General features: G+C 38.7%; 2 protein-coding genes across 3 annotated transcripts; one reads left to right on the top strand and one right to left on the bottom strand.

The window, feature by feature from the left end:
* The first annotated feature begins 41,005 nt into the window (after positions 1-41,005).
* LOC149299804 (early endosome antigen 1-like) lies at positions 41,006-73,405 on the top strand. Of its 2 annotated transcripts, XM_089486132.1 has the most exons (30): positions 41,006-41,029; positions 46,849-46,935; positions 48,844-48,972; positions 50,240-50,367; positions 50,648-50,702; positions 50,793-50,858; positions 51,169-51,208; positions 51,864-51,977; positions 52,066-52,187; positions 53,705-53,860; positions 56,448-56,564; positions 57,726-58,064; positions 58,609-58,758; positions 59,270-59,389; positions 59,613-59,816; positions 60,142-60,342; positions 60,694-60,807; positions 61,957-62,112; positions 63,088-63,227; positions 63,769-64,087; positions 64,810-64,911; positions 65,343-65,537; positions 65,981-66,163; positions 68,108-68,293; positions 68,824-68,955; positions 69,539-69,724; positions 71,123-71,361; positions 71,615-71,735; positions 72,774-72,872; positions 73,283-73,405. In XM_089486132.1, exons 1-30 carry the CDS (start codon positions 41,006-41,008, stop codon positions 73,403-73,405), a joined length of 4,347 nt encoding a protein of 1,448 aa, XP_089342258.1. The 2 variants fall into 2 exon arrangements, with proteins under 2 accessions (XP_089342258.1, XP_089342260.1); XM_089486134.1 differs by lacking the exon at positions 48,844-48,972.
* A 9,044-nt stretch (positions 73,406-82,449) lies between these two features.
* On the bottom strand, positions 82,450-101,834 carry LOC149299803 (pleckstrin homology domain-containing family G member 7-like). Its single transcript, XM_089486107.1, has 16 exons — positions 101,148-101,834; positions 99,003-99,025; positions 93,724-93,842; positions 93,331-93,371; positions 92,949-93,044; positions 92,227-92,376; positions 89,348-89,443; positions 88,562-88,663; positions 88,034-88,147; positions 87,440-87,614; positions 85,903-86,018; positions 84,909-85,002; positions 84,360-84,439; positions 84,116-84,269; positions 83,447-83,544; positions 82,450-82,557 (listed from the first exon to the last, which is right to left on the bottom strand). The coding sequence occupies exons 1-16, from the start codon at positions 101,832-101,834 to the stop codon at positions 82,450-82,452; spliced, it is 2,253 nt and encodes a 750-aa protein (XP_089342233.1).
* Between the last annotated feature and the right edge of the window lie 42,345 nt (positions 101,835-144,179).

Genomic DNA, 144,179 nt, shown 5'->3' with positions numbered 1-144,179 from the left:
CCCGAATGGTTCTTATCTACCATCAAATGTAGTGGGATGAAATTGGGCAGAGAGCAAACATGGCCAATGATGCCCTCTCTACCGGACAAAAAAGAAACTGACCTGGGGAAGCAAAGCTTCACCTGGAGAATCCAGGCCAAACATAGAGCGTTCTCATGTATGATTATAACACAGGCAGACTTACAAACACACAGAGTAAATATTCCTTCTATGTGTGATTAATTAAATATCAATATCACATCTACTGTAAAGTGTAATATTCAAGGAGTGTAGTATTTGAAGGAATCTGAGAGACACACCTCTCTGACATGCTATGGCTTCAAGGAAATTTCCAATAAAAACAGTCTTTATTTTCAGTAAACATACATCTGTTCTTGTAAACATTTTCCCTTTTTTGTGTGTAAAGTGATAACAAGACAAGAGAGTGACCCGCATTGAGGTCTAAACAAACTAAGGGAAAACAGAGTTGTGTTTCTTAACACTGACTTTAATGTTATAAGAGGTCATTATAACATCCAAATCAATAAAATAAAAATCATAGGAACATGATATGGGAGAGAGTTCAGAAAAAAAGTCAGTTTGTAGATCAAGGAGAAAACATATTTACGTAAAACAGAAAACTCAAGAAAAGCTCAAACAGGTTCACAAACTACAGTATCTTAGAACATAGCTGTAAAAGGTATGTGTGATTTCCAGCTGGATATGTCAGATTGTCAAATTGGTCTAGCTAGTGTCTAGATTTAACGTACTTTTCAATATCCAAACCATTATGCATTCATTTGCTGGAATGAGTGATCTATTAAGATATTCTACAAATAGTACCTATTGAACGTCATCAATCTGTTGGTCTATCTCTCTGCCTATCTATCTATCTATCAATCTTCTGTATATCTGTCATGTAGAAATTTCCCTTTAATGCATAACAAGTGAGTGCATTCACCAAGAGGTCCCTTCTTTTTATTGACAGAGCAGAAGAGACAATCAATATTAATTGATCATGCTACAATCATTGGAAATCAATTAATGCTTGTGTGATTCCAAATAAACGCAGTACAACCCAAGCGTATTTCATCATGGGATCCATTCCCTTCCTTTTGAGCTCCCTTTACACATAAACATGATAATGATTACTCAATGAAAAATAATATATTTTTTTTATTTCTGGAAATTACCCATTTCGGCATCTGAGAGTAGTTTCTGCTCTTAAACCGGTTTTAATTTTGATGAAAAATTATACCATACTCTAGACAGAAATATAGCACAATGGAAAAAACAAAAAGCAGGACTTAGTGTACCTGTTTGTCACGCCCCATCCAGGCTGCGGAGCTGCATATCTCTGGTTTCCCCTGTTTCCTACAGTTCCCCTGTCTCGCTACAATCCATTCCTGGATTTCCTTATGCTCTGTCCTGAACTTCTGATTCTTAGATTCCAGTCCTGCCCTTAGTTTCAATCTGCAGGTATGTTTTTCTCTGATATGTGTTTAGTTTGTTCGTAGGGTTTAGTGTTAGGACCCACTGATATATATTGAAGTACTTTGGCATAATGGTGGGCTAAGCATGCTATGGCCATAATATGTGACTTAATCTCAAATCTTGTTATCTTAGAAAGTGGTTCTATTCATGTCCTTGTTTAGTCCTGTTATTTCTGTATAGTTTTGTCATGTGTAACCTGGTCAGGCTTGTCAGCCCTGTACTCTGTTGTCCTGTCTTGAGCCCCGGTAGAGGGGTGTCCTTTCTTGAGCCCCGGCAGAGGGGTGTCCTGTCCTGTGCCCCGGCAGAGGGGTGTTCTGTCCTATTTATGTCAAATGTTGTGTGTAGCCTGTCCCTGTAACCTGTATTCCTGATTCTGCATTCTGCAACCTGTTTCTATTCCTTTGGCTCTGTCCTGCCTTTTCTGTCCGTAGCTGCCAGAGATCTCTATATCCCGTTATCTGTACCGGCTACCTCCCGCTGCTATCTCAGCGTCCTGGTATGTGACCACACAATCCTGATGGCCCAACACTCAGGGAAGTGTGGTTACCCTGCACCAGGCCCTGTCCCTCCGCTCTTGCACGGTGACTCCTGGAGTTCCATCATTGGGCACTGTGGGTCATTACAGTCGTCCGTATGGACCCCGTTCGTGACACTGTTCTCTGATATGTTTCAGCGACAAAATAATAATATACAAACAATGCAATGTGTGTATGTTTTGTGTGACATACACAAATATATTTCATATATTTACATATATTTCACCTAAGTTGTCTATAGCCTCAGGGTCTTTGTATGGAGGAGGTCAGTCAGTCCTGACTAACAAGTTAAATATCACAATTAGCACATGGACATGCAGTTGTGAACTGGGCTAGTGGGAGAGAGAGAGAGAGAGGAAATTTTCCACAATGTCACAAAAGCAATCACACATCACAAATACATAACAAACAGTGCTATCGCAACGAAAGTAAGGAATAACTTCTGTAATAAACAGGCCTTATCAACATTTCACCTTTATTACGCAATATGGTGTATGAAGGATGTTGACCCACCTGTGAAGTTGCTTTTTGGAGTCATTCTTTTATCTCATTGGACTTTGCTATGCGACATTTAATAAGCACTATGACCAGCTGTCACACATACTATTTGATAGAAATCACAGGAACTTCCTTAGCATATATGACATTCTGAAGCCACACAGAAGACTAAAAAAAGTATTAGAATAATTGGAAAGCACACCTGTTAAACGTAATTGACACATAACACAAAAGTGTTTCTAAAGTCTACTTACGCAGAATGAGCAATGCATTACAAGTTTTCCATTTCAGTAATATAGTTCATAATGGACTCCATACATTTCTTAGGCTAGTTAAAAAAATAAAAAAATGTATGCATGTAAAACTCAGTATGAGCAATTAGAAAAAAGTAAATGCATACAAAGGTATTTCTTGCTTAGCGTGGTATACTTAATTATTACATATATTAATGTATTAATACTATTAAGATTTTGTAAACAAAGTACTGCTTGTATGTTTACATTCATGAATCTGCATGGCTGAGTGATTAGGTGTGCTTTTGCAAGTATAAAAGTGGATAAATGCAGCCATGTGCAGTCCTTAGTCACACTGGGTGAGTGTAGGGATATGATGGTAAATCCCAGCACTTCACCCCTTAAGGGTACACTGCACTGGGTTATTTACACAATAGAAGATGGGCCAGTTTAGAAGATTAGACCAATGCCCATTGAGCAGCTGTGCACTGGAGAATATGATTGATTATCCAATAGTGTAATATGCCCCTGGTTTGCAGCAGAAGAGTTGTCCTTCCTACTGGACCTGCCACCCTAGGTCTAAGCCTACTTGGCCTGTGCCAGAATATGCTGTTGGCTCAGGGTTCAGCCCCATGTAGACTTTTATGGTCATTGTCCTCATTTAAGTGAGGTCAATTTATTTATTTATGCAGCTCTTATTTTGCTCAATAAATTGATCCCTGTTATTTCAAGAAGCTGTTGCACCTTCCTGCTTATTAGGAATCGGTATATGCATCTAGATTGGCAATAGCCTTTGAATCTATTTCAGCTTTAAAGATGAAGTGTCTCAGAGCAGCAGAGCCAGCATTACCTAGTCAATTTTCTGCACAATATCAGATTTTAAAAAGATGACATATCCACACACTCCTGCCTAATTAGGGAAAAACCAACCCCCTACCCAAGTGCTGTGCTACCCAATAAGGCAGGGGTGTCCAAGTTTTTTCTGCAGTGGGCCACTTCATCAGAATTGTATACGCGCGAGGGCCGCACTCATTTTTCACTGTGAGAAAATATGGCCTTTAATAAAATATGCAGATTAAAATAAAGTAAATGACACAACACCTTTACTTTTCCTCTCACTGATTTCTGGGCCTAGAAAGGTTTGTGACTACAAATTCAGGATAATTAAAAATGAAATACTTCTATTTATTCTAGGGATGCACCAAAATGAAAATTCTGGACCAAAACATTCACAGTTCTCTTAGCCAAAACCAAATATGACCCCCCACCTTTATAAATAATAATAAAAACTCACATTTTTAATAAAAGTAGGAAACACACCACAATTGGACAATAGCAATATGACATGGCATGATAGGAGTGTGATTGCTAACAGCAATCACACTCCTATCATACCCAGGCAACCAGTAAATGCTGGTACCTAGGCATGATGGGACTGTGCTTGCTGTTAGCAATCACACTCCTATCATGCCAAGTCAGCCAGTACATGCTGGTACAGGGTGGCTGTAAGTGATGTGTAGACCCCATACTGTTGGCATCATCAATACACAAGGGGGGCAGCTAGCTAGGTTTCAGCATGTACTGGCTGATTTGGCATGATAGGAGTGTGATTACTAACAGCAATCAAAGTCCCATCATGCCTAGATTCCAACACTTACACATCCAACCAGTAAATGCTGGAACCTAGGCATGATGGGACTGTGATTGCTGTTAGCAATCACACTCCTATCATGGCAAGTCAGCCAGTACATGCTGGTACAGGGTGGCTGTAAGTGATGTGCAGACCCCATACTGCTGGCAGCATCAATACACAAGGGGGGCAGCTAGCTAGGTTTCAGCATGTACTGGCTGAATCACGCATACTCATTCAAACACCCTCCCCACCCCCTTACCTGCACTGCAGCTCCTCGATGCCGCTCACAGACTTTAGCAGAGGGCGCGGCCTACCTCTGCGTTCTCTGGTACTGCACAGAGGAAGCAGGACTAGAGCAGAGTCATGTGATGTCACGTGAACTCTGCTAGGTTCCGCTTCCTCTAAGCAGTACAGAAGACCCTCCCACAGGTAAGTAGCAGGGCTCGAGGTGCGGCCCACGTAAGATCGGTTGCCCTGGCTGCCAATCTTACGCGGGCCGCACCTCGAGGTCTTGCGGGCCGCATTCTCCGCCGGCTGCATGTTGGACGCCCCTGCAATAAGGGTATTACTCTCATTATGTAAATACTTTTTTACAACACAATTTGTAATGATCAGTACCTTGAGGTATCACACCTGCTGAATACGAGGGTGTTGAAATCTGATGTCAAGTTAATATTTTTCCAGAAATAGTATTTGCTTTAACCTGCTCACGCACCTTAGGACGTAACGGTACACCCCTAAAAGGTGTGCCAATATGCCCATTAGGACATACCAGTACGTCACGAGCACCGGTACACTGTTAAACACACAACATGGTTTGATAACAACTTAGAAAACAACTCTTTCTGTTAAATTATGTGTTTGAATTGGCACTTACCCCAAGAACATGGGCCTGTTGAACTGCCATAGCTCTCAGATTTCCACACAGGTCTCAGGTCCTCTGATGATCAGAAGGCTATGGGCACTGCTTGCTGATCACAGTGTGATCGTCACAGAGAGATCAGGCGGAGGGTAGAAAAAATCAGTACTCCCAAACCCCTTAAGCCATTAATATTAAATAATATAGTTAATGTGTAATGTGTAATGTGATATAGGGTACTATGTAAAGAATGGATGTGGCCCTCCTAAACATAAGAAAATATGTATGTGGGGTATGACTGAGTCAGAAAATGTTACTAAAGGTAAATTGGGTCACTGTTCAGCTGTGGCACCTACAATATAGAAGAAAGTATACGATTTTAGAATAGGTTTTTTTGTAATCTTATTTCACTAACAATTATTATGTTTTATGTAGTTCATCAAATATAGAAAAGGGGAATCATGGTTTGACATATGGTAAAAATGACAAAAAAAACCTATTTGAGTGCTCCTGTTACATACAAGAAGATTATTGATGACCATCAAGCCTTCCCAGTTCCTAGAAGAAAGGGACTCGGTAAACACGAGAAGAGTGCAGTGACATCAAGCACACATACATATATAAAGAAACATTATATATGAACCAATACATGTGCAGCTAAAAGTAACCCAATTGTAATGATCATTTTGAATTTAATTCATTTCGAATTTAATTTGTGGTCAGTTAGTGGACCATGACTGAAGTGAATTTATCCTAGTCTTGCTAAAATGCATGAGGAGCAGCAGCAGTCCAAAGTGAGCTGCCTGTAATATTGCAGGGGTTCTAGTAAATCAAGATATCACCTTTTTTTCTGGATCCATTATTATTATAATTTTCATGAAATAAAGTATACCGGTAATGACTGATGATGACTGATGACTGATGTCTTTTTCCAACCTCTCTAACCTCATGTTTATTTTAAGGTTGTAGCGATAGCTTTGACTAGCTTAGCAGGTGTTTTGCTTTTATAAATGCTGCGCTAAACTACTTTTCCAACAATGAATTCATGTTGCTATAAATGTATCAACTCTTGGGGCAGCCTATTCAAACAAAAAAAAGATTCATTTGTTTAAATGAAGAACTATAACCAAACCCAAGGGATGAATGTGATTCCAACAGAGTGGGGATTTTCTCCAAGAACATTGCACGGCAGGGAGTTTCTACGACTGAAAACATTTGCATTATCTAATTGGTAATGTTATTTACATGAGTGGATTTAGCAACAACAACATTTCCAAGGGATTGGCAGAAGTGTACATGCTTATAAATCGAACTATAATGCTCGCAATTAGGGAAGAAATATGCTAGTCTTTTAGCAAGTGACTTTTTATGCCAAACATATCCATTTGTCTGACTGTCAACACATTATAGCTTTACTGTAGTGACCCAAATGGAAAATGTTTTAGCACACAGTTGCTCAGCTAGAGAGAGAGGACAAATGCTTATGTTACACACTCCTCAGCAACATGTAGGGTTTCACTGTTGAATCCTGTTTATTCATCACTGTCTCATGATGTTTCTATAAATTATGTGTCGAATTCCTTCAACTGCAATTATCAACAGAGCTCAAGGCCGTCGGCTGACTAAAAAGTCAATTGTTTTTAACAAAACTCTCTATTATTTTGGACTTGGTTCATAAAATCTCGGGTAACTTTATTTGTTACTGATTTATTAACTTTATTTAAGTTATTCATTATTGCTAATTTAATAATTGCCAAGTTATTAACTGTTAGAATGGGTGCTATGATGTGATCTGTGTTATTTTGTTTGCAAAACATTAGGGAGGAGGTAATTTCCTTTTAAAACTCTTGTTCCTACTACTTTTAAAAAGTATGTGATTTTTTTTTTATATACTGCATATTTCAATTTTGTTTTTAGCTTTTATACGTGGTGTGATATTTTGTACCACGTGTTTAATTTAAAACCATATAAAACATGGTAAAATAATGTTAACTTAGTTTGATAACGACTTGAATAACAATTCTTTCTGCCATATTATGGGTTTGAATTGGCACTTACCCCCAGAACGCAGACCCAGTAAACTTCCGTCTCGGGTCCTCTGATGGGGGACACCTGTGTGGTGGGCAGGCATCCCTTTGCATCCGGGTGTTGTTCTGTGACATCTTCCTGCTATTATGGGAAGAGGCAGTTGGAAATTGGCTGCTCTGTGTCTTGGCATCATGTGCTTGCGCACCTATTTGGACAGAGCTTTGACAGGAGCATAGTAGATTGTGCCCAGGATAACCGTACCCACACCAAAATAGCCCAATAAAGACACACGCACACATTTATTAAGTGCAAATATATTTTCCACAGCTTTTATTAACACTTCACAATATATTAAAGTCATTGTCAAAACAGACATCACAATTAAACATTAATAACATTTCCCCATCATAAACAATGACCCCCAAATGATAAACATTTTAACAATATAAACATTGGCACCACCCCATACCAGGTGCCACCACATTAACCAATTTACCACTATAGGGGTATACAAGACACCCCACCTATTGACCACATAATAACCAATTTAGAGGCATACCGAGGCACCCCAGGTTCTGAGCCACAGGCCAGCTCGAAACCTAACAATCTAACTTGAACCAAGTCAAATTAGTTAAAGTAAACCAAAACCCACTGTACCAAAACAACTTTCACCTAAATATCCCCGCCACAGGCACAGGCCTTGAGCCCCGCCACACCTAAAAAACAAAGCTTAGGTTAACCAGTCTTGAAAACCCAAATTCAACAAATCCTAGCCCACATCCGTTAAGTGGACTCCATCGCTCAGAAAATAGCCTGGCAACAAGGACTCAAGCTCCAATGCCATATTACCAGACCCCCACCGCGCCTAATACAACTTGCCATTAGCTTATTGGCTTTCCCCGACATCGAGCAATGGCAGAACCATCCCGTGCATGCTGCCAATTCAACCTAGGGACCGTTTCGGACCATAAAACCAAAACTCCCGGCACCAACTCACTCAACCTGTCAACATCCCTCTTCAACCTCCACACCAACTCACACAGAGGAACCACACCCAAGTCATTGCCTCCAGCATGAAAAAGAACAATGTCCGGCAAACACTCAACCCGTAATAACCTCCACAGTTCCACACACACATCATTCCATCCTGCACCCCGAAGACCAAACCATGTAAGACAAGCCGATCCTCAGAAAAGCCCAGCTGCTGCCCCGCTTCACAAACTGCGGCTCTCTGACCACCCACAACACGTAAGAATGTCCCAGGATCCATGTCACCAAACCTGAAAAATAAAAACAGCAAATCACAAACATTCAAGAAAACCACATATTACTACAAACCTTCCAGCCATACATATGACTGAAACCTCTCCAACTCCCAACGGCCCATTTTCTTTACAAGGTCGTCCCCAAAACCCAAACAGGCTGCTTCCGTAGCAGGTACGATCCGAAACGAATGGGTACCAAACTGGCATGGATCCAGTAAATATTCACAAAACATTTCATGCCTCAGGCGCACCACCACCCTTGAAAATAGGCACCGAAGCATCTGTAAAAAGCTCAAGTTCCTCTGCAGACACCGATTCCCTGTGAAAAAAACACTGTGCAATTAAAATGCTCCAAAAACACATCTCACACTTCCAAATCAGCTTTCATAGCTGCCGAAACCCATATAAAATGATGAGCAAACTTCACCCCTGATGTCGCCCTAGATAAACTCCTGCTAACAATTCTACCCATAGGTATCGCCCGACTAGCTACGTTTAAAAGGCCCACCAAAGATTGCAGCTGCTGCAAAGTCACCAGTGCCAACAACTTATCCTGCAGAAGCCTACACTCTCCCGCCACCGAATCAATTTCCAAACCTAGAAAACTTAAACACGTTGTGGGACCTTCAGTCTTACCCGCAGCCAGAGGTAACCCAAACAACCCTGTCACCCACTCCAGAATTCGTAGCAAATAACTACATTCCCCAGACCCTTGAGGACCAACGCATAGAAAATTATCCAGATATTGTACCATAAACTGACTCCTATCTTCCACTTTAAGCACCTATTCAATAAAAGAACTAAACTTCTCAAAATAAGAACAGGAGATTGAACATCCCATAGGCAAACATAAATCAACAAAGTACCGACCCTCAAAACAACATCCCAGCAAATTGTGACAATCAGGTTTAATTGGCAAAAAAATGAAACGCAAATTCAATATCCGCCTTAGACATACGCATTCTGGCTTGCCGCATTGGGAATCCCACCTGCCAATTCTGCCCTCTCGCTACTCAGCAAGCGACCACTGCTGACACTTCACCGCTTACAACACCCTCAACCTCTGGGACCGACAAAGTAGTGTTATGGAACCAAGTTATATCTATATCTTTGCAAGAAACGCTTATAAGTTGTAATGAATATAAGCTGGCTCTGACCAGTGTAAAGGGTCAAACCTCACGCAAATATGTGAGAGACGCAAGAAGCAATAGTTTAGGATGGTTAGCACAAGTTACGTAACCATGTACTCTATACTTTACTAACCGCAATTTGTTCTAAGATACCAGGAAATTACTTAAGTATCGCCTGATGTTTGTTTATAACGGTTTTCTGCCTATATCCGCATAGTTTTAAGAATATAACCAATTGATGTGATTTACGTGTTAAGACGTCCTTCTTTTTGGACACTATATAACCTATGTCCGTGTCGTAATAAAACAGAGTGATTTTGGACCATAACCCAGAGTGTGTCGTGTGTCTTATTTCTCTCTCCGTGCACGTACATCTATATTTATCTAATTTGGAGCAGTTCAACAATTGAAGAAAGGCTTTATTGGAAAAATGTAACAAAAAACAAAGATAACTCCAGCTCACCATTTAGATGTTTTGCAGAGACGCTTCAAATTGCAGGGAGCACGGGATAGAAGGCCGAGCCATATCCTCGGTTAATCCAAATGACAGTTTAGATAGAAGATCCAGCTCCACAAATAAGGGTTAAAAATTCAAAATTTAATTAGACCAGTTAAAACATGATAGACAAAAAAAGAGAAAAAAGAGAGATGTGCTCAAGTGATTGAGAAAAAATACGCCAACGCGTTTCAAACCTTACGGTTCTTAATCATGGCTTGATTAAGAACCGTAAGGTTTGAAACGCGTTGGCGTATTTTTTCTCAATCACTTGAGCACATCTCTCTTTTTTCTCTTTTTAGCTTTATTGGAAAGCATCCAAAACAGTAGCAACTCCTGCCTGCCCAGACACAGACGGTGACCAAACCTGACCGAAACCTGATCTGCCATCGGACCCCTTCTCTAGAGATCCCAACAAACTCCGCAAACCATCCAATAAACTTTGTGTTTGTACCCAAGATTATAACTCACCCCTGGAACCTCCGGCCGTGACAACCGACCTCGAGGCTGCCTCCAAACCACTGCCTTCCTGCAAAGCATTTGGCTAGGCCGCACTCCTTTCACTCTCAGCCGCCACAGCTTGACATCCCTGCTGTTCCTGACGACTCATCTCAGACGGACTACTAGACCTGGAAGGAGAAGAAAACCGGGGCAAAGTACGCTGATCCTCCCGATACTGTGAGCTCCTCCTGACAGGGATTCTGGAAGCAAAACGACTATAACCCATGCTCTCTCTCCCAGGACTTCTGCTAGATGACCGAAAGCGACTGGACACATGACCTAAACCACTGCCGTATGCTGCTGACCTCCGAATATCCCCTCCGCTCTCCTCATGCAGTCCAGAGCCCTGAGGCCGTTCACCAGAGCTGCTTCTGTATACATCATGACTAAGCACCTCACCCGAACAACTCTGCCCAGCAACCAAAGTACGGCCCACCTGCCTCCCGCCCCCAGGCTCCACAGGCAGATCATCCTGTTCCCGCCACTGCGCCAGGCCCAACGTCGAGACCATTGACTCCCTGACAGCACCACGAAGCTGCCCGTGGCCCACCGTTACACTCCTATCAAGCCCAGCCAACCCTGCATCTGCAAAAATAGCACCCTCGCCCGACCCAGGGCCTTTTGCCATTCTTCTGTATCCGCCACTAGCCCTCTGTACACCTGAAACCGCGCCCACGCCATGAGCAGGGCTGACCGCCTCAGTCCCACCACCCAGGCCGTCAGGGCCTGCCTCTCCGCCGACCACAATGCTCGCTGTTTCCTTCCCCGCTGACCCATCAACACCCCCCGCTCTGCCGGCCCTGCCGCACAAACCGCTTCATACCTGCAATCTCCGCAGCACTGCTCCTCTGTGACACCACCACTCGCTGTAAACCACGTGGCGTACGCTCCGCTCCCTCTGATGCCAGCTCCACTTCGACCTCCGCTCCTCTCTCCGGACCTCTCGGTGGAACGACTCCTCACCCGACGTCCTCCCAATGGTGCGTCGGGGCTCAAACGCTTCGGAGGCCTTGTCTGCCTCACAGGCCGTCCCGACTCCGACAAAGGCATCACCTCTTCCCACAACATAGGGGGCAGCCGCTCTTTCAGCCATCCGGTACCGCACTCCCGCATAGCCATTCTGATCCCCTCCAACAGCTCCTCAATCTCTTGCTCCATGACTAAACACAAAAACAAAAGCTTCTCCAAGCCCAAATCGCTCCAAGGAAATGGACAACCCAGATCTGGAAAAACAGTGAGCTATTCACAAAATGGTTCCCCTTTATATACCCCTAACATTTAGCCACACCCATAACAAATTGAACCAATCAATTTAAATTTCTCCTTCAAGCCCACCTACTAGCTCTGTCAAGGCCCACTCCACTAAGCTAAGCTGCTCCATGGGCTTTATTCTTAAAGGCCCAGCAACCAATTTTGGAATGAGCATGATTTGTGGCTGCTATCAGATCTGTACTGCCCATATGGACTGGGGTCACCTATTGAGAAAGGTGCGGCTGACAGCTTTTGGGCATAAAAATGTAGCGTGCAACCACTCATATCCAGATGTCGGCCACATCTACATCATCAGGCTATTGGCCTGCCTAATGATCGCCAGTCCGACCCTGGCTGGTATGGCACCAGTTAAGGCCCTCATACCTTCAGTTAAGTCTTTAGTGCTCACCACTGCAACTTAAGGCTGTTTGTTTGTGCCATTGTGCCATGTTTTGACCATTTTCCCTTGACCCTCATGTTTCAGTTCTCTGTCCCTGTTACCTCCTCAGGATGCTGGGGGATCCCTCCTCGCCACACAAATTCCCCCACTGATCGACGGAGGACTGATTTTGACATTATGACATAATCATGGATTATAGGCTGCCCAACTCTGAGAAACATTTTGTTTCTTTTAAGGGGGATTTTACTGTCCCTGATAACCCAGCTAAAGAAGAATGCACATGTACGTAGTTTGCTATGCATTCTTAACAATAAAAATAAATAACAACACTTACCTCATGTAGAAGCTGCAGCCTTGTAGTTGCCTTCCTCCTCCTTGGCCTAATGATACATGCCACATCTGCTTGAAGAAGCCAATCATTGGCATGAAAGTGATCCCCTTAAAGTCTTTCTATACTCATGAGCAAGGTTCTCAAAAGACTACTTCTGCAGCATTTGCCAAGCCATCTAACTGGCTGTAAAAAAATCACTTGCAACTAGGGTGACCAAATTTGATTTCTGCCATTCAGGGACACACTATGAAGCACATGAGATCACACACACGTGTATGTGTATATGTGTATATGTATATATATATATATATATATATATATATATATATATATACGTTAGACATGCATTTTTAACTACATAATATGTACTTTAAAGTAAAGACTATGATTGAAATATGATTTCAAAATAACAGCTGAACTAGCAGTTTCTTTAATATTAGCCCCTGCTGCCAAAATATTAGCCCCTGCTGCCGATATATATTATTAGACCCTGCTGCCGATATATATTAATATTAGCCCCTGCTGATGATATATTTTACTATTAGCCCCTGCTGCCAATATACCGTATTTGCCCGAATATAGGCCACCCCCCCACACTTTAAGTCTTTAAAGTGGGGGTGCGGCCTATATTCGGGGTTTAGCACACCCTTACGAAAAAATTACTGCAGTTTTTCTGAAGTAATACTGCAGTTTTTTGGACATAAAAAACTGTAATACTGCACTTTTACTGCAGTATTACTGCACATTTACTGCAGTTTTACTGCATTTGTACTTCACTGTACTGCAGTTTTACTGCAGTTATTTTTGTACGGAAGTACAAATGCAATAAAGCTGCAGTACATTGAAGTACTGTGACAGGACCAGGCTAGCTAGCTCATGTGTCATATGAAGTTTAGCCGGGTCACGGAGCACTTTTCCTGACATTCTGGAGCTGAAGGCTGTTCCTTGAATTTTGTATGGAGGTGGTACAATATAATGCAGCTGGCTAGCCTAGGATATATTCCAAGCCTTGGTTGATTGATTCGTCAAAAATTGTTTTCATATTCTTAGACTTGTACCATGATTACCCATGTGGTCAATAAACAAACCATGCTAATCATTAGAATGCATGTTTTCTGTATATTGCAATATACTTTTACTGTGATTGAAGCAGTGTTTTACCGCATTTATATGTAATAGATGAAGCTCAACAGGATGCTAACACTCATATGATAGCTGAGAGGTCCCTTTAAATTTCTGTGTGGTCCCTGTAGCAAAAAATAGGGGTTCTGCAAGATGCTATAAGCTGTGCAGGAGATGTGTTTGGCCGAACAATTATTTTTACTGTGATTTCACAAGTTCTTTAGTGTAGAATATTTTTGGTTTACCCTAAGAACTCAAAATATTTTAATTCCAGGGTACAGTAAAATCTACTCCTCACACTGTATGTAACCATATTATTTCTTATCTAACACATATGCCTGCGGTCAGTCAAGCTACTACCTGTCTACTATTTCTGTATAGTCACATGACACAACCCTTCACATTTTTGCCTCTGGCACACCCTAATGTAGTAGCAGGACATGTAAATACAAATCCATACTAGGGGCTCAAATGGTTCATCTGCAGTCAACTGGTCATACATAAACTTGTTTACTCGTGTTAATGCTTCAAACGAAGCAGAGAGGTACATATTTTAAGTCTGCATTTTGTTGTTTTTTCACTTTCTCTCACTCTCACTTATGCTCTCTTTCTCTTACTTGCTCTCTCATGCTCTCTCTTAAAGTCTCCCTACCTTGTCTTGCCACTTGTTCAGTAAAGGGATTAACAGTACAATGGGGTCCCAACCTCCACTATCTATTACTGGCCAAAATCAGTTTCAAGGTTTGGCCGGGGTAAATGTCTGTAGTGGTGGAACTGGGGGGCTGACTTATACAACATAGTAGTGCACCATGGGAAAGGATACTACCGTATTGGCTCGGATATAGGCCGCACCCGAATATAGGCCGCACCCTAAAAGTAGAGGTGCTTTTTTAAAGAAAAAAATTTCTGCCCTCCCCAAGATATGCTGCCACTCTGCCCCCAAAATGTGCCCCCCCAAGATATGCTGCCACTCTACCCCCCGAGATATGCTGTCACTCTGTCCCTAAGATGACCCCCCCGCCAGACTTACCGGTGCAGACTCCACGGGGTCTTGCGGGGCCGGCGGAGGACATCTACGCATAACGCGTATTCAACTTCCGGTGCTGGCACTTCCGCCGTGGTAAGTACCGGCAAGGAAGATTAATGTACATTGCGCAGACGTTCACCGACTGCGGCGATGCGAGCATAAACAACCTCCGCTGCCGGCACGTCTGCACGATGTGCTTTAACAATCTCCCTTGCTGGGACTCCCCCCGTGGGAATTCCCGGCAAGGGAGATTGTTAAAGTACATCGTGCAGACATGCCGGCAGCGGAGGCTGTTTACGCGCATTGCCGCTGCCGGTGAACGTCTGCACGATGCGCTTAGACAACCTCCCGTGCCGGCACTTTCCACGTGGAGGCTGTCAGAGCGCATCGGAGAGTAGGATGCAGGTCCACTGCGCCGCTGCGGGGGATCTGTATCCTAACCCTGCTGCCTGCCCGGCGCCCGGAACTGCATGTCCCGGTCGTTGGGCGCTAGACCCCGAATATAGGCCGCACCCCCACTTTAAAGACTTAAAGTGGGGGAAAAAGTGCGGCCTATGTTTGGGCCAATACAGTACTTATACAACATAGTAGTGCACCATGGGGGGGAGACTGAGTTATACAACATAGTAGTGCAACATGGGGTGGGGATCTGACATTAAACTAAAAAAATAGCGGTCACTCCTTGGTTGCATATTCTGGCTGTCAGAGATAATCCCCTCAGCATGTGATGAGATGATATACTTCTGGGGGTAGACACAAAGCCAGGGTCCATAGTCGGTAGGGAGGAGGCTGGCTGTCAGGCCTCCCCAGTGGCCCCAGTGATGGAGGGTTCCGTCACATGTATTATTTCTTGGAGATATCCGCTCCATTAACCTGGCCTACAAGAGACACTTCCGCAAAAGTGTTTATGTATATCTCTTTCTGTCTACATTATTCTGGCCTTTTGGAGTACTTCTGCAAAAAAGGGCAGAGCCACTGTGCACCCCACAGGGACATCCTCTTCCCATTCCTCCTATCGGTGGAGAGAGTCAGTGAATAGCGGGGAGAAGCAGACCAAGAAAAAATACAAAAGAAGTTAAGAACAAGAAGAAGCAAAACAAGACTGGGAAAAAGGAGACGGGAGCACAGAAGCGGTTGGCAGAGAAAGTACGGAACGCTCGTGTGAGGGCGAGCGAGAGAGAGTGTGAGAGAGTGACAGAGAATGAGTGAATGAGTGATAACGAATATTGTTTCTGAATGGAAAAAGCCCTCCCAATTTTTACTATATTGCACCCAAACTACTCATTCTACATAACCTCCAATGTCACACATACTTCAGGCCAGAATATAAACTGTGCACTGTGTAGCAGGAGAAGCTGCAACGTCAACATCTACCTTACTGCTGTGCTGATGGTCAATGTCAGGTGGTGATAAGCACAGAAATCACACACATGTGACATTTTCTCATCTATTTATGTTCACAGTCATGCTTCACAAGTTTTCAAACATTACACCTCTTATGGTTAACATTTAGAGACCCAGGAAGGATCTAATAATTTAAAATTTAAAGGTAACATGTCACATGATCCCCACACTTAAATCTTATACCTCTAAAGAGCACATAATTCATATTTTTATGTTAAGTTTATTCTAAAGCAGAACATACATACCATGGATGGCATAAACTTTGGTGTTTAGGGGTAGTTATCAGATTTGTGCATTCAGATTTGTCTGCTTGTTGTTCTCAATTTCTTCTGTATTGATTCTTCTGTCTTATTTGGCTCTCCACAGCATTATCCTGGTCTGGTGTACAAGTTCTGCTATCCTACAGAGCCTCAGCGCCTAGTCTCTCTCTATTGGATTAATGGGGGAGAAGCTGTCCCCGTGGTGTGAATGGAGGGTCCTCCCTGTTGCCTGAGAGACTGGACAAGCAGACCACCGGAGAAGACAAAAGAGAGAACACAGAAGAAACGGAGACGGTAGGGAGAGAGAGCGGTAATTAATGTAATTTCTGAATGGGAAAAGCCCTCCGAGTTTTGGTCCATGTGCACAAGTCTAGTATTTATCCCCCAAAAATCACGAGGTGCACGTTTTTGGTATACCTGTATACATTTCTCAGCTTGCATCCACTTTACACACTCCTTATTTGAGGGTCTCTCATGAACACGTAATGTTAACTTACTACACATTTGTAGTATCTATGTGCTCAGGAGCCACGGGTGTTTTCTTTCTTTTTTCAGGTAGGCCAGGATACAGTATCCATCTAATAAGCCAGTACCTGGGATCCTATCCAGGGAAGGGAATTCCCCCTGTGCTGTTACAATTTGATAATCTGAGACATGTCACCAGGGTATTTAGAGTTAAAAGATTTACCCCCTTACTGGATCTTTTATGTGCTTCTAGTATACTATATATACTATCCCGTTGCTATATGTGATTTATATACCATCTGTTTTGGTGAGGCATAGATAATGCCCACTGAGCATACTGTCTACCAAATGCTGTTTTGAACATTATATTAATGGCCACTATGTGACACCCAGGATGCATGAGGTCAGCCCTCCCTTGGTCTAACCTCCCAACAGTGCAGTTCCTTCAATGTAAGTTTGCTTGGCCTATGGGGTGTATGGTGGTAGTGACCATGGCAAAGAAATCTATCTGCACCTAATGGATTTGTTACTTTAAGTAGAGCGGGAGTAGAGATATTGTAGTAGTTGAGGTATACATTTTGAACTTCTTCTTCCCCTGTTTCACTACACCTCAGTGGGGGGGCACATGCAGTTGAAGTTTTGTAAAGAAGAGTAATAGAGAAACAGCTCATACCTCACACTGTCAGTAAACCTTAATTTTAGGGTTTAAAGCCAATCTGTTGGTCACTTGAATAAATGTATGTACAATTTAGAAGTAAGCTTGGTTTTCAGATACTTATATACCAATTTCATGCTTGAACGTATGAATGCAAATAGTTCCAATCCTCCCTTGAATACAGGTGATAATATACTACACCTGAGTGCAGTTATGGATTAGCGCCACCCTTTAGTTAAATAGCTGAAGATACTTGTTGGGAACCACAGGGATTTAAACAAGCAGCCCTGCATATTTCACTTATCCTTGTCGCCTACAGGGGGGTTTGGCTCCCTTGAACTCTATGCCTGGCCATGTACATAATATTATTATCATCTTTTATTTATATAGCACCAACAATTTACACAGCATGTCTTACAATACATACATTCAGGGTATACGACAAGCCTAAAATTGACAAACCGAGACATTAGGTAGAGAGGGCTCTGCTCGCCAGCTTACAATCTAGAGGGAAAGGGGAGAGGTATTGTGAGGGTTGTATTAATGGCAGGTAAGTTCTAGCTACTGAGATGGTATGCTTCTTGGAAGAGGTATGGGGCAGCACAAGTGAAGTGTGGAAAAAAGATGAGGTGAGGAAGTGAGGAGGAAAGCCTTAGTCCATGGAACATGAAGATTGATATCCTTCCCTGATTCTGTTGCACCTGTGGTTCATCAGGTAATCAAGAGCCCTTATGAACCAGGGTTGCTCCCAGGCATGGCTTTATGTTTACTCCATTTTTTTGACCCCTGGCTCTGGACTCCGGTTGTGTTCCCATCTTCTGATTCGCCACCTTGTTTGGATGTGTCACTATTTCGGGTTTTTAACTTTGGACTGTACTTTGTTTTTTTTGCTTCTGCCTCACCCCCTTTACTTCATTTTGGTCCTGATCATGCATCAGCTCATCTAACCTTGTTGTCATCGGCCAGTTTCCCAGTTTGTTCTTGTCTTCCAGTTCCCTCAAACTCTGCTCTGTGCCTGCCAATGTATCCTTGATAAATTAATGCAAGTGTAGGATCCCTTACGACAGAGACAATAGGCCAGCAAGGACAGTGAGGAGGATAGGAGTTCCAAAATTGGTTCATGAACCGGATATGGCAACTGAATCATAAAGCAGCAGGCAGCAGATGAGGCCAATAATAGCCGTGTTAGTAACAGAAAGACAGTTCCTAAGAACAAAGCAGCCATCGGCAAGCAGGCACTTCTGAACCTGCCTACCCAGCGCTGAATTCTGAACCTGTCCCAGAACTCCTACCTGGTCTGGTACATGCAGTTGTGACAATAGTTTACTATTTTCTTTTTCTTTCTATAAGTAATTAAACATTGATCTAGTTGCATACCATGGTGACTATTCTTATTTACTGTTGCTGCTTTTTCACTTCTGCCTCTGCACCAGTATATTGATTGGACAGATGTTACTTCATAAAAAGTAAAACATCTATATGAATAATCCTAGCTTTATTTTTGAATGGACTTGATTGCTGTAGAGAAGATCCTGTCCAGCTTTTGTTGACAGATGCCACCACTGGCAGGACACCAGTTTTATTAAAATGTATCTAAATATTGTTCAAGGTCAAATCAAAGTAAGTCCCCTCAGTACATATTATCCATGGTAGCTATGAGACACACGTGGGAGTTGTTATAAACAGATCATTTTCAAATTGCAAAAAGTAATGACTGTCCAGATTCAATCTTTTCTTTTTTAGTGTGTTTAGTAATGACCTTAAAGTGATTATTATTCATGATGACTACAGGCTACAAACCAAGACCAGGAAAATTATTTTGCAGTTTCCTGCAAGCTGAAGAACATACAGAAGATCTGAATGTTAGTGCTATCATGTTCTAAGACAATATTCTGTCTGGGCAGGTTTGTTTCAAATTATTCCATGAGAATTACCATGACAAGTTGCCTTTCTGTCTTCCCAAAGGGTTACTCTTGATGAAAACCGCCTGTTTCCACCAACTGACATCACTGCATGAAACCCTTCTGAAGCATCATGTGTGTGAGTGGCTGTGTGGCTTTTTATGTCATGATGATTGTGATTTATACATATATGGAAACTCAGATGCAGGATTCATGCCTTTCTCTCCACAGTTTCCTATTTTTAGAGGTCAATTTTTATCCTACTCTAGAAAATGGACTTCTGTTTTGGTATTATCTTTCCCTGTAATGAATAAATTAATTGTAAATTTGATTACATGTAATATATAATGTAAAGTTTAAGTTAAAGAATTGTTACTTTTTATTTCCATTCTACTTCACAGACACAGTCCTCCAATGTTTCATCATTCTCTCTATTCCCATTTTCCCTTTCTCCTTTAATGCCTTGCCCCTCATGTATCTCATGTTTCCTTATACATTTTTTTTAAAGAATACGTAGACATTTTTGGTCTGGCCTTGTAAAGGTACATTATTACCAAATAAATGACAAACATAGAGGGGTATTATATAAAGCAGGTTTCAAAAAAATCTTCTCTCTCTGGAAAGCAATGAACTGCTGCAATCAGCAGGTAACCTTTGGTATGGAAGACTTATATGTCATAAATAAAGAGGAATGTTTAGGATCAGATTAGGATAGTCATATAAACTTGATATGCAATACAAGGATACTCCTGACCCAAGTTCTTATGATATTTAGGAAAATATATCTATAAAAAGAACTATTCTGCTAATTCCACTCATTATTTTTTTTTCTGTGAAAGAAGAAATATATATATCAGCTTGCCATACTTTAAAACATTAGCAATTCATAAAACACACAGTTAAAAAATATTTTGCCAACCAATGTCCACCTCTGTGAATGTTTCATTTGACTAGTATGTGCATTTTTAAAGTGATCCTGTCTCCAAAAAACAGCCAGTGCCAGCTCTTTGGGGTTTACCTTATAGCCGCCTAGGTGCTGCGGACTTCATTTAATTAATGCAGAATATGAAGGTGCCAGCACTAGACCATGTAAATTAGAGAAACCCAGAGACCCATGGTCAAATCATTCCCAGGCATAGCTGTCAGTAAGTGTATATATTGCTAATACCCGTAGATAATATCCTAACCTGTAAACTCTCCAGACAGAACTAGGATTCAAAGGAGAAGCAGTGCCGGGGATCTGGCCTAATTTTTCCTCTGGGAGGAGGACATTCAGCTCCCATGTTTCTTCCATGCTAGCTAAATGATTGCATTGTATTTTCAATTTCAGGCAAATCCAAGCAGGTATCAGATTCTTGTGTAGAACCAGGGATGTAGTACCATAGATGCATGGCAAGATGGGTAAGGCAGAAGGAGGAGCGGGAACAGCTCTAAAGAAAATGGGAATGGAGGCGTTTTGGGAGAGTGTATATTTGTGTATTTATATGTATGTGTAACATGTATGAGCATATGGTTTATGAGTTTGTGTGTCACTTTATGGCATTAGAGTATGTGTTATTGTATGGTGTTAGTTTGTGTAAGTATGTGGCATTATAATGTTTTTGTAAGCATATGGTGTTAGCATGTGTGCGTAAGCCTTTAGTGTTATCATGTGTGTTTGTAAGTGTATAGTGTTAATGTTTTTTACTGTATGGTGTTAGCGTGTTTGTATCTGTTACTGTATGGTGTTAATGTGTGGTGTTAGCATGAGTGTGCCTGTGTCAGCATATAGTGTTTGAGTGTGTGTGTATGTTTGTGTATGATGTTAGAGTGTCAGGTATGAGCCTAGAGTTGGTGGCATGGAGGTGGTTAAGAGTTAGGGAGTGAGTGAATATGTATATACTTATACTTATGTTAGAATGAGTGTGTATGTATTAGCATGACCGTGTATATGAAAGTATGTGTTAAAGAGAGTGTGTGTTAACATGAGTGTGTATATGTAAGTGTATGTTAGAGGCAATGTGTGTTAGTGTGAGTTTGTGTAGGTGTGTGTTAGAGTGTGTTTGTGGGAGTGTGAGTAGTGTGTGGTAGTGTTAGTATGTGTGTTAGCATGAATGTGTGTGTATGTATTAGTGTGAGAGTGTAAGTTTGTGTTAGTGTGAGGGTGTGTGTTTAAATGTGTGTACCAGTGAGTATGAGGGACAAGGCTTTACCTGCTCTCTAGGCCAGAAGGTGCCAGTCCTCCCCTGCCTGCCTGATTTTTCACTTTTACCAGTTTTGTCAAGTTTGTTAACTCTCCTTTCCTCTTTCTTGAACCTCTGCCCCCCACCATTCCCATTACCCTTCAGTTTGATATACTTTGTCATTATATGTGACCAAACCAAATCTTCTTGACCTAGCTGATCAGAACAATAGTAATTATTCTAATAATAGAATAATACTATTTGTATCATGCAGTTTTTTACATTGATGAAGAATAACTTATTCTTATAAGTATGTGCAATTATTTCAGAAAAGCATTGCTACAATTTTTCAACATAACCTATATAATTGAGAGACATTTTCTGGAAATAAAAGAAAACATGCCGGATATACTCTTATAGTATGTCTAGTTTGTTCAGCAAAGCTAGACCACAATCTTTATTATCTACCTAAACAATTTAGATTTTCTTAAAGTTATTCAAATTATGATTAATATTTGTAAGCTTACTACAGAAATCCTCTTTTTATTTTACTTTTATTTATTTTACTTCACCACCTGCTAACAATAATTATTTTTATTTGTTTATTCTTATAGCTCCAGCAATTGGTGCAGCGCTTCTTACAATACATATATTCAAGGAGTATGATAAAACTAGAATTGACATTAAATAAAGAGGGTCCAGCTCATAGCCATCTATCTTTTACGTATTATTATTATTATTATTATTATTAATAATAATAATAACAATATTATCATCATATTGTTAAAACCCTCAAGAAGAAGAACAAAGGGTTGGAAAAAATGTATTAAGATTCTGCTTTAGGGAATGTAAGATATTTGACAGCTTTATAAAAAGGAAATGAGTGAGACTTAAAAGATTTCAAATGTAATTTGAATAGCGGTAAAGAAAGAAAGTGTCCATTATATGGGTGTGTGTGCTGCCTGAGCTATATTTAGTCAAGAGAACAGTACAAAAAAGCATTAATCAGTTGAGGTGAAAGGACAGTCCACTTCGGATTCTTCCTGCAATAGAATATTGCTATCTTGCATACTTTGTACTATGATACTTTTGAAAGAACATAACCAGATTTATTTTTATCTGTGTTGAGATGTCATTTAATACTTGGCCAAATACTGAATGAAACAGAGTCATGTGGCCATGTTTGTGTTATAGTGTGTTGTAAACCCTTTTCCTAGAATATTTTATCGTAAAAAATTGAACTCACAACTAATTGGATTCTATGTGTGGCTTCTTTGTATTTGGAGAAAAAATGGTAATGTATTTATAAGCAATTCAGTATGGCTTGTTGGCGATGATATGTATCAACGTGGTATGTGCATACTTTACAAGTCAGTCTCATTGTATATATGTCTTTCAGCTGTTCACTTAAAAGAGAACTGTAGCTGTCACAGCTTTTAGTTTTAAATTCATTTATTAAAAATGCCTATAGCCTGTACGTTTTCTTTGCCGACCTCTTAATTGTTTTTGAGATATTTATTTTAAAGATTTACCTCATGGAATCTGAATCAACATTAACTATAAGCAGAGCAGCCATTATCTCATGCAATTCCAGACCTGAAGTTATGTCCCTTCTTCTCCACAAAGGTTCTTTGAACCAACTGACAACAATCAGCAAATTATCTATATGCAGTACATAGAGATAAAATACCAGGGTGGAATAATCTGGTAAATCCTGAAAACCAGGCTAAAAAGACTGCCTCATTGGTGTATACATTTTTTGAGAATACATGGAATATTTTCAACATATTTACATATTAAATATTACACAATGTATAGAACTGTAAGGTCTAGGCAAAAGTGACACATCCACATTAATGCAAGGTGGTATTAATCTAACTTTTCCAAAAAAATCTGAAATACAGATATATATATAGATCTGGGAAAATTATTGACGTTAAAGGGGCCAATTTCTAGGAGATGGAAACAGTAGTGAGCGTAAATTACACTTTGTCCTCGCCTTACATTTATGGAAGGAGGCAAAAAGTAGATTGTAAAATCACTCTTTCTCCTGGTAATGGTTAATGAGGAAAACTATACCTCTTTGGCACAAATTTAGACCATGCTCCTTCGCACATTGGTCAGTGTTGATGATAGTGAGGGTAGTATGATGTCATATAGCCATGCTATCATTGACAGTGAGAGGGGTCCATAGGGGGAGCAGAAAGAAATGGTTTGTCACAAAGCATGTGAGGCTAACACATTTATAAGTATTTCTTTCTTTTGATCAACTGCTCATAATTTTAATCGTATTCTTTGCCAAAACCCATGTTAAATAATGAGCTAGGTCTGGACAGCATGTGGTTCTAATTTCAGGCAATTTTTCACTGAGAAGCTGCAACTTCTTCATCACATAAGATGAAGCTGAATTCAGAACCAACCAATTACAATGTAAAAAACAGTAAAAGAAAAAATGTGTTTCCACTGTAGGATCGATAGATATATTTTAATTGAGGATCTACACTCACAAAGGTGACAATTAGAAATAAAACAGATAACTGTACTAAAATATAAAAAAACTCAACTGAAGGACTACATGCATGTGGCCATTTTATACCTGGCCACATTTTATACCTGCTTCTGAGTACATCTGTGGATGGGGATGTCTACAAAGGATGTGACTTTGTGTTTGGTGCCCTATTTAAACCTTTTAGTGGCTCAGTTTTTGTGTCTTTGGTGGTTGCTCTCACTCTTGTTCCTGCCCATTTGACCTGATTTTGTTGTAGCCTGATATGTTTTTCCCTCTCTGTGAGGTGGTTTCCCCAGAGATGGTAGTCCAGGGTTTTTATACTTAATAACTTTCAAGAAACAAGTGGTTAATGAAACAAAATAAGTATAGAAACCCTGGAATACACACATAGTAGGACCCCCTAACAGCTGCTCATGGGAAACGCCTAAATGTGTGGTTTTCAAACGACTGAATAAATTATTATACAAGGAACACAGGACATGATATTTTTAAGGGTTAGGATATGACACATTGACTTTGAAAGAGTAACAACAGGAATAACAACAGGAACCTGATGAGACAAATCTAACCAAGTTCTGAAATAGGAGAAAAAGTGGTGGTGTCACTGTTTGATGCAAACATTGTGTACATTATAAAGACTCACATATAGTACTTAGTTTTCCCCCTTTCCTAAGACACAGAGGGGATACATGTTATACAATAATGCTGTGTACAATTGAGCAAAAACATTACTCAATGCTACAGTTATTTTTTACACAAGATTTTACAGTAACACAGAAAACAAATACAAAGATTAATGTAATAAAAATACATTTTAATTTTGCAAGTACATTTTATTTAAAACTACGTTAATGTACAAGCATCTTCAAATTCCAGAAATGTCCATGTTTCATTTGTGATGTAATTGCACTTTAACAACAAGAGGAGAGAACGAATCAATGCATGAATCATGAATCATTAATACAGTGAAAGACAGCTCCCAAAAGCAAATCTTCAGAAACATGAGGTTATTGCTAAACTCTTTGCGTTGGGAATGATGAAAATTCACATTAGTGAGTGTGAATGGTGATATGAGAGCAGTGGCGTCTCCAGCTTTCATATTTAGGGGGGGCACATGGGGGGCCAGGAACCAAAGTATGGGGGCCAATTATAAAACGGTACATATACACTATATATATATATATATATATATATATATATATATATATACACACATATACACACACACGTTAGGCAGTTATTTCTCATTCTTTAATATTAGCCCCTGCTGATGACAATATATAGAAATATTACACCCTGCTTCTGATATATATTAATATTAACCCCTGCTGCGGATATATATTGATATTAGCCCCTGCTGCGGATATATACTTATATTATACCCTGCTGCCGATATACATAAAAATTATACCCTGCTGCCGATATATATTAATATTTGACCCTGCTACCAGTATATATTAATATTAGCCCCTACTGCCAATATATATTATTAGTCCCTGCAGCCAATATATATATAAACTTAGCCCCTGCAGCCAATATATATTAATATTAGCCCCTGCTGCCGATATATATATAAATACTAGACCCTGCTGCCAATATGAATATAAATACTAGACCCTGCTGCCAATTAATATTAATATTAGCCCCTGCTGCCAATATATGTTAATATCTCCCTCTCCCTCCCAAACTATCCTAACTACCCCCTCTCCCTCCCAATCTATCCTAACTACCCCCTCTCCCTCCCAATCTATCCTAACTACCCCCTCTCCCTCCCAATCTATCCTAACTACCCCCTCTCCCTCCCAATCTATCCTATCTACCCCCTCTCTCCCTCCCAATGTATCCCTATCTACCTCTTCTCACTTCCTATCTACCTCTTTTCACTCTCTAACCCCCTCCTAACTTTCTACCCTCCCCCCCCCTTTGAAGTTCACTTACCTTGGGCTTGTAGAAGTCCAGCGGCGGGATCGCGAGGTCTCTGTCTTCCTGGTTCTGCCGCAGTGTGCGCGGCTTCATTGCTGAGCGCCGGATATGACATCATATACCGGCGCTCGGCTTGAAATGCCGGCACTGCGACCAAGGCAGAGGCCTCGCGGTCGCGGAAAAGAGTGAGAGGCGCCGAACGGTCGCTGAGAACTTATTCCTCAGCGACCGCTCGGCGCCTCTCTCTCTCTCCTCCGGATCTATAAAAAAAAAAAAAAAAAGACGGCGTTTCAATTGGGGGGGCACACCGGGGGGCACAGCATGATTTAGGGGGGGCCATGGCCCCCTCTGGCCCCCCCCTGCCGACGCCACTGTATGAGAGAAATAAATATTTTAACAAATATGCAACGCCTTTATAGTACACATAGGAAACTTTATTTTCACAGCTGGTCCCCCCCATCAAACACCTAACTTGCCAAACACCAAATGCAGATGACTTTTGCATTCTGGGCAGCACATTAAATGGGACGTCCTGTGGAAAAAAAAAAAATTATTTATTTTGTATATAGTAATGTAACGTAGCATTGGAAGAACGTGTGTTTGCTTCATATTGTGAGTCTAAGATTTTTCTATATACAGACCTGGAGGCCACCATTAAAGGCATGTGGTATCTCCACCACACTATTATAAAACCAAATACTGAAAGTGCGCAGCAGCTAGTTGTGCTTTTATATTTTATGTTTTACTATTCCCTTAACACTACAACCACAGAGAAAAAGGTGCCCTTGTACACTAGTGATTATATGGTGTAGAAGAACTGGTATGAACCTGCATGGGGTAAACTCAGCCAAATGCTACTACTACCCAAAGGTCTTTTTTAAAGACTTTTTGATTTTATAGCGCCATCATATTGTGTAGCGCTGTACAATGGGTAGACATGACATAACAAGAACTATATAGCATAACAATTTGACTTACAGAAACAACAGGTGAGGAGGACTCTGCTTAAATGAGCTTACAATCTGTACTTATCTGCAAGATTCTACATATCTGTTATCCCACTTGCCATATGGTACTTATACATATTCCCAAAAGATTGTAAGCTTGCAAGCAGGTCTCTCTCCACCTAATGTATCGGTTTGTCTTAGTCCGTCAATTGTCGTCTTGTCATCCCCCTTGAATATATGTATTGTATGAAGCGCTGCGTAAACTGTTGGCGCTATATAAATAGAAGATAATAATAATAATGTTATTCATCTATCTATAAAATGGTTTAGAATAATTCACTAGAATGGTTTCAAATCATTTAAATTGGCAATTTAATATTAAAATGACTTTATTATATACAGGTCATTAACCCTTGTTTAAAACCATATTTGTTAGACTGGGAAACTATACTGTATATTGAATGGCTATCTGTTTGTGTTTACAGTATTAAAGTGAACCTGACACTTTTCCCAAATCATACATGTTATAGTTCTATAAACTAAAGAAACCCACGTAATGATATCTGAAGAGTAAAATAAGCAATACATGGCTCTTTAACTTTTAAACCAAATATCTTTAAAATAATTGCACTAGTTGACAAACTTTAAGCACAATATTTGACATGTTTGTTGGCAAACATTAAGGAATGCAGGCATATTACTACAGGATCCAAACCTGCTGAAAAAGAAAAACACCAGAACAAAACCGAATTCTATTTTTCTCAAAACATTGTGGCGTAGTCACTGGAGTTTATTCATAACAGTTACCTTTTTCTGTTATGGCACCAAATACAGAAAAGAAAAAAACATTGGGTATAGTCTGTTGGGTAAACATGAGGATAATCACTATCCTGTGTTACATTTGCATTACACTTTTATAAAAACTATACAATACGTCATTTTTAAAATAGAATAGGGAACATCAGTAAATGGTGAGCTATCATTCAGTGTTTATGAATGACATGGTGTTAATAAACAGAAGATGATTCATAACTGTTGGACAGTATTATATTGTTTTATTTATAAATTAGTATACTTTTCCACATTTTTTGTCTCTATTACATATAAACTGTGTTGTCATCTATGGGGTTCCAGTTGACAGTTTTATTATTATTATTATTATTTTATTTATATAGTGCCAACAATCTACGCAGCGCTTAATACAGTTCATATATTCAAGGGGTATGACAAGACGAGAATTGACAGACTAAGACAAACCGATACATTAGGTGGAGAGAGAGCCCTGCTCGCAAGCTTACAATAGATAAATACTTCTGGCTAGGACCAATTCTACTATTTTGTTTTTCTTTTGTAACACTTGCTACTACTGTCTCTTTTAACAGAAAATGATTGGCACCGTATAGCACAATATTCAAGCACATTAACTGGACATAAGCTAAAAGCAGAATGGACGTTAACTTAATATTACTGTGGACTTTAAATTAGAAACCTGGTGTCATGCACCGTTAATATCACTTTACAGTTCACACTCTTTTTTTGCTTGTTTGACTTCTGCAGGATACAATGTTGAATGCCATCTGCTACTCATGTCGCCTCACAGTGTTTCTCTGGGTAATCACCGTGGAATCCAATTTGTTTCCTGTTATCCTGTCTCTTCCTAGAAACACACAGAGGGGACGGTTTGATTCCTAACCGCGAGGACAGAGTTTTTTTTATTTTTTTTTAACTTATTTTTAGACGCTGATGTCTTTGTATCCTTTATTTGAAGATCTGAGCTTACGGCTCTAACTGAACTATGTCTAAGGCTGACAGATTTTATAATGATTTGTTCTACAAGAATAATGATTTTTTTAGTCACTGGTTCATTATAGGTTTTATTAGAGTTGTTACACTAAAACAGTCATATTTGTCACACACATTGTTTTAGATTGTTAAACTAATTTTAATAGTAGACAAAAAAGATAACTTGAGTAAATACAAAATGTATAGAAAGAAAAAAGCTATCCAACCCTACCTGGCCCTATGTAAAAAGGTAAATACAGCTTACTTACTAAATTAATCAATTAACTAAATTTAACTGATCATTGGGTTCAATTTAACTAGATACACTCAGGAATGATTACTGCCAGCCCTGTTGAATCTAAAAAATGAAATAAATAGAACCTGTGTTGCAAGTGACCATTGGTAAGACTCTGGGACTCCAAATGGAGAAAACTTGGAACAGTGGTGAACCTTCCCAAGAGTGACCGGCCTAATAAAAATCCTCTTAAGAGCCCATCGACAACTCATCCAGGACAAAAGAACCCAGACTAAGTTAGGGTCAGTATTCATGAGTCTACAATAAGAAAGACTACAAAAATGGCACCTATGAGTTGCAGGGCAAAAAAACGCTACTGACCAAAAGAGAACACAAGGGCTCATTTCGTATTTGCCAAAAAAGTCTTAATGACCCCCAAGATTTTTGGGATAATACTCTGTGGACTTGTCAAAAGTAAAACTTTTTGGAAGAGGTTGCCTTGTTGCATTGCTCTTTGATGGGAGTAAATTAGAAAGTAAAAAACCTAGAATTTAAAAAAAAAATCTTTGCATGGCACTTTAAGACCAGCAGCTAGGTTTAAGAAATACTGCCTAGTTGTACTTAACAGAGGATGTTGTTTATAGGCTACCTCAGCCATTTAAAATCAGATACCCTATAAACTCTACACACTGCAGGCCTATCGGATAATTGCTGCCCAGCAAAATGCAAAGTTATCTGATTTTAAATGGCAAGGGTGACAATTCTGTTTATAGGACAAGCTTAATTGATTAATAAACCCTAATAAACCCTATGTTAATAAACCCTATGTTTCTTGTATCACCATGTATTCAAATGCATATTGCGTAATGCAAAATTGCAGTGGTAGGAAAAGATAAATTTAATTAAAGAGATTCCTTTGGCTTTTGGATTAATTTGATTAAGAGAATTAAAAAGACAACTTGTCCTTACAAACAATCTTCAAGGTGACTGTAATTAAAAACACCAAAAGTGTGTTCATGATATGTCTGACATGTTGCGGCACAGTGAGACCCAAATGGAGTTCTTTATTGCAATTGTTGAAACTATATTTGAACTTAAATTTACAATCGTTAAGACTAATGTACCACTGTGTATACACAGTCACACCCGTATCCTTGAGGTTCCACTAAATGTATATATAGAATGGTATATATATATACTAAACAAGGTGAAAAAAGGAACAAAACATTGATGAAAAAGGAAATACCACGATCAGTGCTGTATTTATCTTCGGTGCTGCCCTAACCCAGGGCAGTGCGACCAATGTTCCCCTCCGTGCTGAGAATTGGGATATGAAGACATGGCAGACGGACAATAGAGGTTATACTGACTTGAGATCAGTGATCTCCCCTGTAACTGGCCAAATTGAGCTGTGGTGCTACAGGGAACTAGAAAACCCAATAGTCCTTTGGATCCTTGTTATGCGCCACCCTACGCCTACTCTTCAAGGTCTACTTCTCTCTTTTTCTTGCCATGAAAAAATGTCTACATAAGTTTTTGTTGAGGAGCTGAGGTGACTCTCATGGAAGTGTTCCTCAAAAGGCCAGAATTGAATATGTCCTGTTTGTATCATGAATAACCATAAATAGGCTCATGTGGATCCTCATCTGAAATGTTTTTGCTTACTATCCCATTTTGTCTAAAAGCCTCTGGAGTAGATAAAACATCATCTCTTAAATTTCTACAAGACAGGTATCAGTTCTTAACCCCATAAAGACTATATACTGTAATTGTAAAACAGACAAACAAAATGAATAATGGTTACTTCAACCAATTTTATACCTCGAGGTACTATAAATAAGACCCTACTAATAAATGTTTTGGTGACAGTTCCATAGTTTTAAGGCTTTATCCATGCTTATTAGTTGAGGGGTGCGGGACAGTGTATTTGAGATACACAATATGTTTGTTACAAGATCTTTTACTACTTTTTTCCAGATATAAACAATTAATCCAGTAAAAGGTTTTTGTTTGCAAACAAGTCTCTACTTTGTTAGACGTTGCAGACATTGCTTAAGTATTTACACGTTTAACTATAGAACAATGTATTTGGAATGTGCCCTTCCCAAGGCAATATAAAGACAACATTGTAACGAATGGATAAAATACTTGCTGTCTATACAATGTGTAACTACAGAAGTCATTGACCGGAATTAACGCAATGCAGTCTGATAGGTAACTTTTATTGACCTGAATGCGAGATAAAAGAGAGACCTTAGAACTCTTTCATGTAAGCATGTTTATATTTGTATAAATCCAACATTGTGGGCAATAATTTAACCCCTTCTTTACTAAATGACTTTGTACCCAATAACCTAGAGCTTTGTCGTGTTTTTACGATAAGTTTCTTTAGCTGTGATTCCCCTTTTTCATTTTTACTGCACCCATACAAATAATACATCATTTTCTCAAGGAAAGATAGGGCTTTTCTTTTGATACCACCTTAAGATGTATCGTTAAACATTTAATATGTACGAATTATTGTATCCTTGTGGCAATAATAGGGCAAAACATAGACGGCATAAATTGCTGTTTCAAAGTATGTTTTCCCCATTAGCTTCTCAGACAGTATACAGGTTTGTAATGGTAATCGCAAGCAAATAAAACAATAAATAACCCACAAAGCGCATATTTCTGCAAAGTAGACAACCTTTTAGGCTCTTGTTATGTAAGCAATGGTTAGCATTTTTGCACAGGTTATGTGCATGTGCACAAAACATCACCATAATGTACTCAGCTGCCCATCCAGATAACAGAAATACCCCACATGTTTAGGTTATTGCACAATTTTTGAAATCTACAGAGCACACTACATTACATGCTCATTTCACACCATTTAGATTAAAAAAAAACAACAACAAAAAAACAGGAGCATCAGGGCTGGACTGCCCCAGAGACGGGAATGCAGTGGGGTCATGTAATGTTGTAGAAGCAAGGTAAGGCGTGGTAAAAGCGTGGTAAAAGCATGGTAAAAACACATAAGTGTTTTTTGTGTGAGCATGAATGTGTACGTGTAAGTGTATGTGAGGATGGATGTAAATGTGTACTATGACAGCAGAGATCAAACAGTTCTTCCAGTGTGCCAGCCAGCTGATCTAAAAATACAGCAGATCATCTGGTAACATATTAGCACACTTTTATTTATTTTTTTACTTTTGGTATCAGATAGCCATGCACTGATATCTGCCTTAAGGCAGCAAACCTTTTTTTCCCCCATATATATTGTTTTAATGTTTTTGAGGCTGCTGATCAGTCGAGGGGTGAGGAGGATGAATGGCAGTTCTATCCCAGTAACGCATGGAGGCAAACTATCCAAATTCTACAGTTTTATAGTTGTATTCATTAACTAAACCTAAAGATTGTAATGCTGTTAACACATTAACATAAGCAATAAATATCCTTCAGAAATCCAATTTAAATGTATACCATGCTGGCCGCCATCATGTTCTCAGGATGATTCCTCTTCACCTTTTGTTTAGTTATTGGTTTCCTTTGTTGGAAGCTGATTGGTAGGCTTTTTTATGATTAATGAAGAAAAAAAGGATATAACAGTGCAGTTAATTCATTATGCAGACATCTTCTGTATGGTAAAAAAACAACGTTTTCCTGTACAACCAGTATGGCCTTACATGAAACATAGTAGATGCAATGAATGTAGGGGCTGCAGCAGCACAGACCTCCATTGATTGTAAGGCTCCCTGGGTAAGTGGACATCTCCCCACTTGACCAATGATCCCTGCATCTGCCCCCCAAAACAGGGACCTTTGGAGAACAAAATGCACACATTGTACATAGTTTTGATAAGCTAACTTAATTGTGCTAAAGGCTGTGACAATGACAGTTTACCATTAATGTTTTTTTTCTTTGTCTCCACATTGCTCTATAACCTGCAGTTCTTGCATAATATGTAAGATATGCCACATATGATCACATTGAAGAAGTATTTTGTGGCATTGACGTGAAGTGTAAAAGCAGGATATAAATCACACAGCAGATGGCTCATGATAAAGAGCTGGCACTTCTCAGTCTGTACAGGATATCTCTGCTGAGCTCACTCTGACAACCCTAAACTCTGTCCCTGAAAGCAGAATGAGTCTGTCATACCTAATCATGTCTGTACTTCAACACTTACCTTATAGATTTCTAAACACTAGCAGGCTGCTCTTATCAATAATAATATTCCCAGCTGGTTTGGCTAACCCAGTGTATACAGAAGCGCATGTAATGCTTTTGTTGGAAAAGAGGGATTGAGATTGAGACAAATGATTAATATCTTTTATTTTTATAGCGCCAACAATTTACAATACATAAATTCAAGTGCTATGGCAAAACCAGAACTGACAGACTAAGACAAACCAAAACATTGCCCTGCTTGCAAGCTTACAAATTGTAAGTCTTTATGGGCAAGTAGTTTGTGACCCAGGGCCGGCCTGTGCGGACTACTCCTCTGGTAGTATTCTTACTCCCCCCTTCTCACTATCTACCCCCTTTCTCCTTATCTACCTCTCCCCCACTTTTCTGGGTTTAAGAAAACTGACAAATGCATCAGGGATGCCTTCTGGCATTAGTGACATGGCTTCTACACAACATCGGTAATGCATTTATAGTAAAGTAATAATAATAATAATAAATGACCTAGCTATCAAAATGGTAGCAGAAGCCCTATAACATGATGTGCTAGTATTATGTCGGATGTGGGAAGAATTACTAGTATTTAAAAACCAATAATGGGTTGTTATACTAGATATGGGGTTTCAGTGCTTCAAAGATTACCAGCGTGGAGGTTCAAGTCTCATTATTGACTCATAAGGTGACATCATCTCCTTTATAATTTATTTCTACTTATTCCACCATTTCAATCGCTTAATTAACTTCACGACTGTCCAAACACAAATTTAAACTAGAAAAAGTGCATAGGCAAGATTTTTTTAATAATAAAATGTAAATTAATAATTTTACAGTAAAATGGTCTCTTTGGAATCTTTAAAATAAATTATTACTGATAGCTCTGGCAATGAACCTCATGTCGCTGCCCTTCGTGGAAGTATAGCAGACTTACCTATTGATTCACACGTTTGCAAATATGATTACTGCTGAAACTTGATAACTGTGACTCAGTATAATAAAATCATAACTAGATTTATTGCCCACAAACTGCCTCAGCCCAATAATTGTGCCAATGTACAGTAATATAACAGCATGGGTCTGGTGTTCCCAATTGACATTACAGGGTACTGGAATGAAGACATATGTTTTATATACCACAATGAATTTCCTATATATTTTTCCAAGCAAAGTGTGATTGACAAGTTCCTCTCCTAAAAAAGAAACTGAAGTAAAAAATGTGTCCAGTGTAGTGGATAACTGCTTTTATGATACCCTAATAAATAGTTGCTAAGTGTCTTCAGTTTCATTGGGGCTATTAACTCAGCAGGACAATCTTGCAAGGACCAAAGAGTTCAATGGCATAATGGGTTTCTGGCTTTGTTCCTTATGTTTCCACATTAAAAAATATATATATATATATTTATTTGAAAAATAAATATACAGTCTTAAATGTACAGTCAGTTGTATTTTTCTAGCATTCTAATGAGATCTGTCTTAAAAAACAGCATTGTTATCTAATTTGCTGTTATAACAAGGGCCGAGATGATATAAAAAGTCAGATTTGGGGCAGGCCACCAATTGGACTGGATGTGATACTTTCTTGTTTAGTAAACAGTGCTGGTCATGTCCTCGCTATATAAAACAATAAATAATGATACATTGTAAAACTAAAGGAGGATATAAAAGTGGATGGAAACCATTACTTTTTTGCCAGCACCCCAAAAAATGTATGTGGATGCCAATGACTGGAGGAGCTTACCATAGAGGTTAACACTGCCAAAGATACATGACAGCGAGTTGACACATATTGAGCCTTGAAGGTATAGCGTTCTCCGGTATGCCATTTACACACGTAACCTGTTATAGAATTAAATGAACTTTTCTGCTGAGAAGCCTAACACATTATAAAACCTGTTGTTCAATATACATTTAATTATATATTCAATATATGGGCAAGTGTCTGAACTTGAGCATGCAATCATAAACAATGGCTCAAATCAAGCCTAACTTACATTTGAAACCAGCAGTATTTTTATCTGTATTGATTTTAGTCATAAATTATGTTAACTTTACTTTTTGGTTGTTTATTCAATTAGTGCTTAGAAAAATATCAAAATAAAGAAATCATCTTGGTCTCTACATACCAACCCAAATCTAAAACACCAACAATTCTGGCTAAATATGGTTATTTTCCCTTACTGAAATGCTAAAGCTATTTGCAACAATGGGTTGCACAGTGATTACATGTATAATATCCACTTATTTCATCAAATCATTCAATTATAGCTAAGCAAGAATCCATGGAAAAGGGACAGGGATATGTGGTTTCTCTTAATGATGTCTGAAAGAGGTGAATGATGCCTTTTAAAAGGAGTGGGATAATGCCAGGATATAATGGCTGTAGAAGAATAATACACAGCTAATTTACCATTATGAGTGAACATTATATTTATAATAAAAAATATCTGCCACTTGCTTAACCCCAATTACAGAAATGGATAAACACTCAAATGATGACCAGATGAAAGGATAATTTAAAACTTTATTTGCTTTCGGCTGATTGCACTTTGTTTAGTTTTTTTTTTAAAGATGCTATTATGGATATAAAAGTTAATTTTTAAAAGATACATTATATTTTTTGGTTGAATGCATTAAAGAATAGTCATTTATGTGTGTATGTGTTGCTAGTGAGGCGTCAGATGTTGAAAATAAAGCTTGCAGTATGATGGCACCCCCTACTGGTGGGTTGCTGCACATGTTTGCATAGCACTCGGATACCTGCAGTATAGAAATGTTATGTCATCATACACCTTCTCAATGCTGCAAAATGCATGATCCCCCTCTACTGGAAAACACATAGTAAAAAAGCACCTTTCTATAGGGATTAGATTTGCACCAGGGAATGTGAAGAATTTAACAGACATCAGATGATATGATATTTTGGTTGACTTTCTCTGTCCCAAACATCACACTGTGCTGATTCTTTATAGCAATGATAATGAAGTCCTATTTATCTAATGAAGTCCATCCTCCATTAGATAGATAAATAATAATCACTTACCTTTCCATAACCCATTATATTCCATTAATCATTCCCTTTGGTGTTGGGTCATGGGCTTTTGTCCGTGTTGTCCACTTGTAAGATTATACAACTGTTTCAAGCTATTGTAGGTATAGTAAACAGGTTTGGGTATATTTATCCGTGGGCTGTCATTTTTGATGTTGTATTTTATTGCTGTTTTAATGGTAGCAAATTGTTTCCATCCAACAATTCTAGTCTACAAAATAACCCAACCGTATTCAACACGTGACAAAACAATATGCGTAGTAATTTCCATTCACTACTGTCTGGATGAATGTCATAAATTGGTTGTGAAATTGGCTGTGAAAATGTGTCTTTATTTTTTTAGCCTTTTGATCTTTTCCCCAAATGATACACAAAAATACTCTGCTCTCATGGATATCAAACAATTGCAAACACAATCCAAAAAATAAAACAGTTAAATATATATGTGTGGCACAATTATTGGCACCATTTTAGTCAATACTTTGTGCTACCTCCCTTTGTCAAGAAAACAACTCTTCTCCTATAATGCCTGATGAGGTTGGAGATTACATAGCAAGGGATCTGAGACCATTCCTCCATACAGAATATTACAGAATATCTCCAGGTCCTTCAAATTTCGAGAATGGCGTTGTTGGATTTTCCTCTTCAGTTCACCCCACGGGTTTTTTATGGGGTTCAAGTGAGGGTGCTTTGATGGCCATGGTATGACCATGATTTTATGGTCAGTAAACTATTTTTGTGTTGGTTTTGATGTATGTTTTAGATCATTGCCCTACTGGAATATCCAACCACGGCCGATTTTAAGCTTTTTGGCAGAGAAGCCAGGTGTTCATTTAATTTCTGTTGATATTTGATCCATGATGCCCTGTATCCATAACAAAATATTCAACCATTAATAATGCAAAACATTAAATACCCACCACTATATTTAACCTTGGGTATGAGTTACTTTTTCATATGGCTACCTCTCTGTGTGCGCCAAACCCACTTCTGGTGTTTATTGCCAAAAGGCCAATAATTGTGGCACACATACCTGTATATTTTTTTAAAAAAGGATAACCCTGTGTTGCGGTTCTCAATTGTTTGATATGGGTGAGAGTAGAGAATCCATGACTTTTGTTACTAATACTGACTGTGCGCTGGAAAGAATTTAAACAGTATGACAATACCACATTCACTGTATAGAGACTAGAGGTGTTGGTAGATTGCTTCTCATATTAAGAGTGAAGGATGTGTCTGCTAAAAATAGTGAAACTATGTGAAATCACATGCAGGCGTAACAGGCTACCAAAATACATTTTCCTTTCACCTAGTACCTTGCTAGAATGTGCTATGTATGGCATAGGGCAGTAGATCACAGCATCTCACTAACTTCAGATCGCGTCAGCTACTTATATAGCCTCAATTAACACTGAATACTATCAGCAGGTACCTATCTACTTCTATTGAACTATTCTAATGCAATTTAATAAGCTAATACAGAAGTCATGGTATATTGTGTTTGACGTGGCTGCAAAATTAGATCAGTGGAACCCTCTTTCTTAAAGAAAACTAATTTAAATAGGTGTCAATTTTATTATGTTTTGTGATCTGGAGAGGAGGATGGATTAAAGGATTGGATCCAAAGCAGATAAGCCTTTCAGGTAGGGAACTTGTTTCAGTAATGTAAGTGCAAAAGAAGCAGATTAACAGGCATTATAAAGAACCACCCAATTACCATGACACAACAAAGTAACAATATTTGATGTACCCTGAAGATGATTTACAGCAATGCTATTAATGAAATTAATTAATCGCAGGTTGCATCACAAGAGATGCAATTGGTGCCATGTTTGCGCTCCAAGAGGCTTCTACGTTATGATCCAGATCATGGATAGGTGGATACTCACATGGAATGTAAATTAATTCTATCTATGTGCAACAAATATTACTTACATATTCCAAAATGCCATGGGACAATACATAAAGGATATAATGTATGGTGGAAGTTCCAATTTAATTCCCTTGTTGTTCCCCTTTTATACAAATTCAAACATTCTGTTGGGTATCACAATCATCTACAGCCCTAGGAGACAATATAGTGTGTAAACAACTACTATTATTCTAAAAAGGATGACCGCATTCAGCCATTTTTTCCCCCGGATACATATTGTTGACCAATGCATGTAACAGGACGCTTTCTGCAGTAAGTGGATGAATAAATTCACAGAAGTGCAGGTCAGCAATGTGTAAAATGTGTATATATCTGGAATATTATGATCATACCTGGGAACTCTCTGCGTTTGACCTGGAGAACTCTGGGAGAAGCGCCGCTTTTCCCGTTCTCCTGGTCAACACCCAAATCCTCTGGGTCACAGGAGCGGGGTCTTGACAGGTCCTACTCCCTGCTCATTTCCCCTCTAAATGAGGGTGTTTCCCACAATGTCAGCAGGACCACCAACTGACAAAAGAGCGCAGTCCTGGCCACGTCCCGCAAGGAATGGCATATGTAGCTTTCAATAGGTGACAAAGTCAAGTAAAAAGAGTACCTTGCAACATGCAGGGTATCACAGCTTTGCAATATACATTTACCATAAGCATTGCCCCTTCAGGACCAATGTAATACCAGGTACATCATGAAAAGGTGTCCCTAGAGGTCTAATGATATACCTAGAATAACAACGGTAAAAAACGGTCCCATATTGCTTACTCCTCCATGCCTAAAGCAAGTCTATATCTATCTATCTATCAGTGGCGGATCTACCGGGGTCGCAGGGGTCGCGACTGCGACCGGGCCCCGGCGGCAGGGGGGCACAAGCCAAGGGGCCGCCTGAAATCTTTTTTACGTTTTTTTTTTTTTTTAAATAAGGCAGGGGCGGCCAAATGCGGCCCGCGAGACCTCGAGGTGCGGCCCGTGTAAGATCGGCAGCCAGGGCAACCGATCTTACACGAGCCGCACCTCAAGCCCTGCTACTTACTTGTGGGAGGGTCTTCTGGACAGCACAGAGGAAGCGGAGTTCACGTGACTTCCTACTTCCTCTGTGCTTTAGCAGAGAAGGCAGAGGGAGGCCGCGCCCCCTGCTGAAGTCTGTGAGCGGCATCAAGGGAGCTGCAGTACAGGTAAGGGGGTGGGGAGGGTGTTTGAATGAGTGTGTGTGATTGAGGGAATGAATCTGTGAATTACCGAAAATGACCCCCACCTTTAAAAATACTAATAAAAACTCACATGTTTAATAAAAGTAGGTAACACGCAATTGGACAAAATTAGCAATATGACTTGGCATGATAGGAGTGTGATTGCTGTTAGCCTAGGCAACCAGTAAATGCTGGAACCTAGGCATGATGGGACTGTGATTGCTGTTAGCAATCACACTCCTATCATGCCAAGTCAGCCAGTACATGCTGAAACCTGGCTAGCTGCCCCCCTTGTGTATTGATGCTGCCAGCAGTATGGGGTCTGCACATCACTTACAGCCATCCTGTACCAGCATGTATTGACTGACTTGGCATGATAGGAGTGTGATTGCTAACAGCAATCAGAGTCCCATCATGCCTAGGTTCCAGCATTTACTGGATGGATGTGTAAGTGCTGGAACCTAGGCATGATGGGACTGTGACTACTGTTAGCAATCACACTCCTATCATGCCAAGTCAGCCAGTACATGCTGAAACCTAGCTAGCTGCCCCCCTTGTGTAGTGATGCTGCCAGCAGTATGGGGTCTGCACATCACTTACAGCCACCCTGTACCAGCATGTACTGGCTGACTTGGCATGATAGGAGTGTGATTGCTAACAGCAATCACAGCGAGCACAGTCCCATCATGCCTAGGTACCAGCATTTACTGGTTGCCTAGGCTAACAGCAATCACACTCCTATCATGCCAAGTCATATTGCTAATTTTGTCCAATTGCGTGTTACCTACTTTTATTAAACATGTGAGTTTTTATTAGTATTTTTAAAGGTGGGGGTCATTTTCGGTTTTGGCTAAGTGAACCCTGAATGTTTTGGTCCAGATTTTTCATTTTAGTTCATCCCTAGAATAAATCTAGGGAATCCTGAATTTGTAGTCGCAAAACTTTCAAGGCCCAGAAATCAGTGAGAGGAAGAGTAAAGGTTTTGTGTCATTTTACTTTATTTTAATCTGCATATTTTATTAAAGGCCATATTTTTTGTCACAGTGAAAAATGAGTGCAGCCCGCGCACGTATACAATTCTGATGAAGTGGCCCACTGCAGAAAAAACTTGGACACCCCTGGATTATGCCCTTTGTACATGCGCCCCTTTTTCTTTGATTATGATTCAATATGTAAATTGAATTTGTTGAATTAGTTGAAAAAAAATTGTTGGGTAAAAATCATGTTTTTTTTGGGGGGGTGAGGGCGTGGGGGGGCCCTTAACAGATTCTCGCACCCGGGCCCTGAGGCATCTAGTTACGCCCCTGCTATCTATCTATCTATCTATCTATCTATCATCTAATCTATCCATATCATTTAGAGAGAATCTAGAGACAAAAAATGGCCGCACACTTAATGGGGGTATTTCTTTGGAGGTATGCTAGGTGGCGCAAGAGCACACTAGCTTAGGATTTGACAGAGCGGATGGTTTGGATTGTAAACATTGTCGTTGGTTTGAATGATCGAGAAGAAAAGACATTCTCCGTGCCTATGAGCTCTGCCTATTAACGAAGTACATTACACGGCAGAGGCCTGTACAGTCGCTGCTTTTAACTATTTCATCTACTCGCTGTGTGCACAGAAGGGCTTTCCCGTGAGAGACTGGCACAGCCATGTTTAGGAGGATTTTACAGCTGGTAAGGATATGGGGCTTGGTGACAGCACGTGAATGGCACTTCCTAGTGCTGGTATCGCCTGGCCTTCTCCCTGCATGGGATGTGTCTGTGATTCGCAGCGTTCGCTGTGCACGAAGTGTTTGAATGAGCCGTGCGGCCCACCGTACACTTTGACTTGCAGGACCTACTCTTGTATTAAGAGTTTTTTTTAAGGCCTTTCCCCAGCACTGCGTGCAAAGTGCACGCCCTGTACCCAGACTTTGGTCTGGAGGGCCTAGCCTCTATAGTGTGTGATTAGTCACTTTACTGAGTCATTTCACTGCACTAGTGGCCTGGCTGGTGTACTGTGGGAGTATAGTGTGATCTGCTCGCCTGCTCTCTTTAATTATGTATAAATGTGTTTGATATGCGGTTTACTTGGTATAAGCCTTATGCGATTGCCATTACTACTTACTCCTTGTGATTACCTGGAATGCTGAATGTCTGCAGACTTGTACAGGCATTTTATATACTGCAACAGATGTAGACATCAGAGTCATTGGCTGCTGAAGAAAACAAATGAAATTTGATTTACTGAGTGTACGTGTTGTAGAGAGAAGGTATAGATTGCTTGCATTTGTTATTCGCAGGGCTTCATCATTGTATGCTCTATAGTTCCAGCTGTCAATCGTAACCTCTTCATGACTGCCAACAGGTAGCTTTCCACTTGTTGAACCACATGTCCCATGATTCCTAGTTAACTTGTTTCCAGGGGTTCATGGGAGATGGAATGAAGCCACAGTATAGGGTGTCAGATCTGTTTGTGAACTCTCACCTTGCTCGTTATTATTAATATTACCATTGTTTATGAAGCGCCAACTTTGAATGGTATGACACTAAACTGATACATTAGGTAAACAGGACCCTGCTCTCCATCTTACACTCTTGTTTCTCCTTTGTTTCCATTGCGTCTGAAGTTAAATAGTTACATAGATAGGTTTAGGGTGTTAAAGGACTTATAGGATCTGTTGGATCTTGTAAATGTTTTACTTCTGAAAAGCATGCTTCATTGGGTCTAATTGCTTCTTCTTTACGCTTAGCGGTTTACAGAATTAATAAGATTCAGTCGCTGTCCAAATTATTTACCACTAATTCTAAAGGTTATTTCTTTGAAAGGAAGATTGGATTCAAGAGCCGTGATTGCATTCATTCATCCGTTGAATTTAGGGAAATAAGCAGAAAGTCTTGGTGTTTCTTGCGACTTAAAAGATATTTGGATGTCCTAGGCTTGTCTCTCTTCTCGACACTGTGTGTAGTAGAACTGAGTTAATATTGTATATAGAAACAGACACAATGTGGCCCTATAAATGGACAGTAAGTTGAACATACACTATCTTTATGTAACTTTTGGAAGTACCTCTGTGTAATTAAGGGACAGACTTCAGATATGGCATGTTAGAGGAAATGACTTCCATTAATTAATGAACTGACTCACTCTTCACTCATCTGCCAATTTAACATTATAAAATATTTCTTATGCTCCTTTTAGTAATAAATGTAGAGATTTTAATCATCGCTCAACCTAAAGTAATGCCTTTGATTGGGTAATGAAACTGGGCAGTTTCAGCCTCACTGCCTAATACTAATCTGTGCGGGTGTGGAGATTTTGTTATTCATAGTAATCTATTAAAGACAAGCATTAGATACAAATTCTTAATTGCCACATATTTTAAAGTAGTCATGTTCAAATGGGCCAAAAACAATTCTGACAAATCTCTGTTTGTTGTTATTCAACTAATTACGTTCCCTGCCCATTCAGTTCGGGAGAAAAATGTTGCTGGCGGTGGTGGGTGTGCGTGCATTTTTAATTCAGGAGCGAAATTCATTGCCCAGTGTCCACATTCACTCTCTCACCGACCACTTCTGCATCTACTTGATCTTTATCTTCTTTCATCTTATCTCCTTTTATCTTTTACCTTTTATCTTCGTCCGCATCTCTGCATACAAGGGAGAGAACTAAACCGAAAGCACCACCATTTGGCCTTAAGGTGAACATCCTCCCAAATCACGGTGCTTTAACTGACGTCCTCTCCCTTGATCCTTTCGCAAGAGAAAGCGCTGCAATTTGGGCATACGTTTACCATAAGGCAAAATGGTGGTACTTCCGGTGACATCCTCTCCTCCGATTACAGGATTCTTGAAATAAAGCTGATTTTTTTCATTTTTGAAGGCACATGATAATAGCCCTGAAACATATCTTGACCTGAAATGTTGTGCATATTAGATTTTCAGTCATAATAATGACATTCTAGTGTTTTTATGCTTGCTTGCCTTAGGTGTAATTCATAGCTGTGTTAAAAATTGGGCATGTAAACTGCTTAATGTCTTCAACACAGTTTTACCTAAGGTTAGACAAGGCTGGACAAAATTTAGGAGACATCTAAAAGTTATCTTGCAATTCTTTATTTTTTATTATCTTTTATTTATATAGCGCCAACAATCTACGCAGTGCTTAATACAATACATATATTCAAGGGGGATGACAAGACGAGAATTGACGGACTAAGACAAACCAATACATTAGGTGGAGAGAGCCCTGCTCGCAAGTTTACAATCTTGAGGGATTAGCTTAATATTTATATATATATTTATATTAATAAAATGTTTTTACACTACTTTTTTCATATTGATCTACGAATGTACAAATAATAAAAATCTGTTTCAAATGAGATTTGCATAATATTGTAAAACAGATAAAAACTTAGCTAGGGAAATTTGAGAATAGAGGCGAAAAACCCCATTATAGCAATGAGGACTAAAGTGGAAGGGCCAAGGGACATAGTTGGGTTAGCGTTCTGAAAAACAGCACAACCAGGGGTCCCAGATATAGTGAAAAATAAGTAGGATGTCTGATTGGTCTATCCAATTTATTTACACCATTGGAGTTTATTTCCACTACCCGTTGGGAGATTGGGAACTATCCTTGATGCTGAGTTTATGGCAGGGTCCCAATGATGTAATTGCAGATGGTCTCAGAAATTGGCTAATTTGCCAAACCAGAACTGGAAGTGATCATCACCACCAATCTTCATGCAGAAGGTGACTTCTTCATGTCAAAAACAGAAAAGTGCAACATGTATATCCACCTACTCAGGGGCGGGCTGGGCCGGGGGGCAGGGGGGCAATTGCCCCCCAGGCCGCCCTAAATCCGGGCCGGTGGGCCGGACGGACGACCGGCAGACGAGCATTCAATGCGGTGCGGGCGCAAAGTTAAAAACTAAGCGGCCGCGAGCAGGATTGAATGCGGCCGTCATGCGTACCTGGCGGGCGGGGGAGGGGGGCGGTCCGCCTCGGCTGCCGCTCATCTGAGGGGTGCCACCATGCCGGCACGCCTTCAGAAACGATGCGCGCGGCAACTGTGGCTGTGCGCCGGGACTTGATGTGAAATCCCGGCGCACAACACTGAAGCCACGCCCACCGTCTTCCGCGCTCAGTACACCGGAAGGACAGGAAGAAGAAGAAGTAGAAGAAGAAGAAGAAGAAGAGGAGGAGGAGGAAAAGTGAGAGTGAAAGAAGAAAAGGTAGGAGAGAGTGGATTAGTAAGTGTGTGAGAGTGATGGGTGTTATGCTGAATATAAGTGTGTGAGAGTGATGGGTGTTATGCTGAATATAAGTGTGTGAGAGTGATGGGTGTTATGCTGAATGTAAGTGTGTGAGAGTGATGGGTGTTATGCTGAATGTAAGTGTGTGAGAGTGATGGGTGTTATGCTGAATGTTTGTGAATGAGGGTTCCAGATAGCATGGATGTGTACGTGTTGGGGGATAGCTTGGCATAGGGAGTCCGTAATCACATTCCTTTCATGCCCAGATTCCAGCATGTAGTGGCTGCCTAGGCATGATAGGAGTGTGATTGCTGTTATAAATTATTTTTTGGTCCAACTTCGGTGTGTTAACACTTTTATTGGACAGAATAATTCAATGACAGTATTAATATATATATATATATATATATATATATATATATATATATATATATATATATATAATTGCAAACAGCAATCACACTCCTATCATGCTAAGTCAGCCAGCACATGCTAGAACCTGGGCATGATAGGATTGTGATTGTTGTTATATATGTGTGTATATATATATATATATATATATGTTAATATTGTTGTTGATTTTTTTGTCTAATTTTGGTGTTACTTTTAATAAAGTATTTTAAAGGGTTTTTTTTCAGTTTTGGCCAAGTGAATGCTGAATTTTTAGTTTTAGTCCAGAATTTTCATTTCGGTGCATCCCTACTATATACTATGCCAGTCACTAAAGTGGTAAGCCTACACCACATCAATGTTTGGCTTAGTATATAGTGATAGGGGTTGTCAGTGTCTGGCTCAATGTATAGGCACACATTGACAGTGGTACCGCGTAATCCCTAAGCATATAATGATAACAAATATGCTGTACCCCTGTCAATGTTTGCCTAACCATAGAAACTATGCAGTTTTAAAGTGTGTGTGGGGGGGTGCCACATACAGGGTCTGCCACAGGTGCCAAATACTCTAGGTACGCCCCTGCATCATGCGGCTGTCAGACCCAACGGCCATGCCTCAGCTCCTCTTCCCACGTCTTAAAAGGGGTGGGATGAAGAGCTGAGGCATGCGGTGCGTGCACACCGGCCACTTTAATTTCATTAGGCGCTGGTGGTGTGACTGCCGCACGACGGCCGCTTTCAATGTCGCTCGCAGCCGCTTTGATGGTGCAATGGGCCAGTTGACTAGACTTGCCCCCCAGGCCTTAGGCTGCCAGCCCTCCCCTGCACCTACTCTGTTGCATTTAAACATTCTGTAACCCAGTGTATTGTTCCTTGTAGCATTATATGCTCATATCCCTCTCATTTTGCTGGAGGTCATGTGAGACAAATGCTTGCATTGATAGATTGTTGCCATAGAAATGTAAAAAGCTTCTTGAAAGTTTGAGTTGTGTTTTTTTGCACAGACTCCTCCTGTCCATTGTACCTTTAATATCGGAGTTAGACATTCAGACTTTGCCTCATTTGCCTTTACTGAAGGCAGGGATCTCCGGTATGTGCTTTCTTGCACATGCTCAGGATCACTTCCATTGAAGTCAATACAAGCTGAGCTACATTGTTGGGAGTTGAGGCAGCCATCACATGTATGTTGTGAAAACATAAGCTTTCAGATAGCATACATTTGACAGTGGAGGGGTTTAACAAGACAGATGCCTCTTTTTAACTCCAGTAGCTAAAGAATGCACATCAAATTTTCTGGTGTCCATGCAAAATACACTCCAGTATAGAGAAAATGTGAATGCTCCCTTAATTGTTGCAGAAGCTCTACATGTGGCCTGAAAACAAATAGAATGTTCCTGCTGATTTCGCCAGAAGTAACACTTTTCACCAAAATAGCTCTTTACCAAGTGGTTTTGCCATTTTAAGGGTTCATAAGGTATTGTACTAGTCTGTTGGGTTCCTCACTGGTTATGTTAGATCTGTGTTTCTGTTGGACAGCTGGATTTTTTTTAAAGTAGAAAGCTAGTAAGGGACTCTCTTCCCTGCGTTGTTGTGACATAGGAATTTTGCATTTAAGGGCTAACCAACTGACCTACCTACCAGTCAGTCTATTACCTCTCCTGCCAGAGACCTACAGTACATAGATTTATTAGATGACATTATTGTTTGAATGAATATAGGCTACCCAGAGTATAAATTGCAGTATATCTTGATTAACTGTGTAGAGTCAGTGCACAATGTTTTTCTTTAGGAATCTCGCAGTGGTGATTTCATTGCAAAATTGGTAAATGCTTTAGACATTTCTGACATACATTTTTCTTTGTTCCAGACTCCAGGGAGAGTCGGCTCTCAGAATTCAGAATCAGAATCTTCTGCAACCCCGGGGAACGCTGTCAACAATGAAAGCTCTTCAGAGGTAATTGAGGGTTTATGACGCTAATTTTAATAAAGTGTTATATATTTTAACTTTTTATATGAACAGGTAGGAGTAGACACTAGTTTCATTTTAGATTGACTTTCATTGCCTACCATGTCTTCTCCCATACCTCATAATAAATATACCCTTTTAATAAAATGACCATAAAGTAGGGTATTGTAATTCCCCATTGACCATGCGGTCTACTTTTATTGCTTGTCAGTTATGGTAGCCATTATTACCACGCAACTAAAATCCCATCATTCTAGGTGCAATCTTTAGTATGAAATAAGTAATCTTAAAGCCATATCCATTACACTTGTCAAACCAGATCAAAGCAAGCCTCCAGGCAGCCAGTTGAAATGAAAGTAATTCAAGAAATCAAGCTAAACTAACCTTTAAAATGTGTCAAGAGCACCTTAATCTCATTCATGAACAAGATAACCTTTACAGGCATATTTAAAACCCTACACACGTTTTGCATACGTACGAGTGGTAATTAAATATGTAAAAAATAAATAATTTTAAATGATATATACTACATAAACTACGCTATTATGTATGGTTCCCATTGAGTTACTTGTGTGCAAATCTCTACATTAGATATAATTGCACCATTTGTATTGGTCGTTGTCTAGATTCTACTATAAGAATTTTAATTTAGACGGGTCATTGAATCAAAAAGCATATGTTATTAACCTCCATTTAAACCACTAAGATGGGTCACTAAAAGTATAATAAAGTTTTTTTCCATTCTTTTACAGCATAGAACAGTTGGACACTTTAAAATAGTCATAATTATGTATGTAATATGTGCACATTTTAACATATGTTTTTAATATTAGAGATTCAGCTCATCGTTTCTGGAGGCAGTCTTCCACATCCTTTGGATAACATGCAGAATGCTAGTTAATATTGCATTGGTTTGACCTACCACAGTGATATTATTTTAAACTTGGTATCTTCTGATGCGTAGTTTTTGTGTCTTATGCAGTGTTGCATGTATTGGTTCTGAGAGTTTGAGAGATTAACTGGTATGGGACTTTGGATCATAGCTTTGGATGCCACATCTTTTGTAATTCACAGTTAGTAGGGGACTGGCTTCTTAATAGACTTGTGCACATAGGCCAAAACCGACAAATTCGTCTTTTCTTTTGTTCGATTTCAGAAACGAAATTTGTTGTCACTCACCCTCATTCACACTCTCACTTTCTCTCATTCACTGAGTGTCTCCCCACCGTCTCCATCTGCTGTCCCTGGCTCCTTTTTTAATAGGCCAGAATAATGCAGACCGATTTGCAGAGAAAGAAAAGTGTTTCTGCACTTCTTTCTCCTTAAATCTGTCTGCATTATTCTGGCCTCTTGAAGTACTTCCACAAATGGGACAGAGCCACTGGGATAACCTTTCCCCCATCTTAATAGGGTAGGTAGTGTGTGTGTAAAGGCTCTGCCCCTTTGCGGAAGCGCTTCGGGAGGCCAGGTTAACAGAGCGGATAGTGAGGAGAAGCGGACCCAAGACAGAAGATCACTCCAGTGCAATCAAAAGTTGAGAGCTCTCTGTTTTTTTTTTTCCGTTTGTTGCGTTGGTGGCCCTCCTCGTTATCGGACAGTCTTTAAAATTTGTACGAATCCTTATGCACAACTTTGTGTGTTGTACTTCTTAAACAAGACACACATAAATTACCAAGCTTCAAAGCTTACCATAAATATAACCTGGTCAGCCCACCCCCTTAATTCAGAGTCATTCCATAAAACATGACTTGGTGTGTTGCTGAGAACACTGCTTATGATTGTATTGGAAGAACTGGTTTGTGGACCTTGAATATCAGATACGTTGTGTTCATGTGCATTGTTTAAAATGTGGTCAAGTAGATACTTGTACATTCTTTAAAGGTTGTTATTTCACAGGGATTCATCTGTCCAGTTTGCATGAAAATGTTTGTCACTTCCATTGAGCTGGCTGAACATTACCAGACTGAGCATGTGGAATCAGCAGCAAGGGGAGAGCAGACACCCAGTGGCCCCCATGCTGTAACAGTGGGTCCTTGTTCCAATTATATGAAATGGGGTTGTGTTCTTGCTTTGGGGCTTTTGTGTATCCCTTTATAACTCAGCTTTTATGAACACGCTACGTCTCATGAAAGAGAGAATTTCATTTCCTCTGTGGCTTTTGCCTACGATAATGAGCAAATTCTTCTTGGCTTAATGGAGTATGGCAACTCATCTTTGCATGGCTGTCTTCTGGTGACGTGTATAGTAATTTCTGCTTAATATATTGGGATCGCAACCATTGTTGTACCAACACCTTATCTGTCGAGTTTTGGCATTTTGGGGTGTGTGTGGTATATCAGCTGTAGAGTTCCCAGAGTCTCTGCTGCCTCATAGTGTCCAAAACCTGAGGATGTTGGTCTTAATAATACTAAGTTGATGGTGGAACACAGTAGATGTTAAGAGTTTTTTGGGTAGTATTTTTTATGCGTACATTGTAATATGTGTATATGATGTCATGTGAGGTTCTGATCTTCAACCATTTTCCCAAATGCACCATACCTGGATAAAAGTTCTAGAAGAAACCGTTGACACCTTATTTAGTTTATTCTATTATCTTAACATTCTCTGTAGGTTTTTTTTTATATTCATAAATCCCACCGTTTGTCCCCTGGCACCAATCCCTGGAATATTACTAAGTAGTTTTTAGTTATAAGCAGTGCAGTTTGGTTTCCAGGATTCGAATGCAGTATCATAGCAATAATGTGTTTTACATGCATTCATTCTGTGAATAATTGACTTTCAGGACCATTTAAATCCTTCCAATTTGATGTCCAGCCATGCTTCATGTGAGCTGATTGCTTGGTTTATCAGTTATCCTGAGCTATTTGCTTTACATGAAAGTGGATAGTTAATTATTATGCACTCAGCACAGCTATGTTTATGCGAACTGGAGCAAATTTCCTGGCAGGGATAGTTATCTCGAACCCAAAGAGTGTTTTAAGTGTTCATTGGATACTGGTTAATTTCTTGTGATCAATGCCCAAATCTAGTAAGGAATGCATAAATCCTTAATAAATATATATATGTGTATATATATAAATAATTTGGTTTTACAGTTTTAAGATTTATTCACTCAGCACGTATAGTACACCTTAGATAATCATGTTGTTTAAACACAAGATGCCAGTTCACATAAAAATATAATGAGCAGGGGATGTTGAATTTCCATTTGCAGTGATGAGAAGATATATTTTTTGCATTCCTAGAAAAAAGCACTGCACGCTAAACGCTAAACTGATTCTTATCATTGTAGGGCTTTATCTGTCCACTGTGTATGAAATCCCATGCAACTGCTGAAGAACTCTTTATGCACTATGAAGCTTCCCATGAGCCAAGCAATGACCCTGCACATGGAGGAGAAGACCATTTGTCTCCTAAAAGGTAAGAGGAACCTACGCACCAGAAGCCGCATTTTGCTGTCTGTATGCTACATACCATGGTTTATTAAATTGTGACTTGTGCATCTCTCAAGTATAATCTTTTAATTATATGCTTAACACCACCATATGGACATTGCATGTTCATGGACAAGGCTCTTTTGTTTGTGGATTATGTGAAAAATCTTTATCCTGGGACCTCAAAACCTAGGGACAAAATCCACTGAAAGGGTTTGTCTTGCTGTATAATTTGAAATATTGTTGCTTTGTACTTTGAAATTCAGGGAAGAAGTGCTTTTGCTTCGGCAGGAAAATCAAGACCTACAAGCATCACTTAAGGTTCGAACACTTTAGCTTTTTATTGTCTCCACACTGTGCAGTTGTAAAAAAAAACAAACAAAAAAAAAGAAATCCCTTCTTTCTTCATAGGAAGAAAAATGGTATGCAGAAGAGTTGAAGAAAGAATTAGAAAGTGTTCAAGAGCAACTGAAGCAAGTAATTCCTTTAAATTTTTTGAAATGGCTTTATAGGAAGAAAAAAATACAGATAATACGAAGCACCGGATTAGAAAATTTAGAAAATGTATACAAGAAATATTTAATAAAAAAGAAAATGCTTTCATAGCAATTTATGATATTAGCATAAATATTCCAGATTTCCATCTTCAGGTTTGTGCTACTCAATGGTTCAGTAAAAATATAAATTAATAATAATAATAATAACAATAATAAAAAAGTTTTTTATTCTGTCCCAAAAATACGGGCCATATTTTATTTTAAACTGGTTTCCATTATTTATTTTCTAGGGCTCCACGCCAGATGGCATAAACACTATCGCAGCATCAGGTAATTACTATTGTGTGCCAGTCTTTGTACCAACATGAGGTCCAATGGAAGTATTACTTATTTCCTGAAAATAAAAATCACATACTTGAAAAAGTCTTGATTTTCCTGGATCATAGTCTGCTTTTTTGACCTTTTTCCAATGACTCTGCCATGTGAGACCCCCCCTCCAATGCATACACTTCGCACAATTATTTTGATCATTTCTGTGCAGAATGGTCTGAATTTCCTTTCTTCAAACTTCTTTTAGCAAAAAATGTGTATTTTAGGAATTTTTTGCTTTTATTGCTGCCCAGAATATTATACAAAACTGCTGTATGCCCCTTGTTGGGGGATATTCAAATATTGAAGTTGGCATCAGGAATAAAATGGAAGCAGATGTCCCATTGTACAGCACTACGGAAATATATGGCGCTATATAAAACAATAAATAATAATAATAATGTTTGATATTTTACTTAGTGGCAAATAGTCATTGTAAATAAAAATGCTTACATTTCTGATACAATATTTGCATATATATATATATATATATATATATATATATATATATATATTAGTAACTGGTTACAATATTATTATTTTTAGAATTTATTATGAATAAAAATTCCTCTCACGTTAATACAATTGTTGACTCTATTATGCCCTCATTCCTTAGAACTTCAGTCTTTGGAGCATCAACTAGAAGAGGCACGGACAGAAATGTTTAATATTAAGCAAATGAAGGACTTATTTGAGCAGAAAGCAGCACAGCTTGCTACAGAAGTTGTTGGTTAGTGTTGTGTTCATACAGTTAATCTTTTTTGATATGAGATTATTTATTAATTATTCAATCTTAACCTGTTTGTTACCAAAACCAGAGTTAAAGGCTGCACATGATGAAGAAAAAGGTCATCTGGCAGCTGCAGAAGAAAGAGTAAAGCAATTAGACCGAGAACTTGATTCAAAGGCAAATTTAATTGAAGACTTAAAGAATGAGCTTGTAAGTAAACAGTTTCTACCTATTATCCGACTCGTGTCTCTCTTCAAACGTTTACAACTTCTATTCTTCTCTTAGGGGCACAACTGTAATTCAGATTCAGAGTATCACCTTCCCTTTACAAATCACATATTTTTTTCAATTTTTACTGCCACTTCAAATTTAGATTTTTATGTTTTTGTTGAAAAAAGAAAGATAAAGTTCCTGTGCTTTGCAGAGTATATGAAACACTCGACATGGCAATAAGCTCATTCCTTTTGCTCATGCCGGAGCGCCTAACAGACATCTGAGCCATTGGTGGTGCTGTGAATTTAAGGAGGGAAACATATATGCACCGACTCATGGCGTTCTTGGGGAAGCATATATGCACCGACTCATGGCGTTCTTGGGGAAGCATATATGCACTGACTCATGGCATTCTTGGGGAAGCATATATGCACCGACTCATGGAGTTCTTGGGGAAGCATATATGCACCGACTCATGGCGTTCTTGGGGGAGCATATATGCACTGACTCATGGCGTTCTTGGGGAAGCATATATGCACTGACTCATGGCGTTCTTGGGGAAGCATATATGCACTGACTCATGGCATTCTTGGGGAAGCATATATGCACTGACTCATGGCGTTCTTGGGGAAGCATATATGCACCGACTCATGGCGTTCTTGGGGAAGCAAGAACGTTACCTATCAAGAACGCACTGACTCATGGCGTTCTTGATAGGTAAGCTGTAAAGAAGCTTGCCATCAGTGATAAACTGAGCGGTGTTTCTGAAATACGATACTAAGATCTCCCGAGAGCTGTGAAGTGAACATATTATCCTTCATCAATCATTAAAAAGCACACAGTGTAAATAAAGGTAAGACAGCAACAAGTCTAGAGAAAACTAAAACCCATACTTCACTGGATGCTAACTAGTTTGTTCTAACTAAAGCTGGTTAGTTTCATAAATAAATAAATGAGCTAAGTAAAATAAACATTTCTATCTTAAACCTTATTCCTTTATAATGCCCCATAATCTGAAGCACTGTGCATAAAACAAAAAACGTAAACCAGAGGAAGGTAGAACCGTGATGGCCTCCTGCAGGTTGAGTGTTCTCAGTGAGCAAACTTTACTTTGTGAGTCTGTTTACCTCTGCTACCGGCTTTCATATTACATAATCTGGCATTTCGGTTTGTGATTGCTGGTCCATTTGTCCTTTGCATCAATAGTGTCCAGTCATAGCTGGTGTGCCAGTATATAACTATACTTTATGCTAGACCTCTGAACTGCTATTATTAATTTAGGATATTAGATGGAGACACTTTTCTAGACAGCCCCGCAACATGTCACTGACTAGAAGCATGCTGAGAGACAGTCTTCAGGCATCAATCCAGACAACACCTTATTTTGAACATGGTGACACAAACCACCGTTCATTCTCGCCTCCTTCCCTCTCTTTCTCCACACTCTCTCCCTCTCTTGTTGTTCTTTGAAGCATTCTAGCCTTATGTATAGTTATAGTCTTTCTGACTCACAGCTCCAACGACCCGGAATTGAAGATGTTGCTGTGCTGAAGAAAGAGCTTGTTCAGGTTCAGACGCTGATGGACAAAACCTCTCAGGAGCGCGAACAAGAATCCGAGAAGCTGAAAGATGAGTGTAGACAGCTGCAGATGCAGAACTCTAATGCCGAGGTAAGTCATCTCAGCTAGGACTCTGATCATATGGTAATGAGAAATAACTGTTTTACAGATTTTACAGTTCTTATTATTTGTGCAGTACAGTTGTTTATGTTGATGGTGTGTTACTATTCCTGTACACAAACTGGGGTTACATTGAATGTTACTTTTAAAGAGCTACTGTCACTTTCCAGGGTGGTATAGGCAAAGCATCCATACCTGGAGAACAATGTACATGACAACGCTTGTAGAAGTCATTAGTGCCGAAGGGACATTTACTGAAATAAACATTTCTGCCTATTGCCTGATTCCAAATGACCCATAATCCATAGCAGACAGATAATTCTTTCCACACATGATCTAATTGCGTAAAAATATAACACAGAAACATTTTCGCTTTCTATGGCAACAATTTTTCTGGCCTGTTTTTGTGTCATTATACGCATAAGGCAAAATTTTGCTTTATTTAAAGAATGTTTTATGTTAAAGGTTTAGGTATTCAACAGTAAAAATAAATGTTTCTAATGTTGCATAATAAGTAAAAAAAACCAAACAACTAATTTTCTGTGGCATTGTATGTGAATGCTGCCATGTTGCTGCATCTTATTCAAGACTGAAAAGATGCCCCAAGATAGTTGATATGAGAGGTACATCTTATTTGATTATATATTTTATAGATCTGTCTGTCTGTAGCTCTAGCTGAGACGGCGCAGTCTGTTAACACAATGAAGTTGTAAAGTCTCAAAAGGGATTCCAATGCAGCTTCCACTGAGGAGTCCTGGGAAATGGAGACAATTGTATGAAAAACACCCTTACAATGCATTTGGTGGCTATCCGAGCAGGAATATCAAAATCCACAGAACTTCAAAACACAAAACATAACCGTAAATAATAAGGACACGCGCGTTAGGTAGTTTTCAATTTCACGTGTATAATCTCCCCTTTAATATCAGTGATATAATAGTGTTAGAATATTCTTTAACATAATGCTGACTGAAACGCTTTCTGTTAATGGTCTTATATCCCCGTGGTGTTTTACTGCACGTCATCATTGTGGGCAATGTGTGTAATTTATATATCTACCGCTTAATGTTTTCTTCAGCTAGACTACACTGTAGGCCAGAAGCACAATGTTCTGATGTCCCTTTTTAAGGAGATAGACATACACAAGCGTTTCTAAAGTGCAAAATTTGGTATACAATAGGAAACTGATTTCATAGCTATCATTTAACCTTCAAACTTTCTCTTATTTCTACCTTGTTCCAATGTAATACGCCAGGCCTTACTTTTAGGATAACTGGGGTTTTGTTTTTTTTATATATGATTTTTTTTTTAACTGTATTTGATTAATAAGAGTTAAGGGAGACTTATGGGAGAATGAACATGTTCATTAATCATATATCATGGATGGCTAGCATACAGAATCCCAATACTTTCGGTCAATAGCTTAGTGTTTCTAATCCCAGAACAGGGGTCAAGTCAAATGACTTTTGTGGTTTCCAGCACTCATTTGTAATGTTACGATTCCTAAATCACGCATTTGCCTGTTTTCCATCTTACATCCAGTGTCATTACATTTGTGTCATTTTTCTTTTGTCTGCTCTCTGTGGAGATCGTTGCATTTAAGGTAACACTTCATAAATGCCTTTCATTCTTTCCGCCGTTTGAACATAAGCACAATTCTGTTGTACTATGCATGTCGTTTGTTTCCGATACTTTAACCTTGCTGTTAAACAGAATTAGAATTCCAAGCATTGACGTTTTAGTCTGGTGTTCATTAAAGCTTTTCTTAGTGTAGGTCATTATTCATCCAAATTGCAATTGATTTAACTATTTGGGAAAGACCTAGCGGATTGTATTTCTATAACTGATCTATTGCAAAGTTGGAAATTGTGTAAGCATCTGCGTCAGAATGGAAGGAAGTTGCAATTTTATATAGTGTCTGATTTGCATGTCCACAGCATGTTGACAAGGATATGAGTCACTGAGGGTTTACTGTAGACCTTTGCACAGTAACTCAGTGATTTGGCTACTATATTATTGCACTAAAATGACATACAGGGAAAACTGTAGCAAACAAAGTTGTTAACATAAAACCTGAGCCCCTTTGTCTGTGTGTGTGTGTCTGTGTGTGATATTCTAGAGCTGCAAGGACAGTAGGAGACCCTAGATGTTTCCAGGCTTGTATTGCACCGAATGAAACAAACACACAAAGAAAAACCTACTCCTGCTATTCAGGCGTCTTACTATACAGCAGCCTTCCCTGACTACCAAAGAACACTGGGATAAACTGCTCTTTCCGATCTCCTGCTTATATATATATATATATATATATAACGACCTCAAATATAAGAAGGGGTATTTTTCTGAGCATCTGGTTTAAAAAATAAAAAAAAATAAAAAAAAAAAAAAAGTTTTGTTATAAACATTGAGTTACAAAAGTGTTACATCCGGTAAAGTTAGTAGAATGAAATTTTTAGATCTCCTGGCTAGCCTTGTCTCTATATTTCTTGTATACCCTGTGTTTGTACGTATATCTGTGTTTACTTATCACAATGCAAATACTAAAAAGTATGTGTTTTTTTTTTTTTTTCTTTTTCAGGCTACTATTAACCAGTTGAAGGCTGAGCTGGCTAAAGGTCCCCAAGAAATTGCTGTGTATGTGCAGGAAATACATCAGCTAAAAACCTCAATAACTGAGCTGTCTCAAAAAAATGAGGTAACACAGCCCAGCCTAGATATCTATTAGATTTGTGCATTCAGATTTGTATGAATTGCAAATATAACTAAATATGCATATGCATTCGTATGAAGCTTTGAAAATGAAGGAAGACCCTCTATGAAACAAAGTTCAGAATTTTACTTTGCATTTTGTGGGCTCATCTACCCACACTCCCTTTCTTAGTGTCTCCCTAACTTCTCTGTGGAAGGTTTCTGCGTCTAACAGCTACGCCTCTTCTCCAGTATAATCTTCAACTTATTGTTCTTATCTCCCATCTTCTTTCTTTGTCAGCATCTCCATGGACATGACCTCCTGGTGAACTCCTGCAAAATGGCAGAGCTTCCAGTGACATCGTCTCCCCTGATTGGAGGATTAGGGGAGAGGGGATGCCCAGAAGCTCCACCATATTGCTTGAAGATAACGTCCTGCGCACTTCCACAAAAATGGTAGCAGTGCCGATGACACTGGAAATGCTACTGTTTTTGTGGAGATTCACCACAAGGTTGTGTCCGCAGAGATGAAGATGAGAAGGAGGCTAAAGAACAAGCGGAACTGTGAGACACAGAATCGGAAGTGGTCAGTGGAGACGGTAGGGAGTCATTCAGAGAGCTTGAGAGACAGTGACTGATTTCCTTTTTTGAAAATACTATTGGGAAAAAACTTCCACCCACAGTCTATTGTCCCTTGAACTCCCACTGTAGAAGAATTTTATATTTAAGTGCTCTTCCAAAATGAAAAAACATACACCACCGGCCGTTCTCAGGAGCAGCCCTTCTCCTCCATGATCCAACTGATTGGCTGCTTCAAGCATGATATCCTCAAGTCTCTGCATAATTTGTGATATTGCATATGTTGGGTAGGAACCTGTTTATATTAGCAGTACTTGATTTACAGACACATATTGAGAGTACTTGTTTGGTAGTATCTATAACTTTCAAGTTATTTTGTTTCTTCAACCAACCTTTTCGACACTTGGCATGTGCTTGACATCTGTTCTAAAGCATCATTAATCATACGTATTATGAATAGTGTTATCAAACATGATTTTGGTTCTTGCTGAATGGTATTGGCTTGGTAGCTTCTTTGTAAATTGTCCTTGAATTCAATCTTAATAGTTATACGTCAAGAGAATTTATAATTGTTGTCCCATTTTTACAGACTTTAGCTCAAAATCTCTCAAAGAAGGAATCCGATTACAGCCTGCTAGAGGAGAAGCATACTGAAGAGTCCATGGCTAAGAAGAATCTTCAAATTACTGTTAACCAAAAGGACCTGGACTGCCAACAGCTTCAAGCCCGGCTTTCTGCTGGTGAAGTTACACTACAGACGGTGAAGACTGAAGTGACTGAGAAGGCGGAAGCCAATCAGAAACTCAAAGTGGAGCTTTCTGAAGTGGAGACTAAATACCAACACCTGAAGGCTGAATTTAAGCAGCTGCAGCAGCAAAGAGAAGAGAAGGAGCAGCATGGTGTACAGCTGCAAAGTGAGATCAACCAGGTGACCAACCATCACACTGTGTATTTTGCAGATTTTTGCCTGTCCTCAATGTGCATGCACAGTAGAACGTGGCTTGTTTAACTGAAACACTGGAATTCCATTTTAAACTGCAAGCTAGTTTTTTCTTTTGGTTTTATTCGTATCCTGCCACAATGTATCAGTCTTGATTTCAGCTTCAGAAAATTCTACAGTTCAATATTATTTGAGTTCTCAGGCAGGTATTTTTAGGCCCAGGGAAGGTTAGGGTCAATGTAATATATTTTGGTTAGAATGCATCAAATAATAATAAGGTGTTCTAAATGAATGTATGTTGGCTCTTATTAAGTATATGTAAATCTACTTGGAATGGGTTACTGTTCCTCCCAAAGAGAACACACTTTATCAATTCATTGAGCCCTGTATGTGCAAATCAGTCGAAGTAGATTTAGCTGCTGGTTATGATGACCTGAAGTAATGTATACTGTGTTAGCATGCAAATCCTGCTTTATATGTGGTTAATCGGTGGAAAGTACCTGGCAGCTCACTGAAGCCCGCTTGCTTTTAGCTGCACAGCAAATTGTTGGAGACCGAGCGCCAGCTAGGGGAGGCCCATGGAAGGCTCAAGGAGCAGAGGCAGCTGTCTGCCGAGAAACTGATGGACAAGGAACAGCAGGTGGCCGATTTGCAGCTGAAGCTTTCACGTGCAGAGGAGCAGGTCTGCTTGTGTGCTATGCATTTATATTTGTAGCTGCTGCCTGTTACTGGATTCCAGCACCCTGTTGAAAACATTTAACATCCTCATTCGGCATGTTCCACTGACTAACTTTAGTGCATTTATCTTGCATAAGCCTTTCCTTTCTCTAGTCCCCATTAGCAATATTCTCCCATTGTAAAATAATCAATTTACCAATTTGTGGTTGAGATTTACATTTAATGTGAATGTGTCCATGACCACTTCACAGTACTTTTTTTTGCATGACATTTTGTGGCTAATGTAGTGCCCCCTTCTCCAATTGGATCGCTTAGTTGGTCACTATAGTGAAAAGACCACTCAGAAACACGATGGGCTAAAAGGCAAAATGCTGTCACTGTACACTTGGTCAGTATTCCAGTGTGTTAGCAGTTTCCTGCAGAAGACAATATTTTGATGTATAATGTATCAGTTAAAACTTACACTTCAGCTCATTCAGAGGTTGTTACAATGATAATATTTTTTTCTCTCCTAGCTTAAAGAAAAGACTTCTACTTCTACAGATTTGCAACATCAGCTAGAAAAACTAAGACAGCAGCATGTGGAGCAGCAGACCCTCCAGCAGACCACTACATCTAAACTAAGGGAAGCCCAGGTACAAACCGGCAATGTGTGGAGAATCATCTCCTGCTCATGACTGTCGCTATTTTATGCTACTGCTACCTCTAGTCTTACTGAAGGTATAGGAACAGAAAAGCTAGGTTATCTTTTGTGTACAACTCTACTTTAACAATTAGATGACGTAAATGGGATGCATATTTATGATTAGAACCAGCAGCCATCTCTGAAGCATTGGTTTTGGGTTTTTTTTATTCCAGAATGACTTAGAGCAAGTACTACGCCAAATTGGGGACAAAGACCAAAAGATCCAGAACCTCGAAGCCTTACTAGAAAAGAGCAAAAAAAACACCACTCTGCTTGAAAAAGAGCGTGAAGATTTGTTTGCCAAAATTCAAGCTGGGGAAGGTGAAACAGCCGTTCTGAACCAGCTTCAAGAGAAGAACCATGCGCTGCAGGAACAGGTATCTGTCAATAGACATAAAAGATTGTGTTAGTCTCTGCAGGAAGAGAGCAAAAGAAACTGATTGTAGCTTTTTACCAGATAATATCTCCATGTGGAAACAGATTATTATTCAAGATCATATTCTAATAGGACTATGGAAAAAAAGAAAAAAGAAAAAGTTGTGTATAACAACTGTAGCTTTCTCTTCCGAGCTGGTGAAAGAGATTGTCCCCATTTCCCTTAACATTTGTTATTGCCAGATGAAGCATGATGCTATTGGCAGCAGTATACTGTGTAAAACCCTTTATCTGATTCACAACTTATACACCCTTTACTTGTATCAGTTAACTCAGCTTACAGAGAAGTTAAAGAACCAGTCGGAAAGTCACAAACAGGCTCAGGAGAACTTACATGAGCAAGTACAGGAGCAGAAGTTACAGCTCCGAGCATCACAGGACCGTGTCCAGTCCTTAGAGTCCACTATGGGGGAACTCACCAGTCAACTTAATGAAAGCAAAGAGAAGATGACCCAGCTGGATTTGCAGGTAGAGTTTTAAGTCTTTTTTTTTTTTCTAACCATTTTGTTATTCACGCTCTGTGTTTTTGGGGAGGATCGTCAGGGATGGTTTTGCCAGCATGGTTTGAACCAAAATTATTATATACAGTCAGAGTATTTATCATTTGTAACTAAGCTAATCTGTTTCCTAGATGTTTTTTGTGAATGGTTTGTATTCTGCTTTATTTGTTTCACTAAATGTTTCTGGGGCAGAGAAATGTCACATTTGTACTTAAGACACTAGAACCTGGTCATTTAAGTTAGCATGTTAGCTAATTCTGCATTTGGTGATAGCACCTTCTGCGTTTGTGTAAAAATGTTCATCTTAATTTATTTTTAGATTAAAGCAAAGACCGAACTTCTGTTGGCAGCAGAAGCAGCAAAAACAGCACAGAGAGTAGACCTTCAGAACCACTTGGATACGGCCCAGAATGCACTGCAAGACAAGCAACAGGTAAATGACCCAGTTCACTAAAAGGTCTCAGGTAGTCTTTTAGACAAATAATGCATATTAAAGTACTCTTATAAATGTAAAATAATATATATACACACAACTTACCTTTAGTAGAAGCTCCAGAGCCACAACATTCAATGTTTGGTGCCACTGATTGGCAGCTTGCATGCACAGAAAGAGGGGTCTTGTTAGGTCTCCCAGAGTGTTTGCTGAGCCAGCCCTGAAGCTGGCTTGTAATAAGTATATCATGTGTTTGCCAAACAAATTTCCTGCACAACAAATAACTGGAGGGTGGATAAAGAACCAAATGCATATGGGGTAATTCTACAGAACCCTCTGTTTGTGTGCAAGGGTAATCACAATCATATGCATAAAATTGTTTATAATCACTAGTGTCCCTTGAAGTGATTGAAGGCTCTACTCAGTGGCTTTCTAACATTACACATATTACTATCTTGGCGCATATGCAATTATTATTATCTTTTATATAGTGCCTACAATTTACACTGCACTTCTCACAGTACATGCATTCAAAGGGTATGACAAAACTAAAAGTGACAGATATATTATATATATACACACACATATAGGGATACTTGAGAATGTTTAGTATTTTGTGTAAAATAATAAATGAGGATGCCTGATGATTCAGTGTTTGCTAATACTCATTACAGTTAGAATTATATTATATACTCTATTTATTGCCGTTATAAATTCTGTCACAAAATAATGAATTCAGAGCAATCAAGAGAAGAACAGACTGTTATTGTTTAGAATGCTGTATTTTGGAGAATTGATCTGGGTATGGTATGGCCCTATGTGTTCATAAAGTCTATTAAAGATATTGAGAAACAACATTTAGACCTTTGCCCCCCAATGGCTGTTCATAAACATGGCCCAAAGTTCTAAACGTGGCGCAACAAGCAGGAATATTCCATTGGTATTCTTGTGGTTTGACCCACTTTTACAACTTTGCCAGAGATCTTTTTTTCTTAATATGTTGTAGTGTCCGACACACCTAAGCGTTGCATAAATATATTGCTTTTAGTACCACACATTGTGCAGTGCTCTCACGATTCTTATGATTGTTAGCTTTTTTTTTTCTTTCTTTGTAGTACACTTTTTTAAATGTATATTTCCTCTTAACAGGAATTGGCTAAAGTCAACGCTCAACTTGAACAAGTGATGACAAAACTGCAAGATAAGTTGGAGTACTGTGGTCAGCTAGAGTCAAATCTTAAAGAGTATAAAGAAAAGCATCTGAATCTGGAGCAAAAGTCAGAAGCTTTGGAAGAACAACTTAAGGTTTGTTGTAAACTAGAATTTGCAGATACTACCTCCAAGGCATCCAGGAAATCTATACAGAATGCTTCAATATTTTACTTGCCGAATATGGCTGTTTGGCCAGGGAAGGGCATATTATCTGTCCCAATGTACGCACTGGATAAAGGTTCAAGGTTAAAGTGCAAATGTCATCAGATAATGACATGGTCACAATTTGTAGGGCGAAAAATATCACCTATTCAATTTACTAGCAAAATGTATAGCTGAAAACGTGTTTTAAGTAATGAAACCTGTATATCTTGGGCATAGAAATGAAAACTATTTACAGAATGACAGTGCGCACTTGACCCGATTAAAAGTTGATATTATGGTAGCAGCGTGACTGCCTCTAGTTCTACTCTAGCCAACGTCAGATGTCATATGAAAAAGTACACCCTCTTTGAATTCTATTTATTCAACAAAAGTAAAGCCAAAATGGAGAAGCCATGTGCACACCTTTATTGCTTCCATAGGAATTAAAATGCTAAGTACCAGATACTGCTAATCAAATGCCCATGATTAATTGATCATCAGCACGTTTGACCACCTCTATAGAAGTTTTCAGGTCTGGCGTCAGGTGTGTGTTAACACTATGCCTAGTAGAAAAGACATCAGCAATGATCTTAGAGAAGCAACTGTTGCTGCCCATCAATCTGTGAATGGTTATAAGGCCATTGTTCTCACATTAAAATAATGTAAAGTCCATCATTATACAGTGAGAAAGATTATTCAAAAGTGGAAAAAATTGAAGACAGTTGCCAATCTTCCCATGAGTGGATGTCCCAGCAAATTCACCCCAAGGTCAGACCGTGCGTTGCTTCTAGAAATTGCAAATAACCCAAGAGTAACATCTCATAAACTTTACAATTTAACATCTTGAGGCCTGTAGAGTCTGACAGTACAATTAGAAGAAGACTGAACAAGTATGGTTTGCTTGGAATTGTATCTTTTCAACAGAAATTTGAAGCAGATCTCATCAGTGTTAAAGCAAACCGAGAACAGGCTGTACATGAGCTGAAACAACAGAAGCAGCACAACAGTCAGCTGGAGCTGAGAGTCACAGAACTGAGCAAACAGTTAGAGGATGAGAAGGGAGTGTAAGTAACCAGACCCTGTATATTATCCCCACAGTATAGCTGAGTTAGCGTTTTATAATGACCACGGGTCCTGCTGAACTGTGGTATTTTTAGTTGTCAGTTTATTTCCTTTATTTTATTAAATATAAACAGTTGTGTGGGTCGGCAGGTAATTTCTATGTAAATATGAACAAAGGAATAAAACTAGCTCTGGAGTACTACATATTAAATCATATTGCTGTAGGGGAAGGGTGTGTTCATGCTGTAGAATTGATGATTTATGTAAAAAGATCATTTCAGAACTATATTTAAATAAAACACATAGTGGAGTCCATTTTAAAATTCTGTATGTGTATTCACTTTTTTTGGTGTTCAACTCATTTTCCTCCTCCTGGTCCTGCCAAAACAGGAAGCTCATTTAAGTATACTTCCCACCAATGCTTAAGTGTTCTTTTTGTTTTCATATAATTGCACTATTCGTGTAATTGCAATAGTTTACCCTGATAATGATATATTAACTGATTCTGGAGCATTACTTCCTTATTGTATTTCATTTCTGCAGAGTATCTGAAACAAAGCTGGAGCTACAGAAGAAAGCAGACTCTCTCCAGCAGTCAAAAGAGTTGCTCCTCAAACAGGAGCAGGAGACCCACAGTCTCAAGGACAGACTTGAAAAGCAAAAGCAAGACTTGGAGAAAACGGAAAGGCAGATGCAGGATGCTGTGGGGAATGCAGAGAAGGTCAGACTGGATAGAGACACTCTGCAGAAAGAGCTTACTGACACCAAAGACCAGCTGACCAAGAGCAAAAACACCCTAGAAGAGTCCAAGGCTGCTTTGGAAAAGGAACGTAATAAAGGAAAGGAAATGATACAGAATACAGTAAGTTCAGTACAATTAAATGGTATGCAATCCTGAATGCTGAGTGCTAAATGTCTAGCAGCTTCATAGTAAACATTGAGTAGACTTTTCTCTGCCAGAATTGGCTCTGGTCAACATTATATGCCTGTCTTCAAGTTTTGCACCTTAGCCAATTTGCCTCCACTATGGTCATTTTCCAGACCTGTGAAGGTTAATAACAGGAATCCATGCCCTTCTCATCCTTCATCACAGTCCACATTATGTGAATCCATGCCCTTCTCATCCTTCATCACAGTCCACATTATGTGATATCATTTTAGACTGAGAAAGATACAGTGTCCTGCACTAATATTGGCACCCTTGGTAACTATGAACAAAGAGGGCTGTGACAAAAAATTGATTTTGGAAGTATATTATTACATACCTGCATACTGCTACAGCAGCCAGTGCAGAGAAGAGGGAGACCCTCCTCCACGCCCGCTACAGCAGCAGACTCCACGGAGAAGGGGTCTTTTCCGCGGCGGTTGCTGTAGCGGCGGCTGTGAGGAGAAGGAGGGGGTCTCCCCCTTCCTTGGGAAGAAAAGCAGCGAAGAGGAGCGCCGCTTATGCAGGTATGTGACATATATATTGTGAAGTGGCTTTTCAAAATATCACATTGACCAATAAACAAGAAGTCTATTATCACATATTTTGCTGTAGAAGATGGATGGTTTACAGAAAGCCCTTATCTGTTCTCTCTGTAGGAAAAGTTGCACGAAGAAGTGCGAAACAAACTTCAAATACAGGCTGATTCTGCCACTAAAGAAGTTGACGAACTTAAAATCACGCTGGAGAAAAAAGAGGAAGTAATGCTTTTTTATGAGTTGTTGTAACGGCAAACACAACAGTAATTGACTTGATGGCATGTTACAGGTTAAGCCCTTAAATTTAAAGTTACTAATGCTTTGTAACTCTCTTTTTACCTGGCCCTTAAGGCAGATAAATGCTCGAATGCATAACATGTTTGGTACATTGACATATTTTGTTATAATGTGTTATGAACTTTATCGTATAAAAACACTACGCCTAGGTATTTTTAAGGCGTCTTGATTACTTGATATTTAGATTTTTTTGCACGATGGACTTTATGAATTAAGCACAAAACAGGAGACAAGAGAATGTTGTTTGGTTGAATGAGCAAAATAAAATGTAAAACCTGCTGTATTTTGAGACGATTCTGATGAACTGTTTTATGGTGTATTGCATGTTTCATTTATTTTCTACTTCTCACTTAAAGGAATCCAACCAGTTGAGGTCGGAACTTGAGAAAGCACGCGGCTATGTTGCCAAGCTGCACAGTTCAATCAAAGAAAAGGAAAAGCTTCAACAGGAATTTCAGGCTAAGATGAAACAGATGCAAGATACATCTGAGCAAGATAAAAAGCATCATAAAGCAGAGATTGAAACCGTGGCAGCTCAGTTAGCACAAAAGGTGAAAATACATTGAAATGTTCTACCTTTGTACTTGTATATAGAATGGAAATTTGCATCATTAGCTGAGAACGTTTCATAAAATGCTTTATTTTGTGAGTCCCTTCCATTGGGGCTATTCTAGTTATGGCTGAAGGTTAATTAAGGTTTTTCAGATGACTTTAATGATTGATTGGAATACACAGATTATATTGCTCAGTTCAAAACTCAGTACTTTTGTATTAGCCCTATATAGTTTTTGTTGTTGTAAGTTTAAGTCAAGCTTAAAGCAGTTTATAAAATGACTAGTCATCTGTTCTTTTACACTTCTTTTTGCAAGGGCCAAACATGTGCAACCTGTCATTAATATTAATGTAATTTTTTTCATAGATTTTGTCAAACAAATATTGTTTATACGCATTGCAATTCCTTTATGAACACAACCTTTTGTTTTGTGGCTCCCAGGTAGAACAAGAGGGGATATTACAGCAGCAAATAAACTCATTATCTAGCGAGCTGGCATCTGAGAAGAAAAAGCTCTCCGATGTGGAGAAAGACAATGGAGCCTTGCAGGAAAAATTTAATCTTCTGCAGTCTGACATGTATGGGAAGGAGTCTGAAGTGTCTGCAATAAGGCAGGACCTGAAGGTAAAACTTCAGCATTTACATTTTTACAAGGGGATGCTAATGTGGAAAATGTAATGTAGGTTGATGTAAACAATGTTAGCTAAATGCAGTAGAAAGGGTCTTGTGAGAACACTTCTGCTTCTGTAAACCACCTTTGCATACTTTAGGTTACAAGTACCAGACCACCATTCTAAACCAGTTTAAGACCATAAAGGGGCAGAAGGGAAACTATAGCAAATTACAAATGGAATATGGATTGTTTAGACAGCATGACTTTTAGCTCTCAGAGGGAACAAACCACATTAAAATCCACAGTAGGTTGATTAGGTCTGTAGGTTTATTCCAGCATTCCATGCTAACTTACAAGCCTATTGAGAGTCGCTATTGGAAGTACAATTGGAACTGATTGCAATTTATCATTTGTGATATCAGCACTGTGAAATATGAGGGCACCATATGAAGCAATGAATAATAATGTTTACCATGTTGTGACCCTTAATACAACTTTTATTTTATATAAAGATTATAAACTCAATGGATTCAGTATGTCACCTTTGCGTTCTTCAATCCAGTCTCTTAGTATTTGGTAGGACCATCTAATATGTGGGATAAACAAAGGAGGGGAGCAAGCCAATTGACTACACGCTACTTTAACCCCTTGACGAAAATTGGTAAAGGAGAGTAGAAAGCGACCAACAATGTGCTTACAATATAGCACATTAATGCCCTCCCATATTCCTTTAGCTCACCTTTCCTAGTCCCTCTCCTGCAATACTTTTACTAGTGTGTCTGGTCCATCCCTTACACTGGCCCTTTTACCTATTGTGTAATACACCCTAAATCCCTCTAGATTGTAAACTCGTTTGAGCAGGGCCCTCCTCACCTGTTGTCTCTTTTAGTCAATTTGTTATATTACATGCTACTTGTTATGTCCTGTCTACCCATTGTACAGCGCTACAGAATTTGATGGCACTATATAAAACAATAAATAATAGTTTTCTAGGAAAAAGTGGAAGCTAAGAAAAAGTGCTTGCCAGTGTTGCAGAAGTGCCTCAGTATGGAGGCATTCAGCAACACAAAAAAGTAAAGGGCCCCGTTTGATTGCTCTTTGGATCCAATCCCTAATGAGAACTCTGAGCTCAGGTACTCCAGCCAACCATGCAGCTCAATGGGGTCTAGCTCACGAATCACTATATGATCAGTTAAAAAAAATAGTTAAAAAATAAAATAATAAAAACACCCAGTTCAAAGAAAATATGTCCAAAAAAGTTTGTTATGAGCAATTCTTAAAATTAAAATACTAGCATTTGAAATACTGTGGATTGTCTGGTTTTCAAACATGGGCGTATGGCTTAATGGGGGTAAATTGAAGTGACTGGCATCAAAGATGTCCCAAACAGGACATAGACACACTATGACCAGATTTGAAAAAAAATATTTTGAAATACTTATTGCCCTATAACTTGCAAAAAAGAAAAAAAACATTTGCATATTTCTAAACTCAGGACCACTATTAGAATCTGTTTAGCAGGTTTCTTTTATTAGCTTTTTGTAGATAAGTAAAAATATTTTTCAAATAAAAGCAAAAGTGCTTTTTGTCAATGTTCACCATATTTTTTTTATTTAGATTATAAGAGCAAAATAATAGTATCTAAAGAAAGCTTTTCTTATCCTGGAAAAAAAAAACCAATGCATATAATTTGTGTGGGTACACTAATTAGACAGAAGAAACAGCTAAACAGCAACACCACAAAAATGTTACAACTTTAAGGGTGTCCTTTAATGGGTTAAAAGTTCACTTCAAACTGCCTTTACATGTTAAAAGCATATTTTGCAATGAAAAAATACGGCTATTACTATGGACCATGTTTCTGAAAACTCTTTTAGATTGGGAACCAGCTAGCATAAACTCCGACTACTTTTTGTTTTTCTTTTTAGTATAATGCTATTTCTTTTTTTTGCCAGTCTGCAGAGGACAAACTTCTCTTATCCCAAGAAGAGCTGAGGTCTAATAGGAATGAAATCAAGCACTTAAATAAAACAATCCAGGAACTAACTGCTATAAAAGGTACCATGGAGCAGGATATAGCTAAGAAAACAAGCCAGTTGAACCAGCAGGAGAAATCCCTACATGAAATACAGGAGAAGAAGGTATGATTCTCTGGGTTCTGCTTGTTTTCTGATGGTTCTGCTTTACGCATTAACTGGGATATGATTATTTAATTGAATGTTTAGTGTCAAGAACCAGTGTAGCTAAAGTGCACATGTGAAAAAGAACAAAGTGTAACATCAGTGAAAGAGTAACCTAGTGCTACAATCTTATCTAAATTGTGTTATGTTATGAAATATTACTGTGTTCCTTTTTATGAAATGTATTTTAGTGCATTTCATCTAATTAAAGTAACCCAAAACTTGTTTGGATTGGATTTTTTAAATTAGATAGAATGCTTAGAGATATATAATCATTTATTACTGTAAAATGATATATTAGTAATGTTGGGCAAAATGAGTATAACATGTTTCTGCTTATTTTTGTTTGTCGTATTGTACTTTTTATTTTGCAAACAAGTTCTTATCATTGCTATTATTGTTATTAAAATAATTAATGAAATTACAATCAAATCACCCCCATTTTCTTCTGTCACATTCAAGAGTGACATACACTTTTCTTGCAATTTTAGGTCTCAGCAGAGAAAGAACTAAGTGAAGAAATAGTGAAAGCAAATAACCTTAATTCTCTCAAGGACAAACTTGAGGGAGAATTGACAAAGAAGAGTGAGGAACTGAAAAATATCAAAGAGGAATTCCAAAAGGTGATTATATGTTTAATGTTTTGTAGTTGATCAGAGGGTCAGTAACTGCTGTAATATATGAAAACATACATATTTTTCTGTTTAACTTTGAGGATAAAATAGGATCAATAAAAATGTACTTAAGAGGTGTATAGGCATAAAGTGTACATGCAAAAAAAAAAAAAGTCTGACCATTTTAAAAATAATTAGTTATAAATAGCCTCTCAAATAAAAAGAAAATTATGCAACAAACATGATGAAACGAAAGTGCTTTATTATTTTCACTAGGAATAAAATCTTAATGTAATATAACTTATGCTGTTAGCCAGCAATATACAGAATCTCACAAAAGTGAGTACGCCCCTCACATTTTTGTAAATATTTTATTGTATTATTTTGAGGTGACCGCAAATTTACCCTGTTATACAGGCTGTACACTCACTACTTTACATTGTAGCAGAGTGTCATTTCTTCAGTGTTGTCACATGAAAAGATATAATAAAATATGAGGCATGTACTCACTTTTGTGAGATACTGTAACTTTCATTTCATTTTTGTAATGACAAGTGTCATATTAAAAATTATGTATTTGTTTTACCAACAGAAAACAAGCAGCTTTGAAGAAGCCAAGCAGCTACTGATTCAGCAGAAGCTGGAACTGCAGAGCAAAATTGATAACTCTGTGTCTGCCCTGCAGCAGGCAAAGAACATTCAGCAAGCCCTGAAAGATGATATGAAAAGAAAGGAGGAAGATTGGACAAAACAGTGCTCTGAACTTCAAAATAAGCTGGTGAGTGAATAATGTAATATCTTGTTGGAGAAAGAGGACATCAGGGGTTCTTTAGCACAAAATATAAAGGCTAAATGGGGAATTTAAAAACACTTAGCGGTGAATATAAACATCCTGATCTCAATATACATCTACCACACAGCAGAAGACATTTTATAAGCCGTTGGCTGGACACCCTTCTGTGTTTAGTGTGTACAGAACTAAAGCACCAAGGTTGTTTTAGTTGTGTAGCTACAAAGCATAAACATTTTAGGCACAGCAATCCTTTCACGCTACTGATTTTACAATGTGTGAGAAATGGACAAGGATAGCGATTCATTTCTGGCTGTACTATCTGAAGCTCTGGAAGTTTATTTCCACACCTCTGTGCACCTTAGAGAAAAGCCAGACTAGCCCCCCTTTATCAGTCCAGAATAGCCTATATGGTAGCTGGTGGGTTTTTGAGTTCTGTTTGTATCCCTTTTGGGTTATACCCAACTGTATATAGGGACTTTATTTCTGGAGGCCAGTTTGTGGTGTTGGTTGCAGTTTTTACAATTTCAATTAACACAGTACTCTCTATAATTCATCTAACTGGAAGATTGTAATAAAAGTGGAAGTTGCATGGAACAATATTAATCTTTGATCATTAAAAAATTGTGTATGTATATATATATATATACCGTATTGGCTCGGATATAGGCCGCCCCCGTATATAGGCTGCACCCTAAAAGTTTGGTGCTTTTTTAAAGAAAAAGTTTTTTTTCTTTAAAAAAGCACCAAAAAAACATGCTGCCACTCTGTCTCCCCCCCCCCGAGATATGCTGCCACTCTGTCTCCCCCCCCCCCCGAGATATGTTGCCACTGTCCCCCCCGACTTACCAGAGGAGACTCCCGGGTGTCTTGCGGGGCTGGCGGGGGACATCTACGCAATACGCATACACAACTTCCGGTGCTGGCACTCAGCTGATGCGCTTAGACAACCTCCCGTGCCGGCACCCCCCCCCCCCCCCGTGGAAAGTGCTGGCACCGCTGCGGGGGATCTGTATCCTAACCCTGCCCAGCGCCTGGGACTGCATGTCCTGGGCGTCGGGCGCTAGACCCCGAATATAGGCTGCACCCCCACTTTAAAGACTTAAAGTGGGGGGAAAAAGTGCGGCCTATATTCGAGCCAATACGGTATATGTGTGTATGTATGTATGTGTGTGTATATATATATATATATATATATATATATATATATATATATATATATATATATATATATATATATATAAGCACACATACATATAGACAGGGTAAAAAAAAAAACATGTTTGTTGATGGTAGTGCACAGTAATAAGCCCATCACTGGTATCGGTACGTTAAAGCCTTTTAACTATTTCTATGTTTTCTCATTTTGCGTGTTGGTCTAATAAGACAACAGAATTGAAACAAAAAGAGGATCGCTGCAAAAAATATGAGGAGAATGAATCCAAGCTCACTATGCAAATCACGGCACTGAATGAGAACCTGGCCACACTTAAGAAGGAATGGCAAAGCAGCCAGCGCAGGGTGAGTGAACTTGAGAAGCAAACAGATGACCTGAGAGGAGAGATTGCGGTTCTGGAAGCAACAGTACAGAATAACCAGGATGAAAGACGTGCTTTACTTGAAAGGTAATGTGTATTTATATGTATATATGCATATATATTTTCCATTTTCTTTTCTCTAAATGTTGTTTATCATCCTGTAGGTTCACCATGTAGATCTGTTTGTTTTGTAGAAACACTCATGTAAGACTGCATGAGTTTACTGATATGAAGACATGCTACCAAATGATTCAGTCTTTTTTTGGTTAAAAATGACACTTATAAAATTGATTGTGATATGAAAATCAATCATCTTTGTTCTTAACAAATGTTCTTATAGGTATCTTAAGAGTGAAGGAGAAATTGAAAAGCTCCAAAGCAAAGTAGTAGAATTACGGAAGAAAGTAGATGAAACAACATATGCCATGGAAGAACTGGGTAGAGAAAACCAATCACTACAGGTACTCTTCCCAGCATTTACTTGACAGCATTATATTTAAGAACATTCCTTGTAGAAAGTAGAAGCAAATGTTTAAAGGATAATGTAACCAACCATTTTTTTGGATAGAGAGCCTGTGAAATATTTATTGTATGTACATTTGACACACCTTGGTGGGCAGGGCAGACATGCTTGGAAAAACACAACACACATGCTCAATGATGTGGCGTGGGGGACAAATGCTGTTAGGTTGTCCATGTTACCATTTTCTGCAGCTAAATATTGGCAGCTGTGATGCATTATAGAAAAAAACATATTTTTGTTATGATTTTGTTTTTCTAATTTTGTTTTATATTTTATGTACTTGCACCAAAAAGTTAAATAAGCTGTAAAAGCACAACCATATGGACATACAAATATAGTGAAAACCATAAGTGTCATAACATTGACGAGAATAGGCCCATGTACATCATTAAAAGTAGGGATGCACCAATATATCGGTGGCCGAAATATATTGGCCAAAAAGGGCATTATCGTCAAAATGCCGAAATGAAAAAATAATCGTCCGCAGAGGCCAGGCTGCTTACCTGTGTGTTGCTCGCACAGTGTGCGAGCAGCGTCTCATGTACCGGCCAGGAGAAGCAGGAACCCAGCAGAGTCATGTGAATGCACGTCACATGACTTTGCTCCGTTCCTTCTTTCATTTCTGTGCATCCCTAATTAAAAGTAAACTTCAATGGGAACGTTTTCCTTGCAAGTGATCTCAATTAAACCATCTTGGGCAGAGCATGGGTTGGTAGGTTGCAGTTCAGGAGCTGCAGTGTTGTGTGTTTTTTTTTAATATAGCAAGGTAAGGGTTTTAATTAAAAACCATAAATGAAACTACTTGTTTTCGGGCATCGAATTTCTGGTCGGTTTGCAGCTTTCAGGAACTGCGGTTTAGCAGTTGACTCGTGCTAAGAAGACAAAGGGAAGATAATACAGTCTAAACAAACATAATGTTGTTGCATGTTATTGTTTAGATATAGAAATTCATAGCATGACTGTCTATTTCTTGCAGATTAAGCACAGTCAGGCTCTGAATAGAAAATGGACAGAGGACCATGAAGTACAAAACTGCATGGAGTGTGGGAAAGGGTTTTCTGTGACAATTAGAAGGGTAAGTATAAACTTAATACATTGTATACCGCTTCTACCGTTTTTTTGTGTGTATATGCATCCTGTGGGGCATTTTCTCACCATTCTTTTTACCATCCCCCCCACATTGTGTCTTCTATCTTCAATTCACATTATGTATCTGATATATATATTTATATAATGTAAAAAAGAAAGTACACCCTCTTTGAATGTTATGGTTTTACATATCAGGATAAAATAACAATCATCTGCTCTGTAGCCTCAGATGAACAACACATGACATATTACAGCGTGCCATGATTTATCTAACAAAAATAAAGCCAAAATGAAGAACCATGTGTGAAAAACTCAGTACACCCTTACTACTTCCATAGGAATTTGCTTTGACTCAGAACAAGTTAAATCTAATGCTTGACTCTGTTCTCTTTTCAGCACCACTGTAGACATTGTGGAAATATCTTCTGTGCCGAGTGTTCTTCAAGGAATGCCTTAACCCCTTCGTCCAAAAAACCTGTTCGCGTTTGTAACACATGCTTTATTGACTTGCAAGGATAGGAATGGTTCCTTAGCTAGATATCTAAGTACACTTAGTATTTTTGTTAATGCACTCAGAGTACATATGTCTTTGAATGATTGTAAAACTCAGCAACACAAAAATATGTTTTCAAATGTTTTATTGATAAAAAGTATACTTATTGTATTTTTCATGAGCTATGATCTTCATTTACTGCATCAAGCATTTTCCGTCAAAAATGATGTTTTTTTTTTGTTGTTTCTAACTAACCATTTTATTTAGCTCCCTGTAAATATTAGTCTGACAGATTCATCTACATATTTTTCTACTTGTCAGGAAACACACTGTTGTGATAATAGCTTACAAAGAAAACAATTATGAGCCAATAAGAGAGTCTAGTCTTTCATTTGATTGGCCGATACACATTGTATGCGTAAATATTTAAGACGGCATTCATTTGAAAATGTTAGGTGCTTTGTCATGCTTGTGTGTTACAAGTAAGCGAATGCATAGAGACTGTGTTGCACTAGACAAATACAATATTGCCAATTGCCAACTCTGTAATGTGACATTTTGTTTGTGCCATTTGAGTTTTCCTTTGTTGGCCTGCAGTTTACTATTTTATTCATCGTTCTCATCACAAATCTGACATAAGAAAATATAGAAGACCTACTTGTCCTATGTCCCACACTTATATATTATGTGACTGTACTTTGTGAAATAGTTGGTGTTCTTTAATGATATTTAAAGGTCATCTTAAGATCCTCATACTAACAGTAGGTAAAAACGAATGCTCACAGTGTGGTTTCTGAACAAAAGATCTTGTAACAAATCATATTAGTCTTGTATTATTCCCTAGTGTTCCTGCCTTTATATGGGTTATTCATCAGGGCCAAATTGTATAATTCCAAGTCAAAGCACTATTGCACTTTTGCAATCGCCCCAAAAGATTTCATCTTTATTGGCAATAGACATTTGATATAACTTTTAATTGTTTCACATTAATGGGCTTTTATTTCAGGTAGGCAGTGTAAATTGCTTGCAATATGTCATCATGTGTGTGAGGCAAGAATGATTTTAACAACTGATGGACCTTCAAGGCCAACCAAATGTTTTAATGTGAATACAGTGCTGGGCTATTGATTCTTTAATTACATATCTTATAATGGTTTATGGAATGACGCAGTAATGGACTTTGAACTTTGATCTCATGCCCAGGATGTCACTTTCTCTACCAGACTATTCGGGTCCTTCTAAAGTCGTTTATCTGTGTCGTGTGTAATATAAAGTCATCCAGATATTCCCCTGTGTTCCTTCAAGGATTAGGTATTCATTATCTGGGTAAAGCTGAAGTTATTGTATCTGTATTATTCCATGCACCGCCATTTTAAGAGCTGCTGGTTTGTGTAAGCATTTGTAAAACAATTACGTATTGTAATACAGATGTAATTGCCCCATGCAAGTAATCATGATTTTTATCTAGATTTTGATGCACTTTTAACACTGTAACACTGTATTTTGAGTAAGACTGAAACTACAAGAAAACTAAATAGAACATATACATTTTAACTTTAGTATGAAGCCCCTCCATTGGTTTTGTTAGGTATACATTGGTAGTTGCTTGGAATCTAGTTAAGATTGCCATTTTCAGAGGATCCAAGTACAAAGTTTTACCCAATACATGATTAATCATTATTTTATCATGTTTAAAGTCTTGTGGAGGTGTGCTTAATGTAATTGCCTCATCCATACCAGATTCCCTAGCCTATGTCTTACTTACCTACTCTTCTATAGAGTGAGGCTTAATCCAAGGATAGTCAACTTTTGGAATGTCATAATAATAAATAATAAGATCATTGTCCCCCTAGTGACACCCACCTATCTGATTTATACATTCATAGCTCACTAAATGAGTTGTGGAAGGCGGTTTGTTGTCTCATTAATATCCCTAACAGGTTGAACCTGTTTCATCAACTTACTAATTTCCTGATATTTCAAACCGAGCTGGTTGAGTGTTGCAGCAGCAAATGCTGAATGCCTAAATAACGGAGGTTCATTTTGAAATGTATAACTTAGAAGTATTTTGAAAATGTTGTATGTGACATCTGCAGTGAACATGTCGAGTGATTGCAAGTTTCAAAACAACTGAAAGCTTTGCAGGGAGATGTAAACTTCTGCAAACCTATATGTACGTGTATTATGTATGTATGCTTATACTGTATCCATGTGAGCCAGTGCTTGACTGTTTTGAAATCTAACCAGTGTTGCTACTTCTGTTACCCACTATTAAGAACATTAAAAGGGGACTCCCACCATTTTTATTACAAGTATCAAATTAAAAATGAGTTTTCCAAAAATCCTGTGCTGTTTTGTCGTTTGAAACAGTTCTAGGTTTTAGACAATCTTTTCAGACAGGTGCATGTTACTAATTTCGATGTGTTCTAGCTCTGTTATCACAGCCCAATCTACTAGACAAACGATCATACTGCCTTGTAGTAAGGAAAAGAATGGCTCAGTGTTAATCGCCCAGCTGCACACACACCAGCTGACTCATGAAAGTCTGTAGATGAAAGAATTAAGCAGGACTTCATTAGCATTGCCTTAATGTATGGCATTTGAGCAGGGAAAGTCAATATTGTATAAATAAAAATGAAATTAAATCAAATGAAACCAAGTTTTGTTCGGCGGTAATCTGCATGACTATATGTAACATTGTGTTTAATTAATTATGATTTTATTTTGGGGACTTCCCCTATGAATTCCGGTTGTATTCGGGGATTTCCCATTAAACCTTAATGAGAGCTGTCGTGTTGTTCACACTAAAATTAGGACTTTAGTAAGTGGAGCTTTATGGCCAAAACACACAAGCTTACCTGTCGTGCCAAGGTACCCCATGGGAGCTTTGGGGCAAAGAAGAAAAAAGTGTTCCTACTTAGACCAAGAGAACATATGAAAGGGAGTAGGGTTTAAAAGCACAGGGGTCCTGAATGAGTAATATTTGGTTAAGCATGCAAGGCCTACCCCTTTCCTATCACAGCTATTTGCAGGTTTGGATTTGAGTGCATTTAATATGCTCTTCCATGTTTGTTAAGCATGGCAAACTTTCATGTCATTGCTGATGCCTAGCAAGTGGACATTGAGTCCACACATGTCATTTTTTTTTTAAACCTGGAGCAGATTTATTTTAATAGACTTCTTGATTATATTTTTTGTTTGTTTTGTACACTGGTGCTAAATGTTGGCATAAACACGGCAAATAATTGTAAATGTTTAAACTTACTCTTGTTTTAGCTTGCAGCAGATTTGGTTCAAACCATGTTTAGTACATACTGGAAAATTGTATAGTTTTTGCTAAGAAATTGAGGCATTCAGAAAAGGAAATTATGTTATTAGACTACAGCTCTGCAGCCCTACTAGCCCCACAGGCAGTTTCCCCATGGTTATGATGATGGAGAATAGTACAAGTCTTTTTGCGTACTATCCATGTACCCGATTGGACTTCTATTACCACTAAGCTTAATGGTAAGCCATCTACCTATTATTTAGTTTTAAATGAATTTTTCAGTCTGGTTTATAGTAAAATAAAGGTGTGGGATCATCTTTAATTATGTGTGGAAGCCATTGCCTCTTTATTTTTTATTTTTTTATGCAACTTTTTGGTGTTTACCTATCTACATGTGTGTGCATGTGTGTATGTAGGGAATAATTCTAGTTAAATTGTGCGATTGTTTACTAGAATGCCATTCCTCGACGATTGTTAACCCACATTGTAATCAAAGAATGCTTTGAATGGCATGATTATGTTCTTAGAACTCATCACTTTTCCACCTTTGCTTTTAAGCCTAAGTAATTCATAGCCCTCTGTGTCGAACTAGGAGAAAAATGCACTTCTACCTCTGAGAGCTCTATGTATATGGGGTGAAAATTGCAAGATCTGTTCTCAAGGCTGTACATGGGTGTGAATAAGCAAATATGACTATTTTCACTACAATGCATCTCCAGCTACCTCTCGGCGTGCTCATTTACCACGGTTTCCGGTCTTACAATTTAAATGCTAGCACCCTATACACTGCCAATTGTACATTACACCATGTAAGTAATCACAAGTACAAAAGTAAGGCAAGCCTATGTCGGTCACCTGGTTGTCTTGTGTGTGTGTTATATGTGTCAGAGCTGCACTGTGTAAAATGGATGGAACCACAGTGACTAAGAAATGCGGCACTGGGTTGAACTGGGAACTTGTGAATAGTTGTGAGATTAGTGGGTATATGTCAGTTGTGATTTGTGTAACTGAGTCATATATTTGGTTTGAATTGTGCAAGTTCATGTAATTTTATGAATGAGTATTCCATCCTTAGTTTGTGTTACTGTGATTGCTCTGTGCCATAGGATTGCACATGAACTATTTCTGTGCTAAGTATGAGTTCTAAATAGATTTCTACCCCACGTGTATATATTTCCCATTGTTCTTGTTTATGTTGACAAGGAAAAAAGTTGGAAAACATTATGTCAAGGAAAACTTAGAAGTTTTATTGCAGCAATTGGACAAGATGGTAGATTGAATACTTGCGTTAATGCCTGTTTTCCTGAATTCGCTGTGTGTTATAATAATATAATAGCCTGTGAAAAAGGCTGTGCTGGCCAACCATAAACCATTGTTCTGACTATAAGAGCTTGCCGATTTAAATAAACTTTAAACCAGGCCAGCTGAGCTATTCTCAGAGCAGGTAGATGAATATACAACTTTCCAGCCAACTCCCACTTGTGCAAAACTCCCTTTTGAGGGAAAATATACTAAATCAGATATATAGTATGTTTTATATGAAACCTAACGAAAAGGAACAAAATAGTGTCTTAGCTGGGAAATAAGTGTCATGTAAGGATCAGGCCTTTTTGTATTCTTTTATGTAGGAATCTCCGCAAGAATGGATCCATTTAGACATACTCCTCTCTGCCTGTCTCTCAGGCTTACGTAGAGTTTGGCAGATATAGCTCCACTTTCCGCACCTTGACTTTTATGATCACAGTATTTTTCTGTAAGACTCCCTTGCTACCAGCACTTATTAATGCGTTGCCGCACTTAAGTAAAAAGATGAATTTCATGTACCAATGTCATGTATAACTATTGGTGTAGCAATGGATATTGCAATGTTTTTCTTTGCTGTTAATCTTAAGTATTGCTAAATACAGTGGTATTTTTGTTCACAATTTCAGAAAATAATCTGTTTTGTTAAAGGAACAGTCTAGTCCCCTAAAGTGTATTTTTATTTTTAACATATGTTGGAGTCCATTTTGCATTGATGCATAACTGCATGTAAATTGGTGCATGCATTTTTTTTTTTTTTAGTTAATGAACTTGGAAAATGATACCTCTGTCTCATTTAACTCATCCCTAGGCTGCCTTTACTGAAACCATGAAGTATAAGTAAGAAGCACACTCCCTGCACATGCTGAGTCCCACTCCCACTGCTGTCGGTGCGGTTAACAGCAGTGAATCACATGTGTTAGAAAAACATCAGTGTTCAGATAACATACGTGTGATTGACTGCTGCTACTCCCATCTATTCCAGTGGTAGCTTTACTCTCATTGGCCATCATGGGAGTGCTACTGAGCATGTGCAGGAAGTTTACTGACAAATGCTCCCTGTGTTTAGAAGAGGCAGCTGGGAAGGAGTTTAATCAGACAGATGGTTCATTTTCCAACTCCAATAACTAGAATGAGAGAGCCTATAACTAGAATGCCTGCACCAGTTTGTGCAGTAAAATGCACTAGAGTCCATGCAAAATGGACTCCAAAAATACATTTAACATAAAAATAGGGCTGAAGTGGGCATTTATATCAAATTGCTGTCAGTTTGCAGCTTGTGAAAAGTATCTTATTTTAATATGGATTCCCACAACATTTGCTTTTTTTAATAGCATGATCATATTTTATAGTGAGCATTAGACAACTGTTTTTGATGACAGGATATTTGCTCTCCCATTAATCCAAAGTTACGTCAATAACCTTAATTAGTACATATGTTTTGCGATCTGTACGATACTAAACATAGGAAAGCAAGAATGTATAGGTTTTGCTATTCAGTGTTACTACTACTATGTTGCCAAATACAAAATGTTGTTTTCGGTAGCAATGGGGTGTGTGGCGCACTAAAAATGAGTTTACAATATGGAAGTAGTGTGAGCAAACTCCCATTCACTCTGTAGGCTTCTTTGAATTATCACCTTGACTCATGTTCCCACTCAAGCAGTTCATCAATTTAAAATCTTTTGGAAAGGAATGCTTACCTCAGAAAGGAACACTGACATTCAATGTCAAAGGGGATATGAAGCCAATTGCTCACCTCTCTGTTAAGTAGAATGGCACCCGTTTTTTTATTTTTTTTTTGTCATCTAGTCAATATCTGAAGCTTTTGTTATGGGTTCTTGTGGATTTAGTGGGTTCTTTCCTGCTGAAGTTTGCACTGCAATTTTATTACAATATATTTCGTTAACTGGATCATACAAAGTATGCGTACGCTGTTCTGCATGAGTATTTGACCTACTTTCTTTCAATGTTGTGTTTACAGCTTGTGATTATGTAGTGGTGCCTTACGTTGTGAGACGTAATTCCAGTACACACTTTGGAAATATATCCGCAGCTGTACATTGGTATCTTAAGCTCCAGCAGGGTTTTGTCATGGAGTGAAATGGAAGGATGCTTGCTGAACCGTTATTTGTTTTTTCTAATCTGTATAACAAAATGCTAAATAAAAATAGACCTTTCTAACTACGGCGGAGTCTTGTGGATATATATCGACATGATGTTATTCTTATTAAATAATGAAATGATTATATTGTAAATTTAAAATTCTAAAATTGTCTAGACTTGAAAATCCAAAATTTTATAAATGGGATAGCAGATTAAATAATCCATGCAGTGGGGATTATTATTTGTAAATCTAAATAAATTAGGCAATGCCTTTGGCCAGTCAATATTTATAGTTTTAATGTATTCACCTTTGACTTGTTCTATATGCTGCTTTTGCTTTGTTGGTCAAAGCTAGCAGAAAAACATGTGCACCCATACTTCATTCTTTAGCCAGACAACGACAAGCTCCGAGTTATAGCCACACACGTACTATAATGCAGTGTATGTACTTCTTCTTATCCGATATGGAGACCACAGGCCTCAGCCTGACTCGAGTAAAGTTCATTAACATCCTTTCCTTATGCCTGCCATATACTCAATACATAATTCTATTCTCTTTACATATGTTTCCTGGAAAGGGCTAAAGTAAACTAACACATAAAAGTTTTTCAGACATTTCTGATAACGTGTCAGGTATGCTGAACATGTGGCACTCAAACTTGGTAAAACCTGCCATTATGTACTTGTTTCCTCTTACTCACATATATTTATATGTGCGTTCAACCCATTTCAGTGAACATATGAATAGTCGGAGAGTGAAGGCATCAGCGTTATGCAATTTAATTATAAGGCTAGGAGTTCCATATACTGTACTGTTCATGGTTTTGGTTCTGCAACTTACATTGAAACATAGATGTCATTTGGCCCATCTATTCTTTTTTTTTTTTTTTTCCTGATGTAAAGGCTCAGGCCTTAAACGAGACAAGAACTAAGGCTTTGGGTAGCCATATGTCTGCTAACCCTCGATTAATATTATAACTTAAAATTAAATGTTATAAACTAAAAAACACATTTAGAATTGTTTTATATAATCCTTAAGGGGAAATTCAGTACTCAATACTCAATAAAAATAAATAATAAACAGAAGTGTTTGTGTTAAACTAGATACTGTATATAAATAAAACCTCACACTCAGGGTACCAGAGGAGATGCTGGTGCAGGAAAGAACACGGTTTCCACAAGAGAAAGCCCTCAGAAGTGTTCTCCGCCCTCCAGCTGGTTTCCCCTCAGGATCAGGCTTTTGGGTTCTCGTGGCTGTGGAACTTGCGTATGATACTCCAAGACCAGGGACCAACGTAAGGGTGTACACGCTGGATAGTCAAGACGTAGTCAGGGAGCCGGAAAACAGAATATTTGAGGTCAAGCGGTGTCAAACACAGCATTTATAATAAAAAAGCAGAGATACGACTATCGGTGAGCCAGGTGTAACAGGTCTCTTGGATTCATATAGGGCTAGGGAGAAGAAAAGGCGCCAAAAATTCAAAAGAAGTGCCACCGTCATCTTGTGCGCCAGATTAAAAGCAAGAGAGGCGCGAGGCCACAAGAAGATCCAAGAAGATCCATTGAGCAGCCTGGGATACTGGTGGACATCCCCAATGGCGGGTTGGGGCAGAAGACCTCATGGCACTGGCAAGAGGTGGACCAGAAGGTAGGTGACAGTTCCTTTTTAATAAACACATGAATTTTACTTTAAGGAATTTTGCTTAATGCATAGGTTGATTGACTAGGTGACATATTGCTGTTCACATTTTATTAGTTTACACATTATTGTTGGTAGCTCTATATTTTAACATACATTATTTTAAAAGCCCATAATATCATTGGCCAGCAGATGGCTCTTTAGCCTTTAACTTCCACTCCATTGATTCCAAGTCATTTTGATGTTAACTGGGATTAAAGGTTGTTCATAGTAGACTAATGGGGGAAAGAGAGCTGCTAAGAAAATGTACCTTACCAGACCTGTAATTTTTTTTTTTCTTTAGTGCTTGATTTTGTGTTTATATGAGAATTACATATTCCCAGCCAAAATTATAAAAGAAGTCAAAGTTTAATTCAATTAATTATAATCTGGGACACTAAAATATTGAATTTAAACTTCAGTCTGTTCTCTTCTAATTTTTTCTTCTTTACAACATTTTGCAACTGCAGTAAAACACTTTTCTTACAAAATGTATCTAAATTTTCGAAGAAAATAAGCCACTGGCCTAGAACGCTCTAAAATGCAGAGAAAGTCTGTTTTTCTTTTTTTTATATATATATATATATATATATATATATATACACACTGTTCATATGAAAATACATTCATAAAAAAAATTAAAACTGAGCAGAAAACTTTACATTAAATTAATATAGCATGTACCATCACAATTCACTGTAATATTTATAAAACCATTATATTTCTGTGGATTCTGCTGGTTGGCAACAGACAGATATTCTTTTAGATTCATATGTTTCTGCGTATGATGAAATGGCAGTTTCTATCTGTGAAATCCATGTTTTCTGTGAAAGAAAAATTAAAAAATAAAATTAAAAAATCTCATAATTGATACTCAATAAATGGAGCCGAGTACATTTTTTGTTTTATATAAGTGAGTGAGCTATGTTATTGATCATGTGAAAAAAAAGGATTTCTTTAACTCAGTGGACAGTTAAAGAAATCTTTGGAGGCTGGGCCAGTTTTCTTATAGATTTAGATGACAACCATATAAACAGTTGACACTTTACCTATAAAAAAAACTTTTTTTTTTTGCCGGACTAGTTGGGCCATTCAGAAATACCTTACAGATGGTCATAATATAAAGGTCAAAACAGACAAAGAAACCAAAACCCTAATCTTTTCTCAATTATTTCTCCATATATGCCAAACCAAATAGTAGAAGTAACTGAAACAAAATAATTCTTAAAAGGCTTTACCCAACTTGTATCATGTATACTGTAAGTACTAGTACATACATGTTGTTCGTACATGAAGCATATGTATTGTATAGAACACGGTCCACGCATATTTTGACAGTAACATAATTTTGGCTCTGTAAGTCACCTCAATGGATTCAAAGGGTTTAACATATCCTGGTGCACATATTCACTAAATAGTGAGGAGGCCATGTAGGAGCTGTGATTGAGATCTGTGCTGCAATACCTCGATCCATTTTACAGCCCAGTTGGCCGGAAAGGTGAGATCAGAGGATCTCCCCAACAGGTCCAGGATCCATATTGCCCACAAACTAGGGGCAATGGGGCAGCTACACAGCGGGATAGTGCACAGACATCCACAGTGTCCCGTGGAAAACAGTATATTTATATGAAGCTGAAAGGTATTTGCTATTCAGCATAGCGTTTAAATGAGAAATGTTGCTGCTGCACCACAGGAAATTGTAGAAGCTCGTACCTTAGAAGATTCTGTGTGAGCTTGTAGAATAAATGCAGCTACACATTGTTGGTATCTGTTCTCATGTTGTATCAGGAAAGCATGCCGCATCCCAGAAACTGTTAATAATAAAAAAAAATATATATATACAAAATCCACACTAATATATGTATAGCCGCCGATAGGTCTTAATATAGTACTCTAACCTGCTTTCATTATGTTGACATGAAAAATATCTGCCTGACGTTTTAGGGATTCAATATCTGGGCATGTAACACAAACAGGATTGTCTTTCATTTTTCAGTAAGATTTCACTTACACACTATATGCGTGTTCGGAATTCGGGCTCTCTGTGTCTTGTTTTCAAAGTGTAACTAGTTGGTATGAAATAGGTGTGTTAAATTCCACTGTAAGGAGTGTTTATAGCTGCAGAGTTTTTTTCTCTAAATAGCCAAGTATGGACACCCAGTAAGTGTAATAATTTCCTTTGCATCAGCATTTATTGGGTGTTAAAGCTATATTGAGGACAGGTTTATTTAATTTCCAGTTGCTTAGCAAGAAATATATCTTCAATCTTTGTAAAGAATGGCTTACACAAAAATCACAACCAGTTCTGTGAAACAAATATTCATGCGCTACGGAAATGGGCGCCCAATGCATCAGAACAGCGGAACTGTAATACCAACGTACCCGTGACGTGGAACTGATCAATGCTCCTCAGACCCAATCTATCTAGTGGGATTGGTTGGTCGAGAACCTTGCAATACCCGCCATCTTTTATCACTGACTGCAACTCAGGGTGTAAGGATGAGTATGCAAGGTTCATTTCCAAGTTCGAAGATTTCTGGAAAAGCAAAGCAAGTTCCAAATGAGTTATTCAATCAAAGGCTTCAACACCACAAGCAAATCCAAAACGCTGGATAATAATAATTACCCTTTTGTTCCGTTTAATTTTTGTTATCAGCAAGAAATCATCAAATAGAAACAGATATGCATCCACTAGTCTGATGCTTTCTGAAATACAAGAAGGTAAAATGATATATAATATGTATTTATATATAATCGCCGTAAAAAATAAATGTGGTTTCAATACACCAAGAGCACTTTGAACAAAGCATTAGGGACATCATACAGTAATTCTTCCTCCAGGATATTCACACCCAGCGATAATTCTATGATCAAATCTACTTGTGTCGCAAGTATATTTCCTGAAGGTTTTATAAAGGGGACTGTTTCCTTTCCAACTAGTTTGCAGAACTATCTTCATTTATGCATCTACTGATCGACCTTGTTGCCATGACAATAGAGAAAACTCTTTGTGTGTCTTTTTCTTCATGTAAACCTACCGTATGTGGTAATACCTTTATAATTTAACTAACGTTTAGTGTGAGCTTGCAAGGGCTTACATTAAACAATAAATGAATAAATGTAGATGTTGGAAGATTTTCACATTTAAGAATAAAAGTGTGAATAGCAAACATACCTGTAAGAATGAGCTTTCCTTCGTGGATAAGATGCCTGCCTGGATGTGACAACATGTTTTCCACATGTGTTTCTTTGAAAAGGTGTTTGAAGCCCTAGAAATATGACAGTGGTTGGGGATGTTAACGTGTGTAAATGTGGTCACTCAAAAACCTGATACAATATAACCATTTATCTTGTGACTAAGGATTAAATCCATCTTTAAAAACACAACCTAATACTGGTATATTGTTGAAATTTATGGGAACTCGTAGATACCCTACTGCATAGTTAACAAACTGGAATGAACTGAAAGCCAACCACCTACATCCTCCAATGTTTTTAATTAAAATTATATAAAAAAGGAAAAAGACAGGGTTGGACACTAAATGGGACACGTGCGGCTGTCAGCTGGATAGATGTGGCCATATGCTACACTCACACACTCTTATAGCATGTGGCCACACACTGAAAGAACCCATCTCTTATTAGAGTGTCAGTAAATCTACTGTTTTAGTACACTGTATTAAATGTATGGGTCATTCTTTTTATATACTTGCCTTACTCATATAACTTGTGTAGTCTGCTGTCAGACAAATAATGATTAAAGAAATGTGACACCCGTGTAGCTTTATGAGACTATACTAAAGATAATCACTATATATATATACCTGGTTTATCAAGTTCGACCAGATAAATTTTTTCCAGTAAAGACGACTTTGACATCAACCATCAAAAAGTTGGTGTCTTAAATACGGGAATAGGAAACAACTGTCACAACAATTTATGACAGGGAACGTACAGAAAGTGAGTCCATAGTAAACTGTTTTTATGCAAAGGACTGTCTGTGCATGAGTGCTGCCAGACTGAGCCACTCAGGCTGGGATGTCCTGCTTAATATCACTAATTAATGAACTAGTTTCTAGGCTGTGCTATTTCCAGTTTGGGTCACGTAAACGTTATGCATATAAATATAATTAATGTTATGTATAAAATACACAAAGAAAATTAAATACCTCGGGAACAAAAAAACGTTTATCTCTCTCCCATAAGAGTGGCCACACTATAACTTCCTGGAGTTGTTTGAATTTTTGTGACTTGTCCAGCCATTTCACATTCCCTTCAAGGTCTCCTACAATTAAGAGTGAAAAACAGCAATAGATTAATAATGTCAGGGTATATAAACAGTAAATACTTAATTTACAGACGACTTTGTATAAAATGTGGACTAAGCCTTCGCTAGAACCTCTGATATAAGGCATCCACAGGATGGGCGCTAGCCTTCATCCTAGCATTTTGCTCAAACAATAATGTACATTTATGAGGTTGAAGAGGGCTGAAATGAGAAGTGTGAGCAATATCTCATCACCTTAAAAGAATAGGTTGTTAATCATGCACAAAAAAGAGAAAAAATCTTGGGGCTCATGCAGAATTAATTTTATGCTTTTACCTAATGGATTATTGACACGAAAAGTCTTACTTCAAGCAGGGAATAGCGAAGAAAAATAAGAAATGGTTTGAAGTCTAAATAGGTATTAACACAAGATTTGCTAATGCGTTTATGATCTCTGTTAGTATTAGCCTCTCTCTGTCAACTATTCTGGTAGCATGTTCTTTTAAAATATATTTTATTGTGACTCATGCCTCTCCAAACAAAAGAAGTCTGACTAGACACGTTCGAGCAAACACAAATGAATGGCACGGGGTTGTTTACGGTTGCACCATTGTTCATGTTTTTAATAAATCTAAATCACACACGGCACAGACTTGTTGGGCAGAATTTTCTTATTTTGTTTAGTGTAATGTTAGCCAAGCAGCAGTTTGATCCATGGAGACAGTACTTGGAAAAAACAAATGCTTAGCTGTGCAGCTATATATTGTTTGCAACAATTTAAGGGCACAATGGACTGGAACTGTTCTTGGTTGTCCATATTCTGTGTTGCTTCTAATGAAAAAAGTGGAACACAGTACATGCGTTGTCACCTAGTCATTACGAACTTAACTAAATGGGGTGAATGGTTCTTATTTGCCTTGAAATTAGGTTTAACCAGCATATAGCAATCAGAACTACATCTCACAAGATATGCAGCTGATCATTCCCAGGTGGTCATCATATGAGTTGCATTTCTGCAGTAGTTGGAGAGCTGCATGTTAGCTATTCTTGGTTTGGACTGTATTTTGGATTATTTGCTAAGCAGCACATGGTAGCCTACATGCCATACTGGCCACCAGAGTCAGTATCTTAGCAGCTATGACTTGATTAGCTTGTTTCCTTGATTGATGGACTGCAATAGATACAGCTGTCAAAAGCAAATGTTCCGTTAATTGGAAGCGAAGTGGGTAAATGGTCCTAAGAACTGACTTGGATTACCAAATCACAGGTTTGCCCAGTGAGCCTACAGGTTTCAAATATATGTAAGGCCTATCAATGTGCATTTATCATTGACAAAAAAACCAACAGTTGGACTCAATCATCAAATGGAATAAGTAGAAACTACTAAAAGGAATGTTAGCTAATGTTTTGTGCATCACTGTGTTTGTTATTTTACTTACGTATTGAGCTTTCCACTTTCTCCTTCATAGAATAGATGGAGATTTTCTCATTGGAATCCATGCTTCTCTTCCATATGTTTTTGAGGAGTAGTGGATACCGAGTCAGTCTGTGCAGTGGCGCTACCAGAAGATCGGAGAGATGAAGTCGTTTGCAATGTTCATGTTGTTCACACCACTACTAAAGGCAAAACAAGAATGGTTAGAACCCGACACTTTTCATTTGATTGATAAATACTATCCTAATCTGGACTTTGACTATGATGATATAGCTACAAAGTATGCCTGAAGAATGCGTGTCTTAATATTTAAAAGCTTTCTTCCAACCTATAAATATACTGGGTAACGGGGAGTGGGCATGGTCAAACACTACTCTCTCTAACTAGAGTTTGAGAAAAGTGGAATGGGAAAGCAGGGATTCACCTGGACACTTTGGGCCAAACCCAGAGAGCTATCAGCTAGGGCTATAATATTTTGCATGGACAATGTGCATGTACCATTGGAATATAATTTACATGTTCTCTTTCTAATCATCAGGTTATAGTCACCGTGCTTCATTGTACCATAAAAACAAACCAAATCAGTTGATAACATTACTTTTAGATATACTGCAAAATCCTCTCTTTGCTTAATGTTCTCCAGGTAAATAACAGCTGACGTGTAGTTGAGGCAGTAAATCTGGTGAGTAAGGCACAGGCTTTCCTTGAAATACTGGGGGAAAAAAACAGTAAAAAAGAAAAATATTTGATGAGGATTTTTTTAGTGATTTACTTACAACAAAAGGCAACCTGACAACTTCAGGCAAAGCCTAAATGTGGTACTTGCAAAGTTACCCTTTAATATTAAAATAAAGTCCTGTTGGGGAAAAGGCTCTCATTGGGCATAGAATGCAGTGCCGTACACAATGTAGATTGACAAAAAAAAGTCCTTTATCTGCAGATTTGGAGGCTGCTGTTGTTGTCAGTCATTACGTTTGACTTTTCCTACTCAAACATCACACTGAGCAGATCCTTTATCTCATTAGTCAGGCTGGTTGATTGAGACTGAGCCATTCTATTGCTTAGCACAAGGCAGTGTGTTGTTGTTAAATAAATTAATCATATACATTGTGACTCCAACATTTACCTTGGTTAGCAGATCTGCCAGTGACAGACCAATTGTCTTGTTTGATCCCATCTCTCTGCTTTCAATAGTGATGAACAGGCTAGTGGCAAAGTTCAGGCTCTCCTACGCAGTTAAGCAAAATAAATGTTTAGCATTTACGATGCATTACGCAATAGTGTCACTATTATTATCATGTTATCCGTTATTACTTACATCATATGTCTACAGTCCAACGCCTGCCATGTAATATGAGAAAGGGTCAGAGTCACGTCTAAAGTCTTATCAAATGCACAGAATGATGGGTAATTGACCATTTATTATCTGCTATGTAGTAAATTAGTTCTCATATGGATGTTCTCAGTTAGACTGGGTGGTAACATGCAGAGCTCAGTTAGGAACTGATATAATTTGCGTCACTTTTATAATGGAATTACCAGGTCTGGACTATGAACAGAGCAACTAACATTGTGTTAATATGGATACATGCAGAATATTTGGGCATCGGGTTCTTACACTTTATCGGTATTGGAAGACATTTCTCATAAAAGAAAGAAGTCTCGCCATAAAGGTGCAAGCTCCATCAGTCAGGGAATGGAAGCAGATATACCAAATAATATGAGTGAAAAGAATATGAGAATACTATATGTGAAATACAAGAAAAGTCAAATGGGTGTTTGTAAGACCTATATTTCTCACCTGTTTTTTTACTGGAATAACCTATTTCTCAATAACGACTAACTCAATATGTATCAATGCGGGTTTTAGTAAATACAAGCCCAAAAGAAGTACGTTTATCTCTAAAATTACCTGGCTAAGTTCATCCAGGTTGGCAAATAGCCTCGCGGCATCCACATCCAACAGGTGATCATTACTCTGCAAGTACTTAAGTGTATTCAAGAATACCTGCAATATTAAATAACAATTGACTAATTGATTATTTCATGTACTATAATGATACAAAGGGCCGGCCCGACAATGGAGCCGAGTGGGGCAACTGCTCAAGGCGGCACTTTGCCACCCCAAGCCCTTTTCTTATTTTTAAAGCGGAAGAGAGAGGGGCGCCGAGTGGTTTTCACTTACCAAGTTGTCAGTACCCGCTCGGCGCCCCTCTCTCCTCTGCAGCGAGTCTCCCAGTTCGGTCTCGGTGCTGGCTTGTAATGCTGAGCGCCGGAAGATGATGTCATTTCCGGCGCTCAGCATTACAAGCCGGCACCGAGACTGAACAGGGAGACTTGCCGCAGGAGTGCTGAGAGGTAAGTACAAGGGGGGGGGGATAATAGGGAGGGAGGGAGAGTAAGGGTAGATAATGGGGGGCAGGGATGGAGGGAGAGGAAGAGTAGATAATGGGGGGGTGGCATTTTAAACTTTGCCCCAGGCGGCATTTTGTCTTGGGCCAGCCCTGATGATGAATTGAAAGTGTGCTATATTGTGAAACCATCAAGTATCTCTTGTAACTGAGTTAACCCTGAGGTCAGATGTGTTGCTAGATTCCCAAATAGTAACTGTGATATGCAGCGTATAATTTTTTCCTTACCGTTTCTGTTATTCCTTTGATTTGTAATTATGCATGTAATAGTACATATTATTTATTAAATCAAGTATTAATATTTTTCATGTAAAAGAAAGCTAGCTAAAAAAAAACCTGCAAAAATATTCTCTAAGCTCTATATACTTTTACCCAGCTCATTTTCAATTTACTTGAATGCTTGTGGCTTCCCTCCTTGTACCAAAGAGGTGCCACTTGTATCACTTGGGCAGCCTGCAGGAGTTTCCAAGTGTCCCCGTTTCTGCAGTGTCTTGTGCAGCTGGAAGGGGGGCAGTAAATGATGCCTTCCCCTACAGATTGATGTCCTTAATGTCCCTTTACGGTAGGGAGAGCCCTAGCTGGGTCCAGTCTACTCAATCTAACACCCTACACTAACACCAATGCACTCAATCTAACACCATACATTTACACACACTCTCTCATTTCTTCAGTCACTACTAACCCTAGGGTCATCGCTAACACTATATAATGACACACATATGTGCTAATACTATATACCAAATCCCTCGCTTTGGTTTATGGTGTTAGTCCAAACACTTGGATTTTCAGCCCCCTTTGCTCACCCCTAGCAATACTCCTGCCTGAGACTCTTCAAATGTTAACCCTTTTATAGTCACAAAGATTATATGTAGTGATTCAACATGGCAGCCATGCTTCAAATAATGATCTTTATATATATAAAAAACATTACTTGTCAGATATTGTGAAGTCACTTGTATTCAAGCAGGAATTCCAACTGTGACTTACACTACAGTATATGAACAAAGGTATGTGGACACTCATAATTATTGAGCTTAGATATTTCAACCACACCTATTGCTAACATATAAAATCAATGACATAGGCAGCCATCTCCATAGACAAACATTGGCAGTAGAATGGGCCGTACTGAAGTGCTGATTGCACATCATAGGATGCCACCTTTGCCACAAGTCAGTTCGTGAAATTCCAGCCCTGCTAGATATCCTTGGCCTACTGTAAGTGCTATTACTGTGAAGTGGAAGCATCTAGAAGCTTAGCCACAAAGTGACAGCCCACAAGTTCTAAAGAGCATAGAGCGTAAGAATCCCCCTGTTCCCTGTAGCATAACTCACTACAAAGTCCCAAACTGTCTCTGGAAGCAACATCAGCACAAGCACCTTCAGGAGCTTCATGGAATGGGTTTCCATGGCTGAGCAGCTTCACACAGGCCACTGGGTAATGGCAAGCACTGGCGTGTAGTGTATTGCACACTGCCACTGAAGTAGTGGAAAAGTGTTCCCTCAAGTGATGAATCGCGCAACCTGAAATTGTGATGGATGAATCTGGTTTGACGGATGCCAGGAGAACTCTACCTACCGGAATGCATAGTGCCTTTCATCTTTGTGGCACCAGTTTGGTGAACGTCTTTTCCTATTCCATCACAAAGCAACGTCCGTAAAGACATGATTTCAGAGGCTTGGTGTGGATGAACTTGGGTGACCTGCAAGAGCCCTGCCCTTAACCTCACTGAACACCTTCAGCATGAACCGATTGCACACCAGGCCTTCTCATTTAGTATCAATGCCTGACCTCACAAATGCCCTTTTGGCTATGGGGCACAAATTCCCATAGACACATTCCAAAATCTTGTGGAAAGCCTTCCCAGAAACATGGAGGCTATTAACTGCAAAGTAGGGAGCCAATTCCATATTAATACGCATGGATTTGGAATGGAATGTTCAACATTTATAACTTTTGGTTATAAAGTGTACCAGTGGGTAAAGCATCAGTTAGGATGCTCATGCATCATTAGATCAAAATAATATATAAATGAGTCAGTGTGACCCTGTGAGTTTGCCTATTTACTTATTGGAGTAAAGACCATGAGACTTAGAGCCAAAATTTTATTGTGACTCCTATTTTTGAGACAGGTATGCAGCTTTGATTATGATTTTCCCAAATTTGCCTTGCGTCATTCTAAACATAACCCCTGTTACTTTTTAACCACAACTTTGACTTTCAGTTGTGAGTTTGCATACACAGCAGCTTATTGATCTTCTTTGCTTACACATTATTTTCTTTTGTAGGGAATATTCAGATTATGTGAATAAAATTTACTCACACCACTCAATCCTAACATGTAAGTGCATTAATATATAGTATTTGAGATTAAACTCACCATTTTGAGAACAAGTAGATGATCCAGAAAATATGTGCACTCAGAGGTAAAAAGTTCCCAGACAGACTCCTGTCGCCTTCTGTTTGGATTGGCAGGAACCTCTTTATTCTCCAGGGGCTGTATGCTTATAACTTCATTCCAGCTTTTATCCTACATCGCAAATAATAATGGTGTACTGTCATGTGTCTCTCTAGGTAGTCTTAGCTTAAATATTTTTACTGGAGGGTTAAGAGGTTTCACAGTACATAACATCACAATTGCAACAATCACCAATTACCGAACAGACTGTTTACGGTTCTTCAATATCAGGTTAGGCAAAGATACCGTAATAGCCTGCAGAAACACAGATAAATTCTGGATTTGTAGGCCTCAGCAACAATGCTGAATTTCTGGATATCCTCACAAATTCAAAGATATCGATTTATGGTGGCTTTATCAGGAACACAGTAGGACCAACTGCACCACTAACATCGGTAAAGAAATATGGATGCTGTTGATGGAAGTTTAAGAACCTATTACAGTGATGGAAAAAACTGGCCTTTCTTGTTTAATATCCAAGTGGGCTAAGGTTGCATTATGTGATAACTCAGGACCTCAAGTTCAAACCCATGGGAGAATAACACCAACAATTGTGTGCGGCCGATGGGTTATCCAGTGCATGCAGCAACCAGAGCTTCATGCATCACCGATTGTAAAATGTTGTTGTTATTTTTATACTATACCTTAATGTTGTAAAACTCATATTCTGTGAATTCAGGGATCCTCATAGTTGACAGGCAGTTCTCCAAATCAGAAATTTGCTTTTGTTTGTATCTGGGCTGCTGACAAATAATTGGACAGAAAATTAAATTCTGAACCTGCGCCATATATATATAAAATTACCCATGTAAAGGGTAATTTACCTTCCATCAAAGGGATAGTAACTCACAATATTTAATAATGATAAAGATTCATATATACAGTGACAACAGTAACTCAATGAACAATTTATATCCATATTGTACTGCCAAGTTTTTTTGTCTACATACTAGTTTTCTTAAGTATTTAATTATAATTGCATTCTACAAAGGGAATAATTTCTTTCTGGTTATCAAATATACTCACAGATCCCTTTTTGGAAAAGGGCCACTTTGGTTTCTTGGCATCTGGCAAAATAAAAAAAAAAAAGTTATTCCTAGAAATCTATTTTCTGAATTTGTTGTACAATAGACACTATGGCACTGTTAAGGCAATAAACACAATGTGTTCACCCCATTTCCATTGCCCAAGGACAGATATTTTCTTGATGACATTTCAAGCCGAATCAACCACAAACTGCCTTAACACTGACTTTCAACAGATATAAACATGCAGGTAATAATCTGAATTACAAACTTCTGAACCTATTTTATAGTAGTTAGCGGTAATTGATGTCCCTTATTGTTGCTAGTCCAAACACAGGTTATATAAACTACCCCTGTTATTCACATTCCCATTGGGGTAAAATACATTTCTTACCAGTATTTGGAAGCCATGTTGATTGGTACATATAATCCTCTGACACCAGAAGATCACCTGGAAACACTTCCAGTCCAGGCAGACTCAAAACCACAGAGCTGCGCCTTCTCTCAAATAACCTTTTGACACAAGAATGAGAGAGGAGCGTTATATTTTTGACACAGGGGTATCTTCATCAGCACTGGTTTTTTTAGGTAAAGGCAAAGCTAATTGCTGGGACAATTTTTGTAGTTTTGTTAAATAAATTTTTGTCACAATAGGTTAAGCTATTCAGATGTCTAGTTTAATCCAAATTCTGTATCACCTCAAATCCCATTACAGTATATAGAAAATATAAAATATTTATAAAGGTGTATGAGTGTTTGTCTTTTTGCTTTCTTAAATTCATTTATATATATTCATTATTATTATTTAATGAGTGGCGAAGGGGGGCACCTGCCATGCCACAAGGTCCGATCTTTGGATGTAGGAAGGTACAGATCTGACAATTTTCCCAATAATTTGGCATCCAACATGCAAGGACCTTTATTTAACTAGGGCTAGGACCAGTTATTTAACTGATGAATTCATTGAAACTGACAACTACACTAAGGTGCCATTTCCACACACACAAACACACAAATACATCCTTACTGGTAGTGTTTAGATGGTTTATTTCTTTTTATAGAGATTCTGACTGATCACTAGCATTCTCCCTTTGTTAACTTGAGGCTTCACACTTCGCTGTAAATGCAAGGATTCTGTGTATAATGGAAGCCTTGTGCGTTCATTGAAAACACATAAGACTTCTTGTGAAGTTAGCAGAAACCTTACTACCTTTATTATGGTCCCACTAAGGAAGAATGCACTCTGTGAGTATCTTAATATACATCTCCAAAACTAAAAAGAAATTGCTGCAGCTGCCGTCCTTCCCCATGGTCTAAAGACTCTTGCCACTGATTGGTTGCTTAAAGCAGCCTGTCAGTGGCAAGAAAGTGAAATCAATGATGTGCTTGCAGCACACATGTATCAAGGTTTCAACAGATCTCCACCTGCAGCATTCACCAAGCCATGCAGAGAGATGTATTTGGCTGAACATATATTCTGAATAATGCAAGGCAACCTGCCTGGGGTGGAGTGGGGGGGGGTTAATGGTGGATCAAGTGGCAGAAGGGACAACATGGAAATTTAAAGGGACCAAACAGCTATTATATGCATTAAAATGGATATGATTGCTGGAGCTTCCTTTTAATGTGGACACCAGCAGCTTTTTTTTCTGAGCTCTGCTTTTGAGTTCAAGAGAGTTGTGGCAATGTTCACTTGAGTGACTCTCTGAGCTGGTAATTGTCAGAATTTCTAGTCAACCTCTCATGTAATAATTTAAGAAATTAGCAAGATTTTGGAGGAAAAAGGAGATGTGATAAGTGTGTCCCAATACCCCCTAAACAAACAATAACTTGTGCAGGGCAGCACTGATTTTAATTCTCCAATTTTGTGCCAGTAAAACTGATCAGTGTTTCACTTCTCATTGTCCTACCTAAAAAATATTGGTTTCTCAACTATATGTATTCATCACTAGTGAATGACATTTGCTTTGGGTTATTTTGCTTTGTTTTACAGGTTTACATAAATGTTCATTCTTTGTAATTTGTGGAAAAAAAGCAACTTCACACACACCATACTTAAAGAACTAGGGATCTACACCTATCCTTTTAACTCTTACGGTACAGTGAGAAATCAATTATGTTGATCCCTCTTTTGAAGCTTATCTAGTCTTTGCATCAAAATGTAGTATTCCAACTTTTTAATTTCATTACTAGGTGCACCACAGGTACCAGGTTGTGTTTGTGACTCCTCTATAAACCAATCCTATATTTTTAATACCGTGGCATTATATAAAGGGATATGTTTTCATTATATTTTTTGTGCTGAAACACAACCTTTCATAATGTTTCAAGTAATTAAGTGTTTTAAGTTCCAGCACACGAAAGCCTAGATATATAAATCTTTGTTGAGTGACACATTTAATTAATTTTAAATGTAATTACTTGAAAGCTGAAAGCCTAGCTCAAAATGATTACTTGACACAATAAATTCTGAGGAATGGCGACTGTTTTACTCCTTATTTCAACTCAAAAACTGAGAGCAGCTTAAGAAAAACAAAAGATAAATTCATAAATGATATAACATCTGCTCCTCCATCAAGAAAGTCGAGACCCCAAACCTCACTGGTAACGCCTATCTATAATTGTTGCTAACCAAACTAATTTGAAGTCCAGCAGCCTGATGGCCAAAGGCTGGATATGCACAGGTGTTCGTTATGTTTTTATGATAAATTGGCTCATGGCTGGGCATATTCAGTCGGCGGCCACACGTTTGCACCTGATCTGTGGGATAGCCATTCCAGGGCCTGCATAATGTTTATTTTTTCAGAAAAGAAACAGTCTACTTAGTAAGGATACACTCACATACTTTTACATATACATATACCTACATAAATTAATATTAATTTGGTTGGGTTTTTTTCAACAAAATTCTATTTTACAATTAATCTTACAAATTAAAGAAATTGAAATACAATATATGATTTTTTTAAAAACAGAATAATAATTAGCCTTTTTTATTTGCTTTTATTTTTGCAAGAAACATATACTGTCTTACACTCAAAGGGTTAAGGGTGTTTTTTTTGTTTATTTTTTACCATACATGGTGTGCATGTATATTAACCGTGTTACAGATACTGTGAAAACAACATTAAAGAACACACAAAAACCACACCAAGCAAGTGGCAGGTAGCTCAGAAATGCAATTGTCACAGTTGAGTTAACAGACTGAAATCTGATACTTGACTTATAACCACATAGTATTAACATGTATTATAACTTATTAGCTTCTCTAACGCCTCTAAACCAAAAAAATTGCAAAGAATTTCAGGAGAGCAAAAGATTAGCCAAGGTAAAACAGAATGGGCAAAGGTTTCGCGATTCCTTTTGAAGTGTTATAACTGATTTAATGGACAAACAAGAGGTATGTAATGTGTATATGTATGCTGTCGGCTACTAAAAGAAAACTATAAAAGAAAAACAAAATTATTGATTAAGTGAACTTGTGTGTTTAATATATTTTTTCTTTCTTTTAACCTCATGCACCCAGGCCATTAAATGTATGCTCCCTGTCTATGACCTCTGCTATGGAGAATCCCCAGCTATATTAATCAATGTGAACTTTTCAAATTCCAGCTTTCATCTGCTGCTCAATATATAAGACATTGTTATGTTTCAATTGTGTCAAAGAGACTCAGTGGGATGATGCTAAATGTCAGTCCCCCTCAAACAAAGTTTCAAAATGTTATAAAGGCTTTCTCCATACTTGTAGCCTTTTTAGATCTAAAACGGTTGTTCTTCTGTGGAACCAAATCTGAAGGACACAAGGTTGCACTGAAAGTTCTACAGGTGATTAAATATCACCTCTGGAAAAAATTCTAACATATATGCTAATTTTAGAGTTATTACTTTTCTGTGTAGTGTCTGGTTTCTATGTTATTGGGTGGGGATCCAACAGGGAGTTCTGACAGACAATATCTAAACATGCTTTTGTTCAGCTACCTCTGCATCTTACTCTCTACAGAGACAATCCTGCGAATGAAGTATTCATATACACCTTATCTCCAACCGAAGAAGAAAAAGCAGAAGTGGCCAAGGCGGTTTTTTTTTTATTCTTCCCTTTAAATTGTTACCTTTTAAATTGTAAGGTACTTATGTGAACATTAACACAAAATCAATTCAAATAGGATTTTCTCCGGAATGTCAGTCACAGCACCTGACCCAAATTATAGTCACAAACTGGGAAGAAGCTGTCCTGCCCCCACTTCCATCCTGCTGACATATGAACTCAAGGTTGTTCTTACTGTACCTACTATATAATAACAGCTTAATGAATTAACCTCCATATTTTAAATGTTTATCATCAAGCATAATAAATGACTAATAGTTTAGGATTTGTTTTAAAGAACCTGTTATTTCTGATTAATATCTTTGATAACATAAAAAAAAACCACTTGGAAGAGCATTGAGAGGTTCCCTAGACAGTAGTAACAGTGCTACGGAATCTGCTGGTGCTTTATAAATAAATATAATGCAATTATTCAGGACCACATAATAGCTATGTGGTTTCTCTGTAATAACTTATTAATGTGTTGTAAAAATAGTAAAAATAGTTTTTGTGACCACTAAAATATAAAGGGTACATTAAAAGGTCTGAGAATTCTGCACATATATTAGATTAAGGCCTTTATTTGCCAGGTTTATTTTGAAATGACTTAATCTTCTGCTAAAATGAAATTGATCAGCAGGGCAAAAACCTCATGTCAACATATTGATACAAGTCAGTAAAATGTTTGCTGTAGTTTATGTTTTTCTATTAATATGATCTCTCTTAAAAAAAATATTATGACAAGTATACAGCAAACCAATATAGCACCTGGAAAGATGCCTGTCATTTACATAGAATAAGTCTCCAGAAAGGTTACGTTTGTCTTCACAGTCTGATCAGCCACTAAATACATTGGAACTCAACTCAACTCCATTACAAGTACAACCTTTTCAAAGAAAATACCAGTATGTAATTTTTGAGTTGATTGCTCAATGGGACTTAAGAAGTTCCTAACCCCATTGATGTCTACTGGTTTTGTATGTGAATTAGCATCCTAAAAGCCATTTTACATTAACTATTCATTTTATGACATATAGCTATACAAAAGTCCTGATCCTTCTATGTATTCAATATTTAAAATTGTAGGTTTAAACCAGAGTGCAAATAAATAAAAATAAAACAATGGATGTCTTTTAGTTCTACCATGTTGTAATTACTTTTCTATGTGTATGCTAAAGCAATTTCATTGAATTTGGAGTTCTAAATGAGTTATTTATAAATATTGGTGCAAAAGCTGTCTTATTGCCATAGCAATGAATTGAATGCACCAATCAGCAATTCAATTTCATTTAAATAACCACTTAATTATTCTACTTAATACATTTATATGATTAATACAGTGGTGGTTTCCATACAACATAGTATTATCTCACGGCAGATTTATTATAATAGAAGAGGTAACAGCCAAGAACATAATCAGACCTGTCAAAGAATTCCTGTTTGACAAAGAAAACCTCACACCCTAAAATCAGTACAAGCATAAATTTGGCAGCTCCATAAGAAAGTAGTGTAGCACCAAATGAACAGGTTTTAAGAGAGTGTGACCCTATCTGTCATCACAACATTAGTCGGAGACTATCCGTACTTACCGAGACTGGCGAAATTCTTTCATCTACAAGAAAACAAACAAACATATAGTAGTAGAAGACACCAAATAGTGGTAAACAATTAGGCATATCTTATCTATAGCATTTACCGGAACAAAATAATTACTTTTGAGAACTATGTTTGGTGATTTGCATTTCTTAGAAGAGTTTTTTTTTTAATGATTTATAGAATTGAGTACAGTAGTGAAATGCGCAAAGATAGTTTTGATTAGGTCTAGGCTTTCTATTTACAGATTATATATATATATATATATATATATATATATATTTATAAATACATACATACATACACACATTATACAATAAAACATTTTAATGTAAAAAGTATATATGCTCATTTTCTCAGTAACAGCAGCCTATTCTACTTTTTTTTAATATCTATTTTCAATACAGAGAGATGAAATGTCTCTAGGTGTGGTATTAAATGAAGAGCCAAAAAGTCTCCCGCCTATAGGCAAGAGGTTGCAATCTATTCCTGTTTATATGAACTGATAGTTCCCATTTAAGGGCCATTTAGCTGTCAGATACCAGAATAGTTCTGTTAACCACAATTTATTAGCATAGTAAGAGCCAGATTTTTCCTAACCCGCCTTCCACTAAACAACCACAAACTGACATCTCCAGGCACTTAATCCAGATACAGTTGACGGGCTCCAGGTTGCTAGGGACATGTGTATGTATTGTAAAAGTGAATGTGTGAAATCGCGTCCTTGTGCAAACCATTTAAGAACATTACAACATATCTCCCAGTGGTCACTGATACAATAAAAATGTTATTCTTCAGCTATCTCACTGCACAATGTATCAGTAACAGATTTATATATCTCTTCTTTTTAACAAGTAACTTAGTCAAGGTTTTGTAATGGCAGCTTTACATTTTATGGTATTATTAATCTGACCAAAACTATCTGAGTTTTTTTATTATTATTATTACGGGCCAACCCCAATGAATTGGCCCTGCATGATATATATAGTTAATGAAGATCATTGATTTACAATATGCAGGGCAGCTCATCTGCAATTCACCAGTTTAGTGAATATACCCTTTGCCTACCTCGGTGTAATGTGACTTTTCAGTAAAAATGTGTTCATTGGATTTATTTATAAACATATCATTGGTTATTAATATGCGTATACGTTTGTTTGGTTTTATTTTATTTTTTGTGAATGCAGCAAACCATGGCCATGTTACAGGAAATTACATTCTACATCTAGTTCAGCCACCAACAGCACTGGGCATACATCTTCTTTGAAGACTTCTGGTTACATTTCCTATGACATTATTAAAAAAAACAGAGCACTGCCCTGGAGCATTACTTGTGGTAAGTATGCATAAAATAACAAACACAGACCTTTAACATTCTACTTTATGACATACTCTTAAAGAACATATTTGCCCTGTGAGTTTAATTTTGTGTACCAGCATACTGAGGGCGTACCGAGGAAGATTGACATGATGCGCAGCATCCAGAGATCGAAATGGTCTTTGACCTACTTGGCCTCCAGGTGGGTTTTTATTTTATATTGGAGACACCATTGATGTTCATGACATGTGATTATGACTGTGTGTGCAAATAAAAAAAGAAATGGTTACCCCACACTTGCTTGAAATATGGTCATCTTAAGTGCATAGGGGTATTATTCTCAGGGTAAAAAGGTGACTGCCTACAGCCCAACCAAACTCTTAGACCTACAATGGCCCTATGAGCAATCACAGAGTGTGTGAAGTGGAAAATGTCTCCTTATGCCCATGTTATGAATAAGATAAGACGGAGCTACTGGTTAAACTATTCTGAAAGACTAATGCTAAGCAGAATGACTAAAGGGTCCTGACAGACAGTAGAGAGGAAAGACTTGAGAAGACTTTTTCTGAGAAGCAAACATGCTTTGAAAGGAAAGTCGAGAAAAAAAAATCACAGGAAATGAAAGGGGTCAGAGAGACAAATGTGGGGGGAAAATGGGAAGGAAGATGAGGTTTTTGACAGCCAAATGGGCTGAGGCATGAAGACTGACAGCTAAGTTATAATTGTGCATTTTTTATACAGCACAAACGAAATTGACACTATATTCAATTTCTATTAATTCACAATATTAAAAAAAGAATCTCAGTCCACTAACTTGACCTACCTGTGTACAGCTCTGCACACTGTTAGCATCTGGAGGATTTTCTCTTGTAGAATTGATAGTATTGTCCTCCTCAAAGCTCAGTGGAATGTTTTCCTCCCCTTCAGGGTTACCGTGCGGAGCTAGGTTATCTGTGTTTTTGTCGTGGTTGACCTTTTCGTCTTGGTTTTGAGGTTCACTAAATTCATTAACAACTTTGGAAGACTGTATTGGGATTTCACAAGAATGTGGTGAGAAATGTTCTGTGTATTTGGGACTCCAAGGGGGAGTTTCACAAAGGTATCCCTCAGAACTTTCCAAGTTGGATTGTTCTTTGTGAGTTGCAAACTTGGCTGAGTCAAAGAAATCCTGCAGTGGCATAAAATGTCCATGGGTGTTTTTGCGTAATCTCCTTAATGTGGGACTAGTTGAAATCCTTGCTGGTGCCAGTCTGTCAAACTGGAAGGGTGTGCTATAGTTTCCATCTGGTTCTTTAGAAGGAACCATTACAACAAGATGATGAACATTGTGTGTTCTTTTATGTATAATGTCTGCTCTAGACTTTGAATTGTCCATAGAGATCTCAACATCTTTTACATCTGATTCTACACATGTAATCTCTAAGTCAATAGCGGGATCAATAAGTTCATATCCTTGTGAACTAGTTTCCTTTATTGTGTCCACTGTATGCTCAAATGATTCGTCATCCATGATTGGAAAAATAAAATTAACTGGTTCCTGCATTTTAAGACATTTGTAAATATTCAGAGTCCCTGGAAGAAGAACAAATGAATTATTATATATAAATATAAGAATTGATAAATATAAATCAGTACCACAAAACACGTCACTAATTTGTGGAATACAGCAATACATACATATATCTTAATATCAGTGAGGGTGTAACGTATTTAATAGTTTAGTCTCTTATTGGTGGAAAGCACTTTACTAAAACCGGCAAACATAAATAATTATACCTTTAATGTAAATAAAAACACAAAACTATAAATGAGAACTGCTCCTTAATGTCACAATTCTTTTATTGGGTATAAACCATGTTTCTATAAACCATACACATACACTTTCCATTGTCTATCATGTATGACTCTGAGAGCTCTTATGGGAATCCTTGACATGGTTTTGGCCAGAATGCTTGCTGTATATAAAATACTCTAAAATACTCAAACACACAAATCTGAACATAAAATGTCCGCTAAATAAGACAATCAACAGAACCTACTGAACATAATCACATAATTTTTTTTTTTATTACCACAATGTTAATCTCTCACTCCTGTTAATCTGTTTTGGCATTGCATACGCACACCACCCATAGTTCTCAGCCATGCCCTGTGCAGATATGTAGAGGATTCACTACACATTGCTTGACAAGGTCAAACTGAATGTTTTTAAAATACGTGCTAACTAAACTCTGTGGATGCACAAAGATATTATGGTAAATAAATATATTTAAACAAAAATGTTTTGCTATAAATATTAACATTGTAGGATGTACCTATATATTGTGTTTTTATTATGCTTATGAACATTTACGGAAAAATACTGTAAAACCACAGTTATTATATATATGCCCATGTTATTTTTGAGTATCCTGAAATAGTGAAACACATTGTACAAGATATTTTATACTAGTTGTCATTCTACAAGTGGAAATCTAATTTTTGTTTTAAAAATATGTAATTGTAGTGACGGTCAGTACATTTCCATTATAGAGTGTACAAATAAATTCCCCTATTTGTATGTGGTTTAATTTTTTTATTTTCAATATACCCATCTTTCAAGTAATAACAACACAGAAATGCAATATTATTGCATAGACCTGGTCATGACTAGTGACCATCTGTCACACTTTAGTACCCTCCTCCCCACTAATCATGCTGATATTGCAGATTAACCATATAAACTTCAATTGTCTGTGTCTTCCAATACTTCTTGGAGATGTCTTTAAAATGTTAATATATGTTGTTGCCTCTGTCTTGAAGCATGAGTCTCTTCTGCCTCTTTCAGAATTGATCCAAAATGTTCAGCCACATTCCAATCAGGTTAAGCTACAGAGTTTGATAAAAGTTTCACTTCGGCACAATAAATCTTGTGTTTGATTTGCCCTAAGAGTTGCCTTGTTATAAAAAAAGCATTAGCTTTCAGAGTGATCTTTCTCAAATATTGTCCGTCCCACAATGGATTGCTCCTTAATGAGCCACATTAGCCTGTTTGCGGCTAAGTGTTTTTTTTACACTTTTTGGAATCGCTCATCACATCGCATATTATAGAGTTTGCCACTTTGTTTGTCATCAAGTTTATAGACCCCTAGAAAACGATTAATTTACACACTAATAGAGACTCAAATGCACAGCTAATACAAGAACAGATTGTAATCAGGGGATTAAGGAATGCCCCAGTCAACATCATTATCTGTGGTCAACAGACCTCATGTGTTCTGAGATATCTGATGATATTGTGAAGTGTATGTTCTCCCATCTCTTCTATTTAGGTTGCTGTTGGTGAGACAACACTGTGCTGCCTCAGCCAACATATATTTCTAAAGTTGACTTTCTACCATGCCACAGTGTGACTTTGCATCAGTTATATGTCTAAATCTAAAAGAAGCAGAAGTTTCTGTTTTCTAAGGCAGGCCAGGTATATTAATACAGTATTTGACGCATCAAATTTAATTAGAGTTTTTATGAATTAAATGCATACTTCCTGGTGTATAAAACATTTGGGGAACCTGTCTGCTGTGTACGTTGTAAGGGACTTAACAGTAGTGCAGTAATAGAGAAGTAAACAATATTAGTCATGGTGGCAAACACTGATTAGGATTTCATTTCACAGGTGGCTATTTCATTTGCACAAAGGGAGCTTTAGCTTTGAAAGACACATTGATTCACTCACCTGTACTTATATGAAGAGACCATGAACATCAGTACTTTTAGGGGATACTGGTATGGACTTTTGGAACATACTGCTATAGCGTATAGAACTATTCAAATCCTAAAGCTGGCTAATATGCTATCTTTAATAGTGAACGATCAGATGGACGACAACTAGGATGTACCATGAAAAAAATGTATCAATGCTTTGTTATGTGTAATTTTTATTAAAATAATTATAATACTTGTATGTCTATACTGTTCTCTATTTCAGTGGTCTTTGCATTGGCATATTCTCATAATATTCATAGAATAAATTGCATTTTGAGATTATGATGTGTATAATGTGTGGTATTGTCTGAGTTTTAAACAAGGAGCCATTGTATTCCATGAATCCCCCAACACAGAATGTGTTTATCATAAAGACAACATGTCTATATAGCTGGGAGGCTAAATCCTGTCTGGGACACGGTTTTATAGACTACAAAACATCTCATGTAGAATCCAGGAATGACTTAATTAGTTGCCATTCAACCAACACCCATTATTATCTTGCTCCACTGCTATTAGGAGAAGTTTATTACGGTGTGTTAAAAGAAAAACTGCATTTACATGCTGCACAGGTACATTGAACAATTAGCACAAATGACTAACAAAATGGTATTCATGGTTTAAACTCTTACCTAACCGAACTCATATTTGCTGTACTTTGTAATATGTTTACAAGGTAAATCATAAATAAAAACTAAGCCTTTAGCTTTTGTTCCTTATCCCATAAGTCAAACATGGTTATGTTTTCCTTTTGGGTGCAATCTGTGGTTTTTATTAGAGTGACATGTTCTAGTAAGAAATAAGGTTTTATTCTGGGTATGGCATGCAAGTAATGGCTTTTAATTGAACTGTTGATGTCTTACAGTAGAACTTGCGTACTCTGTTGGGAGACAAATTTGTCGCCATCAGCAGTTATTGCTTGTTATTTATAGATGGGCACAATAATGTAAACATGGGATATATTTCTTAAAGTTGTACATTTTATTTTTCTTTATATTTCTTAATGATCTAGAGAGATTTGATAAAATAACTTTCACGTTTTGAAAATATTTTTGTTAACAGATCAATATCTCTGTTTCTAAAAGATGGCAGGTTTTCTACACCGGGTTATTAACCTGGTTCCTTTCAGGCATACCTTGACAAGGTTTGTAGTTGAAAGACATTGATGTCTGAGTGCTCTTGAGCCTGCACCTGCTTGTGAGACATCAGTAAACATGCAGGGAAGCAAAACCTACACAATTCTAAGTGACTGATCTAAACCAGATGACCTTCCACCTTGGTTAAAGATAACTATTGTATTGTGAAGATTATCTTCAAGACACTGATAACATTATATTGGCCAAGAATTAGCGTTAGGAAAGTGAGTCATCTGGATCATTTGCACAAATGATTTACCTGCCTATTCTAAGTCTGCAATAGATGATAAAGTAAAAAGTCACTTAACAGCATAAGTTTTGCCCAATTACCATCTTAACCATACTTATAGCGGGAGATTCACTCCAGTGTCCCAGGCAGCCCCCTGATCAATGAATGTACATGAAAGTACTATGTAATGCATGTATTTAACCTGCCCCCTCCCAACCTTAATGAGTCACTGACTGGCTGGAGCACATGAAAGTACCCCCATTGAAATAAGAAGCAGCACCTTCTATACATGTGCACATGGGTGTCATAAGACCCCCAACAGAAAGTTTGCTGAGCCAGAGTTAGCGCTGACCGCCAGTAAGTACATTATATGTCAGGAGTTCGGATGAAAACACTACCTGCATGGCAAACGTGTGGAGGGTGGGGACGATCTCCCATGGATTTGCAATGGGGATACTACAAAAATATAAAGGAACCACTCAGCTATCATATGCATCACAGTGCACACAAAACATTACCAATGACTAATGCTGTGTGTAGGAAGTGCAGAACACATTGATCGGAAAATGTGTATAGAGAGATTAGAACCTTTTAATGTTCCTACTTAGTATAGGACTACTATAAAGTGGTCTTTAATGTCATAAGTGGTCAGTGATTATCATTCATACCAACTCTTTTTTATTATATTTTTATTACCATACCAAGTATTCATAAAACAAATGCTTTAGTGCATTTGCATGTCATTCATTCTTTTTTGATCAACAAACACTGAATATGATAACACAGTTTTTGTGTTGTATGAAAACACTCTGAACATTATCATACACATTGTTCCTCAACTCTTCCAGCTCAGTACATCTAGTAACCCATTTTTGATTCAACCTCCACTAATATCTGCTGATTTTCATATACTTGACTAGGTTGTTCCATCATTATAACTTTAGAAAAGAAACAAACACTGAAGTATCCTAATGTTCTACTAGAAGTACGTCTTATTGTACATTTACAACGCTTTGAAATCATGTTTTTACAATAAACAATAACAAGAAAATAGATTTGTTACAGACTATCAATAACACGTACATATTCCTCACTCGATCAACAGAATACTACATAGCCTTCTTATTTCACAATACTTTTTTCTAAAGATAAGAATAACTGAAATATTTGGAATCATTTATATGTACATTATGTATAAGTCCAGTAAACTATAAAAAATGTTTTGATACTTACTGGATCGTATCTTGGAAACTTGATTCTAAATTTCAGTTCTGTCCGTAGGGTGAAAAAACTAGAAGAAAAAATTAAAAACCAAAGCGAGAAGCTGACACCTGCTGATATGGTTCAGTTATAATGAAGCCTTGGCTCTGTGTGCACATTCTTGTTGAAGTTTCAGCTGCGACTACAAGCTTTTCCTCATGGATACAAAGTTTCCCTGCAGCTCTGTTTGCCACAGAGGTCAAAGGTTGGGGTTGTTGGATCAGATCCAGTCAGCAAGTTGCATGGTTATTCCATTATTATTTCTTGTCCTTTCATAGGGGCTACTGACCTAGATTTGAAAGGCTGTCCAAAATTATGCTGAAGCAATTAACTGTGTTTGATGAAAACGGCCCTCTGCTAGCACGTCAGGAAACTGGTTCATCTGGTAATATTTAAGACATGCCATCATTGAAAAGAGATTTTTTTTCCCTCCTCCCATTAGCTTACCCCACCCTTAGCCCGAAGACCTACAATGTTTAGTTTATAAAACACAGTGCGTTTGGTAAAATGCAATTATTTTTACAGAAAGGCATTCCTTGTTTGTTTGAATTTGAAATGTCACATGATTATGCAACCTTTATAAAAGTAAAAAAAAAATGGAAATGTAAAGCGCATGTTTAAAATGCTTTGAATAGATCGGCCTATTTTTTTTGTTCTGACAATACAATGATGCTGGTATTCAAAACATTTCTAACCTTATTTAAAAAGTGATCTTGGTTCTTTTGTTGAGAAAATCCCTTTAAATGGACAGATTGTATGTTAAAGTACTTTGTTAGTACTTTTAAAATGCATTCTTTAATCTGTATTGGGAAAAATGAATACATTTAGGAGAATTTACAGTGCACCGGCCCTATGTGGCTCCGGGTTTTCCTGCCTGAAGAAACCAGTCGGAGGAAGGAAATCGTCCCGCTGAGATCCGAGAGGGCTTTCATGCGCATACATGCTAGCGGTCTCATTGGTTCTCCTGGAACTCTTGCAAGAGCCAGTATCTGGATTTGGTGATTATCAGCAAGAACGATGTGTTTGGCGGAATTTATCTCCTGCAAGACTAGGAGCTGGGGGCAGGTGAAAGAGTCAAATGCTGAGTCTCACCATTCACTTGCAAGAGGGAGAAAGCAATACTTTAAAGGAGATGCTCAGCTATCATATGCATATATGATGGCTAGAGTGTCCCTTTATTTTGTTGATACCCTCTACTGTTGCGTGTTGAAAAACATTAAAATTGGTCTGGGCATCTGTTGGACCATTTTTTTCATAGAAACTCGTACAGTTTTATTAAATAAAAAAAATCCAATTTTATTGCAAAACTATCAAGTGTAAATTTATAGTGACTGTTTCTATAGTATTGGAAAATTTTAATACAAACATTTTATTTACCAACAAAATCACAAATGTGTATTGCCACTTATACAGGTTTACAAGAGCTGATGTTTATGTGAATGTAGTATTTAGTTTATCGTTCTGGGACATGCCATAGCAGTAGACGTTTTAATGACTAACGCAAAACAGTTGGAGAATAAGCTGCTTTTGCATTCAAACAATAGTGTTAGATCAATCAAAACTCATGTACATACTTTAATGTTGCACAACATACTTTTCCTCTTCGTTTTCCAATGAAATATATGACCTGTGTTTCATTTGCCTGTACCAAAACCATAGTCTAATCATACATACTACTTGTTATGTCCTGTCTACCCATTGTACAGCGCTACGGAATTTGATGGTGCTATATAAACAATAAATAATAATACATACCTCCTGGCACGTCAAATGGCCAGAGGAACACTTTTGTTTCTGTCGACACGGTTAGTGGTATTACTATAGGTGTAGATTTAACTTAAAAGACTTTTTATGAGATTTTGTAATACTGTGATAGTTCTTTTGATGTAACTGAGCAATTAATTCAAAGAAAGATTGATGCATTTTATTAACACAATTTAATTTATAAACTATGACTATAAACCCATCAAAGATTGCGCAGAAAGAGCAGGAACATAGTGCCAAAGGAATCTTAGTCAGGGAAGGTCCGGTATACCGTAGGAGGACTTAAGACATCAGGGAACAAAGGTCAAGGCCAAGCAAAGGTCTGGTACACAGACAACTTGTGGTCAAACAAGACAAGGAATTGTAAATCAGTGCAGGACAAGACAATAACAAGGAATTTCCCCTTGGACAATAAAGATAGCTGTTGCATGGGCAAGGGCTACAAGAAGAGTGATGGTATTTATACATGTATATATAGCCTCACTATATATATACACTCACTGGCTGCTTTATTAGAAACACCTTGCTAGTACCAGGTTGGACCCCCTATTGCCAAGGTGCTGGAAACATGATGGCATCACGCAGTTGCTGCAGATTTGTTGACATTCATGATGCAAATCTCCTGTTCCACCACATCCCAAAAGTCTACTGGATTGAGATCTGGTGGCTCATTGTCATGTTCAGGAAACCAGTTTGAGATGATGTGAGCTTTGTGACATGGTGCATTATCCTGCTGGAAGTAGCCATCAGAAGATGGGTACACTGTGGTCATAAAGGGATAGAAATGGTCAGCAATAATACTCAGGTAAGAAGCCACATTTAAACAATGCTCAATTTGTACTAAAGGGCCCAAAGTGTGCCAAGAAAATGTCCCCCCACACGATTACACCAACACCAGCCTGAACCATTGATACAAGGCAAGATGGATCCATGCTTTCATGTTGTTTACGCCAAAGTCTGACCCTGACATCTGAATGTCATTGCTGGAATCGAGACTCATCAAACCAGGCTATGTTCTTCCAGTCTTCTATTGTCCAATTTTGGTGAGCCTGTGCAAATTGTAGCCTCAGTTTTCTGTTCTTAGCTGACAGGAGTGGCACCCGGTGTGGTCTTCTGCTGCTGTACCCAATCTGCTTCAAGGTTTGACATGTTGTGCATTCAGAGATGGTATTCTGCATACCTTGGCTGTAATGAGTGGTTATTTGAGTTGCTGTTGCCTTTCTGTCATCTCGAACCAGTCTGCCCATTCTCCTCTGACCTCTAACTTCAACAAGACATTTTCGTCCACACAACTGCCGCTCACTGGATATTTTCTCTTTTTCGGATCATTCTCTGTAAACCCTAGAAATTATTTTGTGTGAAAATCCCAGTAGATCAGCAGTTTCTGAAATACTCAGATCAGCCTGCCTGGCACCAACAACCATGCAATGTTCAAAGTTACTTAACCCCTTAACGACAAAGCCCGTACATGTACGGGTTTGAAATGCAACAACAACAAAGCCTTTACATGTATTGTGCTGCTATTAAACAGCTGAATTGCCGGTGGCTTTGCAGCATCCACGGAAGCCTCACAAATGAGGCTAAAACAGTTTAGGAAGCGATCGGAATTGCTTCCTAACCATAAACTGAGTTGCTGACATTGCTCAATATCGAGGCATGTAGCAACACAACCCCCTACCCTGATCGCCTTGTGATTGCTCCGAAGAGCAACCACAAGGGCCATGAAGTAAATGGCGTTGCCGCCACTCACAAGATGGCGTCGCCAACTGACCCTCTTGAGAACTCTTGAGCTCCTCCTGCAGGTTGAACGCAGGTTATTGCATTTTGTAATTTTAAGCAGCATTAAATACTCTAAAACTCTGCTTAGTGTGAATAGTTTTCAGTGTGTGCAAATTTAGGAGAAAAAGTGTTTAGAGATTTGAGAAGGTCCTTTTTGTGCCAATCCTAGTGCTGTCCTTGGAATGACAGTGCCGTAAGGAAGGCGGCCTAATATTAATGGAGCAATTAAGTTCCTGGAGAGAAATCACACTCCGGCATTTCCTAACTGTATATACAGAACCATTTTTTACTCTGTTCTTGCAGATATCATATATAGGAGAGATACAGTATGTAGGTTAGATTAACTTTTGACGTATCTTGAACTTTTTTTATTGCTCATGTATTATATTCCTTACAGCCACTTTACATTGAAGAAAAACTTTTATTACACTTAATGCTAAAGACACTTGCGTACAATGTTAAAGGTTAAGGTTATATATTATGTAATAGACATACCAAAGATCCAGCAGCCAGCAATACATTACATTTCTGTCTAATCTCCATTATAGTCTTTGGATTTGTTGGACTATTGAGAAATAACATATACTGCAAACATTATAGCTTCATTATTAGTGTCAGGCAAATTGTATATTTGTATATTCAATCCCAATGTGTAATAAACCACATTGGGATTGAATATTGATCAAATTACCCTGGGAATATATCTTAAAAAATATTTCTTAATGTTTTTGGCCAAAATTTTCTGTGCAGGAGATGTGTTCAGCTACGTTATATACCGTATTGGCCCGAATATGCAGTCCCGGGCGGCGGGCAGGCAGCAGGGTTAGGATACAGATCCCCCGCAGCGGTGCAGGGGACCCGTATCCTACTCTCCGATGCGCTCAGACAGCCTCCCCTGCCAGCACTTTCCACGGGGGGAGTGCCGGCACGGGAGATTGTCTAAGCGCATCGTGCAGACGTTCACCGGCAGCGGCGATGAGCGTGAACGACCTCCGCTGCCGCCACGTCTGCTCGGTGTGCTTTAACAATCTCCCTTGCCGGGAATTCTCACGGGGGAGTCCCGGCAAGGGAGATTTTAAAGCACATCTTGCAGACGTGCCGGCAGCGGAGGTTGTTTATGCTCACATCGCCGCTGCCGGTGAACGTCTGCGCGAACAATCTTCCTTGCCGGTACTTCCCACAGCGGAAGTGCCGCCACCGGAAGTTGAATACGCGTTATACATAGATGTCCCCCGCCAGCCCCGCAAGACCCCGTGGAGTCTTCACCAGTAAGTCTGGTGGGAGGGGGACATCTTGGGGACAGAGTGGGGGGACAGCATATCTCGGGGGGGGGCAGAAACCTTTTTCTTTAAAAAAGCACCTAACTTTTAGGGTGCGGCCTATATTCGGGTGCGGCCTATAACCGAGCCAATACGGTACTTACCGCAGACAGTGCCACCAGCAAACGTTGTGCAGGGAGAAGATATTATCAAACCACCCCATGCGCGGAAAACACTACCATTGATATAAACGGGAGCACTTTTATGCCACTGCATCAAGCACTACTGCTATATTTTAAAAGCAACAGCATTACTTTTGTGCTGATGAAACGAAGGCAAGGCGCAGAAAATGCAAAACAACAAAATCATGCAAGTTAACATCACACCTGTGTTTTCAGTAACCTTTTGGCACAATTTGAGGCCAGAAATTTAACAATGCACTTTTTTTGCTATGTATTTGTGTACACATTGTGTTTGTTTTCAGATGTTATATATTATTTTATGAAATATGAGTTGATAGTTTTATTTATTTAAGATATGTATTTCCTTCTTTTTTACCAGATTATTGTGTCATGTGAGTAACTGAGTCTTGTTTTGTAAACAGAGCTGTCAAAATTTATTTTTTTAACCTAAATCCTTCAGTGAAAATTTTTTTCAGATTACACTTTGGAAGTATTAACGCAAGTTAAAAACAGGGTATGCCACTCAAAAATACTCTCATTGTAAAATGTCACTGTCACTCAGGAGAAGAGGTCTAAAGGTCCCTAATCCTCCACTTGCATGTCCATCATTGAGTCACTCTCCAACTATCCACAGCCTCTTGCAAAATGATGTCATATTTTGCTAATCAAATACTTTTGAAACTGAAGCTTAAACCACCAAGCTTCATTAGGTATTAATAATATAAGATATATTGGTAACAATGTTGTAAATTAGTACCTCATGAGTATCTGAAACCACATTGTAACAGAATAGTCATTAAAGAGGAAGCTGTGGAGTTTAGAGGACCATATCCTAAGAGGTTGTTGTGGTGGATCAGTGATGACCCTTTCCCAAAATAATAAATTGCATATGAACAGAAATATAGATTATATATCTATGAAAGATCCACCCCCAAAATAATGGGGCTGCAAAGAAAGAAATTATAGTTAAACTTTTAACTTCGAACCCATTTCTCCGTACACAAGGTACAGAAACCCATTGTTGCATTATTGTTTTCTAAACAAATACAGATTTTCACACAATAAAGGCTACAACATCCACAATGATTTATCTGTTTGCTCACTTGTATGCGTTATGTTCCACTATGTACAAATGAACATAAATATGGTAAAACACAAGATGCAATCTAAGTAGTTCTTTTCAATATTTAACATCAGCAAATACATGTTTGGTTGCCAGTGACAAAACTCATTTTCAGTAACGCTTTGAGGGTTTATAAAGAAAGACATGAACCGTTTCCTAAAAAGGAAGGCAACAAATGTGCAATTTGAAGGAAAGCATATCATGTAATTTATTGCATACATTTCTAAATCGTGAACCTCTTTTTCCCAGGGAGCACTGGAAAACAAAGGAATTGTTAGCAAAAAAGTACCCATTTAGAAGGAATTTAAATAATAATGGGTTTACGTAGGGTGCCAATTTAAGATTATTTTCTGTAACGTCAATCATTGCATTTTTATACAGATTTGAGCATTTGACTGCTGTTCTGAATTAATGCAGTTGTACTTACTTGTGCTTTCAACCAGTAGTTCTGAATAAATCTTGAGTCACGTTTTATATAGTGAAAAGCAATTGACTTTGATATACTAAAGTAGTATGCTATTAATGAACACTTTGTAATCCTCACAAACAATGCATAACATTAGAATAAATACAGCAGTGGTTGATTCATCCAGGCTTGTGAGAGGAGATTGTGAAAACATGCATAGTGGAAAGTGTGGATTTTTAAATCATAAGCCTTACTCTATAACGTTCACAGGTTAAATCTGGTACTTACCATGTTCCAGGGCAAAGCTGTGTACCAATTTGTGTTCTTGATTCTTCCAACTGGACTTTCTTTAAATTGGTCATTTGGGGAACAGATGAAAAAAATTATTAAAACATATCATGGTTACTTGCCTTTACTTGGCCCCCCAGGCCAGAAGGTGCCAACCCTCCCTTATAGATGGTCCTCACAAGAGGAAAAGAAGCCTCCTCTTAGAAGGTGGAGATGATCAATGGCAGATTGTGTAGGGAGATCAGACTGATGCATAGGCCATTCACTGTCACGCATATTCTCTCAGTAACACTGTTGTTTATTACCCTGTTTTTCTCAAATTAAATATACAGAAGAGTGTTCCCCTTTTTTTTTTTACTAATATTCAAATTACCAGATTACCAGATTATCATCTTTCAATGTTGATGCTTTACTATGTTTACCTCTATATCATGCATTCACAAAGCTAATCAATAAAATGTTGAATATGAATATGTTGGGAAACAATCAAGCATACATTTTTGTTTTAAGTAAATATTGTGTAGGAGGAATAAAACATTATTTCATGATTTACTTCCCTTTTTGTAGATGATAACATTTATAAACATGCTGTTCTTTATACAACTAAAGTCAAATATGTAATTTATTAAACCACAAGGATAAAAAGGGGAAGTGTAATTTCATATTTATTAAAATATGAGAAAAAGAAACACATAAAAGAATTTCAATAATTTCTTTAGTATGACAATAATATGCCTTTATGCAGAACTATTCCTATATTTAGGCATTAAACTAAATGTACCCCCCTATCATCACCCCCAGAGTCCCTTTGTCCCCTCCTTAACTGTGCCACACCTTTCATTTCCTTCCTTGTGTAATATAGTTTAAATAAACAACAAATAGAAACATAGCATTGCAGGTATAGACGAACTTAATAAATCATGCAAACCCTACATGTGCAGGTAATAATAAATTACACATGAAACATTGCATTACAGGTTCAGAGCAACAAAAAAAACACACAAACCCAGCATTTCAGGTATAGATCAACTGAAAATCACATTTAAACTCAGCATTGAATGTATAAATCAAATAAATGATGCATGGAAACCCTAAATTGCAGACACAGATCACAGGTGCACGCCCCAAAGGCCAGTCCTGCCACCCAGACTGCACACATAGGACTTTCCCTTGGAACCCAGACTGCACATATAAGACTTGCACCCGGCACCCAGATAGCATCCACAGGACCCACCTAGCACCCACATTGTCCCCCAAACAGCAGGTTTGTGCCATCTTTGCCCTAAAACAGCTAGTCTGTGCCATCTTTTTCCCCAAACAGCTTGTCAGTGACTCCAAACAGGCTACCTGTGCCATCCTTGCCCCTCAAACAGCCTACCAGTGCTATCTCTGGACCAGTCTACCTGTTCCATCTTTGCCCTTAAACGCCCTGCTTGATCCATCTTTGTCCACAAACAGCCTGCGTGTGTCATCTTTACCTCAAGCACCCTGTCTGTACCATCTCCTCTCCCAACACATTATACATCAATACTAACACACAAACACACATCCAGATTCTTGCCATACACACATTCATGAACACATACTCATTCATACTCCCTCTTGCACTCCCTACCTTACCTGCATTCCCTACCTCCACTGCATGAGAAACTTCTTTTTTTTCCCCCAGGGGAAGCAGGAACATAGCAGGGCCATGTAATGTGAAGTAACACAACTCAAGGGGCACCTGCTATGAGCCCCAGGAATGACTGGGGCAGATGCCCATTTTGCCCTCTGTTGAAGACGCCCCTGAGATCTCCATTGGAGGTAGTACTGACAAACACAGAAAAAGGAACTCAAGAAAGCTTTGGATGACCCTAAAGGGCAGATTAGGTGCAACTGGTTTTAAGTTGTCATATGCACATTTATCGGGCCTTAGAATGCAATCTAAATATAAGGTGTTTTTTTTCTTACTTTTTTTTTTATAACCTCTGATTGCAACCCTGAATGTCTATTTTCTATATAGTATGTTTATGTTGCATAACATAATGCATAACACATAATACATAGTGCTCATAATTAGTTAATATTGTCCCTGGAATCTCTTTATTAAAACCTGCTCTTGATCACTGAAGTATTGGACTGTTTTGACGTATATACTTAATATGACCATGCGTAATACATGAAACTATTTATGGTAATGGCTACTGCACAAAAATAGAAGTTTTACCTACTTGAAATTGCTCTGATATTATTAACAATTATGTCTGTTTACATAACCTGTTTCCACTCCAGGGACTTCTGTTAACCCTGCCTACTTGAGTAGCTCCAATAGACCCCATTAATGTCAACCTTCCCATGCATTATGGGATTTTTAGTCTTGGTAGAGTCTCTTGGGATATAACCATGGATGGCTACACAAGCCCTCATTATAACATAATTTTCAATATTTTAAACCCTATGATAATACAGATGTTATATTTTTTTTTTATTTAAATAGCGTCAACAATTTCCGCAGTGCCTCTTACAGTACATATGTTCAAAGGGTATGACCATACAAACTGATACTGATTAGGTAAAGAGGGCCCTGGTCGTAAGTTTCCAATTTATAGACAACGAAAAACTTCATCCCCAAATATTTAATACAATGAATGTGTCTTAGAAAGTCAAAGCAAACACCCTACACATGTTCAGCTAAATTCAGAGATAGTTGAACATGGATAATTTAAGCCTTTCATTGGCAAAGTAAATGAATTCAGCATTTACATGGTCATTATTATTATTTATTGCTTTATATAGCATCATCATATTCTGTAGCTCTGTAGCAATATTGTTCTGTACTTACAGAAACAAAATGTAAGAAGGGCCCTGCTCAAACAAGCATGTATTTTAAAACAATGTTTGAATAAGTACTATAATTTTCCTTCATATGGTTAAACAGTGGATTTCTGGGCTTGTTGCCAGAAAAGAGTTGCACAGCTCAATCAAAAAAAACGCTGAACTTCTAGAAGAAAGTGAAGAGAGTTTCCACCAATTCTGAAAATACATTTGCATGGATTTTATGTGAGAAATAGTTTGGTCTTAATTAAAAAAAATAATAATATTTGAACACTAAATTGTGTTTTTAACATCTTTAATGCTGGTACATTACATCTTTAATGCTGTAAAATAAATGAAATATATGCAACCCTTCTCTACATGAACTACACTCTTATCCACACGTGGGTTCTTTCATTTTTAAATTAAACAAAATGAGTTCAATGACTGGTTTAAAAACATGAATTCATTTTTAACAAAACTGATTTTCTACATATTTATAGAACTTGTTTAACTTAATTGCCGATTGCCTTGATCTTACTTGGAGATGCAAAAATATGCTTTGATCTTATAAGACTCACAAAGGTTTAAACTTGGAATCAGCAATCACTGTGCTGTTATACTGAAATACACTTGCCAAATGCATATGTGACGTTGGGCACTTAGCACTCATTATTCAGTTTCATGCCTGGAGTTTGAATATCTTTCCAGCGAGTGTTAATTCTTGTGTGCATTTTTTTTTAAATCTAGTTTTAAGATGGGTTATTAAATCTGGCTTCATGTCACTGGTGCTTATAACCTTTTTTTCAAACGTACTTTGTTCATTTCACTTGGATCACTGACTGGCCCACTGCCCTAGGTGGTCATCTATACAGCTGGCCCTTATATTTAAGAAAAATCAAAGGACATGTTTGTGTTAAGCAATATCCTTTGCTGAAGGTGATGACATGTTACAAATGTACCATAATAAACTATGATAAGCCAAAGCAATCAGCTATAGCCCCATCCTGCTGCCATTAGAATTCTGGTCAGCACATTTACAATGAAACACTGCCACCCTTTGTTTCATCGAAAAAAGGCAGCATGTCGACCACTGAATCGAAATGGATCCTAATGTATCGGTTTGTCTTAGTCTGTCAATTCTTGTCATACCCCTTGAATATATGTGTTATATTAAGCGCTGCATAAACTGTTGGCACTATATAAATAAAAGATAATAATAATATGTTGTTGAATTCATTGGCATAATAGTTTATATCCAACACAATTTTTGGGGCCAAAAGTGATTAAAGCAATTATTAGAATAACCCTACTGACCGCCAGAATTCTGATACATAGTACTATTTATTAGAATTCTAGTGGTCAGTGGCATCTTTCCTGTCTGTGTTTGGACCTGTGTCTCTTCATATATCTTGTTGTTTTTTACCTGTATATTTCTGTATAGGTATTATTATATTATTATATGTCATTATACAACAACGAAACATTGAAACCAAACAATAGTTGAAGAGGACAATTCAATGAGGGTTACAGTAGATATAAGCACAAAGGTGAGGTGCAAACAGTTATTCCTGATCACTGTATGGACCGCAGATGGGGGATCAATAAACTAAATTCTGAAAAAGTAAAAAAGAAGATACAAATTAGAGGGACCCCAGTGATATCACGAAAGTCAGAGGCAGAAATTGCCCCCTGAGCCAGTCTTTAAACTGTGTCGGTCCAACTTGGGCAAGCCAGCTCACAGTGACAGGAGTGCAGTGGAGTCACGTGAAATAAGACAGGCTCCAACCAAGGTAAGTGTGTGCTAGTGTGTGCAATGGAATTAGTGTGTTTGGGCCTAGGGGGCTACTAAGCTATATCACAAAGACATCATCACTAGAGAAATCCGTGAAGCCAATAAAGAAACAAAGGGTATTATTATTATTATTTTAGAGATATTATGTATTGACGCCCTGAAGACTGCATTGTGGGTTAGAGCAGACAGCTGTCGAGAACACTACCACAAATGAGGCAGAAGCTGTCACTATTAATTAGTGTAACCAAAGAGAGAAGAGCCCATAATTATAAAAGCAAATTAATATTCTTAGCAATTTAGTCTTGGAATGACAAGGTTTCAGCTCATGTTAATAAAGACAGTCCCAGGGTTGCATTAGATCTAATCCAAAGAAATTATGAATTAAGAGATATGCAAGCAAAATGCGTTTTCACTTTTTTTTATAGAAAGGTTTATTCACGCAATATTAAATTTAAAGATATCTAAATGACAGTGCAACTATGTCAGTTCCTATAAAACAATGACACTATTTATGATTTTCAGCATAATCTATCATACTTACATAGCAATCAAGGCACAGTGTTAAATATAATACTGTATATTTCTTAATCTTTAGGATTGAGCATCTGAGATTAACAGAAACATACTTCTTAATTTTCTTGCTGAAGAAAAAAAATGGCAGCCATTTAACACGAGTTGGTAGAATGTTAGGATTGTGCTGGGAGTGTTAATAGATATAATTAAGCCATCATTCTTTGTTTAGTCACAAGATATCATATAATAAAAGCATTAATGTTAATGATCTCACTACCTCATTAACTGTAAATTCTTAGACATTCAATATATCAATATATCAGTGTTTCTTGTGCAATAACAATCTTTTTTTCTTAGCCTCCATTTCAACCCAATTCCAGCTACATCATACAATTGGTTGAATTGTCTTAAGTATAGTTACACATGTTGCCTATATATTACAATGACAATTTCACAACGCCTTTTTTTTTACATCATTAACTTCTTTTTATGTCTAAGGTGTGCTTGTTGAAGCTAAGATTTAGGGGAGATGTCTGATCCCAACCGGCCCACAACATTAAGTTCCAATTGCAAGATTAATATCAGGACATTTAACCTCTGCAGCTCTGCTCAGTTTGTTATTACCATTAAAGGCTTATTAGTTTAACTGACAACAAACTAATAATAACAAAAAATAATATATATCAGAAACAGACCATGCAAAGAATTCCATGGTTTGAGTAACATCAAATACTTTACTTTTGCATCTAAAAAAGGAATACAAAAAATCATATTTGATGTAATCCTTATAACAAATAACCCAAAATAGGCCCAAAAATTTCAATAGTTTACCACTAGGTGGTGATAACATCAAAGAAATGGCTCTGATATTTTAGGCGTGCATTCCTGTTTTCATTTGTGGAGAATGTATGAGTAAAGGAACACCAACTACATATACAGGCCCAAAAGTACAAGTAACATGGCACATTCAGCGTACTCTTTAAAATTAGTAACCTTCTCTAGAAAATACAATGCTACAAATTATTGACCATTTTACTTATGCTGAAGGATAATTTATAAAATAGTTTTATACTAAAGCAAAGTACAAAGAGCCGACCCTTGATGACAACAGACGTCTGAAAATCAACCTTAACTAAACCTAGCATACTGGAAATATTCCTCATTACTTCAAATATTAATGAAATACAGGCACATAAAAACATAGCATTTGGCCCATCTAGTCTGCTCATTTTTTCTAAAGTAAAATCTCAAAGACTTTAATCAGTCAGGTCATGTCTTACATTCAGGATATCTTTATGCCTGTCCCATGCATATTCAAATTCCCTCACTGTATTAGATGGAGGGCTGTTCAACCTATATACCACCCTTGCAGTAAAGTAAAATGACCACCTCCATCTTCCTGCACCAATGTCTGTAGCTATACAACCCAGCACCCTGCTTGCTTTTTCTGATGATTTGTTGCATTTCCTACTTTTCTTTAAGCCCCCCCCCAAAAATACTCTCCCTCTCTTCCTTGTCACTCAGAGAACAGTGATTTTTACATCTTAAGTGCATTATTTGACATTTATCAGCATGAAGCTGCTTTAATCATTTGTTATACCCTGTTGCAGACCTTTGTATCATCTGTAAAAAGACATATTGTACCTGTGAGACCTTTTTATAATATCGCTAATAAAATTATGAAAAAGTATGGTTCCCAGTACAGATCCCTTACATACCTACTAGTATAATACGCTGTATATAAAAGACTTGTGCATTCGGATTCATATGAGTTTTTAATTCGTACAAAGGTCTGAAAATGAGGCGGGACACCAAGGAAACAAACGAAGCAGAGAATTTCTGTTTGCATTTCATTGTTTTTTTTTGCTCACATTCTATCACACACTCTTACTTACTCTCTCTCACTTTCTTTCAATGTCTCCCTGCCTTCTCCACCCATCACCTTCCATATCCTTGGCTATCCTTGGCTACTTGTTCGTTTGTCTTCTTTCTTAGTCTGCTTCTTCCCACTGTCCGCTCCATTAACCTGGCCTCCTGGAGCACTTCCACAAAAGGGGAAGTGAAAGAGTGTGAGAGTGTGTAAATGAGTGACAATGATTTTTGTTCTCGAATGGAAAAAGCCCTCCAAATTTCTTCTGAACCGAAACTCATTTGAGAAGGGCCCTCCTTACCTGTTTTTTTCTGTAAGTCAAAATGTTATGTTATATACTACTTGTTATGTCCTGTCTACTCATTTTACAGCACTACAGAATATAATGGCACTATATAAAACAATAAATAATAATAATATTGCTCAAAAAAGAACGGGCCAAGAACAAAATGAAAAATTTGTTTGAATCATTTTGGTTCATGTGCACAAGTCTAGTAAATAAGGCTATCAAAAGAAAATGCTCGTTGTGATATGCTCCCTGGAGTGCATTTTGATCTTGTTTTTGTTTCCTTACTACTTGTGTCCAATGATGGATGAAGTTTGTGTCCTTGATTGGTGCAGCATGGTACTATCACCAGTTCCCAAATGTCATTTTTACTAAAGCATCAAGGATTGTATGCCCAATTTATCACCTTATCTTTCACCTGAACTGTATTCTGATTAGAATTATTTATTGATTATAAAGCACCATCATACTCTGCAGTGCTGTACAACGGGTAAACAGGACATAACAAATAGTACATAATATAACAGTATTTACTTACAGAACCAAAAGGTAAGGAGGACCCTGCACAAACAAGTTTACAATCTTGAAAGAGTACTAGGATTTTTATTTTTTTTATGATATCCAATACTGTGGCTGTCTTATGGTAAGAATATAGTACAGTAATAATGTTGCAGATCTGATAATGTGGCTTCTTTTATGTGGATATTTTTTTGGGATAGCACTTTTTCCATCATAAAGTACATGAAGCTGTACTAATACATTTCCATTACTTGTTTATTACTGCATGTTCTGTAATTGAACATATCAAAAGGATAATATCCTCCCTTTTCCCCATTTACAAGACAGTAAATACAGTGATTTAGCTTGCAAGAAAATATGTTGACTGCTGACCTTTTGACTTACAAGACCTTTACAGTATAGCATAGTTACAAAAATAGATAATGACAGGAGCTGTAGTGCCAGAAAATATATATAAAATATTGCACAAACAACTAATATAAAAAGTAGGACATCATGTGCAATTACTCCACTTACCGTATAATATTGGAGCCCTTTGGTTTACAGAAGTAAACATTTACTCAGCACCCCCTTACATCTCTACCCTCCTATCCAAATACATCCCTACCCGCCCTCTTCGTTCCTGTCACGACCTGCTGCTTTCTTCTACTGTTGTTACCTCTTCCCACTCCCGTATCCAGGATTTCACCCGTGCCGCTTCCCTCCTATGGAATCCCCTTCCCTGTTCAGTCAGACTTTCCGCCTCATACACAACTTTTAAAACCTCTCTGAAAACCCACTTGTTCAGGGAAGTTTACAACATTCATTTACAGTACTCCCAACCATCATCCTAATTACAGCCATCGGAACAAACGGCTTCAACACATCAGAAGCAGATCAACTCATCCTCACCCAAGCTGTCCTCTCCTATTGTCTCACCCCCCTCAACCACCGGCTAGATTGTAAGCTCGCAAGAGCAGGGCCCTCTTCTCCTTTGCACCAGTTTGTTATTGTATGTGTTATTGTGTTTGTTTATAAATTGTTCTAATGAATGTAACAGCGCTGCGGAATCGGCCGGAGCTTTATAAATAAATGTAATGTAATGTAATGTAATTTACTAGTGTACGTACCTGTCATTAAAATGAGATTACTGTGACTGGACCTCTACCTTAAACTCAAGCAGCGCAACAGACAGTCCCATGGTGACAGGCCCTTTATATGTATAAAGCTCTTTCACCTTTGGAATTCAACAATTCTCAAATAATAAAGTAATGGTTGATGTAGTTGCAGGCTAAGCAATATATGGCTGTATAGTGTGATGGAATCCCCAAAATGTATGCCTAGGATAGAAGTTTTTAAAAGGTATCTGCTGGGTATAAGCTGAATTCTTGCTTTGGTTTGTGTACATGGTGGTCATTATTATTCTAGCGTCTACCCGGGAATCTGAGTGTGTATTCCTTTTATGTTTTTTAGGTTGTGAGCTCCCCTGTTTTTGTACATTTGCAGGTTCTGACCAAACCTTAGGATTGAGCAGTTCCTCCTGTCACACAGGTGCCTTGTTAATGGTGTCCAGAGAAGACTTTAAATTGCATGAGAGTCTCATCAGGTTAAAAATGCAATGCAGGACTCGCCAAATTTGGAGTACTTTGACATAGTGGTGTAAAAAGCAATATATGGTCCTATAGTATAACACAATCCCCTTATACCTTAGATAAAAAAAACAACTTTGATTTTGATTACTATCATGAATTCTCAAAACTCTTCATACTTAGCCATGATAAATATGGGGGTTAATGTATTTTATGTATCCCCAGGTGTAGTGGTGGTATCTGGCTTCAATGTTGATAGAATCTTTGAGTTTCCTCTATTCCTCATGTCTGTGTGATATGAAAAGTGGGTTGAGAGGCTTTAGATGTCCACTTAAGGCTAGGTTTCCACTTGTTTTTTTTTGCTAAAAACGCCCATAAAAACGCCAATTCAGCCACATGTTAGCTGTTCTTCAATAGGAAATCGCACAATGCCATATCCACTTGGCGTTTTTCTGTTTGGCGTTTTTTCAGTCCTCTTTGGCGTTTTTCTGCTTTTTTGGGCTCTGTGGCAGTTTTTCAAAATCGCAGCATGTTGACACTCTAGCGTTTTTTGCAAGGAAATCTTGGCGTTTTTCTCCAATAGAAGTCTATGGGAGAGAAAAAACGCCATGAAAAAGCCATGTGGGTTTTATGCCTTGGCGTTTTTTATGGCGTTTTTTCCACAGTTACAATGCAGAGGATGGACCCAGTATCTGTGTGTCCTACGAGAAATAGGCTGGAAACAAACAGTTTCACACAAAACAAAGTTCATATTGAATTTTACACCATTTGGAACAAACATGCCATTACAAACAAACATACCCGACGCATCAACTGGATCCTGCGTGCCAAAAGCAACAGCAAACAATTTGCACCATCATTTGGGGCCAATCTTCCTAGAGGAGCAGACATTTGGAATAAAGCATGCCTTACAAACCACAGAAAAGAGACAAAAGGGTCCGCCGGGCGTGTTTAAGTAGAACTCTACCAAGGAAATGACATCAGGAGGGGGCAGATACTTGCCATTTATCCTAATCCCTTTTAGCTGGGTGAGACTTCTAACTTGTAAAGGCTGGAAAAACTGCCTAAGGTGAAAAAAAGCAATTTCCACAGAAAGGCTAAAACGCCAGGAAAAACTCCAGAAAAAACGCCAAAACGCAGGTAAATGCAGTGGCAGTATTCTTGGCGTTTTTCCTGGCGTTTTTCATCAAGAAAATAACGCAGGACAAAAACCCAAGTGGAAACCTAGCCTAAGACTGGCACAAATTGTTTTGTTGGTGAATCATTCATTTTCAGTCTCATGCTATGGGCCTTGTCTTGCATCTTACTTCCACTGTATTTCATGTAGATTTAGCTATGTTTTGCACTGTAAAAATAATGTAAACAAACAGAGGGGATTTTGGCAGTGATTTTGTCTGTAAAATCAGCTTTTGTTTCATTGTAATAGATTCCTGTGCTTAGTTAATTATTATCTTCTCTCAATTTTTAATCACAGCTTTGTCAGGTCACAAAGCAGCATCAAAAAGTAAACCTTTTCACATGCTCCTTTAGCTCCATCTTGCTTCTGAATCCTTCTCCTGCCACATGTTATTCCACGAGCTCCTCTTTTTTGACTCTCAGTGGCTTAGGATTTATTTCTCAAATCCACAAGCTTAACTATAACGCAGCATCTTGCATGACTGATTTCAAAGAAGATCATGTTACTAGTGCTCAACTACAAACCTACAAATATATACTTGGAAAATAACACAAGGCTTTACTAAGCACATAAGCTCACCTGTCACATCAATGTAACCCATGAGAGGTAAGTCCTAACTAAAACACAGTGTCACAGTGGCTTTTAAATCAAGTATCTTTGATGACTGAGAGTAGGCTTTATATGTCATATCCTTTCAACCCTTAATAGAGAGTCCAAACCAGAAGTAGGTGGGATTTTTTTTCCAGTCTACGTGCACCAGTGCAGAAAACATTTTGTGGGCATTAAAACAGATAAGCCAGTGGCTGACAGTGGAGGCACACACTAATGTTTCGTGTCAGTTCAACAGCAGATCCGATCATCTAATGTGTGGCTGCTGGCTGAGTACATGTGGCCACATGCTGCAAGACTTTGTATGGCCATGTACATCCAGCTTCCTGCCATTGGCCTTTAAGTGCTGCTTTTCACCCTGATTGAGCCTTGATTGTATGTGTATTAAACCTAGCATCATATCTATTGACTTTGTCCTGTACAGTCTTTTGTGTGTACTAAAATGAACCATGACAGCGTTCCTTTCATAGTATCCCATTTATACCACCAGGCAATGATAGTCTAGTGGCCACTATATACCTTGTTCTTATACTGAAGTACAAATCCTACGACTCCTACTGTAAAGGTATCACACCTAAGGGTTTAAGTTTTCAGCACAATAGGAATACAATAGGCACAACATCTCTAAAAAACACAAATTACTCTTAATGTTTAAATTATTCTATTAGGGGCAATACTTGTTTACTATTTTCATCCATCTGTTGTGAGTCTACCATATCAAATGCATTTGCCATCTTTAGTAGTGGTAGATGATTTAAAGGGACACTCCAGCCATCATTTGCACATTAATGCATATGAGAGCTGCATGGCACATTTACATTTAAAGATGTTTGTGTATCCCTTCAGCTCTGAAAAGTCTAATAGAGTTTCGTAAATAGAAGCATGTGAAGGCGTCTAATTAGATCATAAAAAGAAAAAGCCCAGGGTGTTGGAAATTAATGCAGTGCCATGTGCTCTTTTTCCCCCAGAATGGGATGATATAAAGAAAAATAACAATCAAAGGAGTTTACATGAAAGCTGAGAATAGAAAGACCATCATAATAAAACGGGGGGGTGTTAGAACATGGCCTGCACATATTATTATTTATTCGCTATAAATCGCCATCAGGTTCCGCAGAGCTGTACAAAGGGTAGACAGGACATAACATTTAGTATATAACATAACAAGAAGACATACAGAAACAACAGGTGAGGTCTTGTTCTAGAATTCTATAATTATCTATAATTTTATAAAAAGACTCATAATTTGTCCCTATAATATTTGATTGCAAAACAATCTCTGTTTTGGTTGTATACATTTTAGCCCAGAGGCACTTTAGATTGGCTCTGTAAATATTTAATGTACTCATTTGTAGAGTTCTCAATGTATGCTGCTTTTAAGAGGATGCACAGAATGCTTCTGTTTTTAAGATGTCATTCATTTATCCTGCTACAACTCTCTCGGGTGTCTGTGAACGTGTGTAATCAGTCAGGCTAAAAATAGATAGAGTAACCCAACAACCAGAATGGGATTGGTCATAAGCAAGCAGTTCTGAGCCTATCCCAGTCGTTTGAACAGCCAAACCATTAAACTGTGTGTGAAATGCAATCCAGCGTCAAAACACCCCAAGGCTGCAGAAATGATTCAGGCAGAGATTTAGACAGAGCTAAGAAGGGTTTCAAATATCCCTGACTTTGCTATAGAAGAAAAGAACAAGTGATGTCTGTAAAATATAATGGACTTTCACTGTAGCCTAACTGATTAATGACTCTTGGGTTGGGTAAAAGAGTCACATAACCAAAGGCGGACAGCTGTTTTTGTCTCTCTCATGCATTTCTTTTATTTTCAATGGTGCCATTGTGCTGAAGGTCATTTACTAATCATGGTTATCTTTACCATGTAATACAAGGAGCCTGATACCCACATGTAACTCTTTTGTTTAATAAGGCTGTTCATTTCAGCTGCCTGCATTTCAGAGATCTGTCTGAACACATAAGAACACGAACAAAAACAAGCATAACATTTCTGTGAAGATTTGATTTGGCAAAAAATCTAAACAACTCGGAAAAATGACTGGTGGGTTCTTAGAACTTTTGCCCTTTCTATAACAAACCCAAAATGTATGTTACGTTATTTTCCAAACCTGGCACCATTTAGAGATATAGGATAAACATATTTTCTAAGAACACATTGTTTATAAATAGCAAATTGATTGGGATTTTTTTAAAAGAAAAATAAAGTATGCCCTTGGTGAAATTCAATGAATGCCCCACAAGTGAGACTTTTGGGAAAGTTGCAAGTAGGTTAGTTGTTAGTGAGGAAGTGACGCTTGCTTTTAAGTAGTGGTGCAATTACATGTTTAATTGGGTGAAGATGCAAGCAGACCCCAGCTATTCTGTAAACAATGAAACTTCTGTCTACTGTGGTCCAGTGTGAAGCAGATATATCTGTGCCTTCTTCTGCCTCTGTTTCTGTTAAATGCACATGAGGAACTAAAAAAGCTAATTACCGTAGTTCCTGACCAGCGACATATTAAGTCTTTGTGCTGTAAAAGTGGGGGGAAGATGTTAAGTGATCAAGCCATCCAAAGTCTCAATGCTCACTGCTCAATGGGCCAGTTAAAAAGTTGACCACTTTAAAAGGTACTGCATGCAATTAAGTCATAGAGCACTCAGATATAGCATCTTATATCAGCCCTCCTCAGTGAGATTAGTAGCAGAGGAAGGTCCGGCTGGGGTGCTGCCTTGGGTCAGTCCTAGGGCCGTGACCAAGGTAAAAATGCCTGTGTTCCTGACAGGTCTACACTAGGCCATCAGGGACTGACCCTATACAACTCTCCATCCCCCTGGTGCTGGAATTGAAGAGGTTGTTTGTGAATTGTAGGGGAAGTCATGCCTTGCTCTCAAAAGCCAAACATTACTTTTGAAACTCATAATTATATCTGTGGACAATACAAAATAATTAGAGACCTTAATAAGAACTCAATGATTTAATGAAGACATTGTGTGTGTGCATTGACCATTCTCAAGTATTAATGTGAATGTTTTTCACTTATGCCTGTGAAGAAATAGAAAGGGTTAAACTAAACTAGTGAGTGACAGAGGTGTGAAGCTTTGGTTTATTAATGGTTCATATCCCTGGGATAACATCTGCAAGGCGGGCATACAATTACATTACTGTACATCAGAGGAAGTGCTCCACTGAGTCACTTTCATACAGAACAGTTTGAAAAGAAAGCCTAGAAAAGTTTTTTTTCCATGTATTTGCATTTCTGTCCTACAGTGGTGATTTAGTACATTCCTCCACTACAAGACACGCTTTATTCAGGCCGTTTCATACATTTAGTTTATGGGGCATTAACAACCTGTCTTTTGTGTTATATTCATGGTAGAAAAAGATTTTAGGTTTTTAATATATTTTGGCAGAACAATTGAAAGGAATTTGACTATACAAATTAATAATGCTAAGTACAGTTATTCTGGAATTATTATAATTATTAGTTATTATTACTGGAGTCGGTATGTCTCATTTGTCATTAAATCCTTTGCCTACTAGAGGTCAGCAGCACATTGCAAATCCAAGTCAAAAGCAGAGCAGCAAAGACATTATTTAGAGTTTGTTAGCGGTGCATGTGCTTCCAACATCTGTTTACTTATCTGAGACTTCATGTATTAGCACAGGGAACTAAGGGCCTTTTATTTGATCTCAGAACGCATGACAGCATTTTCTGGATAATATAGTCTAGAACTGCCTCCAGTGTAATAGTTTCTACTCTTAAATATAATCTAATTTAGATAATTTTATAACCCTGATTTCATTAGGTAGGTATGTGGAATACAATGATATTTTGTTTATTATTGTAATGGGATTTATTATCTTTGCCGAATTCCTTGCACTCTGAGCCAGCTACAAATAGGTGGCAGATCCGGTTCTCGGAGTAAAATATAACTCCTATGGAGAAATTTCCCTGTAAACCAGATCACGACAAAGGGTGCAACATGCTAGTCAGGATGCAGAACAGGAAAACACTTTATTGGGAACAACCGGGGCTTTTTATTGGTAGCAACAACAATGTTATCGGGAACAAACGCAGAAAAAAAATTTAATTGCCCTCCAGTATCGCTAGCAGTACTGTGTGAGCAATCAGTAGGTTTTAAACATAACCTCTGGGCTTGGACGTAGGCATCAGCAGTGGTCCAGGATGTGTGAGGAGGGGGTATTAGCCACCAATAGTGCTATGTGTGCTAGCTGACGGGAAGCTTTATGAACTGTTATGGAGATCAAAGCAGTTGCATCACTCACTTGTATAATTCTCTTTATTGTATCTATTCTTGATTGTATCTGTATGTCCACCCTCTTGTTACAACTAACAATACTGTAAGCTCTAAAGAACATACCTATTGTACCTGAGTCAAAATGTCTGTAGTCAGATGTATTATGAAACAGCATTTATTATACTTTCTTACTTTTATTATGTGTTAAATAACTTTGCTAGTGCTTAATAAATGAAAATAAATATACATGCATACAACACGTAGAACCACAGGTTTTACCCTTCTGTCAGATGTAACTACAAGGGACGCTATTGTTCTACAGTCTTTTTAACTATGTCTTATAAAAGTTAGTTCTTAAATACACCACTGTGTAGCAATCAAAAATACTGTATGCTCGGTGCAGCAGTGTAAGGAAGTCAGTGACAGCATAGATTTCCACTCAGGGACATGTCTTGTGGACAGCCTAACATCCATCCTATGGCGGATCAGCATAGGCCTAAATAATTCTCACATTTATGCATGCATACAAAATTTTAACTACCATGGGGAAGATTTTTTCAATCTAGGTACTCCATTATGAAGATTTGCATTTGTACATGCGGCATATTAATTACTATATTGTTGTAAGTAAAAAATACATACCTTTGCATTCCATGGTTTTACAAATCAGGACAAAATAACAATCATCTGTTCCTAAAAATTACGTAAATGCAACCTTAGATGAACAGCAACACATATTACACCATGTCATGATTTATTTAACAAGAGTAAAGCCAAAATGGAGAAGCTGTGTGTGAAAAACTAAATACACCTTATGATTCAATAGCTTCTAGAACCGCCTTTAGCAGCAATAACTTGAAGTCTCTCACATCGTTGTGGAGGATTTTGGTCCCACTCTTCTGTAAAACGTTGCTTCAGTTCATTGAGGTTTGCGGGCATTTGTTTATGCACAGCTCTCTTAAGGTCTGCAACAGCATTTCAATTGGGTTGAGATCTGGGCTATGACTGGGCCATTGCAACACCTTGATTCTTTTATTTTTCAGCCATTCTGTTGTAGATTTGTTGTGTGCTTGGGATCATTGTCATGTTGCATGACCCAATTTCAGCCAAGCTTAGCTGTGGGACAGATGAAAAACCACAGAATTGAAATAGGGTATACTTATATATATATTGTTTCTAATCAATTTCTTCTCATTACATGCCAGGTTTGCTAACGTATTGGCCGAAATCTTTTACAATAATATCACTTAAGTTACATAGTCTTTTATTATTCATATCATTTTCCCTGTGTACATTACCAGCAAAACAGTAAGTAATAATGAAGTCAGATTTACTTTAACAGTATACGTCATGCTCAGGGGAACAAGGAACCAAGGCTACTCAAGCTCTGATTAGCTTTGTCAAGTTTCGTATAAGGCTTTCATACACTAATGGCTCACTACAGCAGCATTAAGCATTAGCAAATAAGGCTGCTGCATTGCTAGGAGATCAATCTCTTGAAAGCTAACTCCATTATACTTCTGGACTGTGAATAGTGACATTGTTTCCCTGACTGACCTTGAGATTTAATAGGAGATGCTGCATTTATTTTTCTCCTTAATGTTGTAATAAATTAAGCCACAGGCAGCTGTATTTTAAAGTATAAAGTACTTAAGCCTGATATTCTTAGCAATATAAGTTTCTTCTATACTGATGCTGATGTTTGTTATTAAGATATAAATATTTGTGGATACCTAAAATGCTATATTACTGTGCCATACAATGATGAACATCACATGAAATAGCAAACTTTATTACTAGGGTTGGTTGGAAGGCATTGGTAATTTGAGATATAAAGTTTTCTGTGTGTCGAACTATGGATACACATGTACTTCACATGCTGGGCAACTATTATTATGGACAATGGATAGGTAAATTGAAATTTTTATCTTGTATACCTCCAAATAAAATAGGACAGCCTCTCAATAATAGGCATGTTTTTTTTAATTCATCAAATGATCCTGTGTATTTTTATATTCTGGGATCAATAGAGCTTCCTGGCGATGATAAAAACAAATCCTGCTTTACAGATCCAGGCTACATGAAATTGCATTGACATGGTCTGGACTCCACCTGCTCCCATTGTTTGCCTGTCTGAGGAAGGGCAGACAAAAAGATGCTGTTTGCCACTCTTGATTCTGTATAGGACACAGTGATGAAGAAAACGCATGCTGAGAACTGGGCTGAAAAAACATGAAAGCAATGCAGACATTTCAGACAGATGTAGCAGTGCACATTTAATTTTATCCTGCAGTAGTGCTTTTAGAAAGAGGTCAAACACAGCTTAAAACCCAGCTGTCATATTCTCAAAACCAGCATGCGTAATCATGGCATGTAAGTCTCTTCTCTCCTCCACAAAACTTTACAGTAGGCATTGTTTCGTCACGGGGACCCATCACAGGCAAGAGGGTTCCGAGAGGCGTGTACTCACCCGATGGCTGCAGACTGCGCGGTCTTGATGGGTGAGGAATAAAGGGGGCACGCCAGTTATGCGCATCAGCAGCCGCACCCTTGACGAACACCAAGGGACGGCGCGTACACGTGTCGGATTTAAAAATCTGAAACTGCCGTTCTCAGGTACCCTCTGGTGGTTCTGTGTTACAGCGTTCTTCTCTGATTCATTATATTTGATCCTTGGATTGCCTAACTACTCCTCTGCTCAGTGTTTCTGCTCCTAGTTGATCTAGGAATATCCTTTTAGTGTACTGAACCTGGCTGTGTCTGGCCATCCATTCTGTATTGGTATCCAGTGATTCTTGCCTGCAGTCTACCTACAGCGGGACTTGAATTTTTGGTGCAATTTGCGTATATTAAAAGTACTAAACTTTTCCTGCAAGCACCTGAGCTTCCTCTCTGTTCACCTGACCCTTTAACATGGGGCTCAACCTCTTTCAGAAAAACCTGTGCGGTGAGTTCTTGACCCTTGCACTGCCCATACCCAGGAGGTTCCCCATTTCCCAAACCCGAAATAAAAGACAGACACCAGCAGGATTGGATTTAGAAAAGGCCGAGACATTTATTTAACAAATGTCTCAACATAACTTTATTTAACAATTATTGTAAAAAACACTTTAATAATAAGTTCTGTATAAAAACTATACAGTCTTCTGTATACCTGTGTACAAACAATCAGCTGAGGGTTCCCAACCTAAACACAGACAATGGCACACTACCCGCCGGATACCACAATCGTTCAAACGACCGCGGGTCGGATAGGGGAGCTCCACCTTACGTTTTTGCTTAATCCTGTACAGGGAGGGCATTAACTCTTAACCTCTAACCGAAACAATCAACTCGTCACTCCCATTATCCTTCAAACTTCTCCAGGGAACTCCTCCGCCATCAGCAAAGAAAACAGATCCTGCAAAAAAAAAGCAGAAAAAGAGGGAAAGGGGGAAAGAAAAACACCAGCCAACATGGAAACACACAGCCAAAAAACAAAAAGGGGAGGGCGGGCGGTAAACTGCTCCTGTGGTGTTTAGAGGGGCTTTATAGCCCTGTCCCCTTCCCCTACAGTCACGTTCCATGTGACTTCCTCCATCGTTCCCTGTGCATTCTCTCCTCGTGCTAACCCTTGCTGGGTTAACCCTTTCCTGCCCTAATACCATGTGCACCGTCCTGTAGTGCTGGCAGGGTCATGTTCCCCTTACGCCTATGACTCCAGGGTTTCTTAACGGTGAAGGCAGACGTGACAGGCACTATGCATTGCAGTAGGTAGTGTTCTCCTGGCATCTACTAAATCTAGATGCCCACCACACTTCCAGATAGTGAAGCGTGATTCATCATGCCAGAGAGCACATTTCCACTGCTCCAGAGTCCAGTTGTGGTGTGCTATACACTCCAGCTGACTCTTGGCATTGCGCATAGTATTCTTGTGCTTGTGTGCAGCTGCTTGGCCAATTGAAACCAATTTTGTTGATGTTGCTTCCAGAGGCAGTTTGGAAAGATGCTATAGAAGACAGATGATTTTTACTTGCTTCAGTACTCAATAGCCCTGCTCTGTGAATGTGTTCGTGGTCAACCGCTTAGTGGCTGAGCTGTTGTTACATCTTTACAATAATAGCACTTACAGTGGACCAAGGCAACCTATAAAAATACAATGTACAATACCTATTCATTTTGTTATGACATTAATTTGGATTACAAGTAGATGAGAGAGGTCAAGGATGTTCATCTTATATCACGTTGGTACAAAATGCTTGATTTTATACACCCGATAACAATGGGTGTGGCTGAAACACCTAAACTCAATAATTTGGAGGGGTGTCCACATACTTTTGGTCAAATAGTGTAATTTAGCGTAGTTTTTAGTCCATTTACACAAGTCTACTTGTCAGGACCCTACCGGTCGTCGGCGGGGGCTCTCGCCCGGCGGCGACACCGCCGGGCGCCCGCGTCCTCGGCCATGTGTCCGTCGGGTCCCAACCCGTCGGCGACGGAGGTCCTCACCCGGCGGAGTCCCCGCCGGGCAGCTTCATCCGCGGCCGCACGGAACGGCATCTCCGTGCCGCGGGCCGCGTCCCCGGTCTCTGTTGCGGCGGCAGCCGCACGCCAGGACTACGAGTATAGCGGGGGGGCGGGTCCTGCGGTCCCAGACCGCTGCTGGCAGCCAGGGGGGGCGTGTCCTGCGGTCCCAGACCGCTACTGACAGCCAGGGGAGGCGTGTCCTGCGGTCTAACCGCAGAGGGGAGGGATTAGGGACTAATTGACAGCCACAGAGAGAGGAGGGGTTAGAGGAGGAGCAACAATTAGGCGGGCTATTTAAACCTGCAACCCTGTACCTTCAGTACTTGGTTGTTCAAGTTCCCTACCGGATTCCTATACCCTGTTGCTGTTTTTGGATTATTACGGACTTTTGACCTCGGCTGGATTTCTGGACTTTGTTTTTGGATTACCCTTGTTGTACTGCGAACCTTCTGATTTGATCACACTGACTTTTGACCCTGGGCTATATTCTGGACTTTGTGTGTTGGATTACCCTTTACTTCACTCCCTTGCACCCGGTGTCTCTCTGCGCTGCGCTCCGATCCCAACTCAGCCTTGACATAACAACCAAGTCATATGGAGCCTGCAGGAGTCACCGATGCCTTCATGGCACTCACGCAGCAGATTGCAACTTTGGCTCACACCATGCAAGGGCTGCAGGAGAATCAACAGGCCTTGCAAGCCCAGGTGCAAGCCCTACAAGCGGCTCCCATGGCCGCGGCTCCACCTGCACCTCCTGTCCCTCCTCCTATTGCTGACGCCATAGCCGCACAGGCACCTGACCCTCACGTACCGCTCCCTGACCGGTTCTCCGGGGACCGCTCCAAGTACAAAGCGTTTATTACCTCTTATGAATTGCTGTTTGCCCTTAAACCCAGGGCCTATGCCACGGATTTCGTGAAAGTGAGAACCGTCATTGCTTTGCTTACTGGAGCCCCTATGTCTTGGGCTCACCACCTTCTGCAGGTGGAACATCCGTCCTTGAATAACTGGGAGGACTTCCGACGCTCCTTGGATGCCTTATATGACGACCCTCACAGAACCGCCACAACGGAGACCGCTCTGAGAGTCCTCAAGCAAGGAAGGAGGCATGTGGAGGAATACGTAGCGGAATTCCGTGGGTTGGCTGTAGAGACTCAATGGAATGAACCAGCCCTTGTGCATCAGTTCCGCCTGGGACTTTCTGACCAATTGAAAGACGAGTTAGCCAGAGTAGGCATACCAGAGACCCTGGAGGAGCTGACTCGACTGGTGACACAGATGGACAGGCGCTTTCGGGAACGGCGTTCGGAACGGTCCGCCGCTGTCGGTCCTCCCCGTCCTATACCGTTTTACCATGCTACTCCTGCCTCTGCTCCAGCAACAACAGAGGAACCTATGATGATAGGCATGGCTCGTGGGCCGTTACCTGAAGCAGAAAAAGAAAGACGGAGAAAAGCTAACCTCTGCCTCTACTGCGGTGGTCCGGGCCACACTTCCTACCAGTGCCCTCCCCTGGCCTCCAGAGGTAAGCGTTCTCCAACTGCGTATCCTGTTTTGTTTGGGGGCCTGTCTAGCTACTTATCCATCCCTGTCTCATTACAGTGGGACGGAAAAAGTATCCAGCAGAAGGCCATCATTGACTCCGGAGCCAGCGAATGCTTCATGGACCTTGCGCTGGCACGTGCTTCAGGTCTCCCAACCCAATCCAAGGCACAACCACTCACGATCCATCTCGTGGATGGCACCCCAATGAAGTCAGGCCCAGTAACCAACGAAACCATACCGGTCTCCCTCACCGTTGGGACCGGACACCAAGAGACTCTATGTTTCAACCTGGCACCGTCTCCTTTGTTTCCCATAATCCTGGGGATACCGTGGCTTCGCCGTCACAACCCCTGTATTGACTGGACTGCTGGTGCGTTGACTTTCTCCTCTTCACACTGTAACCGGCACTGTCTTCTCGATGCATGTTCACCTACACCCCACTTTGTTTCATCCACGGTGTCCGCCCCGTCACCCAAGATACCCATACCCTACCAGGACTACGCTAAGGTCTTTGACAAAAAGGAAGCGGAACAATTACCACCACATAGGACATATGACTGTCCGATTGATTTGATACCGGGTGCCGCTATTCCCTTCGGGAGGATATTCCCCCTGTCTGAACCGGAACTCAAGGTCTTGAAGGACTATATTGAAAGCAGTGTACGCAAGGGCTTCATTAGGCCTTCAACGTCACCTGCGGGTGCTGGTATCTTTTTTGTGGGTAAGAAAGACGGTGGAGTAAGACCATGTGTGGATTACCGTGCACTGAATAAAATCACCATTAAAAACAAATACCCGCTTCCTCTCATACCTGAGCTGATGGATAGGCTACGTGCGGCGTGTATCTACAGCAAGATCGACCTGTTAGGGGCTTATAATTTGGTGCGTATAAGGAGGGGTACAGTTCACATCTCGGTTTTGGGCTGCATTCTGTAAAGGGTTACGTCTCAAGAGACTTCTTTCATCTGCATATCACCCCCAGACCAATGGGCAAACTGAAAGAATAAACCAGATCCTAGAACAGTACCTTCGTTGCTATGTGTCACACCTCCAAGACGACTGGTGCCCTCTGTTACCAGTGGCTGAATTCGTATACAACAACCAGGTACAGAGTTCGATTCAGATGACGCCCTTTTGGGCTAATTACGGGTACGACCCGCAGTTCCATGTGGACATACCTCCTACGGCCACGGTTCCCCCAGCTGTTGACCGACTCCAACTCCTACAACAGGGGTTTCAGACCCTACAGACCCACTTGCACAAGGCACAACTTGATCAGAAAAGGCATGCTGATAAACGAAGACAAGCAGCACCCCTTTATCAAGTCGGAGACAAGGTGTGGCTATCCTCTGCCCACATCAAATTACCGGGACCATCAAAGAAACTGAGTCCCAAATACCTAGGGCCTTTCACCATTACCGCCCTCTATGGTCCCTCGGCCGTTCGCCTTGATCTTCCTACCACATGGCGCGTACACCCCACGTTTCATGTATCCCTCCTCAAGAAATGGTTCCCCGATACGCACCAAAGAAAACCACAAGCTCCTCCACCTCCCCCGGTCTCGGTGTCGGGTGCGGACGAGTACGAAGTGGACGGTATCTTGGATTCCCGTCATCGGTATGGACGTTTAGAATACCTGGTTCATTGGAAAGGCTACGGCCAAGAAGAACGTACGTGGGAACCCGCCTCCAACTTCCATGCTCCCGTGAAGATCCGTGCTTTCCATCTGGCACATCCTTCCAAACCTGCACCCACTCGCCCCCTGAGGTGGCGTCTCCGGGGGGGATCCTGTCAGGACCCTACCGGTCGTCGGCGGGGGCTCTCGCCCGCGTCCTCGGCCATGTGTCCGTCGGGTCCCAACCCGTCGGCGACGGAGGTCCTCACCCAGCTTCATCCTCGGCCGCACGGAACGGCATCTCCGTGCCGCGGGCCGCGTCCCCGGTCTCCGTTGCGGCGGCAGCCGCACGCCAGGACTACGAGTATAGCGGGGGGGGGTCCTGCGGTCCCAGACCGCTGCTGGCAGCCAGGGGGGGCGTGTCCTGCGGTCCCAGACCGCTACTGACAGCCAGGGGAGGCGTGTCCTGCAGTCTAACCGCAGAGGGGAGGGATTAGGGACTAATTGACAGCCACAGAGAGAGGAGGGGTTAGAGGAGGACCAACAATTAGGCGGGCTATTTAAACCTGCAACCCTGTACCTTCAGTACTTGGTTGTTCAAGTTCCCTACCGGATTCCTATACCCTGTTGCTGTTTTTGGATTATTACGGACTTTTGACCTCGGCTGGATTTCTGGACTTTGTTTTTGGATTACCCTTGTTGTACTGCGAACCTTCTGATTTGATCACACGGACTTTTGACCCTTGGCTATATTCTGGACTTTGTGTGTTGGATTACCCTTTACTTCACTCCCTTGCACCCGGTGTCTCTCTGCGCTGCGCTCCGATCCCAACTCAGCCTTGACACTACTACAGACTGTTTCACAACTTTGGAGTAAAAATTTTAATTACAGGTCTACAGTTGTAATTAGCAGAACTGTCCATCACATCACAATATTGCATAGGATTTGGATGTCTGATGGAGTCCTGGTTCCTGCATGCCACTTTTCCAGTCTTTGTAATATATACACAGATCTGCTCCTATATCACATCTGTAAGTGTAATTATATTATCTTGTTTCATCTGTATTTTTATTATTTTACAAACTGATATTAGCAAATACGAAACACTGTGCCAAAATCCATGATATCTCCTTTTGTTCCCTTGGACGGTGTCTAGCACACCACATTATTTAAAATCAAAAAGATAGACAATGCTCCTTTGGATGCAGTGACTGCAATTACTTTTACTGGAACTGGATTTCTGCATAAACATGAGCTACGATGGATAGTAATTAATCCTTGTGCTTTCAAATTTTAGAAAGTTTAAAAACATAATTGTTGGTTTTTCTATACAAGCCCAACTGTTTAAAGAATAGTTTATTTTTTAGGTATGTGCTATATTATATTATATATACTTTATAACATAGTCATTGTGTGAAATGTCAACATCATAAGTATGAGTTTCAGACATACACTCAATGAGGGCCTCCTACAAGGCATCAGTGTCTGAAAAGGTATTCTTCTTAAACCTCTTATTTTGTCTGGATGCCTGTATAATTAATTTAGAAGATTACACACTTTATTGCCATTGTTAATAAGGCACAGAGAAAGAAAAACAGGTGACATATTAAAATATTCACTACAACACAGTGTTTCTCTGGCACATAGGCTCCAAAATGATTGTGTATTGTGTAGCTAACCAAGCCCTGTTGAAACACTTGAATTGTCCTTGCTTATCCTGGCTTGTAGAGCTCTGATATTTTCTTGTTAGCAGTGAGAGTTGAGGTGTGTTGGGTCCTCTGTTAAGAGCAGTTTTCAGGTGACCGTCTGTGGGTTTGCCACCATTCTGTGATGTAGTTTTGACCATTTAGACATGTAAAGTCTTGCTTTGTTTTATGTAAAATATATACATGGACACCTTGAGGCTGGTTCGCAGTACCCAGTGGTGTCAGTAGTATGGATCAGCATTTGGTATTAGAATGAGTGTGTGCTGAAATATGATGTTTGAGTATGTGTTTTAGAGTCTGTATGTTAAAGAGAGTGTCTGTTAATGTTTGAGTATTTGGGTATTATTATGTGTTAGTGGGTGTGTGGCTGTTTGGTTGAGTGTATATTAGTGTGTTATGTATGTAGTGTGTGTATATATTTATGTAGTGTGTGTGTATGTCTTTTTTAGAGTGAATTTGTATGTTAATATGCATATTACATACAATAAATCTGTCTTCTGAGAGAGGAAGAGAAGGACATTTAAATACATAAAAGGGATTTAATAAAACACAGGACTGGAGTATATTTCAAACGTTTAGAATACAAGGACTAGAGGTCACAGTCAGATGCTTAGATGTAATGCAAGGAAGTTTAACTTTACGGAGAAGGTGTTGGATAAGGGGAACAGACTCCCAGCAGACATTAAGGGAATTTAAACATGCCTTGATAGCAGGGCCGGCCGAAGACTTAACGCCGCCTGGGGCGAAGTTTAAAATGCCGCCCCCCGCCGACGCCGGGGGGGGCGGCATTATCTACCCCCCCCACCGGTACTTACCCTTAAACAGTCCTGCGGCGAGTCTCCCTGTGCTGCCACGGTGCCGGCTTGTAATGCTGAGCGCTGGAAATTCACGTCACTTCCGGCGCTCTGCATTACAAGCCGGCACCGAGACCGAACAGGGAAACTCGCCGCAGAGGAGAGAGAGAGGGGCGCCGAGCGGGTAAGCGAAAACCACTCGGTGCCCCTCTCTCTCTCCTCCGCTTCAAAAAAAACAAAAAAAAACCGCTTGGGGCGGCAAAGTGCCGCCCCTTCTGAAGTGCCGTCTGGGGCAATTGCCCCAGTCGGCTCCATTGTAGGGCCGGCCCTGCTTGATAGACATATGCGTATCTTGAATATAAGAAAAGACTATGCACTGGTTAAGGTTTGAGTGTATCCCACAGAAATAATTGGCAGACTAGATGGGCGGAACGGCTCTTATCTGTGTCAAATTCTCTGTTTCTATCACAAACACTATATGTCCTAATGCTCCAACATAACAGCTGGCCTTGGTAATATTCCAGGGCAAATGTTTCATCTGATTCTACAGCTATTAACTGAGATAGGTAAATATACATGGAAGGTGATGCTACTCTTACACCTTAAAATTCCAAGAATAAAAGTGCATATGTCCCATTCAACTATTCTACTTGTACAGTTTTAAAATATGTTTAGAATTATCAAGCTTTCCAAAGAGTGCTATTAGATTATAAATCATAGAACACATTTCTAGTTTTATTCGACGCCAGATAAAACATTTATGCCCAGTGGTAAAATCATTTTATGCTCATTACATTTGCATTATTTATGATGACTCATTTATGATGAAATTACAAGAAATAGTGTCTTAAGGTATAAAAAATTGCATTGAAAGAAGATTTTTTTTAAGGTCAGCAATATCCCTCTAACAAAACCGTGTTTGTTTTTGATGTTCCATTGTTTTCTTTTGCTATACTTACTCAAAAGGCATAAAGTCATAGAGTTAGTACAAATAAAAGCACATTCATTTAGCAAAATGTTCAATAATAAGCAATCCCAGAAGAGTTAATGGTAGTATTGATAACCAGTGTTTTCCAATGCGTTTAACGTTAAAAATTGTAGAAACCTAAAATTTGATGCAAAATAAGAATCATTTGGCCCACTTAATCTGCCCGTTTTCTCTACTGTATAATACTCAAACCGTTATCAGTTCTAGGTTGTCTTAGATTCAGGGTAGCCATATGCCTATACCATGCATGTTTAAATGTCCTTTCTGTACCAACCTCTAATGCAGGGGCGTCCCACATGCGGCCCGCGGGCCAAATGCGGCCCGCGTGACCTTGAGGTGCGGCCCGCGTGAGATCGGCAGCCAGGATCACAAGAGCCCTGCTGCTACTTACTTGTGGGAGGTCTTATTGTCCTGCACAGAGGAAGCGGGAGGCCACGCCCCCTGCTGAAGTCTGTGAGCGGCATCGAGAGCTGTAGTGCAGGTAAGGGGGTGGGGGTGGGTGTTTGAATGAGTATGCCTTATTGAGGGAATGAATCTGTGAATGAATGAATTTGTGTGTGTGATAGCATGGATGTGTAAGTGCTGGAATCTAGGCATGATGGGACTGTGATTGTTGTTAGCAATCACACTCCTATCATGCCAAGTCAGCCAGTACATGCGGAAACCTGGCTAGCTTCCCCCTTGTGTATTGATGCTGCCAGCAGTATGGGGTCTGCACATCACTTACAGCCACCCTGTACCAGCATGTACTGGCTGACTTGGGATGATAGGAGTGTGATTGCTAACAGCTAACAGGAATCTGCTAACAGCAGTCACAGTCCCATCATGCCTAGGTTCCAGCATTTACTGGTTGCCTGGGTATAAAAAGAGTGTGTTTGCTGTTAGCAATCACACTCCTATCATGCCAGGTCAGCCAGTACATGCTGAAACCTGGCTAGCTGCCCCCCTTGTGTATTGATGCTTCCAGCAGTATGGGGTCTGCACTTACAGCCACCATGTACTGGCTGATTTGGGATGATAGGAGTGTGATTGCTAACAGCTAACAGCAATCTGCTAACAGCAGTCACAGTCCCATCATGCCTAGGTTCCAGCATTTACTGGTCGCCTTGTATAAAAAGAGTGTGTTTGCTGTTAGCAATCACACTCCTATCATGCCAAGTCATATTGTTGATTTTTTTTTTGTCCAATTGTGGTGTTACTTTTAACAAAAGTGTGGTTAACGCACTAAAATTGGACAAAAACATACAATAACCATTAATTTCTATATGATTGTTGACAGCAATCACACTCCTATCATGCCCAGCCAACCAGGTTTTGTGTCGTTTACTTTATTTTAATCTGCATATTTTATTAAAGGCTATATTTTCTCACAGTGAAAAATGAAAGTGGCCCTCGCACGTATACAATTCTGATGAAGTGGCCCACTGCAGAAAAAACTTGGACACCCCTGCTCTAATGCCTGTGCTACGGTAGTTCAATATTTTTTTAATAAGCAGTACAAATAATTTAAAGTGGTTTTCATTAAAAAAAAAAAAACAAACAACATTCTTAGAGAAAACTTTGTCTAGTATAAAATATTTGTTCAATTAAGTCTCTTACCTTCAGAAGTCTTCAATGTTGTTTCCTGGGAAAAAAAACACTGAATGTATTATTTCATCATATTTTATTGTAATATATTATATTCACATGGGTTGAAAATCAAGCCTAGATCATGGCTAGCTCTGAAGGAGTCAATGATCTTTATTATGTGCATGAGAAGCAATTCTGGTAAAGTTGTCTTATCACCATAGCAACCCATGAAATGTTCCTGCTCTACTTAGAAATCACTTTGCTTGTTCCTAAAAGCAGTAGTAACTTGCTTGTTTACATTAGGAAGGTTTATACTCTGTATGGTGCCAGCATAGACAACGTGGACCTCTTTAGTTTTCGCTGCCCTGCACGACCTTTGTGGAGTGTTGGAATATGATGTCATATGCCTTTGCTCTTAACAAATAAATGTAGCGTGAAGAAGAGGAACCCGCTTAACAAGGAAGGGCTGTGGAGGTGGCTGGGGATGCTCTCTTTCTAAATACATCATTGGATAACATCCAACATCATAAAGAATCTACAATGCAAGCCATAATAGAATTCATATTTCCCCAAGGAGATTTTTGCAACAAAATCCAAATCACACATTCAATTTCCTAAAGGGGAAACGGTCTTCTTACATGACCCTTGCACTGCCCATACCCAGGAGGTTCCCCATTTCTCAAACCCGAAATAAGAGACAGACACCAGCAGGATTGGATTTAGAAAAGGCCGAGACATTTATTTAACAAATGTCTCGACATAACTTTATTTAACATCTTATAAATTATTATAAAACACTTTAATAATAACTTCTGTATAAATACTATACAGTCTTCTGTACACCTGTGTACAAACCGCTGAGGGTTCCCAACCTAAACACCAAACAATGGCTTCACACTACCCCTTCCGCCGGATACCACAATCGCCCAAGCGACCGCGGGTCGGATAGGGGAGCTCCACCTTAACGCTTTGTTTAATCCTGTACAGGGAGGGCATTAACTCTAACCTCTAACCAAAACCATCAACTTGCCACTCCCATTATCATTCAAACTTCTCCAGGGAACTCCTCCGCCACAGCAAAGAAAACGGATCCTGCAAAAAGAAAGAGGGAAAGGGGGAAAGAAAAAACACACAAAGCCAACACAAAAACACAAAGCAAAAGACAAAAAGAGGGAGGGCGGGCGGGAAACTGCTCCTGTGGTGTTCAGTAATTGCCCCTTGCACGTGTGCTTAGAGGGGCTTTATAGCCCTGTCCCCTTCCCCCTACAGTCACGTTCCTTGTGACTTCCCCCACGTTCCCTGTGCATTCTCACCTCGTGCTAACCCTTGCTGAGTTAACCCTTTCCTGCCCTAATACCATGTGCACCGTCCTGTAGTGCTGGCAGGGTCATGTTCCCCTTACGCCTATGACTCCAGGGTTTCTTTCTACTGTATGTGTCTCATCGAAACAATGCTTTTCTGTTTTCTGGTACGTCTCTGCGGATCAACTGTATATTCTCCTATCCACCCTTTGCAGTGTAAATGAAAGGTGTTAAGCTTTCAAATTCAGCACATTTGCATTACAATTCTAATCCTTTTATTGAGATCCACTTTACTTTAAGATTGCATTTTTTTAAAATAATATGTAAAGAATATAAATCTTCACGACAAAAGGATTTGTGAAGTGTTTTCCACACAAAACATGGTTCTGGTGTGTACCTGATAAGGGGATGTTCTGCAAGTAATCTATTGTTGATATACCTATTAAAATAAGACAATTAATGTTGCCTATATTAGACCTTCAGAGATATTTCTAAAAGAATTGAGAGAGAAATGACTCTTTATATCTAAAAATAGAACAGTCAAAAATGCATTTTAAAATAAAAAAAAAATATATATAAAAAATGATTTGAACTAAATCCTGTTACCCCCAATATTGTCCTTAACATCAGGTAGATTGGGTTCTTTTTATAAGTGATTTGATCAGAGAGATTTATGTCTGTTTGTTTAGGCAGTGTGCAAATGAAAGGGTTATAACGAATAAGGAAAAGTAATATAAATATCACTAAGTTTGTTAACGGTTGAATGCGTATGACGTAAGTAGTGACCTACTTACTTGTGCTGCCAAGGGTGAACTGACTCAAAAAAAAAAACTTATATAACAGCCCTACTAACCACACACGGCCTCTTTACTAATAGAAGAGGAGCCTGGTATGATTTAATTCATACAAAATAATGAACTATGGTACTCCTGCAGTAAAATCTCATCAATTTTATATGTGTGAATTAAAAGGTACAGCTGCTGACATAGATGGGTTTCCTGTATTTGCATAGACTCTACATACTGAAAGTGCTAGATTTAATAAAAACTAATAAAAGGACATATTTCCCAAGTACTATAAAAGCATCTCTGGAGACACTTCTACAGTTGGCAATCATGTCTGTGCTGATAACTTACGCTTTCACAATATTTTTTTTTAGGACCAACCTGTCCCAAGTTTTGTCAAAGGCACTGAAAATAGTTAATGTCAATATCAAGGGAGCACAACTACATTCCATAAAGGGCCACAGCCAGACCAATATATCTTTGGACATCTT

This window comes from Sceloporus occidentalis, unplaced genomic scaffold, assembly GCF_023333645.1.
Source record: "Sceloporus occidentalis isolate IW3139 unplaced genomic scaffold, rSceOcc1.0.p SCAF_28, whole genome shotgun sequence".
NCBI classification, from domain to species: domain Eukaryota; kingdom Metazoa; phylum Chordata; class Lepidosauria; order Squamata; family Phrynosomatidae; genus Sceloporus; species Sceloporus occidentalis.
The sequence above is the reverse complement of the archived record's forward strand: the minus strand, read 5'-3'. Positions and strand labels throughout refer to the sequence as shown.

Coding starts and splice junctions, on each gene's coding strand:
- LOC149299804 (XM_089486132.1), top strand. CDS start 41,006: ATGTTTAGGAGGATTTTACAGCTG. Junction 65,538..65,980: donor CAGCTCAGTTAGCACAAAAG/GTGAAAATACAT, acceptor TGTGGCTCCCAG/GTAGAACAAGAGGGGATATT. Junction 72,873..73,282: donor TTTCTGTGACAATTAGAAGG/GTAAGTATAAAC, acceptor TTCTCTTTTCAG/CACCACTGTAGACATTGTGG.
- LOC149299803 (XM_089486107.1), bottom strand. CDS start 101,834: ATGGATGACGAATCATTTGAGCATACAGTGGACACAATAAAGGAAACT. Junction 93,372..93,723: donor AACATGGCTTCCAAATACTG/GTAAGAAATGTA, acceptor TTATTTTGCCAG/ATGCCAAGAAACCAAAGTGG. Junction 92,377..92,948: donor ATGAGTTTTACAACATTAAG/GTATAGTATAAA, acceptor TTTGCGATGTAG/GATAAAAGCTGGAATGAAGT.